This window comes from Pyrus communis, chromosome 11, assembly GCF_041283825.1.
Source record: "Pyrus communis isolate YQ-2024b chromosome 11, ASM4128382v1, whole genome shotgun sequence".
Lineage (NCBI taxonomy): Eukaryota > Viridiplantae > Streptophyta > Magnoliopsida > Rosales > Rosaceae > Pyrus > Pyrus communis.
The window spans coordinates 31,561,373-31,671,499 of NC_142575.1; the positions used below are offsets into that span (position 1 = coordinate 31,561,373).

General features: G+C 37.0%; 12 protein-coding genes, 2 long non-coding RNA genes and 1 pseudogene across 27 annotated transcripts; 8 read left to right on the plus strand and 7 right to left on the minus strand.

Moving 5' to 3' along the window:
• The first annotated feature begins 9,823 nt into the window (after positions 1 to 9,823).
• LOC137742320 (putative indole-3-acetic acid-amido synthetase GH3.6) lies at positions 9,824 to 12,100 on the plus strand. Its single transcript, XM_068482161.2, has 3 exons — positions 9,824 to 10,213; positions 10,310 to 10,417; positions 10,589 to 12,100. Exons 1-3 carry the CDS (start codon positions 9,924 to 9,926, stop codon positions 11,916 to 11,918), a joined length of 1,728 nt encoding a protein of 575 aa, XP_068338262.2. The 5' UTR covers positions 9,824 to 9,923; the 3' UTR covers positions 11,919 to 12,100.
• Positions 12,101 to 12,182: 82 nt separating this feature from the next.
• On the minus strand, positions 12,183 to 15,520 carry LOC137742318 (sugar transporter ERD6-like 7). Its single transcript, XM_068482159.2, has 18 exons — positions 15,341 to 15,520; positions 15,170 to 15,232; positions 14,832 to 14,921; positions 14,675 to 14,734; positions 14,514 to 14,579; positions 14,332 to 14,397; positions 14,172 to 14,247; positions 14,021 to 14,085; positions 13,838 to 13,930; positions 13,650 to 13,730; positions 13,485 to 13,569; positions 13,341 to 13,384; positions 13,195 to 13,257; positions 13,041 to 13,100; positions 12,906 to 12,959; positions 12,739 to 12,798; positions 12,534 to 12,648; positions 12,183 to 12,391 (listed from the first exon to the last, which is right to left on the minus strand). The coding sequence occupies exons 1-18, from the start codon at positions 15,518 to 15,520 to the stop codon at positions 12,276 to 12,278; spliced, it is 1,437 nt and encodes a 478-aa protein (XP_068338260.2). The 3' UTR covers positions 12,183 to 12,275.
• On the plus strand, positions 12,269 to 15,670 carry LOC137742319 (uncharacterized). Of its 4 annotated transcripts, none has more exons than XR_011069381.2 (6): positions 12,269 to 12,408; positions 13,636 to 13,738; positions 13,988 to 14,102; positions 14,343 to 14,393; positions 14,496 to 14,943; positions 15,208 to 15,670. It is a non-coding gene; the product is annotated as an uncharacterized LOC137742319 (long non-coding RNA). The 4 variants fall into 4 exon arrangements; XR_015953298.1 differs by lacking the exon at positions 12,269 to 12,408 and adding an exon at positions 13,334 to 13,459; XR_015953299.1 differs by lacking the exon at positions 12,269 to 12,408 and having other exon boundaries at positions 13,600 to 13,738; positions 13,861 to 14,102.
• A 1,085-nt stretch (positions 15,671 to 16,755) lies between these two features.
• On the minus strand, positions 16,756 to 20,278 carry LOC137741880 (sugar transporter ERD6-like 7). The gene is made up of 18 exons (XM_068481581.2): positions 20,015 to 20,278; positions 19,845 to 19,907; positions 19,575 to 19,664; positions 19,412 to 19,471; positions 19,242 to 19,307; positions 19,082 to 19,147; positions 18,916 to 18,991; positions 18,768 to 18,832; positions 18,594 to 18,686; positions 18,436 to 18,516; positions 18,261 to 18,345; positions 18,031 to 18,074; positions 17,884 to 17,946; positions 17,734 to 17,793; positions 17,590 to 17,643; positions 17,420 to 17,479; positions 17,217 to 17,331; positions 16,756 to 17,098 (listed from the first exon to the last, which is right to left on the minus strand). The coding sequence occupies exons 1-18, from the start codon at positions 20,129 to 20,131 to the stop codon at positions 16,983 to 16,985; spliced, it is 1,374 nt and encodes a 457-aa protein (XP_068337682.2). The 5' UTR covers positions 20,132 to 20,278; the 3' UTR covers positions 16,756 to 16,982.
• Positions 20,279 to 21,640: 1,362 nt separating this feature from the next.
• Positions 21,641 to 25,424, minus strand: LOC137741878 (sugar transporter ERD6-like 7). Of its 5 annotated transcripts, none has more exons than XR_015953683.1 (18): positions 24,890 to 25,424; positions 24,601 to 24,663; positions 24,336 to 24,425; positions 24,189 to 24,248; positions 24,038 to 24,103; positions 23,851 to 23,916; positions 23,650 to 23,725; positions 23,497 to 23,561; positions 23,316 to 23,408; positions 23,160 to 23,240; positions 22,987 to 23,071; positions 22,793 to 22,836; positions 22,647 to 22,709; positions 22,494 to 22,553; positions 22,365 to 22,418; positions 22,195 to 22,267; positions 21,995 to 22,109; positions 21,641 to 21,914 (listed from the first exon to the last, which is right to left on the minus strand). XR_015953683.1 is itself a non-coding variant. In XM_068481580.2 (18 exons), exons 1-18 carry the CDS (start codon positions 25,064 to 25,066, stop codon positions 21,802 to 21,804), a joined length of 1,410 nt encoding a protein of 469 aa, XP_068337681.2. In that variant the 5' UTR covers positions 25,067 to 25,419; the 3' UTR covers positions 21,641 to 21,801. The 5 variants fall into 5 exon arrangements, 3 of the variants coding, with proteins under 3 accessions (XP_068337681.2, XP_068337680.2, XP_088536630.1); XM_068481580.2 differs by having other exon boundaries at positions 21,641 to 21,893; positions 22,195 to 22,254; positions 24,890 to 25,419; XM_068481579.2 differs by having other exon boundaries at positions 22,195 to 22,254; positions 24,890 to 25,407.
• Positions 25,425 to 28,686: 3,262 nt separating this feature from the next.
• LOC137742533 (sugar transporter ERD6-like 7) lies at positions 28,687 to 32,518 on the minus strand. 2 transcript variants are annotated; one of them, XM_088679550.1, is made up of 18 exons: positions 32,055 to 32,338; positions 31,871 to 31,933; positions 31,579 to 31,785; positions 31,315 to 31,404; positions 31,147 to 31,206; positions 30,975 to 31,040; positions 30,818 to 30,883; positions 30,640 to 30,715; positions 30,484 to 30,548; positions 30,220 to 30,393; positions 30,036 to 30,120; positions 29,902 to 29,945; positions 29,755 to 29,817; positions 29,606 to 29,665; positions 29,465 to 29,518; positions 29,298 to 29,357; positions 29,093 to 29,207; positions 28,687 to 28,978 (listed from the first exon to the last, which is right to left on the minus strand). In XM_088679550.1, the coding sequence occupies exons 4-18, from the start codon at positions 31,366 to 31,368 to the stop codon at positions 28,863 to 28,865; spliced, it is 1,158 nt and encodes a 385-aa protein (XP_088535676.1). In that variant the 5' UTR covers positions 31,369 to 31,404; positions 31,579 to 31,785; positions 31,871 to 31,933; positions 32,055 to 32,338; the 3' UTR covers positions 28,687 to 28,862. The 2 variants fall into 2 exon arrangements, with proteins under 2 accessions (XP_088535676.1, XP_068338527.2); XM_068482426.2 differs by lacking the exon at positions 31,579 to 31,785 and having other exon boundaries at positions 32,055 to 32,518.
• A 2,677-nt stretch (positions 32,519 to 35,195) lies between these two features.
• LOC137743338 (putative LRR receptor-like serine/threonine-protein kinase RKF3) lies at positions 35,196 to 38,586 on the minus strand. The gene is made up of 2 exons (XM_088680558.1): positions 36,358 to 38,586; positions 35,196 to 35,522 (listed from the first exon to the last, which is right to left on the minus strand). The coding sequence occupies exon 1, from the start codon at positions 38,363 to 38,365 to the stop codon at positions 36,419 to 36,421; it is 1,947 nt and encodes a 648-aa protein (XP_088536684.1). The 5' UTR covers positions 38,366 to 38,586; the 3' UTR covers positions 35,196 to 35,522; positions 36,358 to 36,418.
• Positions 38,587 to 45,976: 7,390 nt separating this feature from the next.
• Positions 45,977 to 48,990, plus strand: LOC137743913 (receptor-like cytosolic serine/threonine-protein kinase RBK2). Its single transcript, XM_088679073.1, has 8 exons — positions 45,977 to 46,193; positions 46,499 to 46,928; positions 47,051 to 47,302; positions 47,463 to 47,620; positions 47,741 to 47,820; positions 47,910 to 48,045; positions 48,174 to 48,323; positions 48,543 to 48,990. Exons 2-8 carry the CDS (start codon positions 46,568 to 46,570, stop codon positions 48,726 to 48,728), a joined length of 1,323 nt encoding a protein of 440 aa, XP_088535199.1. The 5' UTR covers positions 45,977 to 46,193; positions 46,499 to 46,567; the 3' UTR covers positions 48,729 to 48,990.
• Positions 48,991 to 52,154: 3,164 nt separating this feature from the next.
• On the plus strand, positions 52,155 to 58,397 carry LOC137742220 (autophagy-related protein 18g). 2 transcript variants are annotated; one of them, XM_068482017.2, is made up of 9 exons: positions 52,155 to 52,751; positions 53,419 to 53,883; positions 54,018 to 54,455; positions 55,060 to 55,305; positions 55,392 to 56,231; positions 56,317 to 56,474; positions 56,697 to 56,827; positions 57,350 to 57,916; positions 58,027 to 58,397. In XM_068482017.2, the coding sequence occupies exons 1-9, from the start codon at positions 52,581 to 52,583 to the stop codon at positions 58,029 to 58,031; spliced, it is 3,021 nt and encodes a 1,006-aa protein (XP_068338118.2). In that variant the 5' UTR covers positions 52,155 to 52,580; the 3' UTR covers positions 58,032 to 58,397. The 2 variants fall into 2 exon arrangements, with proteins under 2 accessions (XP_068338118.2, XP_088535269.1); XM_088679143.1 differs by lacking the exon at positions 58,027 to 58,397 and having other exon boundaries at positions 52,172 to 52,751; positions 57,350 to 57,921.
• A 2,765-nt stretch (positions 58,398 to 61,162) lies between these two features.
• LOC137743438 (histidine-containing phosphotransfer protein 1) lies at positions 61,163 to 63,516 on the plus strand. The gene is made up of 6 exons (XM_068483328.2): positions 61,163 to 61,409; positions 61,883 to 62,013; positions 62,225 to 62,293; positions 62,470 to 62,541; positions 62,883 to 62,955; positions 63,206 to 63,516. The coding sequence occupies exons 1-6, from the start codon at positions 61,347 to 61,349 to the stop codon at positions 63,254 to 63,256; spliced, it is 459 nt and encodes a 152-aa protein (XP_068339429.1). The 5' UTR covers positions 61,163 to 61,346; the 3' UTR covers positions 63,257 to 63,516.
• A 3,612-nt stretch (positions 63,517 to 67,128) lies between these two features.
• On the plus strand, positions 67,129 to 68,994 carry LOC137743842 (uncharacterized). Its single transcript, XM_068483776.2, has one exon. The coding sequence runs from the start codon at positions 67,528 to 67,530 to the stop codon at positions 68,743 to 68,745; it is 1,218 nt and encodes a 405-aa protein (XP_068339877.2). The 5' UTR covers positions 67,129 to 67,527; the 3' UTR covers positions 68,746 to 68,994.
• A 2,601-nt stretch (positions 68,995 to 71,595) lies between these two features.
• LOC137741908 (LEC14B protein) lies at positions 71,596 to 76,224 on the minus strand. 4 transcript variants are annotated; one of them, XM_088679653.1, is made up of 11 exons: positions 75,815 to 76,203; positions 74,908 to 75,321; positions 74,552 to 74,671; positions 74,226 to 74,303; positions 73,451 to 73,630; positions 73,168 to 73,245; positions 72,836 to 73,011; positions 72,282 to 72,440; positions 72,155 to 72,186; positions 72,016 to 72,076; positions 71,596 to 71,937 (listed from the first exon to the last, which is right to left on the minus strand). In XM_088679653.1, the coding sequence occupies exons 2-11, from the start codon at positions 75,301 to 75,303 to the stop codon at positions 71,934 to 71,936; spliced, it is 1,284 nt and encodes a 427-aa protein (XP_088535779.1). In that variant the 5' UTR covers positions 75,304 to 75,321; positions 75,815 to 76,203; the 3' UTR covers positions 71,596 to 71,933. The 4 variants fall into 4 exon arrangements, with proteins under 4 accessions (XP_088535779.1, XP_068337705.2, XP_068337708.2 ...); XM_068481604.2 differs by lacking the exon at positions 72,155 to 72,186 and having other exon boundaries at positions 75,815 to 76,224; XM_068481607.2 differs by lacking the exons at positions 72,155 to 72,186; positions 75,815 to 76,203 and adding an exon at positions 75,618 to 75,642.
• Positions 76,225 to 77,926: 1,702 nt separating this feature from the next.
• LOC137743683 (pentatricopeptide repeat-containing protein At2g30780-like) lies at positions 77,927 to 80,155 on the plus strand (annotated as a pseudogene). Its single transcript, XR_015952867.1, has 2 exons — positions 77,927 to 78,410; positions 78,967 to 80,155. The product of XR_015952867.1 is annotated as a pentatricopeptide repeat-containing protein At2g30780-like (transcript).
• A 1,338-nt stretch (positions 80,156 to 81,493) lies between these two features.
• Positions 81,494 to 81,963, plus strand: LOC148693285 (uncharacterized). The gene is made up of 2 exons (XR_015952868.1): positions 81,494 to 81,631; positions 81,824 to 81,963. It is a non-coding gene; the product is annotated as an uncharacterized LOC148693285 (long non-coding RNA).
• Positions 81,964 to 86,939: 4,976 nt separating this feature from the next.
• Positions 86,940 to 89,548, minus strand: LOC137741529 (gibberellin receptor GID1B). The gene is made up of 2 exons (XM_068481230.2): positions 88,817 to 89,548; positions 86,940 to 88,486 (listed from the first exon to the last, which is right to left on the minus strand). Exons 1-2 carry the CDS (start codon positions 88,853 to 88,855, stop codon positions 87,485 to 87,487), a joined length of 1,041 nt encoding a protein of 346 aa, XP_068337331.1. The 5' UTR covers positions 88,856 to 89,548; the 3' UTR covers positions 86,940 to 87,484.
• Positions 89,549 to 110,127: the final 20,579 nt, after the last annotated feature.

Consider the following 110,127-nt stretch of genomic DNA (forward strand, 5'->3'; position numbering starts at 1 on the left):
AATCTGCATCATAGTGCATGAAGATAATTACCTTCAATCGCTGCAGTAAAGTATCTTCTGCTCCTATAGATGAGACTGATGAGTATGCATTTCGTTAATTTGACCATTAATCTGGTCAACCTTCCACATTAAGTGCGGTCTTATCTTATATTTTGGTCAACAAGTGCACTCTTATTCATGAGTGAATCATCTACCCATGTTAGTTTCACTCTTTAATCAACTAAATCCTTTCACTCTTTAATCAACTAAATCCTTCTCATTTCTTAATACATAATTCAAGGGTGTGGCACAAGTAACAACTATTGCAAAGGGAATTTTGTCCTCAATATGTAAGACATATTTTCTTCATCAAACCATCGTATTTTGTGCAATCGATAAGAATAAATTATGCAAAACAAGATCCTATAAGTTATTATATGGCCTAGGAGTTTGAAAGTAAAACCTAAAGAGAAATGTTTATGGGGAACTCTCTTGAAGTGGGACTTTTAGACTGTCTGTCACCTTACAGTTTAACGGCATTTATCGTGTCAATATTATAAGACATTGTGCAAAAAATATGCAGTTGCAGAGAATTCATGGAGAGTCCCACTTTTGAGAAAATCCCCTTAGCATTTCTCAAAACGTAAAACAATATTCCAATTAAAAAAAAAACATAAACCCAGATGAAGTTTGACCATTTGTTAGAGAAAAATGAACAAATGAATCTTGTATAATTCCTAGTAAATTCTTTGGTTTCTTCCTGAAGAAGATGTTTACATGTTTCATGAATAATCGGGACATTAAGGAATATCCAGAAAGACATTTAGGGAATCGATATGATTCTATCTCTGTTCACTCTGTTTGAAGAAAAGAAAGATCCCAAAAAATTAATATTTCTTTTAGTTGTTGAATCTCTTTTTGATTGATCAATATGTGATATTCTAAATACTCATTACTAATAGAATCGAAATGATCTGTGGATTGATCAGAAACTGAAACAAATAGTGTCCAATTAGGCCAAGTCCAAGAGTCCAAGTTCCATATCAACTTGGGTGGCCACATAAAAGAAATCAAGTACATAAAAGAAATCAAGTGATTGGGTTATCACGTATATTAGCATGGCCCAATTGGAGTACATGCAACATGCAAAATATCGTCTGTATCTTTCTCCACACGTGTTAAATCAGGCGAGGTAGAACGTAGAGAAAAGATAAACATAGTCAGTTAGAAGTTTCTTTTCAACACTTAAAAGTATTATATTGAATATGACCTCGGATGTTCCAACGTGACCTTTTTAATTTATCGTGGGGCGTCGAAATTGTTTATGCAGAAAAAAATCACAAGAAAAATTTATGTAGAGCATCCGATATATTTCATATGATAACTCTTATAAAATATAAATACATTTTATTTTAGTCACATTCAACTTAATATTGATTCCTCATGTATTTTAAAGATTGATCTAATCAGACAGTCTATCCAAACTTTCGACCCAATTTATCTCAACGCACAAACATTCAAACAAATTGCAGAGCGAATAAGATGATATTGGTGTTCAAGGCCATGCAAAATTAAATAAAATAATAATAAAGAGGACAAACTGAATATTTATATTTTTTTTTTGGTCGGATGAAATCTCCAAAATACACCTTATTTAATTCAAAGATTAAGAAAAACCATGCTCAAATCACTTATTAATCCGACCTAATCCAATCTAAATTATAATTAACTAAAGTAATCATGCACCATCAACTGGTTCTGATCTTTCTCAAAGCTGTAAATCACAGAAGTTGCTTCTTCTTTTTCTTCAGATGGCTGCTTCACAATCGCCCGGCGTTGGTCCTCCTCCATGAAAATCAAGAGCCGTCCGTCGCTCCTGATTTTGGTCATGGTGAATCTCGGCCGTCCGTTCCCGTTCAGCGTTGACAACAACGGCGGGAAGTCCCTCCTCATTCCGTCGCGAGCTGCTGCCATTGTCACAGCTAGGAGTAGTCGCACACTACTTTTATTATGGGACTAATTTCTCTCTGGTTTCTCATATCACGAAAAGATAAATAGTTCTTCAACCCTTTTGCGCAAATATTTATAATGATTTTGATTCGTCTCACTTTGTTCTAACATAAATTACAAATTTATTGTATCGGTTTGGCTTTTCCTTACTACTTAATTTACTCTCCTAATTAGATTTGGAAGGGTGTTAATGAATTACTTGGCACCACTTTAATTACTAAAATAAATTAATTGTAAATGTATGTGCCAAAACATAAGTGAAGTATGTATGTAGGCTCGATAATTTTTTGCACAGTTATTATGACCCAATTAAACAAAATGCAATTACAAAGGGCTAGCTCTATCAAAACTTAAACAAGAACTTTCATGTCAAGTTACAGAATGTACATTTTTTTTTAAATCTTCTCGCAACGTGTAAAGTTATGTAATTAGAGAGGTAGAGATAAAAAAAATCTGCATACTATTATAAGTTTATCTTCATCACGTAAAAGCTTTGTATTGAATGCGAGTTTATGTGTCCAAAGATAATTCGTTGATGTATTGTTGATGTACAAAGCAGTTTACGATCTATAGCCAAACCTCAATTGAAATATCTGTATAGGCGTGCCCCAAAATTTTCAAAGGCATCTATTGGCTGTACCCAAAGTAATTCGTGGGGAAATTCTCTATATCGTTGTACTTAAAAAATGTTACTAAATATCATGTATTTTGGTCGTACTCAATTTTACGTACGTTTGTTTAAATTAAAGTGAGAATTGCCTAAGAGCATCTTCAAAGGAAATGTCAAAATGCCCAAATCAGCAATAACAGTAATAAAAGACAACATTAATGTTTTCCAATCAAGAAGCCAAATCTGATGTGGCATAACATAAAATGACATCTCTCCCCCTTACTGCTAAATTTGGCAACACTTTCAGATTTTTTTAAAATTAATTATTAAATGTTTTTTATTAATTTTTATTGGTTTAAAGCATTATCCTTTCTTTTCATTCACAATGCAAAGAAAATATTTATGAATTTTTATTTTATGTTTAAAATTTGGCATATCGGTTGGAGAACAAAACTTTAAAAGTTGTCAAAGTGCCACTTAAGCCTTCAAATTTAAATATTAGTTTAAAATTTGACATCTCCTTTGAAGATGGTCTAATCAAGTAACCCCACCAAAGTTTCTGTTTTCTCAAGGAACAAAAATTACCAATTATACAAATTCAAAAAGGCAGGCCGAATATAATTATGTGAAAACATCCATATACAACTTATGAAAATCGAACAATTAATTCGACCATCTAATGTAAATTATATGTAATTAATCAAGTAAAGTAATCGTGCACGGTCAATTGGATGTGATCTCGTTCAAAACGGTAACACAGGTTGCCTCCTCGCCTTGTCGTTTTTTTACAAGCGCCGGCGTTGGTTCTCCGCCGCGAAATCAAGAGCCCTCCGTCGCTCCTGACTTTGGTCATAGTGAATCTCGGCCGTCCGTTTCCGTTCAGCGTGGACAACACTGGCGGGAAATCATTCATCCTCCTCCTCACTCCTCCTAGAGCTGCCATTATCACAACATTAATTGTGTACAAGATTAATATTAACTAGATTTTGTAAACTAAATAACATGAAAACTAATGATTGGATTATTACTTAATTGTTAATAAATGTACTTATTTTTTATTAGTAACAGATCATTTAGTTTTCAAATTTAGTGTACAAATTTAGTTTACCTATCATTACTCTTTTGCCCTTAAGGGATCAATGTTCTCCTCCACATTTTGCTCTCCAAATCGATGTTGTACTTGCCGTGTAATTCTGTTTAAAGTTCCGTTAGAGTGATGATGCGACACTTAGGTTGTCATAGCACCAAAGATTTTTAGAGGGAAAATGCTAGGGAGATCAAATTTGCAAATCAAATGACATGTCATCAATAGGAAATAAGCATGTTAATCAACATTTAAGTAATAATTTAATTATCAACATTCACATCATTTAGTTTACAAAATTTGGTTTAGAAATTAAGTCTCCACATTACCCTTTTTCAAAGTGATGTCAACTCATCATTAGTAAGAAATGTAAACTATTGCAATATATACGCATTTCCATGCAATGGCGTGCATGTTCGTCGCTCATCATTGGTATCATTTAATTTAGAGATTTTTTAATACGTTGAGAACATGACTCTAGACATCAAGTGACATAATACAAGTGGTTAGATACTTGAAAATAATAAAAAAAATCCAATAACACTTGGCGTATCAGACCATGTTTTCGGTACACAGAAAAATTTCTCCATTTAATTTATGTATTAGTCTTATGTATTAATTTTTCTTAAGCTAGGATTGTTAATTAATTGTTTGGTTTCATGAGTTATTCGTGCAACAGATCAACTTCAAAGATACGGGTAGAAAAAAGTTCCTTGGTCGGTAGTCTACCTTTCGAGAAACTTAAGGCAAAGGCTAATTAATTTAGGAGAAGACTTAGAACATCGTTTCTAAACGACTCAATCAAATTTGGCACTCACCAATCACCATCACGTTTTGATTCAACTGTTTGAAATTGCCAACGAATAACAATTTAATTAAAAAGATAATTAGAGATGAAGGAAGACCGATAAATTTGGAGATTGAGACTTGCACAAATGCAATGTCTTAAAAGACAAAATTTTTCCCCTACTTGTGCTAGTAGTTCGGTAGGCATCTGTCTCTCAAAATTCAACAATCATAATCCGAAGTCGAACAGCTGCAATCTTCAGACTCTGACGAACTTTATATATTTCTTTCAAGACATGACTCGAAATTGAACAACAAAGAATGAGAGAAACATAATGGGAAAACCTATTTCTCAAGAGTAAGAATTAACTCTAATTTTCTACCCTAAATGCCAATGGTTTCATGAGTTTATATAGAACACAAGTACTACTTATTAAAAAGATGTAATTTTTTTATTTATAATAATACAATTAGTTAGAAACTTTTTATTTTATTTTAAATCTAGTCAATTGGACTATAACACTTGGTGTACCGACCTATTTTTCCGGCACATTGAAATTTTTTTTTCTATCACTCATATATGCTAATTATAATTAACAAGTGATTAATGCTGAGTTATATGAAATTTAGAAAATTCATTAATAAATATATATACTGTATAAAAGAAAAGACCCACTCACAAATAGTTGCGAGGTCGCAGCCATTTGAACGAGTAAATATGGATCGCCTATGTTAAACATACCTAAGCATAATAAGGGGACTCATTAGTAAAACTCAACTAAAACAATTAAATTTGTGAAAATAGAGTGTGGATTTGGAATCAGGGTGTCGAAATACGCTAAAAGGGGTCCCAGACAAATTTTGTAAAAAAGTTAATGAAAAAGTCAACAGTCAACCCTAAAAAGTCAACCGAGCCGCCTCAGGCGGTCAACTACAATAAAACTTGGGAATTTCACTAAATGAATGTCAAAAAGGGACTCGGAACATCGAAATTAGTTTAAGAGAGTTTCTGAGAAAATTTCGAAAAAGTCAAGAGAAGATATTCCAGAGAATATGTCAATAAATATTCCTGGAATATTCCATTTGGTAAGTCGGCCGTGCCGAATCCCGGGCTCGGATCTAGATCCGGGCTGTGGATCTTCCCTTTTTTTTCTCGGGTTGGATTGACCTGTTGGGCTCGGGGGTTAGCCGGACCCAACGAAGGAGAAAGTTGGAAACTGGAAAATTTGGCCGGGAAACTTCCCCGGCTCTGTTCACCAAACTTCTCAAAACTACTCAAAATGTACACCAAAACACAATCTACTAGGTTTCAAAGGGTTTTCGAACGTTACCTTCACTAGAATTGACGAGATCTTTGTCGGGAAACTAAAATTCCTCGCCGGAGCTCCTTGGCTCGACGACAGAAACTAGGTTCTCAGGATTGATGTCCATATAGGGCAGTGCCGGCCCTGAAAGGGTGCAATAGTTGCCACCACATAGGGCCCCCAAATCGAAAGGGCCCCGATTTTTCAAATTTGCATGCATTTATGTATGTATAGTAATATGTATAGAATATTACAAACTTGAGTCTTAGTGCAACTGGTATTATTGCTTCTTTACAGCGGCCTAGGAAATGGGTTCAAAACTCGTCTCCATCACCTTTTCAGTTTATTTTTATTAAATGCACAAGCTTTCACAAAATAATATAAAAATTTCACACAATAACATGAAAATTCGAACCTTGACCCTCTAAATAGTTGAGAAAAAACAATACGCCACCTTTCCACTTATTGATTTGTTAAATTTGTTTGTGCTATTAGAATTTATAGAAGTTCAATTGAAAACTAAAATTATTTTTTTGAACAAAAAAAAAAAAAAAAAATTCTTAGTGCTTTTTAGGGCCTCCAATTGGCTTTCGAACTGGGTCCCTGAAATCTCAGGGCTGGCCCTGATACAGGGTGCTTGTGGTGTTTGAAAACGAGAAGGGTTGGTGGTTTGGGTGGTTCACTGGAGAAAGAGTGGTGGTGGCCGCCGTTGTTGTTTTTGTCGGGGAAAAAGTTATTGGAAAGATGAAAGAGAAAAAGCTGAGAGTTTGGAGAGAGGGACACATGGCAAGAGGGAAGCAGAGAGTTGTGAGATGTGGGCCCCACGGACCAAAAATAAATTAGTAAAATATTTAAAATACTCAATAAAAAATATTAAAATAATAATTATGAAAAAAATTTAAAATATAAAATAGTAATTTTGACAAAAGTATTTTCGGATTCGTAGTTCTGTAAAATCTTCGTCGTCACTACGAATTCGATTCCGTTGGTGCCTACGCATTCATATTGTCGAGTACTTTGAAAAAACGGTAAAATAATAGCTCGTACACATCATGAAAAGACGATCAACGAAAGTCAGCAATGTTGCCTCAAAAGGCATTTTCGTCAACTCACTTCTTTAAAATTAATAAAATCGTAAAATTAGGGATGAGTTGTTACACCCAATGCCCTACTAAACATGAATAAACGTCGAGGAAAATTGTAATATGTTCTATGAAAAACTTTATGGATTATTATATAAGTGTTTTGTTAGTAAATTCTTGAGGTTTTTAGTTGTAACTTTGTTGTTTGAGGATGCCCCCATTCTTACAAATTTCTGGCTTTGTCCTTGCTACTTGTGGTTGTAGTTCGGTAGACATCTGTCTCCCAGAATTCAACAATCTATAAATCCGAAGTCGAAGGGCTACCATTTTCAGACTCTGACGAACTTTATATATTTCGTATTTTCAAGACACAACTTGCAATTGAACAACAAAAAAATGAGAGAAACATAGTGGGAAAACCTATTTCTCAAGAGTAAGAATTAACTCTAATTTTCTACCCTAAATGCCAATGGTTTTATGAGTTTATAAAGAACCCAGGTACTGCGTATTAAAAAATGTGACTTTTCAATACTAAGTAGACATCATTTGACTAATGGTATACAATGGTCTCTTTCAGTGGAAAAGATACGTGTACTTCTTGAATTAATTGGAAACTCCTAATTAATTGATTACCTAATTAATTGATTAAGACCACATTATTTAACTCTAATGCTTAATTTAAGCAAATTAGAGCGGATGTGTACTCCTATGAAATCAAGTTCAAATTCCCCTTCTTCGAGTTTAAGATTAGATTAAGCTAAAATATCTATACATATAAATAAAAGGGGTGTGATATCCATACACTCCATTTTACTTCTCACACACCCCTTAATAATTTATGTCCATTAATCTTCTTAATTTCATATGATCCGACGGCTGAAAATTAAAAAGGTGTGTGAGAAGTAAAATGAGATGTGTGGATATCACACCCCTATATAAAATCAAAAGAAGACTATAAGCGTAATCAAATTGACTAAATGAAATCGAGTTAAGAGTAACCCTTCTCGTAAATCGAGTTGGACTTCCCCTTCACATACACTAAGTTTGACTTTCGCTTACGGTAGATCAAACTCAAACATCACTAGGGGAGATTTTTATTGTACCGGAAATACATAATACACCAAGTATAATAATACAATTAGTTAGAAATTAAAAAAAAAAAAAATTCTAGTCAATTATATATGACGTTTAGCATACGGACCTGTTTTTCCGGCACTAAAAATTTCTTTATCACTAGTATGGGCTAATTAACAGGTGATTAATGCTGAGTTAAATGAAATTTAGACAATCAAAATTGGGTAAAAAATTATACATTCTTCTAAATTTCTTGATCATCTTCTTCCACCAATATCTGTTCATCATCTTCTTGTTCTTGATCAGAATCAGAATTGTAAGAAATCCCAAGTTTCTTGCTCACGGTGGCTCCGTTATTAACTCCACCGCCTGCGGCATTACTACCGGTGCTCCTCCTCCAATTATCAGCTGGAACAGCCCTGGGGCGGCGGTCCTTGTCCATGTAAATCAAGAGCCGTCCATCGCCCATTCTCACTTTCTCGACAATGAATCTAGGCCGTCCGTACCTGTTGAGCGTCGACAAGAATTGAATTGGCGCCAAATTTGGCGGGAAATCCCTCGCCGTCACCGACCTCTCTGTTTTCAACATCCCCGACGTCGTTTTCAGTACTGATGTTGCTGAAGAAGACGACGATATTAATCTTGTTGACAGTAAGCCGTCGTCGTCCTCCGCCGTGAAATGATCGCCGCTCTCGGAGCCTAGGATTTCCGTACTCATCTTCAAGTCAAAGTCCAACCTCCGACTGCCACAGCGGCCGCCGCCTCTGCAGCTAGCGTAGTAACGATCCTCCTCATCTTCCCGTGAATCTTGACCGTCCGTTCCCGTACCGACAATCCCATAATTTCCAATGCCACCACCCAACAACTGCCTCCGCCTGTCAGAATATTCAAGAAAACCAACACTACGGCGATTATTCCGACGGTCACGATCGTCGCCGTCCTCACCTGACGATCTTCCTCCTTTCTGCGGCGGCGGGTCCATTTGCAGTAGCTTTGGTTTTCTTACTGCTATCTTTCATCAACTTCCAAGACTTCATCCCCCAATTAATTATCTAATTAAGCAGAGCACAATTGTTAATTAAGCATTCTTGCATGCATTTCTGCTGTCAACAAACAAGGCTTATCAGACTAAGTGGTGTCAGCGAATCATTGAACGCCATTATGCTCGATTTTGCGCAAAGTCACTCGGTTTAATTTCCACTATCTTCTCTTTATATATGGATTTAATTTATGGTTTATAATTTTTATTTATTTAACTGTATCAGTTTTAATCACCAACTAACTATATGTACTGGATACTCTGCTGCTTCAACATCCACCAACGCCGTCGTATATTGTCTCTAGCCTTACCTCCGCCGCAAGAACAACCACAAAGCGCCACCGCATACCGCCACGCCCTTGTCTTCCAAAGACGGCTACGCCGAATTGATGGGTTAAAATGGCCTGATAGTCCACATCGTCGTTGCCTCCCTCTGTAGACTCTGTTTAGCCTCTCTGCTTCTTCTATTGTTTTGAGAAAACGGTGCAAAAAGAACGGAGACCCCCCAACGAATGATCATCTGGGAAGTTTAGTATTGAATTGTCATGCTATTACGTATCAAAGTGAATTCTTCATGTTTATCCACAAAAGAATTTTGTTGCGGTTAATGTTGCTCGTTTGAATTTGTCATGCAGTTTGGGTCTAGTTTTTCTTAGCAAACTCCTCTTTTTTGTCTTCTGTTGCTAGTTGTAGATCTACTGAAGTTTCGTCATCTCAAAACATTTTCATGTAATCTTTGTTTTTCTTTCGAGCTTGTCCTCCGTTGTCAATAACAAAAAAAAAAAAAAAAAAAAAAAAAATATTTCAACTGGTAAAGACAAAATTACCATTTTCCCTATATGGGCATAATTGTCTTTTGGGCGTTAATTAGTGTTCTACGTGCGACCTCCGTTGAAACCGAAGCGCGCTGTTTCTCTGTTCTTCTTCTCCCTCGCGATCGCCCCTCCCGAACGACATGACCGACGACGAGCTGCTAACCAAACTCGATGACTCCACCAGAAACGCCACGCGTCACCAGATCGACGCCCTCCGCTCCATCCTCGACCAGAACGGCTCCGTCGCCTATCTCCAGCCTTACCTCCCGCCCCACAATACGCCGCCGGACGCCGCCGCATTCCGTCGCTCCGTGCCGCTGTCTACCTACGACGACTACGCCGAATTCATCAATCAAATGGCGGACACTCCACATATTCATCATCAACAGCCTCTCCTCTCAGTCGATCCACTGCTCTGCTTCTTCTACAGGTACAATACACATATACGTACATATATAATCACTTACTGCTTTGATTCTTCATCAATCGAATGAAAAATCGATTCTTTTTATTTGGGGTTTTGAAGCTCCGGGACAAGCTCACCGAGGCCAAAGTTGATACCTTACTTCGATTCCAAACTCTCCAAAGGTGCCTCCTTTATAGCTCACCAGGGCGGTTCTGCAATTCTCAGAAGGTATAATTTTTGAAAAAAAAAATTATTGAATTTTACCAGTAGTTTGCTCTTCTTTTCTCGAATTTCTTATGACTTAATGATTTTTACCTGTAGATTTGTAGCTTTTATTTATTAATTTTGTTATGATATTTGGATTTTGAGTAATGGGTTTGTCTTAAAAATTTGCACTAGGCTGTTTCCTCCGAGGCCCTCAGTGAATAAGATAATGTGGTTTATATATGCCGACAATGTGACAACTACAAGAGGTGGTTTTAAGGTTATGGCTGCTTCGACATACCCTTTGCAGAGTGGCAATGCAAATTGGTCTCAGCTTAGCTTTATTTCGAGTCCCCGGGAAGTCATTCTCGGGTCGAATGTTGAGCACCAGATGTATTGCCATCTCCTTTGTGGCCTTAGGAACTGTGATTCAATCGATGCAGTTCGAGCCCCTTATGCAATAGGCTTGATCAAAGTGTTTCGCCTCCTCAAGTCCAAGTGGGAGCAGATGTGTAATGACCTTGAACACGGGATACTGAGTTTGGAGATTGCTGATGTTGCTATGAGGGATTCTGTTGTTGATGTCCTTGGAGGGCCTCAACCGGAATTGGCAAAGAGACTTCGGACAGTTTTCGAGGGGAAGAGTTGGAGTGGGATTGTGAGCAAGTTGTGGCCAAATGCTCGTTATGTTAAGTGTGTTGCTACTGGAAGTATGGAGCAGTATTATCCGAAACTTAAGCACTATGCAGGAGAGATACCTCTGTTAGGTGGAGACTACTTCGCTTCGGAATGCTGTGTGGGTATCAACTTGGATATTATGCAACCCCCTGAGAAAACTAAATTTGTTTTGCTTCCAACTGCCGCCTATTTTGAGTTTCTTCCATTCGATATGAACGAGACTAATGATGCCGGTACAGAAACGGTCGATATTTCTGGTGTTGAGGTGGGGAAGATGTATCAAGTGCTTGTTACTACTTACAGAGGATTTTACCGGTACCATTTGGGTGATATAGTGAGAGTTGTTGGTTTTTATAATTTGTCTCCGGAAGTTGAATTTGTGATGAGAGCACCTAAAGGCCCAGGTGAGATTATAACCGAGAAGGACTTGATGTCTGCAATGCAAAGTTTCCAGCTTATGCTTGAAAATGCAATGGCAACGGAGATTACTGAGTTTGCAAGTTTTTTAGATACTGAGTTGAGCCCAAAACAGTTGAAGGTATTTGCAGAAGTTGGAGAGAGATGCATGTTGTTTACACAGGAGAAGATAGAGGACTCGCTTGTAGTTCTTAGGAGGTGTTGTTCCTCTGTCGAGGATGGTTTGGGAGGCATTTACAAGGTGCAGAGAGATAGAGGTGAAGCAGGCCCTTTGCTGTTATATGTTGTAAAGTCCGGTAGCTTTGACAGACTATCACAGGTAGCCATCGGGAATGGAGCACCAGCTAGTCAATATAAACCACCCAAGATCATAAGAAATCGTGAAATTGTTCGGTTGCTTGAAGAATCTGCTCTTGTTACGATTTCCTGAATTATTCATTGGGAAGATAATACAACAATTACTCTTGGCAGGATGAGCTCTGTTGCTGTACGATTGGACACCAAATTACAGACATAGCGTACCATTTCATTGTTGTAAAACAAATCTAGTAATATTTGTTCGATAACCAGGATGTATGCTACTCTGTTTATATTCTGGTTCTTGTTACTTTACTGCTCTTGCGTGGTAAATAAAAGCATTATATATATATATATATATATATATATATATATATATATATTACAACAAACATAGTTCTATCATGAATCAATTTAATTATCTAAATAAAGCAGTCCATTTTCAATGAGAATTTCGGACAACAGTTGCCTTTCATTTCTTTGGTTCCTTTTAATTGTTAATTTCTCCTTGGATTTGTTCCAGGGTTTTTCCCTTTGTTTCAGGTACAACAGCAATCACGAACAACACAGCGAGAACATTGACCACTGCATACAGAATGAAGGTACCTGAAAATCATGCACAAGTAAGTTAACAAATTGCTTTATAACTTTTATTAGTAACTACCATGTACATTTAGATAGCTTTATAAGTTTACTGAATATTACTCCTTACGACGTAATTAGAACGGAAGATGTTAATTCTATTTACCATATGAGTTCCAACTCATAAGAAAGTTGAAAGTGTAGGAACACAGCCATGCACCAACCCAGTTCACTAACGTTGTTAAGCTTCCGGCCTGTCCTTTAATGTTTATAGGGAATATCTGTAGAGGATAGAAATTTTCTATAGATTGGTGACTTGATCAAGACAACGATTGATGGAGAAATGAATAAATCTTGCAAATCTTATATACCTCCGACATTATAACCCACGGAACTGCTCCCATCCCTATCGAAAAAGATCCTATAAAGATCTGAATTCAGAAACTAACTGTTAGCTAAAGAATGTAAGGAGAAGAAAATACATGAAAAAGATAGTTTTCAAACTGATCTGCATGGATGAGATAAAGGAGTTACTTACCAATATGCCTGCTACAGCAAATATGGGAGCTGCATCGCGTGCCAGTTCATGAACCTGGTAAACAAAGAGCTCTCTTGTCATCGTTATGTTGGATAAAGCTAAACACGAAGATTAGGGTCAATGTTCGAGGATTACCTTCAGAAAGAATGAAATGGCAACGAGGACACAGCCAAGTATCAACCCGGATGCAGAAGCCTAGAGTAAATTGGGGACAAGTTAAAACTTCCGCGTATGAATAGGAATCTTTCTCATAAAATTCTCAAAGAACTAAAACTGTGCTCTGACTTACCAAAATTAGAGGTTTTCTTCCCGCTTTATCCATCACGGCTGCACCAAGGCCAGTTACTACAACCTGTAGATCAGAACCAGATCAAGATGCTTATAACTGAGAGAAATTGAAATATTCCAAGAGTTGTCACAGTAAGCATGTAGAACCTGAAGAATGGCATAGGTTATAGTTCCGATGTCTGGAGAAAATCCTGAGGCAGAAAACAATATCTTTCTTAAGTGAGTGATTCAGTTTGCACTCTGGAAAATGAAAAGGATACAGACAGGTATATTGAAGTTGTATATATATACCTGCTTGCTCAAATATATCACTGACATAGAAACAGACCCCGTTGATTCCCCCCAATTGTTGACAGACCATCAACCCGACTGCAATCTGAAACAAATAGAGCAATTTGGCTTGAGGGAAAGAACAATAAAATTGACTGTACACAGGGTGTAGGGAGAAGTTCTTACAATGACCGAGCGCAAGTATCTCCTTTGAAACAAATCGAGCAAATTGGATTGAGGGAGCCGATCAAGAGTTGCGATATACTCCTGCCAAGGTATTACACAGTATTACTTTAAATATATGATCTTCGAAATGCTCAAACATATTGTCATTATGGTCTAGGAGATGGAGAGCAGGTATTAAAAATAAGAACCTGGATTTCTGCTGCTTCATCAGATATGTCAGCGTCTTTGCCGCGAAGTTTCTGCAGCGCTAATTCAAACTCTTTCCGGCGTCCTGTCTTTGCCTGCATCCATGATGAAATTGTAATGTATGTCTTCTTTTTATTGAATGTTGCCATCAGATAAACAGAAAATGCAAAAGAGTACTTTCTTACCAACCATCTTGGAGACTCGGGAATGAAAAAGAGACCGAAAATGATCACAGCACAGGGAACAATTCCTGCAATCATCGCACAGGTGAGCACTCACTTAATTACATATCATAGGGTGTTCTAACTAAAAGCATATTTTGTCTTAGAAATTCACCGATTAGTGCTAAAGCCCGCCAATGCACTACTACCCCGATAATGAAGGAAACGGACACTCCAGAAACAATCATTAACTATAAAATGCGAATAGGGCAATGTTAGTTATGGTCCAAAACACTTGCAGGTATCACGGAATTCATTTCTCATTACATGTTTACCTGATTTACAGCAGTTAATCTTCCTCGAAGATTTTTGGGCGCAATCTCAGCTACGAAAACAGGTACCTTATTACAATCCACCCATTATTCCATCAGACTATGTTGATAACATGTGTTGAATCTTTAAATAGTTATAGTTTGGTGTACAAAATACTCAATTGCAGAAGAGGGTGATGACTCACAATGTACGAAAATGCTCCACTTCCGTACCCAGTTGCCACTCTTCCGATGTCCAGAGACACAGCCCCCTTCAACAGAAAATGATAAAGAACACGAATAAGGTCAAATATTTACTGAGAAGGTAAAATCACAGAGAAATTCCAGCAGTAAAATTGGTACGAACCTTGGAGAAGTAAATAGCAAGCCAGCCTGCAACACAGAAAACACAGGACATTCTCAAGGCCTGCATACAATTTTACAGTATTGATACTGTTAGACGGCGAATATCGGTGAACCGAATTAGGTGATGTCTATATTCGACATAATTTTCGAACTCATACCCCTTTTCGACCAAGAAAATCAGTGATCGGCCCGATTGTGATAGCACCTATCATTGCACCGAATGTCAAAATGGAGCCAAACATTGAATACTGCATACAGATGCACAAGAAGGTAAGATTTTCAGTTTTCAAATCCATAAATTATGATGCAGAATGTTTACATCTTTTCTTGAATCGAAAACTTCTCCCTATGGTTACTGGTAGCGCCTCAGAGATCGAAAGCAATGGCTCAACAGCCATGAATCTGATTGAAACTGCCAGTCTGCCACAATGCATATTTTCATTCATTCACTACATTAACATGCATGCATTTTGTGTAATCCTAATCACATTCATACCTCTGCTAATGACAAACCAAGATCTTTCATGATGCCAGACTGAGTGGGCGACGAGTAACCAACCTGGAAGAAGTCATACAGAGAGTGTCAGAACCAAAATACCAAAACAACTCGCCTGTCCAGAGATCGCTGCTGTGGGAACGAAAACCTGAATAAATCCTAAGCACTTACGCCGCAACCAAATTCATAAGAGCCGCAGACTGCAACAAATGTGCTGAGGTAAACCATACATTGATCGCCTTTGGCGCTCCCATGACCTGATCCATCTCCATCAGCCGCTTTCACTGCCCTCACCAGCGGCTCTCTCATCTCCTCCCGTGCAGCATTCTTTGATAGATCTTCAATGGCCATGCCTGCCCGATTATACGACTCTCCGGTACGTTTATGAATCTTTACAAATGTCAAAAGGAAGGAAGATTCAAACCGAGGTCAGAAGGGATGTAAAAAAATTCTAAATTTTCGACGAAAGTATCATTTTCGAGCTTCTAAGTTTGATCTAAACTGCCTCTTTGATGACATTGTTTCTGTTTCTGTTTCTGTTTAATAAGTTTGAACAAAGGAGCTCAAAAGTAGGCAATTCTGGTGCTCAATTAGTTAAAAACTTGACTTGCTCAAAAGATTGCTACTAATTGTGTATTTGCTGACAAGGCAGTGCATCCCAGCACCAATCCTTTTAATAAAACGACGATAATAATAATAATAATCTTTGCCGTTTTGAATTTGTTTGCAATTTGCATGCAAATAATTAAGGAGACATGTTTCCACTTCCAGATAAGCATGGCAGAGTTGGATAATGTTAAAAACAGTCGGTTTCTACAATGTTTTCGAAGGCGGAACACGGAATACATGCAAGTTTTAAAAAATGCTAGGCGCTAGTCGGTCGGAGGCAGAGGTCTAGGGCCTCGATATCTACACGAGGACTAGGCGGTTTTTTTTTTATGTTTTGATTAAATTTATTATGTAATACTATTTGGATACATAAATTATCAAATAAAATGATATATAGTCTATAAGGTATCAGAACATATTGGAAACATGGGGCTCTTAAAATTTAACGAGTGTTCATCCGAGTATTCAACAAGTCTCTTAAAATTTATTGAAAAACTAAAATGCAAAATAAAAGTTAATCTATTTTCTATCTAAATGAGAATCACTACTTAGGCGGGTTTAGGTGGATTAGGCGGGCGCCTAGCCAGGTGGATGCCTTTTCTTATTCAAATGCCTAAGAATAAATCAAGGAGGTGGCCAGTCGCCTACTTAGCGTCTAGACAGGGCCTAGGTAGCATTAGGCAGAAATTTTAGAACAGTGGACACTTAATATTATTGTTCTATTCAAATTGAACATATCAACATGTCGTTCACTTTTCTTTTAAAAGTTAAAACACTAACAACATGCAAAAAAGACCCCGATCCAAGAGAAAATAACATGGATGTCACACGTTTAAGTTTCTCACATGACTGGATGTGATTGGTTTAAGATATTGTAGGTAAGTTCCGCATAAGCGCAAATAAGCCGTTTCCTTTTTCTCCTTTTTCCCACAGGTGAAAATTAATTTTCTGGTCCATTAATGGTTAAACAAAAGGCAAAACGAAGCAAATAAATAATAAAATATCAAACATTTCTTGCAACAAAAGAAAACCTAATTCTGTCGCGAATTGGTTTTATTATCTGGGAAAATAGCAGCACAATATTCTTCTGGTTTTCAAAGATTTCATCTGCCAAGTTTCTGCATTCATTTGTCTAAATTTTCACGCAGAATTACTGCAGTAAACAAATGCTCCTCATTTCTTTTCGTTTTCTTCCTTTTGTTCTCTACTTGTTAATGGCTCCTTGAATCTGTTCCAGGGTTTTCCCTTTCGTTTCAGGGACCATCGAAACCACGAAAGCCATGGCCAGTGCGTTGATTGCGGCATACAAAACGAAGGTGCCTGAAAATCGCGTGCACGTAAGTTATCAGATCTTATAACTTCTGGGAGATTTATAATCTTAACCTTAAGTATTAGTCTTTAGTTCTTGTTGTGTAACAAGAAAGAAAAATGTAGTCACCGTAGGAGCTCCAACTCATAAGATAGTTGAAAGTGTAGGAACACAACCATGCGCCGAACCAGTTCACCAGTGTTGCTACGCTTCCGGCCTGCCCTTTAATGTTTATCGGGAATATCTGCAGCAGACAGTAAATTTGTTTAGATTAGCAGCATGATTGGTAATTAATGGATAGATTTGTGATAAACTTAGATTTTTATGTCTACCTCAGACATAATGACCCAAGGAACTGCTCCCATTCCTATCCCAAAGGATCCAATATAGACCTGAATCCGGAAACTAGTTGTTAAAGAATGCAATTACAATAAACGAAAACCCGATGTTAAAGGAGACTGATCTGTGTGGATGAAGTATTTCAACGAGGCTTAAGATTTACCAGAATGCCGGTTACAGCAAGTATGGGAGATGCCTTGTGTGCCAAGTCATGAACCTGGTTCACAAAGTGCACTCTTTGTCAGGTTATTTTCGGATAAATCTAGAGCATTCTATGGTAGGGTGAACAATGAAGGCTGAGGATTACCTTGAGAAAGAATGAAATGGCAGTCAGGAGAGATCCGAGTACCAAGCCAGATGCAGAGAGCTAGAGAGAAAAAATAAATTAAAACATATTGGATAGGAAAAGGAATCTGTCTCAGAAAATTCGTGGAACTAAAATCACGCACTAGCTTACCACAATTAGAGGCTTTCTTCCGGCTTTATCCATCACGGATGCACTAATACCAGTAACCACAACCTGTAAAAACAGAACCACTTCAAGACAGTTCTTACGGAGAGAAATTAAAAGATTCCAAATGCTGTCACAGTAGGAATTGAGAACCTGAAGAACAGCAAAGGATATAGTCCCAACGCTGGACGAGAATCCTGACCAATAACATCAAGATTTCAATTGTAGGACAAGATTATTTGCTTAAGTAAATGATTCAATTTGCACTAATGGAGATAAAAACAGACTGAACGTAAGTTGAGTGTTGTAGATTGAAAACATATAAAGTAGTAGTAGTAGTGTCAGAACGCAAAGATGTACTTTCGAAAGTATGGCCTTTTAACCTGCTTGCTCAAAAATATCACTGACATAGAAACCAACCCCGTTAATTCCCCCTAATTGTTGGCAGACCATCAGCCCGATGCCAATCTGATCAAAAAAAGAAACAACCAAATGGAAAGCGAACTCAAACGCAAAGAAAGATAGAACTGACTATAGAAATGGAAGAGAGAAGCTTACAAGGACTGAGCGCAAGTATCTCGTTTGAATCAAATCCAGCAACTTCGCTTTAGGGAGTCGTTCAAGAGTTGCTATGTAATCCTGTCAAGGAATTTCTTAAAATAACCGATCATACGGATGTTCTTAAGATACTGTCATGTAGGTTAGGAGATGGGAACCTGGATTTCTGCTGCTTCGTGAGAGATGTCAGCGTCTTTGCCACGAAGTTTCTGTAGTGCAGCTTTGAAATCTTTATGGCGTCCTGTCTTTGCCTGCATTGATAATATGACTTCATTTCGTTCAATTTTACCTCTGAATGATTAGTAAAAAGTAAAATAAAAGTAGTTTCTTACCAACCATCGTGGAGACTCGGGAATGAAAAAAAGACCGAAAATAGACACAGCACACGGCACAATTCCTGAAATCACAACACAAATGAGCCCTGTGCTAATGTGTTAGATAACATGGAGTTTAAAGAATACAGTTGTCTAAGTAATTCACCGATTAATGCTAATGCCCTCCAACTTACTACTACCCCGATTATGAAGGAAACAGAGCTTCCAACACAGATCATTAACTGAAAAAAATGAATAAGAGAAGTCAGATATGAATAATCGGTGTTGTTTCTCGTTAGCTTGAAGTATTGCATTTCTTGTTACATGTTTACCTGATTTACAGCAGTCAGTCTTCCTCGAAGATTTTTGGGTGCGATTTCAGCTATGAAAACAGGTACCTTAACATGTTTTGAAATATCATCTATAAGGTACTTATAAGTAATTTTTCGGTCTCAGAAAATACTCAAGCTATAGAGGAGAGTAATAGCTCACCAAGTACGAAAAGGCTCCCATTCCGTATCCACTTGCCATTCTCCCAATGTCCAATGACAAAACCCCCTTCAAAAGCAATAAGATGGAAAGCATAAATTAGGGCCAAATCTTCGAGGAAAATATTCGTTTAGTAGGTAGAAGTACAGAAAAGTTTCGGGTGTAATATGAACCTCGGAGAAGTAAATAGCAAGCCAACCTGCAACACAGAAAGCAGAAGACATTCTCAAGGCCTGCATACAATTTTACGGTGAAGATATTGTTAAACAGCGAATACCAGTCGAAACAGAATTCATTTCCTGCTAAAACTTCTGAACCCAAAGCCCCAATTCGTACCCCTTTTCGACCAAGAAAATCCGCAATAGGCCCAATAGTGATAGCTCCTACCATTGCACCAATTGTCAAAATGGAGCCAACCACTGAATACTGCATACATATGTAAAGGAAGAAGAAGAAACTTCAGCTTTTGAAGTTGTCAAGATGAATCAAAAGCATTAGGGAGCTGCTATTTTCGCTCCAGAAAGTCATCCTGCACTCTCCCTATGTAGGTCTGCTTCACGAGCAGCGTCTGGAGACTGAAAGCAATGGCACATCAGCTATACATACCTCTGCTAATGTTAAATTAAGATCTTCCCTAATTGCAGACTGGGTTGGTGACGAATAACCGACCTGGAAGCCATAGATTTACTGTCAGAATTTACCATCCATAACAAGCTAAAGAAGGAAAAAAACTGCAGAATAAGCACTTTTTTTTTCCAAGCAGAATAAGCACTTACACAGCATCCAAATTCGTAAGAGCCACAGACAGCAACAAGTGTGCTGAGATAAACCATCCATTGATCCCCTCTTCTGCTTTCACCAGCCATGAGTGGTTCTCTTATTCCACCATCCATGTCTGCCCTGGATTGTATAAACTCGAAACGTCTCGATGAACTAGTATAAATGGCAAAGAGAAAATGATTCAAACAGATGGTTTGTGTGAGCAAGAAACTGTGAAAGAATGGAAACCATGAAATTTTTATCTTCTTGGACAAAATGGATGTGAATTTATATGCAAAAGCATCTTTTTACTCTTTTATCTTTTTCTGAACTCATGAAATTTTGATGCTCTCCCTCTAACTGATGCTCTTGTTTTTTAGTAATTAACAAAGCTTTAAAAGTAAGCAATTCTTGTACTCAAGTATAAGCTGACAAGGCAGGAATATTATATGGATGGTGCTATCCACACACATCCTTTTATCTTTTACACACTCCTCTCAATTTTTAGCCGTGGATTGAATGAATTACACAAAATTAAAAGACAGAAATTAACAAGTGGTGTGTGAGAGTAACTGATGCTCTCCCTCTAACTGATGCTCTTGTTTTTTAGTAATTAACAAAGCTTTAAAAGTAAGCAATTCTTGTACTCAAGTATAAGCTGACAAGGCAGGAATATTATATGGGTGGTGCTATCCACACACATTCTTTTATCTTTTACACACTCCTCTCAATTTTTAGCCGTGGATCGAATGAATTACACAAGATTAAAAGACAGAAATTAACAAGTGGTGTGTGAGAGGTAAAAATGGTGTGTGGATAGCACCATCTTATATTATAAGGCCAAATTTCTTTTTGGGTCCTTGTAGTTTGCTCCGAGTTCCATTTTAGTCATGTAGTTTCGCTTCTACCAATTGACCGTGTAGTTTACCAGATGTTGCAATTTGAGGACAACTCCTTTTATATTCATTTTCTTGGCAGAGAAATTACACGACCATGTAGAGTGACATATTAGAAAAGAGACGAAAAATGCGTAATTAACTTGAAATACTATTAAAGTGGCACTTTGTTAAGTTGTGCCATCATAAGTTCATATAATTCAATTTGTTATACTTTTCCATTAAATAAAACATGATGTTAGTCTGTCAGAAGGAGGACCTACTTCCAAATGAACAGGGTGAGGCATATATAATAATTGCATATACGCAAGAGAAAGTAAATCTCATACGTTTAGTAAGTGATTAATATTTAGAGTATTTCCAAGAGAAAGTGAATCTCGTGAACTCTTACCACAAAAAACAAAAGAAAAACTTGTCTTCCAAGATTATGATACTCGTCGTTAGGAATGTATGGGCATAATCGGTGTGCAAAACGGAGTTAAAATTAATTAGAGCTCATTTGAGACTTAGTTTTAAATTACTAAAAGCGCTTTTAGAGAAGATATTTTTAGGTTCCAAAAGCACAAGTGCTTCCTGGAAGAAGCACATAACTTGCATTTTAACTAAGGAGCACATAACTGGTGCTTTTTATAGGAAACACTTCAAGTATTTTTCTAGAATTAACTTACATTTTAACTAAGGATTGGTTTCAAGAACGGCCAAGTTTTGAACCCAAGCTAGCTCTGCCGCTAGTCACACAGATAAATATGAGAGGAAGGATTGATATGAAATTTATCTTTAAAAAGAGATACAATATTCTTTTTGTTTCTTTGAAGATTTCATCTACAAAATTGCTGCATTGATTTGTCAAAATTTTCACTGAAATTTACTGCAACGAATGCTCTTCGTTTCCTTCCTTTTGTTCTCTACTAGTTAATGGCTCCTTGGATTTGTTCCAGGGTTTTCCCCTTCGTTTCAGGTACCATCGAAACCACAAACACTACGGCCAGAGCGTTGATTGCTGCATACAGAATGAAGGTACCTGAGAATCGCGCACACGTACGTAAATTATCAGTTCAAATAACTTGCTAGAGTCATAGTGGCAAAGGAAAATGTAGTTACCGTAGGAGCTCCAACTCATAAGATAGTTGAAAGTGTAGGAACACAACCATGCAACGAACCAGTTCACCAACGTCGCTAAGCTCCCAGCCTGCCCCTTGATATTTATAGGGAATATCTGCGGCAATAGAAATTCATTTAGATTAGCGAGATGATCAGTAATGTATGGATAGATTAGGGTAAATCTTGAAAATTTTATATACCTCAGACATAATGACCCAAGGAACTGCTCCCATTCCTATCGCAAAGGATCCTATATAGACCTGAATCAGGAAACTAGTTGTTAAAGAACGTAAGTACAATAAACGAAAGCACGATACTAAAGAAGACTGATCTGTGTGGATGAAGTATTTCAATAAGGCTAAAGATTTACCAGAATGCCGGTTACAGCAAGTATGGGAGATGCCTTGTGTGCCAAGTCATGAACCTGGTTCATGAAGTGCTTTCTTGTCAGACTATCGCTAGATGAAAGGAGGTGTTAGGGTCAGCGGTTGAGGGTTACCTTCAGAAAGAATGAAATGGCAGTCAGGAGACATCCGAGTACCAAGCCTGATGCAGAAATCTAGAAAAATCGAGAAGAGTTAACCTTCCGAATATGAATAGGAATTAGTCTCAGAAAATTCCTAGAATTAAAACTAGCTGTACACTAGTTTACCAGAATTAGAGGCTTTCTTCCGGCTTTATCCATCACAGATGCACCAATGCCAGTAACCACAACCTGTAAAACAAAACCGCTTCAAGATGCTTCCAATGGAGAGAAATTAAAAGATTCAAAGTACTGTAACAGTAGGAGGTTAGAACCTGAAGGATAGCAAAGGATATGGTTCCAACACCAGGCGAAAATCCTGCCATATAACATATAGATCAAGATTATCTGCTTTAAGCCATTCAATTTGCACTCGACAAGACGAAAGATACAGAAGCATACGGTGAAATTATAGATACTGAAAACATAGATTACAGTAGTATCAGAATTCTAAGTAGGGCCTTTGTACCTGCTTGCTTAAAAATATTGCTGGTGTAGAAACAGACCCCGTTAATTCCCCCCAATTGTTGACAGACCATCAGCCCAACCGCAATCTGATCAAACAAAAAAGCAATGTCAAGGAAAGTTACTTAAACTTAAAGGCAAGAAAACATAAATCCGAGTATACAAAAAGAAGCTTACAATGATCGACCGCAAGTATCTCTTTTGAAAAAAATCCAGTAATTTAGCTTTTGGGAGCCGTTCAAGAGTTGCTATATAATCCTGTCAAGGTACTTCTTATCTTAATATATGCGATCTTCCGAATGCTACTTTCATGTAGGTTAGGAGATAAAGAACCTGGATTTCTGCTGCTTCGTGAGAGATGTCAGCATCTTTACCACGAAGTTTCTGCAGTGCAACTTCGAAATCTTTCTGGTGTCCTGTCTTTGCCTGCATTGAATATGAAGTCACATTCCTCGTCTTCATTTGGTTGAATGTTACCACTAAATAATTAGAGAAAAGAAAATCAGTTTCTTACCAACCATCTTGGAGACTCAGGAATGAAAAAGAGGCCGAGAATGGTCACAGCACATGGAACAATTCCTGCAATCACCACACAAATAAGCTAGCTGCTACTGTATTAGATAACGCAGGGTTTTCTGATTAAGCACGGTGTGTCTAAGCAATTCACCGATTAATGCTAAATCCCTCCAACTTACTACTACCCCAAATATGAACGACATGGACCCTCCAACGCAGATCATTAACTGAAAAATATAAACGATAAACAGACAAAGTTAGATGTCATCAAAACCGATTATTCTGTTGTTGAAATAAGATCGGTATTGTCGCTAGTTAGCTTCAGGGATTGCATTTCTTGTTACATTTTTACCTGATTTACAGCAGTTAGTCTTCCTCGAAGATGTTTGGGTGCGATTTCAGCTACGAAAACAGGTACCTTATTATTAACCACACAATATTGCATCAAACTCTGCTAGTACCTTATTATCTATATGGTACTTAAATGTATTTTTTGATCTCAGAAAATACTCAAGATGTAGAAGAGAGTAACAGCTCACCACGTATGAAAAGGCTCCCATTCCATATCCACTTGCCAGTCTCCCAATGTCCAGAGACAAAACTCCCTTCAATCACAATACGATGAAGAACATATATTAAGGTCAAATATCGGAGGACAAATATTTGCGTAGCAGGTAAAATGACACGAACCTTCGAGAAGTAAATAGCGAGCCAACCTACAACACAGAAAGCACAGGAAACTCTCAACGCCTGCATACAATTTTACAGTGAACATATCAGTAGAAACAGAACTAGTTTCTGAACAAGTGTATTCAGGTTAGTTTTGCAAATTCGTACCCCTTTCCGGCCTAGAAAATCAGTTATGGGACCAATTGTGATAGCACCCATCATTGCACCGAATGTCAATATGGATCCAAACACTGAAAACTGCGTATAGATCATGCACAAAAGATCTAGGTACAATTAGAAGTAGAACTATTTGTTGTATTTGTATTTATTTTGTCAACTTTCCGATGTAAGGCTTTTCGATTTCTTCAACAATCTCAACTCATGAACCATTCATTGTATTTGTATTCCTACATGTTATGATCACTTTCCATACCTCTGCTAATGTTAAACTGAGATCTTCCCTGATGGCAGATTGAGTCGGCGATGAATAACCAACCTGGAATCCACAAAAGAGTGTCAGAATTTACCTTCCAAAGATCCCAAATTTTTCTGTGCACCAATGAAGAGCTAAATGCTACTGATTAGGAAAAATGGCTGAAATGATAAAAAATTCTTACAAATCCCAATTGTTGAAATGAGTACTTTTCAGTATTTCATCGATATGTCGTCAATATTTGTAAAACGATCATTTCAGTCGATTTCCCTATTAATTAAGCACTTACACAGGATCCAAATTCAAAAGAGCCACAAACTGCAACAAATGTGCTGAGATAAACCATCCATTGATCCCCTCTGCTGCTTCGATCTTCACCGTCCATTTTATTCTCCACCACCCTCATGAGTGGCTCTCTTGCTTCCTCCTTCTGCACATCCCTCTCTACGTTCTCTTTGATGGCCATGTCTGCCTGAATTTTACAAACTCGAAACGTCGCGATGAACTTGTGCAAATGGAAGAGAGAAACGATTAAAAGAGATGGACTATGTAATCAAGAAACAATCAAATAATGGAAACCAGTAAATCTTTATCCAGTAACATCATCTTTTTTTTTATTTTTCTGAACTCGTAAAAGTTTTGATCTGCACTGACACTGGCTTTGTTGATTTGAAGTGTCTAACAAAGAGATAAAAGTGAGCAAATCTTGAGGACAAGTAGTTATAAACTTGACAAGGTATTGTCGTCTTTTTGCGCGTCACACGGGGATAATTTTTTCAGCAAAATGCCGGAGCGCGTAGGGCTGTTGGGCATGACACGTAGATGTATAAGTTGCTCTGCTCTGATACTATGTTAGAATGTTATTATTTCTTAAAAACGAATATAGACAATGGGTGGAGGGGCTAACGATATTTGAAGTTCTTATGCTAGACTTCCATCCTTCGATGTGATATGGCCTTGGCAAGTTCATGTAATTTTGTTTTTGTTGCTTTTAGGACGCATCACGAAGCTAACAAGGGATACCGATGTAAGCTCTTGAAGAACAAGTTATGGAATCCACCAGATTTTTTGTTGAAAACCGAAAAGTTCGTTTAATTACTGACTGAAAGATGAGATTACCTTGGAAGCCAACTACTTAAATAACTTAATCACAACGCCATGAGGAAGCTCAAGGGCCTTAGGGAAATAAACTACATCAATCAGGACAAGCCTCGCAAATTGTCGATAGAATGCATGACGTGTCATGACTTGCATTCTGCCAACACTTCGCAACGCTTGTCATGTTGTGGTCAACATTGATGTTCCGGCGTGCCACGATGCGAGGGTTGTCGTGTCAAGACAAGTCATGACATGCATTTTCAAACACTTTGACACGCTAACCCTCGCATCTTGGTACGTCAAAACATCATTGTTGGTAGGCGTTACCCATAAAGGAAAAAACAAAATTGCATGGCAGTTCACCTTCCTTAGCTTTACCTTAACGACATCATTTGCTTTCGAAATTCTCCTCCAATAAACTAGCTCTGCCACTCACCGATCACGTACATAAGCCTGTCTTTCTCTCCTCTCCAAATTCTTAGTTTGAAATTCTTAAATTTTCCGAGAAACCAAGCGGAGCATTAAAGTTTATAGAGAGAATGCATGGCGTGTCATGACATGCATTATACCAACAATTCGTGACGCTTGTCATGTCGTGGCCAACAACAATGTCTGATGTGCCACGATGCGAGGGTTACCGTGTCAAGACAAGCCATGCTAAGAGCACAAAACGTCGGCAAAATGCATGCCATGACATGTCATCGCATGCCAACAACGATGTTTTGGCGTGCGGTTCACCTTCCTCAGCTTTACCTTAACGACTTGTTGGCTTTCCAAATTCTCCTCCGATAAACCGGCTCCGCCACTCGCTCTTTCTCTCTTCTCCAAATTCTTAGTTTCAATTACCTAAATTTTCTGAGAAACCAAGTAGAGCATTAGGGTTTATAAAGAGAATGCATGGAGTGTCATGACATGCATTCTGCTGACAAATCGCGAAGTTTGTCACGTCGAGGCCAACAACGATGTTTCGGCATGCCATGATGCGAGGGTTACTGTGTCAAGACAAGCCATGCCAAACGCGCAAAACATCGGCAAAATGCATGCCATGACATGTCATCGTATGCCAACAACGATGTTTTGGCTTGTCATGATGTGAGGGTTAGCATGTCATAACATGCATCTTTTATTTGCATAGATTCTTACCGGTAAGAAGACGTTCAATATCTGAGCTGAATATTTACACAGATGATTACCGGTAAGAATATGTTCATTATCTGAGCTACATATTTATGAAGGTTATTACCGTTAAGAACACTTCATATATTTCCTAGATTTTTTTTGGGTAAAGTACAAAAAACTACCTCAACTATTGATGTCATGACACTTTCATACCTCATCTTTTAAAATTGACAATGTCATACCTCATCTTACGAATTTGTGCCAATGTTATACCTTCCGTTAGCCTGCCGTTAATTTGTCAATTAAATGCTGACGTGGCTTGATCTAGATCCCACTTTCTATTAAAAAAAATTAAAAAAAAAATCATTTAATATTTTTAAATATTAAAATAATAAAGAAAAGTTAAAAAACAAATAAAAAAAAAAATCAAAACCTTTCGTCCCATTAACCCCAACCCCCCCCCCCCCCCCGAAGAAGAAGAAGAAGACTCTCTCTCCCCATCTTCTTCTTCCCTGCGTAATTTTCAACCAAAAATAAATAAAAATATTTGAAAACCCGTTAACCCCCAACCCCCCCCCCCCCCGAAGAAGAAGAAGGAAAGAGGAGAAGAAGAAGGAAGAAAAAATAAAAATAAAAATAAACCCCAACCCAGTTCGCAACCCCCCCCCCCCCCAAAAAAATCCAACCCCTAGCAACCCAAAAAGAAAAAGGAGGAGGAAGAAGAAGAAGAAGAAAAGAAAAAAAACCCAAATCCCGTTCGCCAGGCCGATTCCGTGAGGGGTGGGTGCAGAGGGTGGATGCGAGGGGAAGACGAACTAGGATTTTTTTTTTTTTTTTTTCTGGGTTGCAGGTAGGGGCTCGGGTGGGGGAGAAGAGGGGAGGGGGGGGATGGGGGAGAAGAAATAAGGACGCCGAGGGTTGAGGGGGCGGAGGGTGGGAAGGGATGAAGGTTTTTTTTTCTTTTTTTCCTTCTTTTGTTTTCTGGGTTGCAAGCTTGCAGCAAGTAGATGGGGGAGGGTTTTCTAGGTTGCAGGCTTGCAGCAGGTAGATGGGGGGAGGGAGCAAGGGAAAGGGACGAAATGATTTTTTTTTTTTTTTTACTTTGTTTTATTATTTTAATATTTAAAAAAAATATTAAATTATTTTTTTTTAGTTTTTAATAATATTTTATTAATTTTTTTAATAGAAAGTGGGCACCGAATCAAGCCACGTCAGCATTTAACTGAGAAATTCACGCCAAGCTAACGGAAGGTATAACATTGGCACAAATTCGTAAGATGAGGTATGACATTGTTAATTTTAAAAGATGAGGTATGAAAGTGTTGTGACACCAATAGTTGAGGTAGTTTTTTGTACTTTACTCCTTCTTTTTTTTTCTTAAAAAAAAAATTATTCTGAAATAGTAGGCAAAATGTTAGAAAAATGCATGGTGTGTAATGACTTGTCATGACACACTAACCCCCACATTGTGTCACGACATAACAAGACTCGTGAATTGTTGACATAATGTGTGGCATGTTATGATATGCATTCTACCGACAATTCGCGGTCGCGACAAACAACAATGTTCCGTCGTGCCACGATGCGAAGGTTATCGTGTCAAGACAAGCCATGACATGCATTAACCCTCGCATCGTGACACACCAAAACATCACTGTTGACAGGCGTTACCAGAAAGAAACAAACAAAACTGTCATTGTGATTGATTGGACATGCCTAACTATCGTTTTATATAGGTTGTTTCAATCTTCCTCCGAAATTTTAGCTGCATGTCCCCCTTCTTTGTACTTTTCTCTTTTCCTTTGTAATAAATTTTGGTAGGTTTGGTGCTTGAGGTCCAACCTCCCTCTAGCTCATGCCTATGCCCGATTTAAGTCAACAAATAAAAACTTAATTAATCAGCGTAAAAATAGCAGTACAATAATTTTGTGGTTTTAATTTGAAGCATCTTCAAAGATTTTCCATCTTTCTGAATTGAGCTGCCAAAATAATTTCAATGAGGATTTAACTTCTAAAAAGAATGCTCTTCAGTTCTTGCTTCAGTTCTATTTATTCATGGCTGCCTGGATCTGTTCCAGGGTCTTCCCCTTCGTTTCGGGCACCAGCGCCACCACGAACAAAATCGCCAGAACGTTGATTCCGGCGTAGAGAATGAAGGTACCTGAAAATCGCGCGCGAGTAAATCATCAGCTCTACAAAACTGCAAATCCTTAAGCATGAACTTTTAGCTTCCAAAAGAGTTGGCTTCTGTAACAAGAAAGGAACATGTAGTTACCGTAGGAGCTCCAACTCATAAGATAGTTGAAAGTGTAGGAACACAACCATGCGCAGAGCCAATTCACCAGCGTTGCTAAGCTTCCGGCCTGCCCTTTAATGTTTATCGGGAATATCTGCAGCAGACAGTAAATTTGTTTAGATAGGTGACATGATCAACGCAATCATGGACGGATAAATGAGTAAACTGTATGCATTTCCTATACCTCGGACATCACAACCCAAGGAACTGCTCCCATTCCTATCGAAAAGGCTCCTATGTAGAGCTGAATCCATAAACGAATGGTTAAAGATTCAAGGAGAAGAAACAAAAGCTTGATTTCAAAAGAGAGATGCGAGTGGGAAACATGTCGCCACAAAGGTAATGAAGTACCAGTATGCCGGTTACAGCAAGTATGGGAACTGCGTCGAGTGCCAATTCATGAACCTGGTCCACAAAAAGAGCGATCTCTTGTCAGACTTATGTTGGATAACCTTATACCGAAAGATGTTAGGGTCAACGTTTGAGGATTACCTTCAGAAAGAATGAAATTGCCGTCAAGAGACAGCCAAGCACCAACCCGGTTGCAGAGACCTAGAATATAAAGGAAAAATTAAACCTTCTGATACGAATTGGAATTTGTCTCGGAACATTCTTAGAGCTAAAGCTGTGCACTAGTTTACCAAAATTAGAGGCTTGCGTCCAGCTTTATCCATCACGCCTGCAGCAATGCCGGTAACTATAACCTGTCAAACAGAACCGCGTCAAGATGCACCAAATGGAGAAAAAATAAAACAAATTCAAGAGCTCCCATGGTAGCACTTTCGAACCTGAAGGATAGCATAAGTTATAGTTCCAATGCTGGAGGAAAATCCTGAGAAATAGAACGTTTACATTTCAACTGCAGAACAAGATTATCTGCTTTAAATACCAAAAAAAAGAGATTAAAGCGGGGTCTTCATACCTGCTTGTTCAAAAATATCGCTCACATAGAAACAGACCCCGTTGATTCCTCCCAGTTGCTGACAGAACATCAGCCCAACTCCGATCTGATCGAACAAAATTTATTAGCAAAGAAAAGTTATACTCGGAAGAGAAGGAAAGATAACAAAACTGTCAGTACAAGCGATGTATAGAGAAGCCATTACAATGAGTGAGCTCCAGTATCTCCTTTGAAACAAATCCAGAAATTTGGCTTTAGGAAGCAAGTCAAGAGTTGCAATATAATCCTGGATTTCTTCTGCTTCCTCAGATATGTCAGCATCTTTGCCACGCAGTTTCTGTAGCGCATCTTCAAAATCTTGATGGCGTCCTGTCTTTGCCTGCATTGATGATGAAGCTGTAATCGATGTCTTCACTGCGTCTAATGCTGCCAACTTAAGTAGATGCGGAAACAAAAGCCAAGTTCTTACCAACCATCTTGGAGACTCGGGAATGAAAAAGAGACCAAGAAGTGTCACAGCGCAGGGAATAAGTCCTGCAATCACCACACAAATGATCCCTCTCTGCTACTGTTTTCGATAACACAGGGTAGTCAAATTCAACACAGTTTGTCTAAAAAAACTGACCGATTAATGCTAATGTTCGCCAACTTACTACTACCCCGATTACGAAGGAAACAGACACTCCAGTTACGATCATTAACTATACAATGAGCAAATGAAAAGGTTAGATAGGATCCAAACAAACTCACAAAATATTATTACTAACTGGCTTCAAGGATTGTGTTTCTTGCTACGTATTTACCTGATTCGCAGCAGTTAATCTTCCTCGAAGGTTTTTGGGTGCAATTTCAGCTACGAAAATAGGTACCTTAATTATCATTCATCCAATAACACATCACACTTGGTTAATAACTTGTCAGGAACATAATACTTGAGTTATAGAGGAGGTAATAACTCACCACGTACGAAAAGGCTCCCATTCCGTATCCAGTTAGCAGTCTCCCAACGTCCAACGACCAAGCAGCCTTCGACGGAGAAAAATGATGAGCACGAACAAGCTCAAATTTCATAGTAGAACATTTGCTCGGTATCTAAAAGCACAGAGAAATTCAAGTGCAAAATGATACAAACCTTGGAGAAGTAAATAGCAAGCCAACCTCCAACACAGAAAGCACATGACACTCTTAAGGCCTGCATACAATTTTACAGTGAAGATATCGTTAGATAGCAAATAGAACACCAATTAAAACAGCACAAGTTTAGTGCTAAAAGTTCTGAACACGAATTTTGAATTCATACCCCTTTTCGGCCAAGAAAATCAGCGATAGGTCCAATAGTGATAGCTCCTACCATTGCACCAAATGTCAAAATGGAACCAAACACTGAATACTGCATACGAAGGAAAACCAGCAGGTTAACTGAAAGAAAATTTGCAAAAGCATTGTGCTGAAAGTATAATCGAATTGCTTCGAGAAAATTCTCCCACTGTACTGTCAAATCTCTAAATCATATTAGGTACTAATTTTTACGCTTTGTTTCTTGAATCTGAAACTATTCACGCACGCTATGTAGGTCTTCTTCGCCTGTATTGCCGGCTCGGCAGACAATGCAAAACGCACCTGGGACGCCATGGTGGTTGTATATCCCAAGGCAGTAACACAACTGTTACATGAAAAAGTTGAAGCACATGGAAGTTCACTGGCTCGGGATATCCAACCGCTACCATGGTGTCCCAGATGTAGGAAAGTTTGTCACGTCCTTCATATCTCACTGCAGATATGGATTTTGACTCGTAATTTAACCATTCAAACAAAACAGCTTGGATGAGTTATAGATGTTTTAATCACTTCCATACCTCAGATAATGATAAACTGAGATCTTCCTGGATTGCGGACTGAGTAGGCGAAGAATAACCGGCCTGAAAGCAATACAAGAGTGTTAGATAAACTATCTAAACATCACAATTTTTCAGTGAACCATTGGCCCGTCTCTCTAAAATCTCAATAAAAAGCTAAAAAAAACGCACAACAATCACTTACACAGCATCCAAACTCATAAGAGCCACAAATTGCAACAAATGTGCTGAGATAAACCATCCACAGGTTCCCTCCCCCGCTTCCACTAGCTGATCCCGCTACGTTCGCCATGAGCGGCGCTCGTACTCCCTCCTGCGCATGACTCTCCACATCCTCCTTGGTTGCCATGCCTGCCTGAGTTATATAGATGGAATTTGGCAACAAGGTTAACAACAAGGCTGCTGACAAAACTTTAACTCGAACGGCTTCGAAGAGCTTGTATAAATAGCGAACAAACTAAGATTCAAAGAGATGGGAAGTGTGAGCAGAAAGTATGAAATAATGGAAACCATGGAAGTTCTCTTTCTTATTAGGTAGAGAGAGAGGGATTTCAACGAGCCAGAAGGGATGTCAAGTTAGGCACTGCTTCACATTGACAGTAGTGTTCCAAGTAGTTACAAATTTACTTCCTCAAAAGCTTTGCTACCAATTGCATGCCAGACAATGCAGACAGTAAAATCACCGCGCAAGTAAAAAAATAAAACGGAATATCATGCCGTATCCAAACGAGTCTTTGTCGTCTAAGCAAATAAATAGTTAAGCTAGATAGAGCAGTGTGTTTTTTGTCTGCATTTAAGTTTAGAATCTCCTCTCGTTTAAATTTAGATTCATTTTAAAATTGATCAAGTTAAGGGCGCTCTTAGGCTAACGAAGTTTCTCATTTTACGAGAGTTGGGAAAAGACATCTCTCATACGCAGCCTTACTTTTGTTTTACAAATAAGCTGTTTCTACTACTCAAACCCGTAACTTTTTTGTCATAAATAAATAATATTTCCGTTATACCAAAACTCATCCTCAAAACTAGTCAAGTTAAGATTAGATTGAAATATCATAATCACGTAAGAATAAGAGGAAAAATGATCAGATAAACACCAGAGAGAAGATAAGATGTGCTGATGTAGGTGTGGAACATGTGGTCTGGTGGCTGGTCTGCTCAAGGTGGCCGCCAGTAAATCTTTTAATTTTCTTTCTTTTTATAATCTTTTGATTTTTTTTTTTTTTTTTTTTACTTCGAAATTAATCAATTTTGTGGTCCGATTAATGGCCATTTCGGGAAAAAAAATCCAAGCTTTATGACAATTTCCAATATTCAATTGATTATTTGCTCTTATTAATTTTAGCCGAAAATCTGAAAATTTGTCGGACCAATAAATCTCTGCGGATATTTAATATTTTTTTTAATTTATTTTTTTTGGTAGGAAAAACATATACCAAGAGAAACCTAACGATAATATCACTTTCTTAGTAAGGAAAATTCAGTCATTGAACAACCATTCTTTGGAGAAAAAGTTCACCTTTGATTGTTAGCCTTGATGTCACATCCCGCCCCGGGGAAGATCACTTCCCGGGCCCGTTCCACCACCATAGCACGATATTGTCCGCTTTGAGCTTACCATTCCCTCACGGTTTTGTTTTTAGGAACTCACGAGCAACTTCTCAGTGGGTCACCCATCATGGGATTGCTCTAGCCCCCTTCTCGCTTAACTTCATAGTTCCTACGGAACCCGAAGCCAGTGAGCTTCCAAAAGGCCTCGTGCTAGGTAGAAATGAGAATATACATTTAAGGATCACTCCCCTGGGTGATGTGAGATGTCACAATCCACCCCCCTTAAAGGCCCGACATCCTCGTCGGCACACCACGGCCATGGTTAGGCTCTGATACCAAACTGACACACCCCGATCGAGATCAGGGCATGTTGGTCGTCACGTGAATTGCTCTAGCCCCGTTCTCGCTTAACTTCAGAGTTCCTAAGGAACCCGAAGCCAGTGAACTCTCAAAAGGCCTCGTGCTAGGTAGAGATGAGAATATACATTTAAGGATCACTCTCTTGGGTGATGTGGGATGTCACAATCCACCCCCATTAGGGGCCCGACGTCCTCGTCGGCACACCACGGCCAGGGTTAGGCTCTGATACCAAATTGTCACATCCCGGCCCGGGGAAGATCACTTCCCGGGCTCGCTCCACCACCATAGCACGATATTGTCCGCTTTGGGCTTACCATTCCCTCACGATTTTGTTTTTGGGAACTCACGAGCAACTTCCTAGTGGGTCACCCATCATAGGATTGCTCTAGTTCCCTTCTCGCTTAACTTCGGAGTTCCTACGGAACCCGAAGCCAGTGAGCTCCCAAAAGGCCTCATGCTAGGTAGAGATGAGAATATACATTTAAGGATCACTCCCCTGAGTGATGTGGGATGTCACACTTGAGCTTCCTTTTTGGCTTCCACATGAAAAAACAAAATTAATTGATTAAATTAAGAGAAAATTAATGAAAATGGTATGACAACTTTAAGTTTTAACGAAAATGACAAAATAAAGAGTAAAGTGAATAGTACCATGATTGATTTTTTAGTGTAAAAATGTGGTTTTTCGTTAAAATGAACAGTACTCGAAGCTTTTCGTTAAAGTTCCCTTAAATTAAATTAATTACAAAAATTATACATAAAAATATCAACTATGAGATCCTAATCATGTTAATGGAATCGTTTAGATGTACTTTTAAAATGACTAAAAACTTTTGGTGAAAATATTTCTGAGTTCAAAAGCACGAAAGTACTTCCTGCAAGAAGCACTAATTATGTACTTTTTGTATAAAGTATTTCAAGTGTTTTTCCAAAATTCATTTACGTTTTAACTAAAAATTAATTTAAAAAATATTTTCATAAAAAACACTTTTAGTCATTTTAAAACATTTTCACACGAGTCATTTATCAAATTCACAATTTCACCTTATTCGATCGGAATAGACAAAACATAAGGTTCTATTTCACTTTTCAGGCTTTACAGCCTTGCACCTTGAATTAAATAGGCAAGCTTTTGCCTTGTATCTTGGAGATCCGTGAATCGTATTCGTTAATCATACATTGTACATTCAATTTTTATCAGGTACTGTATGTGTTTAATTTTAAATAAAAATATTTAAAATGATTTTTGACCGCACAATGTACGATGAACAGACACAATTCACGAATTCTTGAAATCCTCGCAAACAAGATCCGGATTCTGAATTTTCTATTTTGTTAGATCTTATCTAACCCCCGTGACAATGCTAATAATCCGCATATTATAATATCAATGACTAATAATCTGCGTGTCATAATATCAATAGACGACAGAGTTGGTACCTCGACAGAGTTGACACGTCGGGTCTATTAGGGTGCAGGGATCAGACTTTGACGTTGCTACAAAACTCCATTTGCATGTAACCCAGAAAATAAAGATAGGAACACAAATTCTAATGAAATGAAAGAGTTGTTGATCTAGACATATCTAAAAATGTATCTGTAATTACAATGATAATCTAGTATTTGCGGTCTTCAGTCCAATTAGTCACGCACTTCAGACTTCAAAAAAATCTCTAAACAGAAATTTTGATTGATGGTGGAAAATCTGCCCGCACATTTTTTCATCACAAGTGAACGGTTCACGCTAGAAAAATAATAATAATTTGGTTAAATCTCAACCGTTCAAACGTGAAGAAAAATGCGCGGGTGAGCAAAGCTCTATAGTGAGAAGGCTGTGGGCCCAAGACATTTGACAAGTGAAGCTGCCTAATCATACTCCTACGTTTGAAAATAATTTGCATATACAGACACAGAGATCTACCTCCCACATGCATCGACAGCTTTGAGACCCCAGTGCCCACTCTGTCAAAACAAAGTATAGGCAAAGATTATGGGAACGGAGAAATTCTTATGTCCATCTGCCCACATATTGCGTCACACTTACAAGAGACGCGACGGGGGTGGGGACGTAAACAGGCAGCTGGACGTAAGAATTGGTCCTTGAAAAGACGATTCATGTCACATGAGACTACCTACCATGTACTGGTTTTTGATTTCATTGCATTGGACTGAAATAACCAATCGAACATATACATCAATACCATTAAACCAACCAGTCTACGATGACTGCTAGTAATTACGCATCTTAGCACGTATGCATCCACTGTAAACAAAAAGAACATCAGATACTCGTAGCAAAAGGATAACATTTAACCATGACCCTACGATGTGAGGACGAAGTTGACATCTTCGGATTATGCTTCAATAACTTAAGTGTGACATTGACAAAGCTTCCATATTTTCTATCTTCTAGGGGCTCAAGCAACAGAGGACAATGACAGTAATATATGTTTAATGTGTTCTATTTGACTTGAGTAAAGAATCGGGTTTGATCATACGTCTATTTCATATTTACAGTGCGAAATTTCAATACAAAACCACACAATCTGCGCTAACAAAACAAATCTGGGTGAACATACCTATTAGTGGAACTGTCAAAGACAGAGTGTCACGACTCCTTTCTTCTTAGAGTTAATTAACTCACAAGTCACAACCCTTCTCTCTGGTACCGGAACTTTCCCCGTCTCTATTAGGGTTAGAATGTAGGTTACTTTCAAATGTAAAAGTCTGAAAACCACCTGTAGTAGAGAGCTGGATTGAGCCACTGCTGCTGTATCTTTCAATATCGTCAATATTTGCCACAAGGGGCATTGCTCTTTCGGGAATTGATGGAACCGATATATCTGTTTCCAACATTTTCACAGCCTGATCCATCGTTGGCCTAGCATGCAGCTGCGGATGAGAACAAAGAACAGCAATCAATACATACTTCTCTAGAACTTCGGGTGAACCTTTCTCCGGCATATCATTTTCAATAACGTCCAGCGGTCTTCCTTTCCTAACCAACTCCCACGCCCAATCAGTCACAAGTGACGGTTGATTATCATTAATCACATGGAGCGCTTTCTTTCCACTCAAAAGTTCAAGGAGCACAACACCAAAACTATACACATCACTTTTATCTGTCAACTGCCCGTACAACGCATACTCTGGAGCAAGATAACCCATCGTTCCAGCCACCCTCGTGCTCAAATGCGTCATTCCCTCAGGTGTAAACTTCGCAAGCCCAAAATCTGCTACCTTGGCCTCAAATGTCTCATCCAAAAGTATGTTATTAGCTTTGATGTCCCTATGGATAATAGTTGGTTGAGCCCCGTAATGCAAATAAGCCAATCCCCTCGCCGTCCCCAGCGCGATCCTCTGACGAATAGGCCAACTAAGCTTGCTCTCAAACGAACCGAACAAATGGTCATGGAGACTCCCATTCTTCATCAAATCACACACAATGATCCTCTGGTGACCCACCAAAGGAGTAGTGGCAATGCAATAACCTCTCAAAGCAACAAGATTGACATGCCTAACACTCGCAATCACCTCAACCTCGTGGGCGAAATTTGCATCGCCAGCAGCCGAGCAGTTCTTGAACCTCTTCAATGCAACTTCAGAACCATCATCCAGAATTCCCTTGTACACATTCCCATATCCTCCTCTCCCAATTATATTGTCCCTAGAGAAATTCTTGGTCGCAGCACTAATCTCCTCGTATTTAAACTTAATTAAATTAGTACTTCCACTAATTGAATCTAAAGCAGAACCTAATCCCTGCTCGATTTTATCACTAGCATCCTTTTTCCTCTTCCTAATCATAAATTTTTCATATTTATGCCACAAAAGCCAAACGCCGCCGACCACAACCAGCAAGCCGACGCCGCAAACAACCAATACAATCAAAATTACAGTCTTTTTCTTCTTACCGGAGCTCCTTGCCGGGCTTCCGAGCGAGAACAAGCACTCGGCGGTGCCCATATCGATCGGTCCGACAAAAGCCGCCACGTAAATGGACGGGTAAGCCGTGCAGGTGGAGACGTTTCCGATGGACTCGCCGGTCAACCGCGAGGCCTGCAAGGACATTCTGGTGGTGCAGAAGGCGCAGGGCGAGCCGTTTTCGAGAGACTGGTTGCAGGCGACGGCGACGTCGCTGAGCGAGGTGTTTCCCACTTGGGACTCGAATTGGGATCTGGTGGAGACGTTCGTGCATCCTTCGGAGATCCAGCTGGTCTGGAAGCCGCACTTGGCGCGAATGTCGAAATTGGGAACGAACTCGTTGACTAGGGCTTGGTAATCGGTCCAGCAGGACTCGGAGGCGTTGAGCGGGGGGAGGAAGTTGCCGGTGCGGCGGAGGTAATCGGAGTCGACGAAGCGGAGGCCCGTGACGAGGTACTGGCACTCGGTGTTGCGGTCGTAGCGTTGGCGGTTGTGGGAGCCCGGGTCGAACTGGCGGAGGATAGTGAAGTTGAGGGGGCACGGAACGGTGGCGTTTAGCTGGGAGAGGGACGGGGTGGGGAGGGAGGAGAGGAGGAGGAAGAGGAAGAGGAAGAGGAAGGTGGAGGACATTACGGTCTCATAAGGGGCTGTTTGGATGGGCATACTGCGGCGGAGTAGAAGTGCTTACTGCGGCGGAGAACAAGTGCTTACTGCGGCTAGATGAATTAGTCCAGCCAGCCAATTTGACGGTTGACGGAACTGGCGGTGACTAAGTTGGAGTAGGTGGCGGGCTGAGAGAAAACGTTATTGCAGCGGTATTTAAAATTGATCACACAATGTTAAGTGACAAAACGTTGTTGTAGCATCTGAAGCCGAACGCATAAGATACCGTAATGAAATATCATTGTAACGATATTTTAAACGAAATATTAACACAAGTAAAACAAAAAATTGGTCAAAAAGAACCACCTTTTAACAACGATTCTCCTTCTAGAAGGTAGACATGTAGTCCTTTAGCATTTTTTGCATGGAAGAAGATTTGAATTCTCTAACCTTTAATGGTAATGGGTGTTGGGGTTGTTTCCATTTTTTTTAAAAGAGATCAGTTGGGGTTTCGTCACGTATTTTTTTTTTTTTTTGGAATTGAGAATATTCACAGAAGTATTTTAGTCTCTTTTTTGTTATCATCGTATGATTCATTAACGTCAGAAATCGAACGCAAGACTTGCTGTGTGGAATACAGGGTTAGAAATCATCCCAATTACTGGACTACTCCGTGATGGTTGAGGTTGTTTCGATTCTTGATTTTCATGAGTTTATCAGCACGTATGAAACAACCCAAGTAATCCAATACTAAAAAATACGTAGTTAGATTGATTACAAAAGTATTTGATCGTAGTATACATGCACATTCTTGTATATGCTCATTCTATATTGTATTGTCAACTTCATAAGTTTTTTGCTTCTTATTTCAAGTAAGTAAACATATCAATCGTCTCGTTTGATGTCTTAATCTCAATCCATGCATAGCATATAGAATAATACATTGTAATAAAGTCCCACATGCTGATATGCATGCACCTAACTGTAACAAAACAAAATATTAGTGTCACGTTTAAAATATAACACTCGTGCACACGATACTTAAATTCAAACATATACAGTTAGCCGATAAGTTATTTCCAACACCATCTTACTTTTGGTTGATAAGTCGTCTGCACTTTCCAAGTTGATCTTATACCTAGCTAGCATCTTGTCACGACTTATAACGATGTTATTCTATATTTTTATATTGATATACGAATAAAAATATTTTTTAGACAACAGAACATAAGCTTGAAAGAAAAAGTACATAAAAAATATCACAAGGATATGAGACTCTAGTTAGATATACGATTACGAATATTAATAAGAACAATATGCGGTTCTTTCATCCAATAAGATTTGGACATGTGTCTAATTTGTGTTTACAATTTCAATTATTTGGACACGTGTCCAAATCTAATTGGATAGAAATAAGAATGGTTGTTGAATTTTCAACCGTCAAGTATTGTTCTTATTAATAATAGACATGCCCAGTTTCCATAACAATTTGGCAAATTATAATGCATTTAATTTTTAATCATATGCCGATTAATTATAATTCAACGAGTGTATGCTGGGCGTATATATTCCCAAAAACCCCGAATGCCAGCCAATGAGCGTTTTTTTTAATGGATGCGTTTGTCTGTTTCGTATTTTCTACAACCTTATCACCGTGACTCAGCTCATGGGAAAAAAATTGTGTCTAATTAGGACCTATTGTCAGGACATATGTATTTTGGGACCAATGTGGTTCCAAGACTCTTCATAATCTGAAAAATATACATGTGAAGGTCTTTCGATGACTCTTTGAATGTTTGTTACGAGTTATTTTTGTGTTTACCAAGTGTTTGATGTAATATTTGTCAAGCAAAAATAGAGTTGTGTCTACAGAACTGGACAAATACTCTCGATATCACTTATCAGGCTGCTTCGACAAATGTCGTATATATTAACATATGCGCAACATGATTTGACTGACGACAACAAACCCACCAAATATTTGACGAAATACCTCTGTGAATAACCTAAGAAAAATTTGCGCCTTCAAAATTTGTTTCTATCTAAAAACTTGTACTCTAACACTGAAACATCCTAAAATTAGAATCCTAAGTTTACCACTGCCTACTACATGTCTTAGGATTTCGTTGTGCATGTGATGAGTGAGACATATAGGATAATCGGTTTAATGAGAAACTTTCTTCATCCGATATGCAACGGTAACTAACCCTAGGCCCAATGGATTTAATAAGTGAAGGTCGACAAGATCTTTCGGCTGGTTTTTGGGCTTCTATAGATTGCACGAAACTAAGCTCGATCCCTCTTTATCTTTTGTTCACCATTATTTCTGGTTGGGTTGGATTCCGATTCATCAAATTCAATTGTAATCGAAGTATAAACGAATATTTTTAATTACTTGAGCTATAAACTTATTTGATTTTTAAATTAAGTTGAATCGAATTCGGATTCGGTGAATACAATTGTATATTGCATACCGATTGTCAAAAAAGAAGTTTGATAGAAAACCTCAACAGATCTCAATCAATTCACGTGGATTTTCAAAATAAAATTAAATATTTTTGACGACTCGAGTCACAAACTAGTTCCGCACCCAATTGTTTGTGAATCAATAAAAGCAATGCACGTGAATCAATTCACGTGGATTCTCTCCCTATCCAAGATTTGAAGCCTTCAGCTTTCTTTTCAACCAAAATAAACAGAAAGAGGAAAATCCACCTCTCACTACTCAAGTTGTAAAATACGAGGAACCAACTTCAACACCAAACTACTTCCAACTTGGCTCAACAATTATCTTGGCATTATACGCAGAGCAAATTTTTGCTGTAGCTAAAATACTGTCATATAATTTATTATTTCACTTAAATAATAACACGTATATATGCTTTTTATATCAACTTTATCGTCTACTAATATCATAACACACTGAGACATATAAATTTCTTTCGTGTAAGGCCTGATTTTAAAATATTTATTAAGTTAATTATTGATCAAAAAACCGTTTTATGTCATCGCAAAAATGGGAAGAAAATTCCTTATCTTGTGATTGCCTCAACATATCCCACATCACATGGACAATTATTTGACATCATCCCCACAAGGTATTGCGTGTGATATTACTAAAAATCCAAAAAAGAATCATCTATGCTAACTTGCACACGAATACTGTGTCTTGCAATTTCTGGTTATCCAATAAACAAATAACAAATATAAGCATTTGCAATGCAGGAGCTTAACGTGTTTTTCTTTCATATTTGTTGAGGAATTTAAATGGCTTTTTAACCAAAATGGTCTTTGAGATTGGCTCACTTTGTCCCTCAGAAGTGGTCCATGAATTTGTTTACAGTAAATCATTTTAGTTATTCCATAAAAATTATTGTTGATATCCTCGTTAAATTGTGACATGAAGTTTCTGAGAATATTCTTGAATATCCCAGATTATTCTTATATAGACATTGCTAATATGTTATTAAGCCATGCATCCTTTGTTCATCCTTCATAACTTAATTAGCTATTTTAATTTTATTTAATTAATTAAAACGTCAACTTTCAAAAGCAGTACTTCGTCAATTATTTTTTATTTTTTTTAACAAGCGAAACGATATATAAAGATTTTATAATGCAGTTAATAACAGTGTCACAATAGACTTAGGTACATAAGCAGGTATAAATCACAACTAAGAGAATAATTTTCACTTAAAATACTGAACCTATCACAAATGTACGTCGCTTTCACTATTCATGTGAATCGAAACTAAAACTTATTTTACAACGATTTTTTTTTCTGTTATTTTAAATTTTAATGGGAGAATAAGAGAGTTCGTTGGTCCGTTAGGATATCTGAAACTGATTTAAATAAGCTTGGATTGAAATTTCCCACCTACCAGAATACATAATTTAGAGCTGTCTCTGAATCATTTCGACATAATTTTTATTTTTCATAAAATTATATTATTACTCATGGATTGGTGGTATGATCTATGAGCTTAAGAAACAAGCGATTCTGTAGGATTATATATAATTAGTTATGCATCAAACTCTATATATATATATATCGCCTAACGGACGGGTTGTGTCATGTCAAGTTTGTTATCTTTAACGGATTCTTAGTAGGTGACGTGACTCGATTAATAAACTGGTCATGTGGTTTCGTGTCAGGTTAAAGGGTTATGCAAGAAATTAATTGTCATGTCTAATATCTAGATCTAGCAAACGATATCTTATCGGGTTCGTAACATGTGACTTTGACCTGATTCGTTAATGGGTCTTTAATGCGTAACCCAATAACGATCCACTCATTAACAGATTGGTCCGAAACTTATTATTTTTGTATCATTTTGTGTCGAGTTATCGAGTTTTACAAAAAATTCAAGTCTATTTAAGACAACCTAAAAATGTATTAATATTGTGTGATGGGTATGATTAGTTGTAACGATTTCTTGATTTGCGATTGAAGACTGTCCATAATCATTCTCAGAATCTAAATTCCTTGCGTGAGGGTTTTGAATATTTCATGCAAAGTGAACTGAAGTGATCATTGCATTTGAAATTATTACAAAGTCACTAAGGAAGTGTTCGTCGGGTCGAAACCAATAATATTTAGGCTTATTAATTCAATTGTCCGTTGAAAGTTGAAATTGTTATTTTCAACTTATTTCATCTCACTTCACCTCATTTTGTTACAAAAACGTTAAATTCAAACCTAATAAATCATTAAATTACTTTATCATTTTTCATGAATGGTAATTTATTTCGCCAAGAAGATCGGTCTACTGAACTGAAGGGAATGATGACGATAAGACAAAAAGGTGTCGGAGAGTCTATGGAGAGTCTCACTTTTAAAAGAGTCTTCTCAACATTTCTCTTAAAATAAAATAAGAGAACTGTTATTAGCACTCCAAAAATCTCATTCTACACTCCTAACAAGTGTATTTTCTTTCTAATTATAGAAATTTTGAAGTGCTAATAATAATTTTTTAAAATAAAATGGACAATTACTAATTTTCAATGGGGTGTGCTATCCACACACCCTTTTTTACTTCTCATACATCCCTTGTTAATTTATGTCCGTTGATCTTCTTCAATTCATCCGATCTAACGGCTGAAAACTAAAAAGGTGTGGGAGAAGTAAAAAAATGTGTGTAGATATCACACCCCATTTTCAACGTACTTACATGGCACGGAACGTCGTAGCAGTAGTGACCTTATGCAACGTAAGTCCTTCTCATGAGTTGAATATGACATCTCTAACTAAATGAAGACCGAATTCTACTAAATTAACTAATCATGTGCGGATAATGAAAATTTTTTCAATGTGCTCGAAATTTAGGACGGTACGTCATATTTCATTATAGAAATGGAGAGAAGTTTTTTTTTTTTTTTTTTTTTAAGTGTCTCTTCACTTGTATAATCATATATGACGTATGTGTCTGTATTACGGACTTTTAGCAGGTATAGCATGTGTGATTACTACCATTTAGCAGGTACTCATGGTATGCTCCACACAAAAGTCCACAAAGTAATGCGATATTCATATACCACCTTATAAAGTCTTAATCATGGACCAGTATTGCTTTTGCATCTGTACATAATGATTATTATTTTACTAAGATTGTGTGTTAATTCTATATTTATATTATTATTAATTATTAATTAGGCACCAAACATCAACCATCAGGGATAAGCTAGGTTACCAATCCTATCAAGTTCAACTGAATTGACTTTGGACAGTCTTATGCAAAGGTCCGCATCACCATTAGATAGGCACACCTATATGTGAAGAAAATTTTTAGTGTGCCGGGTGTCAAAAACACAACCATGTACATCAAATGTAATAATACATTAATTGAAAACTTTTAAAAAAAAACTTTCGACGAATTTTATTATTATTGATGTACGAAACCGTTTACTGACACACTAAAGAATCTCTCATATATATGATGATTTTTTATCGACAGGGCACACTAATCCTAAGAAAACGAAGCTAAAACCACACAAATATTAAATAACCCGTATAACTAAAATCTAGCATAATCGTATGTAAACTTACACAACCAAAGGTCCAAAACCCTAACTTCAAGAGTGAAGACTGCCATCACCAATCGGCACCACTTAATGCATACTAAGAGTTCGTTTACGAGTAACTTTAAAATAACTGAAAACGTTTTTGGTAAAAATGTTTATGAAACCACTGTTTATTAAAAATGCAAATAAATCATGTAAAAGCACTTTAAGTGCTTCCTGCATGAAGCACATTTATAGTGCTTCTTCCAAAAAGCACCTAAAGTGCTTTTGGAACACAAAATCAATTTCACAAAAAGCGATTTCTGTCATTTTAAAAGCACTTCTAAACGAGCCTTAAATTCACGCTAGGGAAACTTGCCTAAAAATAAATTAATCATATTCTCAGTCGGTATTCCCATAACCAATACTGTTCCCTTGGAAACCAAAAAAAAAAAAAAAAAAAAAAAATCCTAAAATCTTTAGGATTAGTTTTTTACTTTAATTTATTTCCGATCTTGAATTACTACATCTTTAAGGATTCCTAGTGTAATAAAGCAATATATTTTCTATCAAAGCCCTTTATAAGTAGTTGTATTCGGTAGGTTTCACATTGTTAACCAAACTTTTGTGTATCTCATCATACAAGAAGACTTCGAACTTGAGAGATATTTTAATATCGGGAAAATAAGCACTGCTATACTAAAAGCTAGTTGGTATTCAACACATACTTTTGCCGCATATGGTAATTACAATTTTTTAGTTAAATTCTAATCTCGATTGTAAAACACTTTATCTATGAATTCACATTTATATCACGAGTTTGATTCTCTCATTAGTTTGCATCATCTGCATCCACAATATAACGAGAAAATGCAACGTATATTTGTTTTTTTTTTCTTCTTCTTTCTACTACACAGATATTTGGCTTTAAGATATCTACCCGCATTTTACCAATCTCCTTTAAGCTACGTAGTCTCTTTTGTTTTACAAATTATAAAATTTCCCCACATAGAATAGAATTATTAAAACGAATATTACAAATTATATCGTGGAGCAAATAGAACTAGGTTAAAGTTTCACTCAAGTGAACGTAAGAGTCATCCACGACCCCTTGGTTTATTCTTTATTCAATTTAAAGAGATTCTGAATTCAAATCTCGTATTCTACTATCTTAACCGTTAAATTAAGAAAAAAAATAGGTCTAGCGTCAAATTCCACGTGCTAGATTATCCAACATGGCATATCCTAATGGAGACCAAATCGACTTTGACCACAAAATCCCATGTATGTCCGGACCAAATCGTATTTAGGGTTATACGCTCCACATAGACACAGGACAGAAACCCCCCTGGCCCCTGCCTACCACACATACATACATATATATACAATTTTTAATTATCAAATATTATTATTTTTAAATGATTTATGAGATTTAAAATTGAAGAAACCGTCAATTTAAAGTGAAATATTGATTTAACAGAAATACTCTCAATTTAATGAATGTTTCTCATAGTATGACCAAAATGATTGACGATGAACCTTCTCAAAAACTATTTTTATCCATTTTAATTTCAAAAACAAAATTGAGAAATTTATATTAATCTCAATGACCACGGATAAAAAAACCAAAATAAAATGATTTGTGAATAGTTTCCCGGGAAACCTTGAAAAGGAAGCCATCGGTTGGAGCGGTTGGAGTAACTCTGAATCCAAGTCCACCTGTTTTCCTTCTTCTTCTTCCACCTCTTCCAAATCTCTGAAAACTCACACACACACACACACACACACACACACACACACTCTCTCTCTCTCTCTCTCTCTCTCTCTCTCTAATGATTCCATTTTTCTATGGGGAATGTAACAGAACCTTCTCTGCTCAGTCGCCATGGTGTGTTCAAAATTCCAAAATTTCTCATACGTTTTTCTGTTAGTTTTGCATCTAAGTTTTTGCACACTTTGTGTTTATAGTTTTGCCTCAGTGAGTAATTGCATGTTAAGACAGAGCTCTGTTAGTTGTTCTGCCTCTTGGGATTCTTCAGTTTTTTGTTTATCTTAATTGGGTCTTAATTATTTTACCCGGACTTTATGGATTCCCACACTTTTGTTCTAAAGTTTTGAACTTTATGCAATTTTTCTCAACCCTTCCAATATTTTCTGAATTTTCAGCTAATTTTTGAGTTTTTTGTAATGTAGAGGAACAGATCAACAGCTCGGTGAATTGAAAAGATTTGGACTTTTGGCGAGTTCTGATCTTTCTAAAAAATGGAGGAGAAGGTTGATGCTTACTCTCCCAAGGGAGTTCTTGAGGACTATTTTCGGAGCTCGGATTCCGAAACGAGCTCCGAGAAAGAGCCCACGCCGGATTCAGAAGCTAACCACAATTCAAAACAGAGTTCTAGGTGGGGTGGACTTGTTAAATTGTTGACATCCAAGTCCATAAAACCTTTAGCCACGACAGTGCGTCCGCTGCGGAAATTCTCAAAGAGAATGAGCAGCAGCATGAGGGACATTATCGGGCCGAAATTTCAGGCGGATGATGCCGAAATGCTGTACCCTTTCAAGTCACCGTGGAAGAACTTCTCCCTGTATGAGCTGCAGGCCGCAACCAAATCTTTTAGCCACGGTTAGTAGACTTGTCACATTTTCCCATCTCAGCATCCCAATTTCGGAAACATTAGTTAGCGATTTCGCTTTATAAACGCATTGGGATAGTTGTTAACTTGTTATCCTTGTGTTTTGATACAGAAAATCTGATTGGAAAGGGGGGTTATGCTGAAGTTTTTAAGGGCTGTCTGCAAAATGGGCAACCTGTGGCAATCAAACGACTAACCCGGGGAACGCAGGAGGAGATCGCCGGCGACTTCATGGCGGAGATCGGAATCATGGCTCATGTGAATCATCCTAATACTGCCAGGCTAATTGGGTATGGGGTTGAAGGTGGCATGCATTTGGTTCTTGAGCTGTCTACAAAAGGAAGCTTGGCTTCTGTTCTTTATGGTTAGTCCAAAGTTTTTGTTGCCATCAAAATTTTCATTTAACAGAAAGTATACCCACAGTTTTTGAATCCCCTTTCCCGATAAATTAGAGTAGTTTAGAATATATTTATATCGTCTTGTATATAAAAGTAATATCTGTTTACTGACATTTATTTTTATAGGTTCCGAGGAAGAGAAACTCGATTGGGGCATCCGGTATAAAATTGCAGTAGGTGCAGCTAAGGGTTTGCAATATCTTCATGAGGGTTGTCAAAGGAGAATTATCCACAGAGATATTAAGGCTGCAAATATTTTGCTCACCGACGATTTTGAGGCCAAGGTATGATCTTTTGAACTTTTATGTTTTGTAGCTTGAATTTCTTTGTTCTGTTGTACTCTTTCTGCTTCGACTATTAAGTTATATGAATACGGCGACTGATTCTGGATGGCTTCCGCACAGATTTGTGACTTTGGTCTTGCAAAATGGCTACCGGAGAAATGGACTCACCACATTGTATCAAATTTTGAGGGCACATTTGGGTATATAATCTTATAGTTGCTTCATCTTCTGTTATCTATCAAAGATTTTAGCTTGTCTTGTTCTTATATATTTTTCTCACAATTCACAGCTATCTTGCGCCCGAGTTCCTACTGCACGGCATAGTAGATGAGAAAACTGATGTGTTTGCGTATGGTGTGGTGCTCTTGGAATTAGTCACTGGACGACGAGCTCTAGATTACTCGCAGCAAAGCCTTGTTATGTGGGCAAGTTTTCTACTTTTCTTTCTCACTTGAATTCCACAAGCATATGCTGTATATCTTCGTTTCGTTAATTTTGCTTAAATAAGTCGAACAATATTCAGAACGCAGAGTTTATTTCTGTACTTTTATAGGCAAGGCCCTTGCTGAAGAAGAATTCAATCAAAGACTTGGCTGATCCTTCTCTAGCTGATGAGTACAACCGTCGCCAGATGAATCTCGTATTGTTGGCTGCTTCTTTATGCATACACAAGTCCTCGACACGCCGGCCAAGTATGAGTCAGGTATGTTCTGTTCTGTTTGTTTCATAAATTATGACCTATTTGGATTTGCTTATGGAAGGGGTAAAGCGTTTCTGATTGCATTTTGAAAAAAAGTTTAAAAGTGCTTCTAGGTAATAGAAATGCTTTCGGGAGAAACACATTCAAACGCTTCTTCAAGAAGCATTTCTAAGTACTTTTTCACGAAGCACATGGGTTTTTTAAATTGCACTGTGGTTACAGGTGGTACAACTTATGAGTGGAGATCTTAGCTGCCTGATGTCCTTGAAGAAAAGCATATCAATGCCAATTTTCCGGAAGGCATTGCGCGAAGAGCTCATCGACACAGAAGACCTTAACGCAACCATTCGGGCGGGTTCTCGAAACGTGGAAGCGGGTAAAGTAACGGGACACAGAAACTTGGAGTAATGGACATGGAAACTATAGGAGTTTTGTGGTTCAGTCCAACCCGTCCAACAAAGGAAATGAATGAATACGATTCTCAACATATATAATGTGTACATATAACCATATAAGAGTTAAAGAAAGAAGGAAAAAAAAGAGAAAAGAGTGACAATGTGTTGTATCCAAACTCAGCGTGTACATGATAGAATCCGATACAAATCATAATCAAAGAAAAGTATGTTTAGTAAGTTAAGTAATGATAAAGCATTATGTTTTCCTACCACAATATTGGTTGTATTTTTGTTTTTGCTAAGATATTGACTTATCAATTATATGTGACGTGTTCATCACTGTCGTAGCTTCGTCATCAGCTAATCCTCGTTTTTAAAACAAAAATTAGAGGGCTATGGTCAATCGATAGAGAAACTTTGGTTGTCTTACACTTCCTATATAATTATGTGATTTCATGTATTGTCATTCAATGTTGGTTCTACAGGGTTGAGAGTTGTTTTAGTGAGGCACACCTTTCAACATTTCTTACTAATTAAGCAACTTTAGAGTCTCATGTGGGATAATCCATGCATCAAAGCACATACGTCAAGAATGAGGATCTTATCCGGATCTTCTTTGTGAGTATTTCGAGAATTCTGAAATCGTGTTCATTCATCATACATTACTGTCAGAAATCATTTTAATTACTTTTATTTAAAATTAAATATGAATAATACCTGACGATACAATGAACGGACACGATTTGAGGATTCTTAGAATTCTCATTCCCAATGGAAAATGATACTTGTCAGATCCTTTTTCTGGAAATCCTGGGAATTCCGTGATCGTGACCGTTCATCATATATCGTGCGGTCAAATTTTTGTTAGGTATTATTTATATTTAATTTTAAATTTAAAATGATTTCTGATAGCAGATATACGATAAACGAGGATTCCCAGAAAAATGATCTGGCAATGATCATTTTCCCATACCAATGGACCATACGCATCAATGATAAGATTTTTTTTTTTTTTCTTTTTAAAAGAGAAACAACTGATGACAAGTCATGATTATCCACTTCTTTTTGGATTGAGAAGACTCACAAATATATTTTAACTTTTTCTAATCACAAACCTGACTTCTACGTCGATAACGAATTAATGATAAGAGAATTTTAACAAAACGTGAACGAATGATGATAATATTTCTTCTAAAAAATATGAAATCCAATAAACGACGGGTGAAAGTTGCTCAGTCAAATCAAGTATTTGCTAAGATAGGGTAGGCTACGCTGTGGTATGAAGTGGTGCGGCGGGGCGCAGGTAGCCATAGGTGGTATCGGCAAGTTTTGTTGTGGACCCTGCTGGCACGTAACCCCAACGCCGGATGGCGTATTTCACCCAACCAAACAACTCCCCCGAATTTCTCATTACTTTGACGCTATCGTCCCTTCCCTCCGTTTCCATGCCACTTCATTATCCACTCTACACGTTTTCTTATTATTTGGTAATTTAAAGGTATATTGGTCATAAAATAATAGCTATTGTTCGGTTTCGGCGTTTCGGCCTAGAAAAAGAAAATAAAACTTGAGGTGGACAAGGTGTTTTTATTTAGAAAATTTTAACGAAAAGTTTTCGATACTGTTTATTTTAATAAAAAATCATATTTTTACATTAAAAAATCAATTATAGTACTATTTACATTACCCTTTATTTTGTCATTATCGTTAAAACTTTAAGTTTTCAAGTCTTTTACATTAGTTTTCCTTTTTATTTATTTATTTATTTTTAAAATTTTCAAAGGCTAGAAAATTATTTTTCAATATGTGTTTACCAAATACAAGAAAAAAACAATTTTTCATTCTCAAACTCAAACGGTGTGGCAGTTTTCAGGATTGTTTTTCCCCTCTGTAGGTAGAGGCTGTTGCTATAAAGGCGAGCTTGGTTTGGGCAAGAGATAGGGGTTTCCAAAACTTTCAATGTGAGAGCGACTCGCTTCAGATTGTTCAAGCGTCTATGAACCCCTCCACTGACTTATCTGACATTGGACAAGTTATGGAGGATATCAAGGAGTTGTTATCAACAATCACTGGAGCTATTTTAACCCACACTTGCCGCAAAGCAAACAACGCAACACATAGACTCGCTCTCTGGGGCCTCTCAATGAGCAACGCTCGTGATTGGGATAACCAACCCCCAACCTTAATCTCAGATTTAATTATTGAAGAGAGTGTGATGCCTTAAATGACCTTGTTGCAAACTATGTAATTACTCTTATCAATGAATCTACTATCGTTTCTTGGAAAAAAAAAACTCACACGCCCACAAACCAAACCCAACATTAGTCTCCATACGGTAATTATACGCATTCTCTAACAAACAGAAGACATTTACCCTAAGATTTTTACAACATATGATAAACTCATCGTCAATGCATCACAATATGTCACGACTTAATATTAACCAAACCTAATATATCTAGTATCCGTACGAATGAAACTTACACATCCTCTAACCAACTACAACTTGAATGATGCTAGATCAACTAGTCACACACAATCATACTTTTTAACCGAAAAATGATAACAATTTCGCCTTAGATTTCTACATAGGTTCTTTTTTCCTTTCTAGTTATTACCTATGTTACCTAAATTAGTGTTTGAATTTCGTCAATATTTCCGTGATAATATCAAAAAAGTCAGAGAAAGATGTATGGAAGGGGGTGAAGTCCCCACATCGAAGAAACTCTTAAATTTTAACCAAAATCGACAAATGTCGTCGATGTATATGTCAGCTACATCGGTTAAATATCGGAGACAGTCTTATAATTTGTATAAACCAGTATTTGGCATCGTCCTAAATTTTCATTTAAATTTCTACCGAAATCAATTGATATTGATATCAATATATTGGGCGACACACGTGCTACAATGCCCAAGACAAAGGGTTGTGATCCCGCAAGAGTGAATTAACTCCAAAAACCCGTCCTCAGTTTGGATTGTAGGCTGCAACTCGCCTACATGAAGTGAGAATCACTAATAATTGCCGGTCAGCCATTAGATACTTTTTATGAATGTCAATTAAGTATCGTAAGTAAATTGCTTCTAATTGTTCAATTATTTGATAACTAAAATCGCTCTTTGATAAATGATCACCATGAGTCAGACTCAACAGAATTTGATCAATCTTTTTATTTTTATGTCGTTAAGATGATGTACTGAACCAAAAATTTTCTTTGTAGATACAAGTTTGTATACGATATTTTAAATACCGCTTAGAATACAAAACTAAAATTTAATACGATGACCAGATCAAAACAAAAAGGTACAATGATTACGCCGGACTATCTAACAAAACGCGTTTAACTCTTAGTTAATAACCAAATCCAAACAGTAAATAACCAAAATTTACACAGTAAAAAAAAATCACTTTTACCGACTGTTATTTGATTTGCACCACAGAAGCGAGACATAACCACAACGCCCAGCGCGCACAGAAGAGAGAGAAACAAGAGAGAGAGAGGGAGAGACGATGAGAGAGAAAAAGAAGTAGAAATAAACTGAAAGCGAAAGAGAAAAAAATAAATAAAGAAAGAAAAATACGGAGTCTCTGATCATTTAGAGAGAGAAAGAGAGGAGAGAGAATATAGCTGAACACGACGAGACCACACACGCCTTGTTGAGGAGCTTTGTTGTTGGTGTAGTTGAAGTCAAAGACCTTCCTAATCGTAATCGTCAACTGTAATCAGCGGATGCTATATACTCCGATCGCCGGCGATCGGAGATGCTCATCGGCGGCGGCGGCGGCGGAGAGGATAGCTCCGGAAGCAGCGGTGGAGGCTGAAGGAAGATACGAAGTGCTAGGTGAAGGCGGTGGCGGTGGAGGATGAAGAAGAGTAAGGGGAAGAACAATGGCTTGTTGCCGAACTCGCTTAGGATTATTTCGTCGTGCCTTAAAACTGTGTCGACGAATGCCAGCACCGTCGCTTCTTCTGTTCGCTCTGCCAGTGCGTCTGTAGCTGCTTCGATTTCTGCTTCCGAGGATCAGAAGGATCAGGTGTGAAAGCGATTTCCTAATTTTGCTTCTGTTTAGTTGAATTTTTGTTTCCTATTTAAGCTTTTGAAGTGCTGATTATTCTTGTTGTAATTATTCTGGAGATTATTGTTGGATTTTAGTTTCCGGATTGTTTGTTGGAGTAGTGATTTTTTATGAAATTTTAGGGCGGGAGAGAGGTTATAGTCAATGGCAGGATTAAGTAGGTCGAATCGCTGGATTCGTGTTTGGATTTTGGCAAAAAACGAGTTGTTTTTGTTGTAGTGGTCTGAATGTTTAGTTCAGTTTATATTGCTTTACGTGAATGAGCAAACTTCTTGTCGAATTGCGTGAGTGCTTTTAAAATGACTAAAAACGCTTTTGGTGAAAATATTTTTGAAATCCTTAGTAAAACTGCAAGTGGATTCTGAAAAAGCACTTGCAGGAAGCACTTCAAGTGATTTTGGAACCTAAAAACATTTTCTCTAAAAGCACTTTTAGTCATTTTAAAAGCACTTCAAAATGAATGTTTTTACTCTAATGGTGAATGCTGTCTTCAGTTTATGTTGCTTTAAGTGAATTAGCAAACTTCTTGTTGGATTTGGTGGTTGCTATCATGTTTTTTCTTAGCGAGGTTTTGATATTACTGCATATATCCTAGACTACTTGTGAACTTCCATTGGTGAAACAGGTAACCTGGGCTGGCTTTGACAGGCTAGAGTTTAGTCAGTCTACCTTCAAGCATGTTCTCTTACTCGGTTATCAAAATGGGTTTCAAGTTTTCGATATGGAGGATGCCTCTAAGTTCAGTGAACTAGTTTCAAAGCGCGATGGCTCGGTTTCATTCTTACAGATGCAGCCCTTTCCTGCGGCTTCTGATGGTAACCAAGGGTTCAGAACCACGCATCCTTTGCTGCTGGTTGTTGCTGGAGATGACACTAATGGTGCGGGAACTGTTCATAATACTAGCTATTTGGGAGTGGCAGGCAGAGATGGTAATTTGGAGTCTCGGCCAGGGAACCCTGTTAGCTCTCCTACAGCTGTTCGGTTTTACTCTATTAGGTCCCAAGGTTATGTACATGTTCTGAGGTTTCGGTCTGCTGTGTGTATGATTAGATGCAGTCCTCGGATTGTAGCTGTGGGTCTTGCAACTCAAGTAAGCACTTGGTTACATGTGACACATAATATAGTTTGAGAAGTTTAGACTATGAGATTGAATAATTTTAAATTACACCTTCTGTATAAAGAGATTGGATGCATATTACTGACCTTCCTGACATTCGGCTGCAGATTTACTGTTTTGACGCGCTCACCCTTGAAAACAGGTTCAGTGTTCTTACCTATCCTGTTCCTCAGCTAGCAGGGCAAGGATCAAATGGGTTTAATGTTGGTTACGGCCCAATGGCTGTGGGTCCAAGGTGGTTAGCCTATGCTTCCAACAGCCCTCTAGCGTCAAACGCAAGTCGCTTAGGCCCCCAAAACCTAACTCCTTCCCCAGGAGTTAGTCCATCTACATCACCTGGCAATGGTAGTTATGTGGCTCGTTATGCAATGGAGTCTAGTAAACAGTTGGCTGCTGGAATAATTAACCTGGGTGACATGGGATGCAAAACCTTGTATAAATACTGTCAAGAGATGCTCCCTGATGGATCTAACTCTCCAATATCGTCAAATTCAGGCTGGAAAGTTAGCAGGCATGCAGGCACAGAAATGGATAATGCAGGGATGGTTAGTTCTTTACTCAGAATGAATATTTAAGCGCTGTATCTTTTCATTAACTTAATGAAATCTCACCAATGGTCTCTTGTCTAGGCTTGGAAGCTACGAAATTGGAGAATCTATTCCTCATATTGAGTCTCTCTTTGTTCTTTATCCTGGAAATGGTGTCTGAGACTCTGTTGTTGTTTGCTTTAGGATGATAATGTGCGCAAGTTTTTCTTATAACAATTCTTAACTTCATTTCATTCTTGAAATAGCCCTTGACAATACTTGATATATCTTTAGTATGATTGCTAGATTAGACTAGTTAGACGATTTCATACCGTATGATGCTATCTTTTCACCATGATACTTATCTATATTACACTCAAGGCTGACATAGAGCACAAAGCAATATCGCATCCTCATAGACTGCCTTCTTTGCCGTTACTATTTTGAATATAAACGTAAATTGAGTTGTTAATATTTTAGCCTATAAGAACTATAACCTTGAGGAAAAAGAAATGAGATATGAAACTATTACGTGTTGATTATCAGATGTTCAGGACAATTTTGTGTTATGCTTTTGAGTCAAAAGCTCTTATTCATTACTTGGTAAAATAATTTCTTGCAGGTTGTTGTCAAAGATTTTGTTACCCGAGCTGTTATATCGCAGTTTAAGGCTCATACTAGTCCAATATCTGCGCTGTGTTTCGATCCTAGTGGGACCCTTCTGGTTACTGCCTCAGTGTATGGAAATAATGTTAACGTTTTCCGGATAATGCCTTCATGCAAACGCACTGGATCAGGTGGTCAAAACTTCGATTGGAGCACTTCTCATGTGCATCTTTACAAACTGCATCGTGGAATAACATCAGCTGTTAGTATATATGAGTTTTTGAGATGTTGTGTAATCTTTGTTGTATTTTCCACCCACATTTTTCTGATTTTTTATCATTCTGACAGATGATCCAGGACATTTGCTTTAGTCATTACAGTCAGTGGGTTGCAATTGTTTCATCCAAGGGGACCTGCCATGTTTTTGTTTTATCCCCTTTTGGTGGCGATGTTGGATTTCGGCTTCTTAATAGTCACAGTGAAGAACCCTCCCTATGTCCAGTTTTATCTCTACCTTGGTGGTCTGCTTCTTCTTGCGTCATTAATCAACAATCTTTTCCACCGCCACCATCTGTTGCTCTTTCTGTGGTGAGCAGGATAAAGTACAGTAGTTTTGGATGGCTTAGCACAGCCAACAATGCCACTGCTTCAGCAACAGGGAAGGTCTTTGTGCCATCTGGTGCTGTTGCTGCAGTTTTCCATAATTCCTTATCTCAAAGTCTTCAGCACAGTAACTCAAGGACCAGTACCTTGGAACATCTATTAGTTTATACTCCATCAGGTCATGTAGTTCAACATGAACTTCAGCCAAGGATAGGGGTAGAACAGAGTCATAGTGGTCTAAGTACCCAGGCAGCCACGTCTATGCATATTCAGGACGAAGAGCTGAGAGTGAAAGTTGAACCCATTCAATGGTGGGATGTATGTAGGCGGTCAGACTGGCAGGAAAGAGAGGATAGTAGTCTTGGTACCACATTCGATAGACAAGAGGTGGCTGGCATACTTCAGAACAAATCAGGTTCTGATGGTACTCACGGAATGGAATCTCTAGATTTAAATGGTGCTGTTGGGGGGAAAAGGAGACCGGAAACTTATTCTGGGAAGGTCCATGATGGGTCCCACTGGTACCTCTCTAATGCAGAGGTGCAGATCAGTTCTTTGAGATTACCAATATGGCAAAAGTCTAAGGTAGTTCTTATTTCAAAATTCAAAGTTACATATCCAGTTAACATTCATCTCTGTTTTGGTGGTAATTTACTTTTCACTGTTCTAGATTTGTTTTTACACGATGGGCGATCCAAGAGCTGATAGTTTCACCGGTGGAGAGTTTGAAATTGAAAAGGTCCCTGTTCATGAAATTGAAATGAGACAGAAAGATTTGTTACCTGTTTTCGAGCAGTTCCATTTCATCAAATCAAGCTGGGATGACAGGTGACGACCGTTTTATCTATAGTTCCACACACATTGTTGTAACCCTATAATCTAAATAATATAAGTGGTTTGATCCTTTGAGATGCTGGCGTCTGAGCTTACCAGGCGCTGGGTAAAGATACTGTTATATTATATGTTTCATGCTTAAGCATGGTCCTGTGTGTGTTTTGTCCTTCCACAATTCTGATACTTGTTAAATTCTCCCTTCATTGTATGATTCAGAGGCCTTGCTGGTGGGAGGTATCCCAATCATACTTCACCGCCTCATCCAGCTGAAAACAAGATCTTGGAAGAGACTGTTATATGTCACTCGAAGCCTGCATCACTTAGCTCCACTGAAAGCTCAGATGGGGGTATGATACAATGATAAAAAAAAAATATGCTTCAATCAGTATTTAATATCTTTCTGTCATCCAGATGGATATAAATGAAAACTCTCTGTCCATTTTATGTTGTGGCTTCTCCATCTGTTTTAGAGAAAATTTTCCAAGTGCCTGGTGTTCAAGTGGGTACTCCACGTGTCATAAAATAAGTGGAGGAACACAGAAAAATATATCATTTCCTTCACTTGTATTATGACGTGGAGTACCGCTTGAATACCCGGTACTTGGAACATCTCCTGTTTTTGAGAGGAATAAGATCGGAGATAGCCTGCAATGGTTTTCTTAGTGCAAAAAGGACTTGATGATTATTATTCCTTGTCAAATGCTCAAATTTAATCTCTACACTTGTTTTGGTAAGGTCTTCGAGTAATATTCCAAATATATAAATCCATATGTTGAGGCTCTTACAAAATTCTTTCTTATAGCTGATGTTCTATCCTGATCATTTTAACTAATTGTGCCCACATAATTACTATTTTGGATCTCTATCAGGTTCGTCAAGAAGAATTGAGCATTTTCTTGACTTCGATCAAATAAACAATGAGAAGCCCCGCACAACAGTTTATCAGACCTTGAATGGCTCGGAAAGAAGACCCAATACAATTGTTGAGCCTTCATTAGAAAACCATATGTCTTTCAGCATTCTGTGTACTCCATCTGAACATTTTAAGAACATCGATTCTCAAATCAACGGCTGTGTCACCAACGGTTTGCCTGTGTTAGAAAGTACTTTGATTCCAGGAGGAAGAGTTTCTGCCGAAGAAGGCCTAGCATTGAAAGCAATTGGGATCAGGGAGGTCTCAGTTTTATACTCTGATCAACGTGCTTCGAGTACCGATATTGTTGCAGAGGGGGCTTCCACTTTGCAGCATCCAATAGATCTTTCACAGTTTTTCCAGGAGGAGCATTGTAACGCACTGGAGAAGAACGGATGCAATGGGTTAACTGAAGTCGTAGCCGAGGATGTTGACAGCGACAGTAGCCACTGCGAAAAGGTGAAACCCGAAAACGAGGAAGATGGTGAAATGCTTGGAGGCATGTTTGCCTTTTCTGATGAAGGTTAAAATCTAAAGCTATTGCTTCACTACATCATCGCACAAGCTAACTTTTGATTTCAATAATCTGTTTAAATGAGTTGATAGCAATGACCTCGTATTTTCTTCCGGCAGGTTGATCTATAAGTTCAAGCTGCGTGTTGCCTATTCCGACGATCAATAAAAAATGCACGACGTTAATATGTCACCAAAGCAAAGGTAACTTCTCTTCTCTCCCTCGGAATTGTACATATTGTAGATGGAAATTCAAAAGGTTTTATGGATTGTGGTAGCTGTGGGTTGACAAGGCTTTGTAGAAAGTGGATTTTGGAATTGGTATTGCTCGCGTTGAACTATTTGCCGATCCTCCTCTTATGTCCTGTACAGATAAATTTGGTATGAAACAAAGTTCTCTCCAAGTTTGTACACCTATACTTTTATTCTTCTGAAATGATGAAATGGAAACCCCAAAAAAAAATGAGAAAAGAAAATGCTATTACTTGTAATTTTTGTAAATTGCAATTTCACAGGCCGCAAAACTGAGCGCAATGACGTTATAGGATTCATACAATTGACCTCACTTAGTGAGATAAAGCTTGGTTGTTGTACTGGTTGGAATTACACAATTGTGTGTAAGGCCAATTTTGCCAAAACGGATTACACGGTTTGATTGTAAGGAAAACTAATGAAAATGGTTTGAAAACTTTGAGTTTTAACGATAAGGACAAAAGAAAGGGTAAAGTGAATAGTACTATGATTGATTTTTTGTGTGTAAAAATGTAGTTTTTCGTTAAAGTGAACAGTACTAGAAGTTTTTCGTTAAAATTTCCTTGATTGCATGGTGTGCATTCTCACAAGTTATGCTACAAGTAACCGTAAAACTCGGTCCCATTTACGGTACGACGTTTGATTGAGACTAGTAGATTTACAAATGATTTTGATTCGAAGATCTAAATATGGTTTTGCCAAACCTCTCGTTCTTAATTGATGGCGGGATGAGGTTTTGAATTCGGAACATCTTTTGACATTGGGAAGAGAAGTGCAACTAAACTATAACCTAGTTGGTTTTTATAACATTAATACGGGCGTGCATGCAACAGGCAAATGCCAAAACTTATAATGTGAACAAAATTGAGACCTAGCAACAATTGTTTTTTTAACTTGAAACTTTTCAACAACAGTAGACTAAACATCATAATATCATTAAAAATCCAACAAATAGACTAAATGACGCTAAATCGAATATTCTAACTCCCAAATACTTCATATTTTTCTTGAAGTCTATTTCCTAGTCTTTCTCTACACTCTTTGCTCGAAGCTTCTGTCTCATAGTGCATCCTTTAACTGAAGTATCTCTAGGTCTTCGATTCACTTTACTCTAATGTCCAGGTTCTTAATCCTACTATTTTTCTTGTGTCCACACATCTAACGAAGTATTCTCATCTCTCCTACTTTTTTTTTTTTTTTTTTTTTTTTTTTTTTTTTTTTTTTTTTTTTTTTGCACATGTTATTTTTTAAACACCTAATATTTGATGTCATAAAGCATCAATGACCTTATTTTATTCCCTATAAAAGTTTCCTTCCACTTTCGTTGCAAACATGCACTTCACAATTTCCTTTAAATAGTCAAATCCATAAATCCTAATATAGATTTGATTGCCTCTTCGGTGGAAGCTTTCCAAAAAGTAGTGAATCTCCAACATTGGATTTGGTCGTGGGCTTGACATTCTATCAGGTTTGGATTCTATCCGATTCATTTTATAGGAATTCTAAGAATTTTTATATTTTAGTCATTCATTATACATTATGAGGTCAGAAATTATTTGATTTTTTTTATTTAAAATTAAACATAAAATAATACCTGACGAAAACTAATCACATGATATACAATGAACGGCTAGGATATAAAAATTTTCGGAACCCTCATAAAATGAATCCGAAAAAAATCCTTTTCCTATGCCAAGTTTTTAAAATCTGTGGGCAACAATATATGACCGCTTACGTGGATTTGGATATGGATCCTCCATGGATCATGCACCGCCCCACCAACATATAGAATTTTATTGATAGGTTCAAATCCTTAATTTTAATTTGTTTGTGTTTTGGTCGAATAATTTAATTTCCTTGTACGCCTAAAAAATTGACACGTGTTCAATCAAAGCATAATGCCAAATTAGTCATGAGGACACCTCATGCGGCTTGTGTGGTGGTGGCGGCGGCCTAAAAATGGACTTGACAAAGCCGGTCGCGGACTTTTTTTAAGCAAGCAACCGGAACGTTAGGATAGGGATGTCCGTTAACGTATTTAAATTTGTTAGAACAATGTGTTTTTTTTTTTTTGCAGTCTATGTTTCTTTCATGGTTTAAATTGATAAATTCGAAAAATAGTTAGAGTGGTGTGTTTCTTTCTTTATGCACGAATTCAAACTTTTTTAATAATTTAAATTAATTTAGTGTATATTATTTTTTTCCCTAAAAAAGTAAAATTTATAGAGATACTTGTCTAAAATGATCATAATTAAATCCCAATTGAAATAGTTTTTATCGAGGCCCAATGATCACAATATCCTTAGTTTGAACGAATTCTATGTTGCTTTAATGAATATCGTACTTGTTTCAAAAAAAAAAAAAAATCCCAATTGCAGAAGTGATTAAACCACTATAGAGTGGTCCAGTAGTTGGCATGTCTTAGGTTAGATTTTTTACGCTGGTGAATCGCACGATGGTGGTCAAGAGAGGCCACTAGTTTGTCCCCTTTTGCATTTCTTTTGAATATGCATGTGTTAGTTGCAAAAGACACCTTGCGTGAACAATAGAAAAATAAATTGGTGTTGAACTTATCATTCATACGATTCGGACGTAAAACTTCACACGACTATTAGTACCATGCAATACTAGGTGGAAAAAAAATATTAAACAATTGATTATAGTTTAACATTATTTTTATACGAAAACTAATGAAATGTCTAAAAAAATTTTAGTTTTAATGTAAAAAGATAATAAAGGTAATGAATAGTATCAGAGAACGGTGAAAATATAATTTTTTTTTTGTTAAAAATAAACAATACCGAAAGTGTTTCGCTAAAATTTTATATTTTTATTTGGTAATAGACTAAGATGGCCTATATTTATAATTATTTGGGGAAATTAAATAAACATAGAGCTTATTCCGGTGACGTTGACAAAAATCTTCCCTCCGTGGCAGTGGCAGGTCATTCTGTCAATCAGTCAGTTACTCTGTATTTTGTCGCCAAAGACGTTTTTATTCGAAACGTTTGCTTTCAATAAAAAAAGAAAGAGCCTTTCCATTTCAATTTCCACACATTTATAACTCCTTTTTTCTCCTGTATACAGATTATATAAGATATGCCCGCTTCCGCATTATCGTTCCCAAGTTGTCTGCCGAGTCAAAAACTCGCCCGCTGTGCAGGTAGGAACTGAGCGAGAAGGCGGCCATGGACGCCGTGACTCAGTGGCAGGAGCAGTGGTTCGACTACACTCAGTATCTGCGCCGAGAGGTTTTTCTGATTTTTTCCCTTTTCTCCATTGATGTTTTAGTTTATCTCTACTGGGTTTTCTCTGCTGAATTCTGTTTGTTTCCATGGAAATTTTTTGGGTTTTCTCTGCTGGCCTCTGTTTGTTTCCATGGAAAATTTTCTGGGGTTTCTCTGCTGGTATCTGTTTGTTTGCGTGGAAAGTTTTCTGGGTTTTCTCTGTTGGCAACTGTTTGTTTTCAGTGGAAAAGTTTTATGGGTTTTGTTAATTTCACCATAAAACTTAAAAAGTTAGGAACTTTCAGATTACTTTGATTAAAAAAGGAACTTTCAGATTATAAGGAAGAAATGTTTGTAGAAATTGCTGGATGCCAGAATTAGTTTCCCAGAAGTACTTCCATTTGTGGTTCAAAACTGGAATTCTTTTTCACTTTGTTTTTGAATTTTGGGCCGTTGAAGTAATTTTGCTTTGTGGGGTTTTTGGTGGTGGTGAAAAGGGATTCTTGGACGATCAATTTGCTCAGCTAAAGAAGCTGCAGGATGAAAACAGCCCAGATTTTGTAGTTGAAGTTGTTTCTCTTTTCTTTCAAGATTCTGAGAAGCTTCTCAACAATATGGCCAGGGCTCTGTGAGTTCTCTTGTCTTAACTCTGAGTGATATTCTTTGATTTGCTTCGCTTTTGGACAAATTTTGTGGTGGTAGATGTGTGAAAACAGAACCGAGCGCAATGGCGTTCTAGGATTCATATAGCCGACCCCACTTAGTGTGAAAAGGCATGTTGTTGTTGTTGGTAGCTGTGTGAAAACAATGTTAATTTGGGTTTCGTTTATTTTTTGTAGGGAACAGAACGTTGTAAATTTCAAACAGGTAGATGTCTATGTTCATCAATTCAAGGGTAGCAGTGCCTGGTAATTCCAACCTCTTTTCTTTACTTATTTGATTGTCAATTCTCTGTGTCACTTGAATGCCTAACTTGCTGTGAACGGCTGTTCGTATCGTTCTTATATATATGGTACGCTAATTTTTTGTACTTAGTTGTTTTTTTTGAGTTTTCTAATTGGAAATTGATTTCGTCGGTTTGCAGGATAGGTGCATTGAGACTTAAAAATGCATGCATCAACTTCAGAAATTTTTGTGAGGCCCGGAACCTTGAAGGGTAAGTGTTTTTGCTTCGTGGTGATGTTTTCAGTGATTGATTTATATTACACCAGCAATCGGAAATTTGTCAATGTATATGCTCTTCCTTCCGTTAACACTATAATATTAATCACAATTCGGACTAGAAATTTGTAAGCCGGTTATTTCATTGACAGAAAATCATAGTTTAACTAAAATAATGTTTAAAAAATTCTGAACATCCCCACTATGATTCAAGAGAAGTTGGTATCTTATGTTCGACTTATATTTCATTTGTGTTTGTACTCAACTCTCGCGATGAAGAAAGGGTTTGTAGCAGGGCAGTTGTACCTAATTGTGACTCAATAATGTTTGGTGTAGGTGTTTGAGATGTTTGCAACAACTGCAGCAAGAAAGCTCTGCACTGAAGAACAAGCTCGAAACTTTATTTAGCGTAAGTACATGAAAATTTTACTAGGCAGCTTGCATTTTCCGGGATTGATTATCTAAAGGAATTACTTGGCATAACCCCTGCTTGTGAGCTCGGGGATATAACTTATGTTCTGTCCTTGACATATTCATTGCTTTGGATCCTCCAAAGCATCCTCGGACTGCTACCACGAACAATCTCAGTTTGGATTTCACATTAGCTTCTTTGCCATTATCTCGTCCATTCATTGACTTTGCCCCTTCGGTTTCTGTAGTTGGAGCAACAGATTGTGGCTGCGGGCGGGTCAATTCCTACGATGGAGTAAATCCTACAATGGAATCCACTGCTATGAAATCTGTCAAGAAATATGGATATCAGAGTTTTTCGAAGTCCTTTAGCGTGAACGATTTTACTTTGATGTAGTGAAAATTTTCGTGTTTTCCGCCTAGCACCTTTGTAACGAGGTAGCGTAATAACTTTCTTGGAGGTATGTAATGTAAGGCTCTCTTTTGAAACCCTTCATCGGACGCAACAATGTATCATCTTTCTTGTTAATTTGGTAGTGAGGAAGCTTTTATCGTTGAACTTGGCAAAGCTCATATGATCCAGTTTGGTTAAAATGCTCCCCCACAGCCCACTATTTCACCAAAACTTGGATCAGAAGATTGATTTTTCTCTATAATTTTTTGGGCCTGTTGGATCATAAGATTAAGAACCAGAAAAGTGCTTTTCTTGAAAGTTGTTTTTGTCCCTCAAAGGTGAAAGTTAAGCCACAATTTTTTCTACAAATAATACCTATGGATTGAGATCCACACCGGATCTTTGTGTCCAGACCCTGCTCTTACTCACTTCACAAAAATTCAAAAAACTTGAAACGTCCAAATCTCTCAATTTGTGGGATTCGGGCATAGAGATCTAGGGTGGATTTGATTCCCCTCAAAGGCTACCGGTTAGAGCATGTTTTTTGTCATCCTTCAAGTATTTGTTAGCTTCTATGACCAGAAACAAATGAACCCATAAATGCTTAAAAATCTTGAGAGTGGACAAAAACCCTATTATCATGTACATTGTAGTATTTGTTTCTCTCCTTGCTCTAGAGACCGCATACGTCGCACTCGACAACTTACCTCACACAAAAAAATCTTTTGTTATCAAGGATAATAATCTTCTGTTTTGAGCACTCATCGACGACTTAAATATCTCATCAATTGTATTAACTTGCTTCAGGCGATAAAATATGTTGCAACCGAGGCATAATTATTTTATGATTACAACACTCATAAACAACAAGAGATATCTCCAATGGTAGGACAGATTAATTCCCTTCTAACGCACATCTCGCCTCCTAGTATCAAGAAAGAGGAAGCTCATTTTGTGTAGAAGGTGGTGTGGCTGGATGAAAATGACCTGTTACTGAAGTTAAATAAATGTGGAGGCAAAAAGATTGCAAGCTCTATCAAGTATGGCAAATGTACCATATCCAAAAACCAAGAGGAGGAATGTGGGGGTGTTTTAGTTGTTGGAGTGGTTATGTCATCTGTGAGAGAAATTTTTCATATGTCGAGAACATGATTTGGTATGTCAAGTGTCATAAAATAATTGGTTGAAATTTTTTTTCCAAGTTTTCAACAATTGTACTATTATGCTTGGTGTATCGGACCTTGTTCTTGGCACATACAGAAAAATCTCTCCATCTGTGGGGCGTCATTGCATATGCCAGATGGGGTTGCTAGCTTTGCTTTCTTGCTCCTGCTCAACATTACCTACCAAATTTATGCTTCCATAATAATACCATCCACATTGGTACATATTTGTACACACCCACGCTATTTGCTCATGTAATTTTGTGAACATCGATTGTTTTCGACTCACTGCAAATTATAGTTTGACAAGTTTGTACTTTGTAATCATTATTTTCATTAGCAAATTATCAAAGATATTATTTTTTAGAAAACTACAACAATGCATTAAAGATGCGTACAAGATAATAATCTCTCATAAGAATAAATGACTTTTTATACACGTAAAGTGTCGAGCGTTGTTATATATTCCATCTTGTAATAATTTAAAGTAATCACCCAATATGATTTTTTATTTCTTGGTAAACGTTTTTACTCCAGCCAGGCAGTTTGTGAAACCAAGTAAGGACCAAAAGGACGGAGGAGTGGACAAGAAGTTAGTAACTTTTGTTTTACCATCTTTCGTTGGATACTCCAATACTCCCAACATCCAACGAAATGGCGAGCAAGTTTCAAGAATGAATGCCATTTTTCTACGCGCTAAAGAGACTCACTCAAAGTGAGACTCTTTTTATGAACGTTCTGTCACCTCACATTTTAACGCCAATTTATATATCAACATTATAAAATATTATGCTAAAAACGTGAGGTGACAGAGAGTCTATGAAAATTTTCATTTTTAAGAGTCTTCCTAGCATTTCTCCTTTTAAATTTGTTATAATTTCTTTGTACAATTGAATTGAGAGGTGAAGGCAATTATGCAACTTCATAAAAGATTTTGGTAGGATATTAATTAATTGAAAAGAGTGGGTGTTGAGAGCAATTCTAACAAATTAGCTAAGAATTTAAAGTTTTGAAGAACATTTGACAGCCTACATAAATAGAAAAGTAACAAAAAAATTAATAGAAAGTGTAAGTTCTGCCCATACCACCGTAATAAACTCTTGTTAGTGGAGAGAGATTTCAATGTGCCGAGAATAAGTTCGATACATCAAGTATCGTAACACAAGTGGTTGAACACAAAAAAAAAAGTTTTTAAGCATCTGTATTATGATACTTAGTGTACTAGGTTGTGTTCCGAAAATTTCTCCTTATTATTGTGGAACTTTGATCTTTTTTGAGCTTTTATGTACACTCCAAAATCCAAAATCAAATCTAAGTATTCATTAGTGAAAGTTTTTTCTTTCCCAAAACACTTCCCCAAGTGGAAAAACCTCAATTATATTTTATGAGCAATTTTTTGGTAGTTTAACTGTAATTTCTAACATCATCTTCAAAGGAGATGCCAAATATGCTAAATAGGATTGAAAGACATTTAGGTGTTCTCCAATGAATATGTCATATATGATGTGGCATGTGAGTCATTTGACTCCTTGTTTTCTATCTACCTTTCTTTTTACAGCAAATAAAGAAGGAATCAAATATATTTAATTGAATTTTTCAATTTGATACATTAGCGATCAAATAAAATTTTGACATATTATATTTGACATCTCTTTTGAATATGCTCTAACGACATATTTACTTATTTCAGAATTGTCGTGAATTAGAAAAAGTAAAAAAATTAAAGACATAATAATGGAGTATAAGTCGATATAACTACCCCAAATCAATCTGCCTACGAATTAAAATATGATTCAACCAAAAAAAAAAAATTAGATTATCGATTATGACACGCCACATACCTATTCATTTCCTAGTAAAAACGCATGAAAGTATTATAAACAAAAAGTAAATTACAATATTCTCCTTTGTGAGTGGGAATCCAAGCCCTACAAACGACAAGTAGTACCCTTTTCTTGTATGTAGAAGGACCAAACCCTGCTGACAATTAGCGGAAAAGGATCCTTGCCTGGGAATTCTAGAAATTTCGTGATTGTGATTATTTATCGTATATCTTACGGTCAGAAATTATTTCAAAATTTAAAATTAAATATAAATAATACCTAATGAAAATTGATCGCATGATATGGGATGAACAGTCACGATGGCGGAATTCTTAAGATCCCTAGAAAAAAGATCCAGCGATCATTTTTCAGCCTCCCAAGTTCCACGTTGGATAAAAAATCTCATGTTAAATGAAGCTGGATCCTCTTTACGAGGATTAGGGAATCCATAAATCGTGTACATTAATCGTACATCGTACGATCAGAAATTATTTTAAATATTTTTATTTAAAATTAAATACAAACAGTACTTGATTAAAACTGATCGCATTATATACGATAAACAGACATAATTTACAAACCTCAAGACTCTCACCAAAAGGGTTCAGTGAGGATCATGTTGGATGTTAAACCGCAATGTCACGTGATCCCCGCCTCCATAGTGCGCCAAACTGGATCCCGAACCTGAGGCCCGCCTTCCACGTAGGCTCGGACAGCCGTTTAACCCCGAATCCAACGCCCAATAAAGAAAGAAAAACAGTAACATTAATAATAATAAAAATAAAAATAAAAACAAAAATAAAAATTGAATAACTCCTTCAGTGGCTCTGTTTACAGTATAGCAGCAGAGTGAGTGAATGCGTCTTCTCTGAGAAGCCAAAACCCCAAAAATAATCAGAAAAAAGCAGAAATCTTTGGATGAAATCTGAGCTCGAGTAGAATTACAATACAAGATTCAATCGATTGCCTTCTTCTCCAAGCCACCATCTTTTTTTTTCTGGATGCTTAATGTTTCCCACCATTAAAGTTATCACCTCTCTGTGATTTCCCCTTTCCCACGAGAAATCTGTAGCCTCCTCTCACGGAAAAGCGCTTTTCTTCCCCACCAGAAGCACTTTCTTCCTCCCCGCTATAAAACCATACCGCCAAATCCATTTCTTTCACTCACAGAGTGTCAGAGCTTGCTTCCAATGGCAGAAAAGCAGAGGAGTAATGGGTTTGTGTGCATTGTGTTCTTCCTCTGTTTGATTCAATGGAATCCCATTCCCATTCCTGTCGCCGTCGCCATTCTCGACCCGGTTGATTTCCTGGCTCTGCAATCGATTCGGAAGTCGCTGGAAGACATGCCGGGATCAAATTACTTCTCCTCCTGGGACTTCACCTCCGACCCCTGCAACTTCGCCGGCGTCTACTGCGACTCCGACAAGGTTATTTCCCTCAATCTCGGAGACCCAAGAGCCGGTGCGCCGGGTCTGACGGGTCGGCTCGACCCGGCAATCGGCAGGCTTTCTGCACTCGCCGAGCTATCAATCGTTCCGGGTCGGATCTTCGGCGCTCTACCCCAGTCAATCTCCCAGCTGAAGAGCCTCCGGTTCCTCGCCGTCAGCCGCAACTTCATCTCCGGTCAGATTCCGGCCAGTCTGGGCCAGCTCAGCAACCTCAGAACGCTCGACCTCAGCTACAACCTCTTCGCCGGAGCAATCCCCACCTCCGTCGCATCCCTCCCGGAGCTCTCCAACCTGATGCTCTGCCACAACCGCCTCTCTGGTTCTCTCCCTCCGTTCACCTCCCAAACCCTGACCCGGCTCGACTTAAAGCACAACGACCTCTCCGGTTCGCTCGCTCCCGACTCCCTCCCTCCATCTCTCCAATACCTCTCTCTCTCCTGGAACCGGCTCTCCGGTCCGGTCGACCGACTCCTGAACCGGCTCGACCAGCTCAACTACCTCGACCTTAGCATGAACCAGTTCACTGGTACGATTCCTGGTCGGATCTTCACGTTCCCAATCACAAACCTCCAACTGCAGAGAAACTTGTTTTCGGGTCGGATCCAACCGGAGAATCAAGTTTCAATCGCTACCGTTGATCTCAGCTACAATCGGCTATCCGGTGAAATCTCGCCGTTGTTCTCGACCGTACAGAGCCTCTACTTGAACAACAACCGGTTCATGGGTCAGGTTCCGGGTAGCTTCGTGGACCGGCTACTGGCGGCGAACATTCAGATACTGTATTTACAGCACAACTTTCTGACGGGGATTCAGATCAATCCGACGGCTGAGATTCCGGTGAGCAGCTCGCTGTGTCTGCAGTATAATTGCATGGTCCCGCCAGTACAGACGCCGTGCCCGCTCAAGGCTGGGAACCAGAAGACTCGGCCGATGGCGCAGTGTAACGAGTGGAGAGGGTAAATTAGGAAATTCGGATGGGGTTTATTTTTTATTTATTTTTCGTAAAAGGAGAATTAATATTTTGTTACATTTTGTGGGCTGGGGGTTATTTTAGGATTCATTTATTTATTTTGGGGTGCAATATGAATAATGAAAAGATTGTGGATAGTCAGAAATAGTGTAACTATGTAGGGGAAATTCATGCTCCACTATTTTGTTATTAAATATAAAGAATTTTTTGGTATGAACATGAATATTTCGTGGTGTGTAGAGACTGTGCATCGATAGACAAATCGTTAAACTGAAGTTTTTTTGGAATAAAGTGAAGGTTGTGTGCTGCTAGACAAATCGTTACGTGCAGTTGCTCGGTTTGAGTTCTGAATGATTAGGCTATCTCCAACCGAAGGATCCAGATGACCAGAGGGTCGAAAAACGCCTGAAAACCGTCTCCAATCGAGGGCTAGGCCAGAAGGCTGTGAAATCTGAGAGGGCCCCACAGAATCGGAGAGGGCTAGAGGGCTGGCCAGAAAATAGAGCAATCCTGTCGGTTATAACCGACAGGATTGCTTAAATTTTTTTTTTAATACAATGGCTAGTCAGCTAGCCATTGTATTCAAATATATATATTTTTTTTTTGGTTTTTTGGGCCAATTTTTTTTTTTAATTCTTAAAAATTCTAATTTTTTTCCCCTATAAATACCTAAACCATTCATTAAATTTAAGTTCTAATTTTTTTTGGTTTTTTTGGGCCAGTTATCGTTGTAGTTTTTAAATTTAAGTTGTTGAATTTGAATTTAAGTTGTTGTAGTTTTTAAATTTAAATAATAAATTATGTTTGGCCCTATGACCTTTTGGCCCTCGGTTGGAGACGGTTTTTTGTGACAAGGCTAAAACGAGTCGTATGATCCTTTGGCCCTCGGTTGGAAACGGAGGCAAATATAGCTCTATACTGTTCATTAAAATATTAATATCTTGGAAGGCCAGAAAGTTAAAACGAACCCTCTTGCTAACCATCGGTTGGAGATGACCTTAATTTTTAGAATTAATAAATTGCTAAATGACAAAGTTGATGAGAACGAAAAATTGGGTTGGGAGATTGACGAAATTGGGTAATATTATGCAAACCTCATGTCCCAACCTTGATCACAAAGCCCTCCCTAAGTTTGTTTTACAAACGTCGAGATGTGACGGTCACATTGAAATTTTTTCGAGTTATGATTGTTTTGATGAGCAGCCTCCTCTTCATTTGCTTTCTTTCTGATAGAAGAAGATAGAGAAGCACAGAAGCACTGCGTGTGGGGTGCTTCTGCTTTTCAGCTTTTGCCATGCACGGGCTTCAGACCAAATTACACTCTTCATGATTGGAGCCAGCTGCATGGTTAGTTGCAAGAAATGTGAAGCAACATTACATTATTCATCATGCACTTGCTTCAACAGCCGCTCATTATTTCACACTTTGGGAACCTGATGCTTTATTCACTCCATCATATAACAATGGTTTATCTTACGCTGCAATCAGATAGTCGACAGCTAGCACTTTAATCTTCACGTCGAATCTGTATGATACTTGTATTGCATATTGCATATATGCAATTCAATATAAAATATAAGACGACTTGTTTTTAACACTTATAATGGTGGGTGGTGATAGAGAAAGACATGGCCCTTTCCGGAGATATATATATATCTCTTCCTATGACATTCATCACGTGATCAGTTCTACAGGATAATATATTATTTTTTCATGTACGGTGTTGATGAGTGGGCTCTATACACGACTTAGCCACATGATTAGTGCTATAAGAACAGGTAGAAAAAAAGAAAAAGAAGAGAAATATCTAGTTTTATGCAAGAATCTCGTGGCAATCGTGGATATAGGCTCACAAGTCGCAAAATGAACACCTTAAAATAGTAGAACAAGGGAATATTTAGTTCAACCTAGAGAGTCTAGTTGTATTTTTCCTCTTGAAAGCTATATAATATTGCCCTTCTTTCTTATGTAAGCCATGGGAGAGGACATATGAAGGTAGCTGGGATTAGGTGGGAGTTGGATCGACAAAAACTACAGAGAGGAGAGAGGGAGAGAGGGAGCACATGAAAGGAGAAGAACAAAGCTAGCAGGCAACACAAGCTACAACAAGGTAATGACACTTCAACTAAAAGAAAAAGAAAACCAATTGACTCATTTGTTGTCTCTTCTTCTTGGTCTCTAGGGTTTTGGTTACCACGTCTTTTGCCACACTGCAGGTCAAACTAACCCAATTTCTTTAGTCCCTAGTCCCTACACGCAAGACGTCACGGTGACAATATAATAGACGAATCACACCTTAACATGTATTTTAAAGTTTTCCTATAAAAATGAAGAGAAACTTCAGTAGGGGCGTCACGTGATCAGATATGCAAGACAAGTTACTAAGAAGTTGTCACGTCAACACGAACGAGACCGGATTAACCATAATGTACAGAGTTTCTGAGTGAGAGTGAAACCAAGAAAGGGGTCCACTTTCCCTATTAAGGTTTTTCCCCTAAACATATTTGACCGACTTAAAATACGGTTTAACATAAATTTTTAGTTGCATGAAAATTCTTAAATTACTTGAATTTTATTTTCTATTGCTATTGTTTCTCGTGTTCGCAGTAGTTTACGTATTTGACTTCCCGAGATTTATTTCTATAACACCGTTGATAGCGGTGTGAGTTCAATAGATTTAGCAACTTGGGCTCCAATTGAACTCAAATTTCCGGCTCATTGAATGAATTTGGTTTCGAGTTACAAGAATCAAACTCAAAATTTCCGGTCCACTGCAACCATGTGATCGAAATTCTGGGAGCACTCGAAAGTAACCAAACGAAAAAACAAGAACGAGTACAAATAGGAATGGTTTGGAAGATCGATATATCATAGTTAGCACGTACATGGCTATTTATTTATGTAAAACTGAATTTGGTGAATGCAATTATTAATGCACGCATCCACTGCACATACATTCACCGGATCGTGTGAAACTCCGTTCAGTTTGTTCAAGAAAAATGTCTCCTCCAGACTCTCTTTCGGGGGAAAGGCGCCGGCGCTTCTTCATTCCCGGGGAATTCCCATTTAACAACTTCCCCGTCCCAAGAAGAGCTTACAAGCATCGGGTAATAGGGGTGCCAGCTACAATCTCTTACAGGTGCTTTATGATGCTTGAGTGTTGCAACTTGGGCTCCAGTCACCTACAGAGATTTACCCGAAATTTACCCTAAACTACGGAATGAAATCCTAGCAGAGAGAATAAAATGTACAGCACATACCAAATCATATATATAAACGTAAGAGTTATGAGACCCCGTGTAGATGTACTTCTGACCGGTGCTGCAAATTTAGGGTAGATGAAATATGTCAACAGTCTCGAACAATTGACAGTACTGCAAATGGGTAAGAAACTTGTACCGAAATTTAATTGAGTCGAAAGCAGTTGAACACTACATTTGAACATAAAAAAAACTTCACTAGGATCTGAAAACAGAGTCTAGACCTCTAGAGAAATATGAACAAAAAAATTATTACTAACGCTTACCTATATGCCGGAGAAAAGTAGCAGCGAATAAGCGTGCGCAAGACTGAATGTCCTCTATACGTAGCTACTGATTGATCAGAGGGGTGTTTCATACCTTTTGCCTGAGATGGGTAGTCCATCCATCTGTAATCCCACTCAGAAATCCTAAGCCCTGGAGTGCTGGAACAAATTGAAGGATTGTTATTCTCTAGCAGTAGCAAAATAACTGGAAATTTCAAGCGACCAAACTTTCATGGCCCAAATAAAATAATTTAGAGTTATACAACGAAGCCCTTCCAAACTATCCTGATCTTGAATGAAAAGATGATATTTTGATGTTTATAACAGGATTAATATCAGCGTTCACTTTTTTTTTGGATAAACGATAGGACAATCTACACTAAACTATGGGGAAGGGGATTCAAACATGGGACCTCAAATGCATGCGCGAATGCTCTTAACCGAGCTACAAGCCACTTGCAATATCATAGTGTTCACCGACCATGATTAAATAGTAGAAACATTAAATTCATAAGATTCCAAGGGAACCATGGGAAGCTAGGATGTTAACATACCGAGTGGGACTAGAAGACATTTTCCTGATATCCCAAAGTTTAATGGTCTGATCTTTACCATTCGAAATGAAATAACGACCATCTCCCTTGCTGTCAATGAATGCAATACCTTCTAGGTGTCCTGTCAAGACTCCTGCTGGCTTCCCTGTGGTTTGAAGGCAACGTCTGTCCCACACCTGCACAAAGCCACACCTTATATGAGTTTCCAGATGCATCTCATGTGAATCAAATAATGACAGAAATTTTACCTAACAGAGAGTATCATCACTCTCAGACGTAGTTATGGACAACGGGAAACTCAAAACTAGAAGTAACATGGACGACAAGTTTACCTTACAGAGAGTATCATCACTCCCAGAATAAATAAGATGGCCACTTTCATCGGCAAAGCATACAGTGTTCACATCATACTGCAAAATAAAGCACCATTTAAATTTCCAACCTCTAAGGTTCCACTCTCATTCAAAGAGCAGTCACCACATTACACTTCAGTATTCTTCAATATGACAAGGAAAACAGTAAAAGAAAACGACAATATTGAAGAATAAGGACAATCAATAGATGAAATAAAAAACAAAAAGATAGAATCATTAAAGCGTTCAGAAATGCTTATACCGAGTGTGCCGGAATCCGAAGGGAGAGCTTATTGGCTTCAAGATCATAAACATATATAGAATCATCACTACTTCCAGCAACAAGTTCATGCCCATCTGTTGAGAATTTTATGGAGAAAATACCAAATGAGTACCCTCCATCATCATCACCAGAGGAAAAATCCAAACCCTCGTGGATTTCCTGCATATAAAATCATTCTCTGAATGTCAGCAAACTTATTGTCAAAGCAAAACTAAATCCCAGTTTCAGAAGAAATTTTGCAAACCCAATATCTACAATTTATCATTTGCTTTCCTGTAAAGAGATGGAATCTCAAGTAATATCATATAAAGCAATGAAGACTGATATTTTTCTCGCTGAGTTCAGAAGATATTCACCATTACTTACTTTATTTCCTTCATTCTCTAGTCTAGGATATGTTGATTCCGCTGAAAACAACACCATTATCCTATTTATTTCATTATATGTTTCCTTTTCTCCTATCCGAAATAAGATGACTATGTAAGTACGACAATCATCCAATCATATGGTTATGTGACCAAGTGATTTCTGTATCAATACAGGTATACTTTTCGCAAGCCCTGGAAGCCTAGGATCCTTGACCTAAAGCTGCAAGAAATTAAAACACTCACCATTTATATATTAGTTATTTTATTCAAAATGACCAGCATCTTCCCTGAGTGTTTCTAACAAGTAGAACTGTAGAAGACAAGAAAATTGTTGAAAATGCAAACTCTAGAAAATTCGAAAAACATAAGAGAGCACATTTGTATACCGTTATATTTGCATGAGACTCCGTTTCAGAAGATCCCACATCTACCATATGAACAATAGGGGACATACTCGCATAAACCTGAAATTGCGGAACACAAATTAAATAAAGATTAGATTTTTGAGAGACATTGCTATGTAGACCTCTGGGTGTTTTGAGAGATTATTAATAGTTTCCTATTTCCATACATTTAGTGCTTGATATGCATATATAGTACTTTGATATCCTTCCTTACACCATTATTTCATTAATCATGATTTCTAGGTTCATATCGAAGGCCAAGGGACTAATTTTTCATGAAATTAAGATAACAATATACAGGGCCTCACAAGATGGCGTTGATCCGGGGAAAGAGATGTATCAGTGACAGTCCACCGCATACTTTTCACATGGATGTTCTTCTGGACTTTCCACCCTCTATCCACATTGTATATTCTAATATGGCTATCCTGCAACGAACATTTGAACAATAACTAAAAGTCAAGCCCATCGTATCATCGACAACCCCTGTATTTGAAATTTACATATTTCCAAGTTCAAAAATCTTTCAGCTTCGTAACTGAAGAAACAATGCCACTATCTTTTGATTTCTTTTCAATTGGTAGATGAACTCAATAAAGAATAGAGGTCATCTTGTTCTCAATTTGCCAACTTTAGTATCGAGTGTGAGCAATAAACATGTTACCTGAAACCCAGCAATGAAAAGAGATCCATTTGCCGAAAACTGAGATACATAAGCTCGGCTAGACATTCGGTCGACAAGCCAAGGACCATTGACCGGCAAATATCTACTTAGAACATGGCAACGATCTGCGGATGAGAACCTTCCCCCTCTTCCCGAATAATTACCCTCCCGACCAGCCAGCATCCTGACCGTCGACATGGGTAAGTCCTGCCTTCTAGGTCCAATTCGGGTAAGCCGCTCATTGGGATTTGATCTCACCTTTGTGAGCTGGGCTACTTCATGCTCTAGATTATGCAATGGTTTGTTGGGATGGAGGGCAGCATTTCCATGATCAAAATGGTCAGATTCTAGTGTCAATCTACTGAGTGAATATCCCATCTCATCAAATTCATCCATCAACTGCGGCCGCGGCGCCTGTAACAACATTATCATACATCTTCAATCATTAAAAACAACAAATGTATGTAACATAAAAACAGCTAATGTCAATCCTGCAAATTTAAGCCACAACAAAAAAAAAAAAAAAAAAAAAAAAAAAAAACATTACAAACAATTACAACGTAGCTGAACCTTAAAAATGCTTCCCAATCATGTCACAATCCCACAAATTTAAGCCATAAAAAAACAGCAAAAGTAACATAAGAACAACCAAGTTACTAGATTTTCCATTCCATCAACAACATATGTCCTAAATATTTTCTATCATGCACCTCAAGCTGCTAACTTTTTTGGGAAATTCTGCAAATACAAGAACAAGCTCCCAACCCAACAACCTTAAATTCAACAACACTGTCATCCTCGGACTACAAATTAAACTAAATGGTTTTCGAGGATTAAGAAGTAAGAACCAATTGCCAGTAAAGAAAATCAAAGGAACAAAAGAGAGGAGAGAGAAACTCTTGCTTACCTCTTTTGGGTGGAAAGAGTGATGAACTGGGTACAAAGATGGGGACTTTATGTTGGGTTTTTGGTCAAGCAAGCAGAGGGTTCATTGAATTTGGAGGTGGATTAATGCATAATCAGGATTAATAGCATCAGTAGTACAGATTATTACCACATAACGTATGGATTAATGGAGTTTGTGAAATAATTGGATTCATGGATGGAGATTGGAGACTTCCTTCGGAGTTGGGTTTGGTCGATTAGGATGACACTGACTGCAGAACTCACCGCCTCCTTCGCCTCCGCAGAGTCGCTGACGGAATGACGGCCCACGTGGCCGCCTCAGATGCTTTCATTCATTCTTTTTCATTTCTTTTTCTCTTTTTGTGAGATCTTTTGTAGCTTTGCGGGCCTTGGTGGCCATGTGCCTATCCCATCTTATGGTTGGAAATGTACAGACTTATTAAAATATGGAAGAATATCAATATCGTTTGTATTTCACGGAAATTATAAAAATTTGTAACAGAGTGTTTATATCAACTTATTCAGATTTAGTTAAAATTAAAATAAAAATTCTCAAAAAAAATTCGGAAGTTTGAAATTTACCATTGATTTCTAAAAAATCTCTTTAATGAATCGATAAATATCGTCTATATTCATTGATTTTTCTATCCCTTGCCGATATAAGACCAAATTTGCATTTCATCCCCTTTTCTTATTGATTATTCGAATATTTCAATGGAAATATCAATATTTTCATGAATATTTAAACATTGATCCTATCATCTTTCAGACTTTTTTAAACTCTAATATCGGCATGTCATGTTATTATAAGTGTGACTATGGAAAGGGAGGGATCCTCTCCGGATCACTTTCCCCAAATTCATCAATGAGGTCCTTGAAATTTGATCCAACGGTTAAATTTATTATAACTTTTAAAGGAGATCTCTGTTTTTAGCCGTTTGATCAAAATTTAATAGTCCGGATTGATGGATTTGATGGAAGAGATCCGAAGAGGATCCCGCCGTGTGACTACATGCCGATGTATCAAAAATCGTGGATACAGTGTTTGGTAAGTTAATATACTTGTTATAAGATTTATTGGAATATCGCATTGATGTGTTAAATGCGTGAAAAAATCTCTAACACTTCATTTACTAAAATTGTGTGAACCAAAAACGATATTAATCTATCACGTTTTGTATGTTAGTCGTATGCAAAACTGAAACGTGATACAAAAATATGCATACATAGACAAAGTCAATTTGTAAGAACAGTATTAAGTTTAACGAATTCAAATCCAAACTTTTCTTAGATTATAATAGGTCAATTGGCGTGCTTATTGAGTAGTGACGTTTTTTGAGGAATAGATTAACTATTAAGGCTGGTTTGGTATTGCTGTGTTTTGAAATAAAAAAATTGTTTTTATTGTGCTGTGAGAATAAGTTCATTTTTGCTGCTTCACATTTTCAGCTTTTTTTTCACCCAAAACTGTGAAAATAAGTTGTTTTTAAGTGTTTATCAAACATCTTTTTGAGCTCAGTTTTTTTTTATATCTGCTTTTTATAAAAGCACATCTATACCAAACCAGTACTAAGTTTAACGAAATTAGTTCTCTTTAATTAATCCATCAATTATTTGTCTACAATCCAATAAATATTTTAATAATATAATTTATTTGAGAAGCACATTATTCTAATTAATTTATTGATCATTTGATAATTATTTTATTTTTATTATTTAAATAAACTAATGTTTGTTACTACTTTTAAGGTAAAAAAACAAATAAAAACTAAAAATTAAAAATTGAGACGCAAATTTTGAAAACTTAAGAGAGTAACTTTCGGATTCATGTACCGAAAATTTTAATTTTTAAAATAATAAAAATTGAAATCAAAATAGTTACAAACGGTGAAGAATCATTTTTCTGGAGATTCGGGAATCTCTTGATTATGTTCGTTCATCATAGATCGTGTGATTAATTTTCGTTAAATACTATTTATATATAATTTTAAATTTTAAATAATTTCCCCTGCACAATATAGATGAAGACATGACAAGATCCTCCGGATCCCGTAATTCCTAAATCTTAGATAAACCCTTGGTAAACCCCAGACGATACAACGGTCACCAGTCACAACACCCAACACCAACCAATGAAGCGAGTTTGGATGCTATCCGACGCCTCCCAATCTGAGCTCCTCTCCCACCACAGATCCTCATCCGCCGCCGCCGCCGTCGCCGCCGCCTCCAAAACCCCACAACACTCCCCCTACACTTTCACCCGCACCAACTACCCAAATTACAGACGCACCCACGACGTCAATGCTCAGACCCACTCCTCCTCCGCCCCGTCTTCTTCTCCTCCGCTCATCTCTTTCTCAAGCATCATCGGCTTGTTCAGCGACAAGCCCTCGACGCAAGATCTCAGGGCCAGGGAGGATCTGGCCCGCACGGTGTCGAGGTTGAGGGATGAACTGGTTCAGAATGTTGGGGATTCTGAGAAGATTGTTAGAATTTTGGAAGAGAAGGTACGTTCTTCCCTCTGTGAATGGAAATGGGGAGAGGGTGTCGTTGAGCTTCTGAATCAGCTGCGTTCGTGACCTCATTTGGCCCTGGAGGTAATTTCTGATATAAAAGTTTGAGACTTCAGCTTTAAAGTTTGAAGCTTTTTCGGTTTTAGTTTGAGTTTTCGATTAATCTACTCGTAAATTAGTGTTCTTTTCTAGTTTGTATGTTTAATTATGCAGCATGAAAGTCCACTAAATTGCCATTGTTCTGCATTTGTTAATTCTGTATCTGTAATTCTATATGGGTCCATTTGTTTTTTTCCGAAAGATTTCGCTCAAATTAGGCATTTTCGGTATGCCATTCACAATATGCACACTTGTGTTGCACTAACTTGGAATCAGATTTTATGAAATGAAAGACTGGCCTATTCCGATTAGGGTTCGTGGTGATTTAATCTGAGTTTTAAGACTACCTAAAAGACAAAAACACAATGGATTGGTTTGGTTTGGTTATGTGAAATGTGCTTGCGTCTTTTGAAAAATATCAAAACCGACAACTACAGACAAGTAATATTGAATGTAAGGGATGGTTAATCTTTACCGTGCTTAGGAAATGTTGGTGTTTGACTATCTATTTTCCTTTTGATCTTTTTTGCTTATGTTACAGGTTTTTGGTTGGAGAAGACGGCAGGTTTCTAGTAGCACTTCAATCAGCGCAGAGGAATATGCAAAGGCCATTATAATAGCAGGTAAAGCTAAGAATGTTGAACTTTCCTTTGAGTTATTTACCGAGGCTATAAACAAGCGGATGAAGACAACTTCTATTTATAATGCACTGATGAGTGCTTATATGTTCAATGGTCATACTGCTAAATGTCAGTCTTTGTTTCGGGACCTCAAGAATGAACCAGATTGCCGTCCTACTATTGTAACGTACAACATTCTTATTTCTGCATTTGGTCGTTTGATGCTGGTTGACCATATGGAGGCAACTGTCGGGGTTTAAAGGATTTAGGCCTCTCGCCTAATTTAAGCACATACAATCATTTGATTGCTGGATATATAACAGCTTGGATGTGGAATAGTATGGAACAAACTTTCCAAAAGATGAAGGAGGGTCCTGTTAGTCCCGATATTAGCACTCACTTGCTAATGCTTTGAGGGTATGCTCATTCAGGTAATTTGGTAAAGATGGAGGAAACATATGAGTTGGTAAAACATCACATAGATAACAAGGAAATCCCATTGATAAGAGCTATGATTTGTGCATATTGCAAGAGTTCTGTGACAGGCAGAGTGGAAAAGATTCACAAACTAATGAAACTTATTCCAGAAAATGAATATAGACCTTGGTTGAATGTTATGCTGATTAGAGTTTATGCTCAAGAGGGTTGCTTTGAGGCAATGGAGAAGTCAATAAATGAGGCATTTGAGCACAAAACCGCTATACATACTGCAGGTGTGATGAGATGTATACTTTCAAGTTATTTCCGATGCAGTGAAGTGGATAGACTTGAAAGTTTTGGGAAGCATGCAGAATTTGCTAGGTGGAGAACTTGCAGATCCCTATATCATTGTAAGATGGCCATGTATGCATCACAAAAGCGCTTAAAGGAAATGGAGAGTGTGCTTATTCAGATGGAGAATTTTAAAATTGCATGTACCAAAAAAAACATTTGTGATATTGTACAAAGCCTACTTAATGTGTGATCAAAGATATAAGGTGGCACAAGTATTAGGATTAATGTGGAAGCATGGATATGAAATTCCTTTGGATTCATTGTGATCATGATTCTCCAGCTCACTTTGGTAGAGATCTTTGAATGGCAGAAATTGCGTAAAGCTTTCAGAGAGTATTGTGAATAGTTCGTCAAATTCATAAGACACAACAGGGGTTCAACATTATTACAGGTACACATCTTCACTCAGAAAGTGGCTTGTTGGAAATGACTCATTTTCCCTTTAGTCAGTAGTTGCCTAGATTTTTTGTTGCATGTGCACGCTTATCTGCTCAGAATGATTGCACACTATTTCCTGTTAATACGACTGTAAGAATCCTACAGTTTTTTATTGCTTTCAGCGTCCTCTTTCTTTCTCCTTCCCTTTTCTAAGATGCTAGGCGGCTGAGCATTCTGATCGCATCGTCTGGATTAGTGCCACAGTGGATTCATTCAAAACATAAATCAGCTCAAGAAGTTTTTCTTTGTAAAAAATTATTCTTTCATCCCCTAGCCATCAGATTGATCTGATCTTGATGGCATCCTATGATCATTGAAGGGAAGAATTTACCGATCACATGCTTCGAGTAGACACTTGGGAAATCAAAGTGCGATCTGATTGAAATAGTTTGTGCTGACGCATCTTGATTGCTAGGAGTAATGAAATAATTTCTTCTATTTATAAACCAGCAATTTGTAGAATCAATTAGATGCGGTTGACTGATTTATGGCCTATCTATCATTGGTTGAACTGGACTATATTAGAAAAGAAACTTAATTTCTCTCTGATTCATTGATAATTATGCGTGGATTTTGAGATTACTTATTGATTTATGATGGCATTGGCTGAATTTGGATTCATTGGAATTCAAGAATATTACTTTTTAGATGTGCATTTCGTTTACAGTATGATGTGCTGACCTTGGTAAGCCATATTCCGTTGATTGTGGAACAATGTTTTCTTAAAAGAGTGAGTGAGTGTGTGCGCATATGTAGTCAGTAGTCTTGCTACGAGATCACTCCTAGATGTGGTGTATATAGTACATCGCAGCTAAACCTGAATTTCTTATTTCTTGAGTCAGTAATAACTAGTGCATGAGATGCCATCAAAGGAACAAAGTGTAGATCCTGTTAGTGAAGTCAATTAGAACAAAGTGTACGCCATTACCTCCAACTAACGCTAGGTAACCTTAACAAGCTTATGGATGTTGCTGCTGTCGCGTCTTGAAATCGTTGGATACTGTAATTACATGATTCCTTGGATGCCGTAATTACATGATTGACCCTCATGTAACCGTCTCCAAATGAGGAAATTAATCCTTCTGCATATTTCTTTAGACACTCACGACTTCTTTATGCGTATTCTATATATCAAGCCAAATGATATGATTGCTTTTGAAACTTTTGTTATTTCAGTTTGTCATCAGTTTATATTTCCTTTTCGTTTCACATATACATACAGCTGATTGACCATGCTGGGTTGCAGAATCTGTACATTATTTCATGGACCAAGGGTTCCAAAGCGCTAAATACCTACGGAAATCAAAATACATATCACCAAGGCCTCAAACGTTTCAAAGAGGGTTGTCGCCTGTCTTCCATCAGAAAGTTCCGGTATTTGTGACTGAATCTACTAATGTCTTTTAGAAACTACATTGACAGTGAAGAGTTAGTCCTTGCCTTGTTTGAAAGGCTGTAGGCTGTAGAATATGTATCAAATTACATCTGAAGCAAGAGCAAAATAATGTTTGGAAGCCAATTTCCAGATGTTGCGCGTTAAATTATTTGTTTCTACTTCCCCTGTAGGAGCAGGACCATCCAGCTGCAGCTAAATTGTATGCGCAACGCCTTTGTAAACGGACCTGTTTCGGTTGCTGGATGTGTTCATGAAAATGTTGAAGGTAACAACTTCTTATTCTTGACAAAGTGTTCTTCTGTGCATCAAATCTTACCCGCATTGTACATTTGGTCTTTAGAAAATGCTCAGTGCTATTTGCACTTCATGTTATCGTTACCAAAGGCAAGCGATTTTCACTCTCTTGTTTTTCATTTATCTTTCGGTATTTTTTACAATTTGTTTGAATAAATTAAAAGAAGATCAATGGACGTAAATTAACATGGATGCGCAAAATGTTAAAATAGTGTGTGTGACAATCATTTCTCTACTGACAAATTATAAGGAAAAATTATGGACTTTTTTGGTCGAAGGAACATCAATAATGTTAGTCATTCCAAATAAGTAAACAGACCGTTAAATAGAGACGTGTCTTACGTTTAACATCATAACAAAATATGTGTTTATTCTCACAATACAGCCAAAACAATATTTTTTTTTTTTTCATGTACATAAAAGTTTAGGGGAAGATTGGTTACTCTTATCACCAGCGCTAGACCACTCCCACAATCTCGAGCCGGTAGAAGTTACGTATGACATCTAACTGCCAGCTGTCACCAGTATGAATTTACATATAAATTTATAAATCACGTACTAACGAAAACTGCGAGCAATAAAACTTGAATTTTGATGAGATTCCACAAGACATGAATCTTATCAACTGAGCCAATCCGACGCAAAAAAAAATTTTCTTTTCAATGAGCTCATTATCTGCTCTCTTCTTTTCCACCCTTCCTCTGTTTTTCATTGGGAAAGCAAATGAAACCTTTATGTGTTGATAAAATGACATCATACAATCATGAAACTCCATACCATTCCCTGGATCAGATTGCAAAGGAAAAGCACATTCCAATTAATTATAATTGTTATTCCGTCATCTGTCGTTTCATACATGAAGGATTGTCGTTTCTCTCATGCTTTAATTTATGGGTTCAATCTCTCTTTTTCCCTTTTGCTTTTCCTAAATTACAAATCTCCCAAAGTTTTATTATTATGATGAAATTGGATTCATTACTAATTCGAATGTATTGATTTCATTCTTACCCTCTCTTTGTTATGATGTTGGTAAACTACACACAATGTTATCTTCGTCGACATCTTAGAACAATTTTTATCATTCAATACAGTTGAAATGATCGCTAACACTTAATAAGCTGGAGCAAGACTATGCGTATACATAAGAATAACACATATAAAATGATCCAGTTTTGCAATTTCACTTTTGAAGAAAATTGAAAGATCTAAATAAATATGTAACCAACCCAAAAAATAGATCTAAATAAAGAAATTTAGTACAGTGATACAACAATATCTTCGTCGACACCTAAAAACAATGCCAAATACATAAAAACAATACGTACAAAGTTAGAAATTAACCAATTTTGCATTTTCCCTTTCAAAGAAAAGTGAAACATCTAAATAAAGAAGTTGTTTGTCATGGTGATACGACATCTTCGCCAACATCAAAAAAATTGGAATGATTATTGACATTCAATACAATTAAAATGATCATTGATATCCAATACAGTTAAAACGATTATTGACAATAAAGTCATAAAAATAACTCAATATTTCATTTTCCTTCCATTTTCCTTCTCGAAGAAAAGTGAAAAATCCAAATAATGAACTTGCTTGGCAATTGGCATGGTGATACAGCAAATATCTTCATCGACATCCCAAGAACATTGAAAAAATCACCGACACTCAATAATGTTATAACGATCATTAATATTTAACAAAATCAAAACGAAATGAAGCTGATACATAACAATAACACGTATAAATTAAGAAAAGACCCACTCTTTCATTTTTCCTCTCAAAGAAAAGTGAAAGATCTAAAACAAGAACTTGCTTGAGATGTGGGTGACAAGTTGTAACAAGACCTAACCAATTAATGCTCTCCTAAATCCAATAAATAGGAAAATCTTTTTCCTTATCATGTCAAATTTTCAACCAACAAAATAAAAAATAAAAAATAAAAAATATAGAAATAATATAAACCTGAAAATTTTTCCACATAAGACATGAAGGAGATGTGAACACGTAGGGCATCGAATGACCCACCAGGGTTTTGTCGTTATCTGCACGTCGCTATTAAGAAAAAGTCCATTTTGTTGACAAGGACTTAGGTGTCGTATTAGGGAATAACTTCAAAACATTAACAGCTAATTAACCAAGGACAAGTCAGAATACGACATCGATAAAAAAATTAAAAAAAAACCCCCATGACAATCCGAGCAAGAAAGCTCTCATTCACACCAACTCGTTTGGTTCAGACAGTGTGTTTCGTCTTCTTGCATTTGAGATTGAGTTTTTCTTGTTTTGGACTACAGTTTACGTATAAGGGTTTTGTTTTTTATAAACAAATTGTAAGACTCGTTTGGATGTGCTTTTAAAATTATTGAAAACATTTTTAGAAAAAAATGTTTTTGGATTCTAATAGTACTTTAAATGTTTTCTGCAAGAAGCACTAATTATGTGCTTCTTTTTATGAAGCATTTTAAATGCTTTTCCAGGATTTACTTGCATATTTACTAAAAATTTGTTTTAAAAATATTTTCATCAATGGAGCTTTCAATCATTTTACAAGCACATTCAAACGCGCTCGTATAATACGTGAGCGAAAGATTTCTTGTTATATTTTAAATCTTTCAATTTTGTAGATACGTATCGAATGGTAATCCTCACGTAATGAATTACGACTTAAAAAGGAAAAGAGTCGAACATTGTTTATAGTAGAAAACACAAATGTTAGTTGGTTGGTCAAAAGTCTCAAGGCAGTGCAACCTGTCTCCTCGCAGTTGAGGCTGAATTTCCTTTTTGCACTCTAAAATGTGCATAATATATATATATATATATTTTGTACTTTTAATAAGTCGTTTCAACAATTCAACTTATACATACTATCTTGTAATTTGTACGTACAAAAGATAAAGACCAATTGGTAAGCGTCGGCGTAACCAAGAACATGCTGAGGTTCATCGATTACATGAGCAAATTCGTGAACTTCAGAAGGGGCGTGAGTCTCTTTTGCAACAAATTGAGCTGCTCCAGCGCTGAGCAGCAAATCTTCCCGAAGGAATAGAAAAACCTAGTCCACTAATTTGGTAGGGAAGTCATAACATTTATTTCTCTTACATTCTACGTTTCCAAAACGAATCCTATCAAATATATATTTTTTTTTAAATGACTCATTAATAGTAAAGAGCGAGCTATACTTCACATCAAAACACCAAAATGAATGAATGAATTTGATGGAAATTGGAACCTAATTAAAGCATAAGAAAGTCATGAGGCAAATAAGGACAGGGTTCCATGTCCTTGTCCAATGCATAGCTGTGTTTTTGTACCACTTAGTGGCCATTAACTTTAAGCACTCAAAAGCAAATCCCCAAAATCTTATTAAATTTGTTTGCTTTTTTTTTATCCAATGGGTTTTCATATGCGATGCCTTTGGAATGCATCCAAAACTCCCAACCACTACCAACCAGATGAGTCTCCCCACCACCTAAAAAAGACACCCAATTCTTTGCATTTGCCATTTCCCCAAATCCCAAAATACAGATAGTAAATAACATAAAACAAATTCACCGTTATCATAGCGTTATGACCAAATAATAATTGTTTATAATAAACATAGGGTTAAATCTGGTAAATTATCTAATCATTATGAATGATTTTAACTAGGTCTTAACCTTTTAAAACATTTCAAATAACTACTTAAAGGTTTTGAAAAATAGACATCTATTAGGTTCACTAGCGTTCATTGATGATGTGAACAATATTAAGCGTACTTTAGCTCTCAAGTCATTTATGGATATTTGAATCACCAAGTTGAAGCCATTTAGCTAAACAATTTTATTGTTTAACTTGGCTAAAAAGGGTTAATTTGGAGAATTAGAACTCCAAAGACGTTGATTAGTAAAAACCAACTTTAGTATTTGTCCATCACATCATTTAATACTAGTAACGTCATCACTTAATGTTGGTACCCAATGACCTACCAGATATCTAATTTTCAAAACGTTAAATAGTTATTTAAAATATTCTAAAATGTTAAATCTAATTCCGAATCACCTTAAAAATTTCGATAACTTTTTGTACTTAACTCATAAAAATATATAGTATTATTGAATCAAAATACGTGATAGTGAACTTGTTCGATATTCTTCTCCTTAATAGAGATGATGCAATCCATGACTACAAACTCTGCCTCCAATCATTTTCTTCTCTCAATTTTCATGTCCATTCTGATGAATAGCAAAAAAACAAAGAAAACTCCCCTATCTTTTTCCCTTTATTTTTGGTACCTTATTTTTCAATGGTTTTAAATCCTTAAATGGAACACAAAAAAGAAATGTTTCATCGACCAAAAGAGTGAAAATAATGGGAAGAGATCCTCTCCAGATCTTTCTCACCAAGTCTTAGGATCCGAACATTTGAAATTTGATGCAACGACTACAATTATTATAATTTTTATAAGGATCTCATCTTTGTAACCGTTTGATCAAATTTCAAAAACCCGAATCTCCTAATCCCTAGGATTTGATGAGAGAGATCTGGAGAGAATCTCTTCCCAAAAATAATCACTTCCTTTTCTCAAGTCATATGCCACTATCTCTATTTTTCAACCACTTTCTAGAATAATTTGTGGGGTGGTGAGGATGGCACGATTCATTACGCTCTACATCCAAATTTCACATTAATTAAAGCAAGATTTTATTGTGTAATCGAAGATACATGTCATCTTGCATTTACATCTCTTATACGCAATGTGTCCTTACGCCTACATCGTCAATCCCGTGATCACATTCAAAGCTCTCAACACGTGATATATCATCTTGTACCTACGACTATTCTCACGTATATGCATGTCTCTTAACGTGAATATATGTGATAAACATCATAAATACTACGAATTATATCTTCGGTTGCATGTAAAAAGCAAAATTGACTCAAAAAAATCAAAAGTAAAATAAACCAGATTACTAGCTAAATAAAGCATTAAGAGAAGATTAGGACTCGAGATTAAGTATAACATTTTATGTTCATAGACAAGAAGCATTCCGTTCCACAGTTTCATGTTTTTCAAATTAGTAGTGCTTACAATAAAATCCATACACCAAACAATATATTAATTAACCACCAAAGCAATTACCCTAAACGCTTCGAGAGGAACTTGCCTACACCGGGAATGCCACTCTGGCGGCATCCCAAGTCATCACGCACTGCCACATGTATTTGGGATACCGACAGAGAAGCATCCCGTGGCAAGTTCTTCTCCGACGCTTACTGTCAATCATGGCCGGGAGTAAGCTCTTACATCCGGTGGCTATGCCGAATCCAATAACCGAGTTCCAATCCTTCCCAGTCGCCGAAACAGGAACCCGAACATATGGTTTCCGAGGCAGCAGAACAGAACCCTCATATTACAACAACAAATGGTAAACAAAGTACGTAAATACCAGACAATCTTACAGGTAACCACGATAGGGCACCCGAGTAAAAATGACAAGCTTTTTTGCTATATATCAATGGCTGCCTTGCGGGTAAAGTTAAGTGGAATCAATGTATTAACAGTCAGGATTCACGAAGCTCTTCATCTCCTCCATGAGGCAGTAGAAATGCTCGTTGTTCGGCAAGAAGTAGAACCCGATCGTCGCCTGCTTTAAGAAGAGAAGCTTCACGTCCTGCCCTGCATTTTTAAGCCCTTGCACATAGGCCAATTGCCAATCTTGCATAAGATCGAAGCCAGCCACAACAACGAGACTCTTGGGAAATTTCAAGCCCTCGAGGCTCTTGTCCCTCGGGCCGAAAACGTGACACGCCGGATGATCTCTATCTTCGCCTTCGGGGAGAAATGCCCGCCAGTACCAGTCGCGGTCTTGTATCGTTACGAAGTACTTCCCGTCCAATCTCTTCTCTGATTCCGTTCTCTTTTGCCCTGCAAACATCGGGTGGAGAAGGATGTTTCCGATCACCTCAACCTCCGCTTCTGCCGCCTTCACCGCGACGTGGTGAGCAATGTTGCCGCCGGAGCTGTCTCCAGCTAAGTAGACATGAACTTTCAAGTCCTTCCCCTTCCCGCTCTGCAGCCATTTTCTCGATTTCACCCACTTGAGAGCCGCCCATCCGTCCTCATAAGCACAAGGATACCGATGTTCTGGCGAACGGCGGTAGTTAACGGAGACTACAACCGCCTTGCAAGTGTTGACAAGGCGGCGGCAGAAAGTATCGTAGATGGCGCTGTTGGCGGAGGAATGAGTGAAGCTTCCGCCGTGGAAAAAGATTATGACCGGGACGACCTCGGTGGTGCTCAAGGGCTGCTCAAGATTCACAATACCCCACTGAGACTCGTTTTGGGGCGCAAACTGGTAAACACGGTTGAGGAGGCCGGTGGCTCTGTCGACGTGATCAAACGAGAAAACCCCGTCAACCGGAACTGTGTTGGCGGGGACTTTTCGGTCGAGGAACTCCGCCAGCTCGCGGTTGAATGTTCCGTCGGCACGGCGGAGGAGGTTGTAAGCCAGCTTGAAATTGGAGATTAGTACCCATGTGTTGAGAGGGACAACTTTCTGCATACAGAAGAGAAGCGTAAGCAACCAAACCAAAAGCCCCCAAACAAACAAAAGGGGAAGAACAAACAACGATGTGACTAATTTGTACTTTCCACAACAAAAAATGGAAGAATTAGAAAGAACTCTGAAAATTCAAGCCCCTTGAAACCAAATCAAAAAGGGGTAAAAATCCAATTAAAATTTTGGATTTTGCCCCAAATGAAACACTCCGAAAACAAAAAAATAACGAAATGGTTAATCGTCGCCTTGGTAGGCAGCCCAATTCAGAAATTGGAAGAAAAAAGGGGTCAAATTTGAGAAAAATAAGGAGAGAGGCGAACCAGCTACCTTGGATTCATTGACGTTGACTTCATTACTACCAGCCATGGCTCTACAATCTCTGTGTATCTCTCAAAACCCAGCAAGATTTTCAGAAACCCAGCAAGAAGGGCTCAAAACCCAGCAACTATCCTCAGCAAAACGCCCCCTTTGACGAACATAATAGAAAGTGAGAAGAAATAAAAAGGGTACGAGCAGAGCTGCTGGGTTTGCGGAAAGGACGTGATGGGTTTGCTCAAAGGACCAGTGGATTTTTTCGGTCTCTGGTGTGGGAAGTGCTGGGTTTATTGTACCCCACTCGGAGGAATTTTGGATTCCTCGTTCTGGGTTTTGCTGAACCAAGAGAGAGGGATGAGAAGACACTTCTGTGAAATAATAAGGTTATAAGAGAGCAGAAGCAGAGACAGATCAAGGATATCACAGTTTAGAGAGAGAGTACAAATTTAAGAGAGAGTGAGAGAGAGGGGGGGAGAGATTGAGAGTCAAACGCCTAGGAACGACGGTGGTGGACGGAGACGAAAGAGACGACAAAGCGGGCGGCCGAATTAAACTGTTCAGCGGGACCTACTTTTTCTATATTTTTTTCCTTTTATTTTTTGCCTTCCGCAGCTCCGCTTCGTTTTTTTGGTTTTCCTGAGTTGTAGTCTTTAGACAGACAGAGGAGTTTGTGTTGTGGCGTGTTCGCTAGCGCGAATGGGTTAAAATGGTGCGAATGGCTAGCGACAGCTCCGTTTTTGCTTCGAGTGTAATTGGAATACGACGTGATACATTATATTACACAATCACATATAAGGTATCATTATGTATTTTACATATATTGAAAAATATTTTTGGATTTGTTGAAATGTCTCACATTAACTGTATCAATAAAAAAAGAAGAGTTTAAATATCAAACCCACTCAAACTAACATTGAGACCTTTTGTGATAAAACCCCACACCTGACGTCAGATTATGCATGTGGTAATTACCAAGTTGGGGACAATATTGATATTGTTGGAAGTGGGTCATATGACTCGTCTCTCTGATAATTCTACATGGTATCAGAACCAGAGAGCGGGGCCGTACGGTACTGCCACGTAATGGGTGGGTCCCTTTGACCCTGCGTGATGATGGTGGGTCCTTTGGCCCCCGCTTGTAGGGTGAGTCTCCTTGACTCCACGTTGGATGGGTCCCCTTGACCTTGAACGATGATAGTGGGTCTCTTAGCCCCGCATGTAGGGTGAGTCCCCTTGGCTCTACGTGGTTGTCGATGTGTGAATCTTCCACGTGTGACCCATTAATTGGCCAGGTCCCACGTGAGGGGGTGTGTTGAAATGTCTCACATTTACCGTATCAATGAGAAAAGAAGAGTTTAAATATCCTAACCCCACTCCAACTAACATCAAGGCCTTTTGTGATAAAATCTCACACCCGACGAATTGTGCAGGTGGTAATTACCAAGTTGGGGACAATATCAATATTATTGGAAGTGGGATGTATGGCCATCTCTCTGATAATTCTACAGGATTCACTTTCTTTTTTTTTGCACTTTATTTTTTATTTAATTATTTTCTAGTTTCTCATAAATAATAAAATTGTCATCATAAATGTTTTGTTATTTTGGTATTTACAAACTTCAAAAATTATATCATTGTTATATTTTGGATGATTTAGTTTATGATCACATTTTGGTTTTGTGTGTGAATGTCACGTCCCTACTTGGGGTCCACCATATCTCGGGTCCACTCCACCACCGTAGTATGATATTGTCCGTTTTGGACCCCAACCACGCTCTCAAGGTTTTGTTTCTGGGAACTCACACGAGAACTTCCTAGTGGATCACCCATCATGGGAGTGCTCTCGTGCGCTACTCACTTTACTTCGGAGTTCCCATGGAACCCGAAGCCAGTGAGTTCTTAAAAGGCTTCGTGCTAGATAGGAATAGGAATATACATATAAGGCTTACAAGATTCACTTCCCTAAACGATGTGGAATGTCATAGTGAAGTCTTGTCTTTCTTAAGTATATATGAGCATTGAACAAATTTCATTACCTTTTACTGGGTTCTCTTCAACTTTGATTAGTATTATCCTAGTTGATTATTTTGGAGGTAAAATTATCCATTAGAGCTTAAACTTCAACTTTTTCTGGTGTATAGTTTAGGATTACTTAATCGAAGATTCGGAATACTATTATATTAGAAAATAGCTTGAATATTTACATTTAAATTATTTATTTTTTCTGTAAAAAGAAATAACTTGTTTGGAAGTGTTTTTTAAATGATTGAAAAAACTTGTGGAGAAAAAGATTTTTAGTTCTAAAAACATTTAAAGTGTTTTCTACAAGAAGTGACAGTTATGTGTTTTTTTGTAAAAAACGCTGCAAATGCTTTTCAGAATTCACTTACATTTCATCATAAACTTTTTCAGATATTTTAAAAGCAATTTCATACTAGCCGGAAAACTTGTGAGTAGTGAATATAAAATGATGTTATTTTGAATTAAAAAAATGAGGGACGGTGGCCAGTGCATTGCATTGTTAAGTGTCAACAACTTTCTACTCTGTTGTATGTTCCACAATATTCCCTGCTAATGACTACATAATTTCCTCATAAAAGCCAAACTATGTTTTTTAATTTCACATTTTCTAAATATTCATTCTTCTTTTTCTATATTATTTTATAAATATTCTTTCAAAGGATACAACATTTAAAATATTTCCAGCAAAATAACTATTGAAATTCCAGTTAATTTTACATGGATGTGCAAAAACCAAAAAAAAAATGTGGTTCATCATATCTCTTCGTGAAAATCCAGCTCTAACAACAGCAACGTACAAATTTGCAAAGATTCAATATCTAGACCTACATATTTATATTTGAGTTCTAAAGACGCGACGGATTTACGTATTTTGATCTTCTTCTTCAATTTGAAAAGGGTTAAGATTTGAGTTTTTTGGCATTGGAGGAGAAAACATTGCTAATGCTTAAGTATTAACATTTGGTTATGTTATTAGAGGTGATTGGACCCTAATTTCAAATCTGATTTTCTTGGTTGAATAACTTTTTTCCCACTTGGCGTAGGTTTCTCATTAGACTCAAATATTATATTGAAATTCAAATTTAGCTGTGGGTCGCCCTAAAAATTAGCTAAAAGAGTTATTACAAATATTTTGAGTCCTATAAACTCCCTTCATATCATCAAATGGCAGAGTTTTAATCAAATGATGAGGATTCTCAAAAATTGGAACCCACAATCCATATTATAGATCCAAATTGACAATGTCATATGTCATTAGCGATGGGCAAAATACCCACGGATATAGGGTAAACGCGGTTACCCGTCTATTTAAAGTTCACAGTTATGATTAGAAGTAATCGCTTAGATAAACAAACAGTTATGAGTATAACCATTCACTCTTGAAATTTAAATAGACGGTTACAGGTATTGCTTGCAGTTATAACGGGTTTCATTTATCTGTTTATTTTAATTTATGTAAATTAAAAAAAAGAATTAAAAACCCTAAATTGTTCGATCTCAGTGATTTGAGAGAGAAAATAAGTGCTTATCACAATAGGTGCTTCTTATGCCCGTATGTTCCATTTTCAAACGTGCTCGAGAGTGCAGAGGCAGCAAGTAGCAGAGCATGGAGGCAAGGAAACAATTCAGCCCGAGCTTTTCAAAATTATGACAAATTTTTTTTTTTAATTTTTCAAGTTATTAAAAAAGTATGTAGACAGTTGAAAAAAGAGGTCAATAGGTTAAAAAAATAAATAAATAAACGGGTTAAAAATTAAGTAAACAGATATATGATTACGGTTAAATGCGTACCAGTTATGAATATGGTTAACCATTTATAAATGGTTATGGGTATAACCGTTTAAGTAATTACCTAATAAGTAAACGATTATACAGGTATGAGTATAAACAGTTATGAATAAATAACTACGGTTATTTGTCCGCCGTAACCATTGTTCATCCCTATCTGTCACCATACTCTTCTTCTTGTAGACATGCACCAGTTAGCCCTCAACTTCGGAAAATTTTTAGGTGTGACGGGAACACGGATGGTACACCACGTGTCTCAATGCAAGTGGTGGAAAATTTTAATTTTTAAGTTATTAATATTTTAACACATATGACCCACCATTTATATTGAGACACGTGGTGTACCATCTCGTGTGACGGGAACACTGAAAAATCTCTCCTCAACTTCGCCGAAAACTTATATTTATGTTTTAAGTTTCTGGACACAAAAAATCTTTGACTCAAATTAAATTTAAATATTAGATTTAAAGTCCAAAATTTCTGATGCACTAAGATACTTTTAGAAAATTCAAAAGAAATAAACAATATAAATATATAAAAAATAAAAACAACCTGCGTGCGGCCGACGCGATAGCACGTGGCGACAAAGGGTTCCGTCCCGATTCTTTTGCCAAACCACCACGACAAAATCTCGATTTTACCCTTATCACATCCTCAAAACCACGAGCCTATCATTGGTGAGGAGGAGGACGACACGTTTTTTGTCCGCTAGTGGAAGGCGCGTGATGACATGTTTTTTATGATGTGCAGGTAATTTCGTCACGACAATCTATTTTTTCAATAATCAAAATATCTATAAAGTCATTTCAGTCTTTTAATATAATCGTGTAATTCACCAGTATTATGTATCGAACTCAAACGTATCATATGAATATGAGCTTAAAATTCATTATTAACCATTAGATCACACCGTGGTGGTTCTCGAGATGACTATTGACGGAGGCGCTTTATCAACAAAATAAAGAAATTATAGCGTGGGCTTTGAGTTTTGTCGTATTATCTGGAGCGTGTTCTATCGTCAATCCTCATCGTGGGCTACGGACACGTGGCGAACGGATATCACTAACGTTTTCCGGGCGGGGCCCACTTTCCGAAAACAAGTTGATACGATGAACTCGGTGGCGGGACCCACCTTTTGAAGCTCCTCCCCGTGATGGCCACCAGACCATGTGAGAGCGCCACGTGGCCCTGATGGTTTGGCTTTTAGTAGATGATTGATTAAGATATTCCTTTGAGACGTTTGATGTGCGACAGTTAGGTCGATCTCCACCGTTGGTGTTGATTGCTTTAACTTTTAATGAATGGGTTCGGTAATGGGGTACATTGTTAAAAGAACATCGATTTTTTTTTTCTTCGACCATGAGTCATTGTGGATGATTTTTTTATTATTACTTTTTTTATTGTTTTTTTATTTTTTTCGTGTTATATGTTATGTTGTCGGAATGTGAGTTTTACGCATAGTTGTAGATTAATTTTTTTGAGCACTTTGGAGTTCGACCACTTTTACAAGAACGAAATACAGTGACGAAACATATTGGAGGGCTAAGTCCGGACACCCAACTTTTAGAGATGATTTTAAATTGATCCTGACCTTCTAAAACATTCTAAATACCAACCTAACGTTTCTAAAAATTGGCATCTATTAGGTCACTAGCGTTAAGTGATGGCAAGTAAAATATGAAAGTGTGTTTTAACTCTCAAGTCATCAGTGGAGTTTTGGATCTCCAAAATAATGCATTTTAGCCAAATAAATTTACAGTTTAACTTTGCTAAAAAGGTAATGGGGTGAGAGATTAGAGCTCCAAAGACAACGATCGTAAAAACAAACTTTAAATCACCTCAAAGGATTGAGTAGTTATCTGTAATTAACTCTAAATTATACTAGGTTGATCAAGTCATGTTTCTTCAGTGAAATTGTTACGAGTTTAGCTTGAGTGCTATATTCTTAGATAGTTCAGCCAATTGTTTTTATGTTTTTATTGTTTCCTGTTGATGGTCGTATGTGTTTCGCTTTCAATATCTACAGCTTATTTATTCGCTAAAAAAACTCTTAATATAACTTTCGCGTCGGAAAAAAAAAAAAAAAAAAAAAAAATCTTGTTTTTAATGAACTTCTTTAACTCTATAAATTACGAATAACCTATGCAACCGACACCAATTTTATAAGTAAGCTGTAAACAATGTGATATGATATTGCAAATGATAAAGACACGAGGACTAGATAAAGAACAAATTCATTTTTCATCACAAAACAACCAAACAAAAAAAAAATTGTTGGCGAGTGAAACAACAATGAAACATATGACCAAATTTATTTAAATTGCCGACTGGCTTTTGGATGTCTACAAAGACTAACCAATACCATATGTGTGGCTCGTTTGGTGGGTTAGATGAAATTGGTCTTAGAATGAGATGAGATTAACAAGGATATGTTAAATAACACATTCTATTAAATGTTCTCCCCTATTACTCTCAGTGATGCTTATTTTATGTTTTGACATAAAAAAACTGAATTCAAGTTCGTTTTAATTGATCATAATTTATTCTAACCAGTTCACCAAACAAGTCGAGAACCTTTCGAGATGGTTATAGTCTGAACGTTCGCACCCAACCAAGAGTCCAAACTCCATTCATTTGAACTTTTATTGAACAAAAATAAAATAAAATAAAATAAAAAGAATATGGTGGGAGTGCTTTGTAATATTTGGACGTATACGTTGTCGTATTGTGAGAGGTGGCTAAGTATGTGCCACACCACACCCCACGCAAACAAACAAACCAGCCAAACATAATGCCGTGTTCCTTACACTTGTCTTTTGACATGTTTATATGCACAAGAAATTATGAAAAATAATATTTTATTATTATTATAACGAAGATTTTTCTTATTATTATTATAACGAGCGGAAAGGGATCCAGAGAGATCCTTTTTTTTTAATCTAAAAAATCAGAGAATTCATATTATTGAAATTTGATCTAATAGCTGAAGTTATTGTAACTTTTAAAGTGGTCCTCTGTTTGTAACCGTTTGATCAAATTTCAATGACACGGATTTCCTGATTTTGTGGATTAGAAGGAAGGAATGCGAAAATGATTCATGTACATAACGAAAGGAGGTTCGAAACTTAGCACCGTGTCTATTAGGATATTAAAATTATTGCAACATTAATTATCCCTACAAATGAGAATTTTTTTTGGAATTGGGTGTAATTCCATGATATTGTATCAAACAACTTAGTTATCAAATTAAAAATCATCTAAGTAAAATTTAATAAATTGTGAAATTATTTGATCACCATATATATATAAAATCGATGATTTTGGAAATAACTAGTAACATTACGAGAATAATTTCTATATTTAATACATATAGTTTAGTCGTCTCTAATTTTATTGATTTTCTATACAAAATGATCTTTAAATGATAACTAAGTAAATTATTTTGTTCGGAAAAAAAGAAAAGAAAAAAACTAAGTAAATAATTGACTTCAAATGTTACACTTCGAAGGGAAAAATAGGTTAATCACAACAAGATTACAATACGGTGTGTTCAAAATAATAGATAAACTTTCATGTAACTAATTTATTGCTCGTTTAGCATTTCAAGTCAATAATCCAAAGTCATATGAAGAAGGAAAATACCTAAAATGTTGTCACTACAATGCACCCATCTCATTAAGGTCTGTCTTATATATGTTGGAACTTGACGAATATGTTTTCACATCAATCATATAACAACATAATATACAATTAATATATGAAAATTTTTACATTTAATACAACCGAGACCTTTGTAGTAAAACCTCTATACCTAATAATTGGTAGTTGAGATGCTAAAGAGATGCTCTCAAAGTGAGATTCTCTATTGATTTTTTGTTACCTCACTGTTTAACGTTAATTCTCATATCAACATTATAAAATATTGTATCAAAATCATTCTCCATGCTACTGTTGTAAAATATTATGTAAAAAATATGAGATTGACACATAATTTATATAAATTTCTACTTTTAAGAAAGTCACCTCACCATTTCTCTAAATGATCAAGTTGAAATAACATGGATAAGGTTGGAAGGAGATCATGCTTGTCCCTTTTAAAACTAGGTATTAAGTAGGGGAATAGGGTGTTTGTATCTTTTGGGAGCTAGATTTTCTAGCAACGTGGGGGCTCCACCATTGTGTTTGGCCTTTTGTGCGTTAGGTCAACAACGAGGAACAGCTTTTGGCTTCTTGTGTCGATCTGGTCAATCCCACTAAGTTAGAGAGAGAGAGAGAGAGAGAGAGAGGTGAATTACAGTAGAGAAATATTTATTTTGATAAAATTCCAAATGGATTTAGATTTAGAAATCGATCGGATGTGTTTTAAAATGATTGAAAATATTTTTAATGAAAATATTTTTAGAATAAATCATTAGTAAAGATACAAGTAAATTCTGAAAAAACAAAAGTGTTTTATAGAAGAAGTACCAGTTATGTGTTTCTTGTAGAAAGCACTTAAAATACTTTTGAAACCTAAAAATATTTTCTCTAAAAGCACTTTCAGTCATTTTAAAAGTACATACAAACGAATCTTTATACATTCAGAAATAGACATATATATAAATAATAAATTCAATTAACGAAATTATGGTGAAAGTCTTAATATAATTCGAATCTTAATGGACGGAGTTCATGATTCTAAGTCATACTCTTCATAATATATATAATTCAACATTAATCCCCCTTCATTGACGGTGGATTATTCTGTCGATTTGTCTAATGAGAATTGTCTTCTTTTGGGTAAAGAATATTTCAAGTTCAACTAACACATGCGAGAAGTTGAGGACGAGGTTTTATACTTTAATATAAGTTATTTTATCGAAAATGAATTTTGAAATTATCATAACTCTTCGCTTTGATCATTGAGATTTAAATTCGATAGACACAAAACAAATCCATCATGTACAATGAATGAGGGCTTGGATGATTAGGTGTGATCAATTAAGATAAATAAACCACATAACATATAAGAATGTACAAGCACCACGAGGTGGTTCTGTGATTGAAGAATTTCAGGCCCGTATTCGATACGAAACATTTCGAGTTTGATTTCTGGCATTGGTGAATCACGCGATAATGGCTAGAGGGAGACTGAAATGTTTCTATAAGTCTTCATGACCCCTGAAAGAATAAACTGTCGTAGCGAAACCACCAGCTGATCCCTTACAAAAAAAAAAAAAAAATGTAAGAATGTACATTGTATGTGAATATGAATGTACATTATGGGGTGATTAAATGCATGTGTCTTAAGTAAAACAAGAACCACGAATCATGCGTGTGTCCAAATGCATCTTCCCCAAAACTTTTGTCTGTCGAGAATAAAAGGCCAAGGACGGACGCTTTATTTGTTGGGTTTTACCAAACTGTTAACAAAGCATTAATCTTTGATACATTGAATATATTTGCCTAAGAAGCGAGAAAATAAATTGATATTAAATTTGCAGTTTATGGAAATAGAATGTAAATTTTTTCACTTACAAGTGAAAAATAATGTCACTATACTATAAAACTAGGTGACAACAACACATTAATCTTATTAGGGTTTTTATTGGATATATAGTACAGGCCTTAGTGGACCAAAGACATTGAGACGAATGATAGGCATGTATTTCACAATATACGTCATAGGTTCAATTCCTAACATGATGAATCACACGATGGTAATCAATGGGAGGTTAATATGCTTATGTGAGTCTTCATGGCTTCTCAGAAATGTGGATTGCCGTGACGAAACCACCAACTGGTCCTGTTCTTAAAAAAAAAAAAAAAAATTTAAACATTATTATGAGATTTGTGTTAGCATTAGTTATGCATAAACGCCACGTGATCAACTGTTGTTGAACCACACATTCATACATGACTAACACTAGTGTATTTTTTGTTTTACACGAACAACACAAGAGTATATGTGAATTGCACTTAAAACTTTAGTAAATTAAGTCACTACCAATTATCGTCCATAACGATTGAGGTTCTATCAATCTTTGATTCTTTTAGCCTATTTAACAACCAAACAATCACCTCATTTGTGGCTTATTTCTTGGTTAATTTTGTAGCTATATGCACACACACACACATTAATGTTGGACATTGCTATAGGGTTATTGTTCACATGTCACACTCATTGAATACACTTTTTTTTTGGGCAAGTGGTTATCGAATATAATATAGGCCCCGGGGGGGGGGGGGGGGGTGAAGGTTGACATAATGTCTGTTTGTCCCAAAACAGTTATTTAGATGACTAGACCAGAGCATGTGTTAGTTAACCCAAATTAGGATAATTTATTAGCCATTTGCTTCAACTTAGAAAGGAGTGAAGTAAGTTTAAAGGAGCTAAGCTTAATTTGTCTGAGTTAAATAGATAATTAGCACAAACAACAATAATAACAAAGCTTTATTCTATTAAGTGGGATCAGGTCTATGAATCTTAAAATGTCACTGTGGTTAAAGTTACGTCAAGTCTTCTGGTAACTCCAAGTACTACATATCTTTCTTATAGTTTCTCTCAAAGTCTTCCCAGATCTTTCTCTAACCCTTTACGCCCGAGTCTCTATCTCATAATTGTATCTTTTAACCGAAGCATGTGCTGAACTCGTTATAAAAGTATCACATCTCATAATAATAAAGTATTGAACTCATTATAAAGTAAGATGGACATAATATCTCCCACTTACAAATGAAGAAGAATATTATTTACAAGTGAATTAATGGATAATTGTAATGTACAAGTTCATAGTATTTTGTTGACAAAACCTTTAGATAACAAATATTTTCTTACATAGATTGATCCTTTTTTCTATACAACTATAAATTATATGGGTGTGCAATGGAAGAAGTCACACCATGAACTCATCATAATAATCTGTTGCTCTTTATGGGAGTCAAGTTTAAAATTTCTAACTTATAAATGAAGATGATTATCACTAGACCATAGACAATTTGGATCGTATTATGAACGTTGTATTTTAAAAAGATATTGACTTTCTTTTTTGAGGATTCTAAGTTGGTTTTAATATTAATTTCTTGTAATGCATGAGATAAGACAATTAGTAACGTGGACAACCCTTGCAAACTCACAAACTCTACCGCCAAGATAATATAAACATATGTGTTTAATGGATTAAACTTTGCTTATCTTGCATAAACTTTAGATTACGGATTGGATTGAGTCAAAGGACACATTGTCAAAATATAACTTAATAAAAATTAGTATTGAATAATTTCCAATTCTATTAAAATAATTTAAAATTATGATAAAATGTGGTGATGGCATTGATGACGAATTGATGAAATGAAAGAAAAAAATAATAAGCAAAGAAAACGACTATGGCAACGATGATGTGGTTCCCTACTTTGAATACAAGTTGTGTGTGGAGTGCATACATAAAACATGACACATAATTTGTATGCAAGTTTTGGGGGTACAGAAAAGCTAACTCACAACATTAAAGGAAACAAAGTGAGTTCGAAAGACCCGAGAAATATCATCTATAAAGCGTTGATCCAGTCCAAATAGGAGGCTTATCAAAGACATGGACGCCAATATCTATATTAAAACTTCAGTTTGCCAACTGATCCGTCACATAATTTTGTAGAAGTCTTAGTTTAGTACTTTTTCCAAACTCCCTATCTATCAAGGTGTACAATCTATATGGGAATGTTGTTTATGTTGTTTCACTTTGCAACTTCATCCTAAATTTCTTCAGAAATCGAGAATGGTTTTGAGAAATTGGTTGAAACAATTAATTTACAAATTTCAATTGCTAAAATAATCAATTTTTATATCTAATTGATATATTGTCAGTTCAATCAGTATGTCGTTAAATATTCTCAATTTAACAACGATAAGGACCACTGAAGCCCAATAACTACAAGAGAAAAGTTTGAAGATAAAGTGCTTATGGTTACAAGGAGGACTTCCAAGTGTTTTTTTAGAAAGACGTTAGGTTTCTTATAAAAATTTCAACATACTTACGATAACAACAACGTTTATGAGTTTAAGTACTTTTCGAAGGATAGGACCAATTTCAAACGGAGACTTTGGATCATGCGAACCTTGCAAGTATCTTGACATAAGAAGCTGCTCACAGAAATGGGCGTGGAATTTTAGTAGTGACAACCCTAAATCCAAACTTTAGACTAAAAAGTGCCCGAAAGATATCATCTTTGTTTTTGCCTCCTTTACGAGATTCATCAGAGGCTTCTTTGGTTTTTACCTTGTTTCTTCTTTGGGATAAATCTAACAAAAATGCATTGAAGGTCTTTGGTAAGGCTGATGTTTCGAAGACAAAAATTTTAGACCATCTTTATTATATAATGTAGCAGTTGATGATTGAACTCATTTTTTTAAATCATTCAAAAAGAGCCCAACTATTAATTGTCACATCGTTTGGTCTACAAAAAATGGTCTAAAAATTTAGTTTCCGTAACATTTTCTCTCTGGTAATATGAAAAACAGCAAATTAGGAAAATAAAGTTGGTGGTTTTGTTGGTAAGTCCGTTTGGGTCTGTCTTTATCAAACGACCAGGCTTTTAGCGTTGGGTTTTATTTTTCCATTTAGAATCTTGGGGCCCTTTTGTTTTTGGACAAGACTTTGCAACAAATATAGGCTATGAACATGTTAAAGAATTCTAGACTAATGATAGTCAGTAGTCGGGCTTTATATTTATTAGATTGTTCGTATTTTTTTTAATTCAATTTTGACAGTACATTTCTTGTATTACTGGTTTTTATGAAGCAATTTCAGATTATTAAGGCACGTTTGGAAATATTTTTAAAAATAACTAAAAACGTATTTAGATTACTAAAATTGCTCACATCAACGTTTAATACAAAGATTTAAAGTGCCTATTAGTGAAAAAAAAATTACTTTAAGTGTTTTCTAAAAGAATCACATGCTATATCCTTATTTCAGAAATTATTTTCATGTATGTAATAAATTTCAATTTGCTTATCATAAAAGGGCTTTGAAAACATAAGTACTTTTTTAAAAATGCATTTTCAGGCATGTCCTAGTACAAGGTAATGTGAAGGAGTGTGTTGTCTTGTTTGAGATGGGCCTAGTACTCAAAATGTTTTGCTGGAGAAAATAAAATGGGGTTGACATAATTCAGGAAGTGGGCTTTTGGTACAATCCAAATCCACTGCTCCAAACTTTTTCATTTTGTAAGTTTGGTTTTATTCGAGCGATATTCTGATTTAGTGTAAACTACGGAGTTGAGGTTCAAAAGTAAATGTAGAGAGGGGAACACAAACTCATGCATAAGGTATTTTCTTGCCCTTTTGTTGGTTTTTACAGATCGCCCAACAACACAGGACTGATGGTAGCGAGACTCATCTTGGTGGGGCGATACACAAGATAGAGACCTCACCAACTAAACCGACTAATCTTGGCCATGCATACGGTCTCTGGTAATATGAAAAAAGAGAAGAAAATTAGCAAAATAGACGTTGGTGGTTTTGTTCCTAAGTCAATTTAGGTCTATTCGTATCAGACGTTAAGACATTTAGAGTCCTCCAATAATCATTTAGTTTCACTTTTAAACAACAACAAATTGTATTGAGTTTTTAGTTTTTGTTCTTGTTTTTCTTTATACATTTTTTTTGCACGAAATGATAACAAAAAATTAAAAACGAAATGGTTAGCAGACGAGGTCTAAGAGTAGGTTTGCTAAATTGATTTGCATGCTTAATAAGGCCCTTTTGTGTTTTGGACAAGAGTTTGCAAATGTTAGTGCTTAGCCTGTTCAAGATGGGCTTCCTCCTCATAAACTATGTTTGATTTGCCAAAGCTTAAGGCCCTTTTATTTTTAAACAAACATTGGATGTAAAAAGGTTTTTCGTAACAAAAGTTTTCTTGACTATTAGACCATTACCAACTCTTGGATTAAAACTGCAAGTGGTCATTTACCACAATAGTGAAAAGGAGTATTGCCTTTGCACCACGGAGTGGATTCGAACCCTGTCGGCTCCCTAATCTAACAAATCTATCGTTTGACAAAAAAAAAAAAAAATGAAAAAAATAAACTCTTGGATTAAAACATTTTAGGTTTTAAACTAACACAATTTTTCTCCAATGGTTGGGTCTAAAATAAGCGGAGGCCACGGCAAGGTGAGGGTTGATGGGAAGTGGGGCCCACCTCTGACAAGAATGTCAACCACCCAAAACGTTATTTTCATCATCTCTTTAGTAACTTTTATGTTGAGGTAATGGTCGATTTCCTATTTGAACTTGTAAAGAGCGGGCAATTTCGCCAACGAACTTTAATTTTAGCTGATTACCTTTTGAACTTTTATAACATTGGTCAATTTCTCTCTTGAATTTTAATTAGCCGTATACCCTCCAGAACTTTTATAATTGGCCATTTTTCTTCCTAAACTTTAATTCCCCCCTCCTAAACTCTAAACCCGAAAGTTTTTTTTATTATTTTTTTTTAAAAAAGGTGTACTAAGTGAATTAGCAGAAGAAGAGAAAAAACAATATGTTGTCCACATTAGGGATAAGATTACGTGTTTTGCAATTATAAAATTAAAGTTTATGTAAAATTCAAGTTAATGGAAAATTAGCAAATTGTAAAAGTTCATGGAGTAATTAACTAAAATTAAAGTTCATGAGAGAAATTGATAACTCCTTACAAATTTAAAGAAAAAATCGACAAAATCGACAAAATCTCTATTATCTTTACACACACTCTTTATTTTTGACAATCGATTTCTCTTAATTTGTTCAATACGAAAACTAGAATATGCCAAATATGCTTTTCAATGTTTTTATATTAAGCCGAAAATCACTACCTCATCAGAAAGAACAAAGTATGAAATGAAAACAACACAAAACCAGCTGCAAGATGACCACTAATTTTCATATAAACTCATAAGAAAGAACAAAATATGAAATCAAACAATACAAAACCAGCTGCAAGATGACCACTAATTTTTATATTTTATATGCTAAAAAAATTAAAAATGATATAACTATTAGCTTGGTTCAATAAAATAAAAAATAATGTATTTTAATTGGACAGAAGCATCCAATCAATGGTTCATTTATATGAAAAGAGATCTCTCATGATCTCTTCCATCAAGATCACCAGATCTAATGATTCGGACCTTTGAAATTTCATCTAACGGTAAAAAATTATTATAACTTTTAAGGGATCAAAACAAGTGGGCCGTTGATGAAATTTTAAAAGTCTGGATCATTTAATTAGGTTGTGTATTATGTAGTTTAACCGAACTTTCCCTTCTTTTAATATAAAAATATTGATATATTAAGAAAAATACATAAACTAATCCATAATTAAACTATATTTCTCATTAGTCAAAGGGCAATGATGGTCAAATACGGTTATAGATGTGAACTTAAATGCTTCGTCGTTTTATTCTTTTTGCAAGGAACAGGTGACATCTAGAAAGCCTTTTGACCTGGTTGTTATAGGCGCATCTTCTTTGGCCTTTTATGCATCTTTCTCATACTCGAATCAAATGAATTAAAAATAATAAAAAATAAAAATAAAATAAAATATTATAAGTAAAAAGAGGGGTGTATATAGCATCATCATTTAACTTTAGAATATATGAAGGTAACTAACTGTAGTTTTACTCGTGTTTTATAAAATAGATACTACTAAATCGTACAATTGTATCTCATCACACGGCATAATATTTATCTCATAGAGATTTTCCTTAAATACAACATATAGAATGACTACCAGATTTTCCAGTGGTTGAGACGAATTCCAAGCCCATATTCCACACAACATGTCTTGTGTTCAATTCATAACGCTAGTGAATTAAATGATGGTGGTCAATTGAGGTTGAAATGCCTATATGAGTCTTCTAAACCATCAAAACGGTGGACTACCAAGTTGAAGACACCAACTAGTCTTTTTTTGAGGGAAAAAATAAACAAAACATATAGAATTTTTATAAGCATAATCAATTTAGTCAAGGTTCGTTACAATAGTGATTCACTTCTTTATAACAACCTTAACTAATGTATTTGAAAATTCTTTTAAAACAACTGAAAATGTTTTTAGTGAAATAATCTGATGCTGGATCAGATCACACTTCACAATTATAATGTATTAATTTGTTTTTAATGGCATATGCCATAAATTAATAAATTAGTATGTATTCATGTTTAGACCCAAAAGTACATTATCGCCCTGTGCAATCAAGGTTATTGAGTAGACATAGCTCCCAACCGTCAGAGGGAAAAGTGAAGATAATCTTATTATTGTTAAAGGATAATATTATGGTTTTATCATAATAATTATTTTTTAATTATCTACATCTTCTTAAACCAGATAAATAGGATGCGAATTATGTCCTAAGCAAGCAGTACAATTCGATTTGATTTGAGATGTCTGACGGCATTTAGAAGCTAAAAATGAATTTAAAATTCATTTGATCAAGATGCATGCATGGATGAGTTTAATTGTGACGGAGGATAATGATTACTTTTTGGCTACGCTATGATGGTGAGGAAAGAAGCCTAGATAGGCTAGGCTATGATGAGATAAGTTCTTTTGGCATAAAGATAAGTTAAAGTTGGAATAAAATAGGGTTAGCATGCGAAGTCCCTATTTGTCATTCAGATTCGCATGTGGTCATCGTTATACTTCTCAGAATATTCCATTACGAAGTCTTTGGGTGTAATTGAAATGCTCTACTTATCGTCCAGGCCGTGCCAAGCAAGAACCGAAACTTATAAATACAAAGGTAGCAATAACACGAAGAGTCTCTCCAATTCAATTCACAAATTGCCCTGCGCAAACCTCTCAAACATCTTGAGATTTCTTTTATTTTCTTTTTTCGCCAATACACCTTCAATTTGGATAAACAGCATTGTGAATGCAACCAATGACATCTTCAGTTTGGATAAACAACACTATTTCCGTAGAATCAGCCATTCTCGAAGCACCTCCATTTTGGATAAACAGCACTGCGTCGAGACTGATTGGTTATCTATCCAAGTCTCGGTCAAGAAGGATTTTGGAATCCTTATTGGCAAAGGTCATCTCATTAGTCGTATCGGCGAAGTAAGGTGTTACAAGTTACTACATTCGGCACATTAAAAGTCGAATGTAATATTGAACTTCGCAGAACTAGCAGTCTTGTTTTCAAGCTCTAGAACCCGAAGACCGAGGTGTGTTCCTTTCTCGGCCACAGTCGCAAGATCAAGAAGTCAGTGTCCACATACAATTGAAGGACGTAGTTAGCTTATTAATTACTCGGCATGCGTGCACGTAGGCTTAGTAGTTTTTGGGATCAACATTTTGGCACGTCTGGTGGGACCCGGTGTTAAAACTACAAAGTTCACATGATAGATCAAGATCTCAATCAGGTTCCATTGGATGAGATTTGGCGCCAAGTAAAGAATTGCTACAAGAAGAAAGCAAAACTCCTTGAGAAGTTGTCCAGAAGATGGAAGCAATTTTCCGTTCCAGCCACAATCAAAATTCGGCCTAGGAAAATTGTCAAGATGGCCGAAGAAAAACGTAGGCCACCCATTTATTCGATCGAGACTGAAAGTTCGGTTAGCCTAGAAAAAAAAAAGTTAAAGTTTCAAAGCCAAAAATCAACTTAAAAAATGGTTTGTCAGAGGAGTGCTCCAATGACGAACAAGGCCAAGACATAGGCCTAGCCGGAAAAACCACGCCAATCGATATGATTATTAACGATAAAGCCGATATAGAGAAATCCTATTCGGCTAAGTTGTTCAAGTTAAAAGCCGAAATTGGCGAAATTATTATGCCCGGGGGGCTTAATAATTGTTCAACACATTCGGTGGTTGAGAATCAAAAATATTTTGCCAAGCCAAAAGTATTTGGAAATGATTCTTTATTCAGCGTAAAGCGAAATCAAATTGATAATTTTGATATAAAAAGATCTCGGTTAGGAATAAAACATCGTTGGCCTCATTCTCATTATGGTTTGCCCCCTTTTATTTCCATTTGCTAAAACCAAAAAAAAAAAAAAAAAAAAAAAAAATCATAATAAGAATAAATTATTTTCTTAAACATACGGTTGCGCAAGCCGATGTAAAGAAAATGGGGGGCAGATAGGCCTATATTTGCTAAGAAAACATGTAATATAACAAGTCTAGGTTAGTGTCGGCCAGGTCTGGGATTTATTGCCCTCGACCATAGGTTCTTGTGTGCTTTCTGCTGCGAAGACGTGATGCGTAGGCCGAGGGTTGAGAAGAATTCGGTTGGATCAAAGAGGAAAATGTGGGTCTCATTTGTCATGCCATGACTCGGCAATCAATTAAGGGTCTGACTTCCAAGTTTTAAAGTGGAATGCCACATCCCCGCATGTGGTTAAAATTCATTTTTTCAGTCTCGCCGAGAGATTATTTGTCAAGGGGCTTATAAGTCATCACGTTGACGCATTTGACCTCTCGATGATGGAATCAATGCAAATGATGTGGCTTAGTATTTTTGTGCGTTGAGGCAGCATTCGGTGGAGTCCTCCAGAAAGTGAAAAGAGGGCTCATAAGTATATGCATGATAGCTGTATATCCATGCAATCACATGGCGAAGGAATCTAGGAAAAAGAAGAAATAGGCATGCATGACAGAAACAACAAATTTGGGTTAGTCGCCAGTGATTTCTAGGTTTCATTGCCCTCGGCCATACGGCTCGGTCGATTCTCACTTCCGACTGAATCATGTGTTTGTTCAATCATTGATTATCGGTGGTCTTTGGTGACTCAGATAAACTGCTTTCAGTCGAAACCCACAACTGCCAACACCGTAATATTTCGACGAACTTTGATCTTTAACTTGAATTTCATATACGGCGAGCCGAGATTGACGATTTGATGGCAACAATTGTCACCTTTTTATGCATCACAAGATCTGCATGAATTGACTATTTGAAGAAATGAATTACGTGTCTTACGTTATTCTTTCAGTGTCCTACATCAAGGAGGAATTGATTATGTTTCATCTCGAAGACCCCACTTGTTATCAGTACAGTGGTGGTGGTGGTGGTGGTGTTTTTTGTGTTTTCACCATGGGTGTCCATTTGTTTTTTAAGACAGCCAAACGAAGAGTATTGGCTTTAAATGTTGTTTCATGGTCGAGATATGTTTGGCATTTTCTCACTGAACTCGGCAAAGAGACAAGTCTTTGCCGAGTCATGTATTGGAAAGGTTTGGTTTCTCGACGACGTTCTTCGGTGGTAAACGGGTCAATTTCATATTGCTAACACTGCAGACTAAGCTAACGAGGTTTTTGTTGTTGGCGAGTTTCTCTTGGTCGTTGTCGTTGGTATACAGATCGCCATGAGCTAATGTGCCAAGGAAAATTTATAATTGCCTTGCTCGCGATATGTTTTCGCCGAGTCATGTTTGTGCTATGTGAGCATATATATCATTTGTTTACTCGGTGGAGTTTAGTGGAACACACTTAGTGGGCAGTTCGGTGATTTGTCCAGAAAGGCCAATTGATAATGTCATTTAATGACATATTTTTTTCTTTGTGAATTATTCGGTGAAAGCTCATCTTTGGTCCAGCATCAAACAAATTCAAGCTCAATCCTATGATTAATTCGGTGGGGTTCGAGGGTCTACAACCAGCATTTTCTTTAAAGACCTAATTTTTACAATTCAAGGTTGATTCGCCGAGCTCAGCAAGACGTTATTCCTTTCCTTCTGACTATGCCAACTTCGGTGGTATCCACCCATTTGATCGACACCATTCAGTTTGACAGTAATTTGTTGGTTGAAGTAAAAGAGTGGGATCTATTGGGAATGACATCATTTTTCATTGTCGAGAAGCTAGTGGTAATCGAATATTTAGAGGAAGCCAACCGTGCACCCCATCTATTTCGCTATGAGCTGAGTTCGGTATCAATTTATTCGGTGGAGTTATTTGGCAGCTGCAAAAGTTCAAATGCAAGCGCAAATTTTCTTAACCATTCGGCTTACAGGCCGAACCTCAAAGAAACTGGGGGGCTGTGTTTGGACCCAAAATTATATCATCGGCCCATGCAATCAAGGTTGTTGAGTAGGCATACCTCCCAATCGTCGGATGGAAAAGTGAAGATAATTTTATTATTGTTAAAGGATAATATTATGGTTTTATCATAATAATTATTTTTTAATTATCTATATCTTCTTAAACTAGATAAATAGTATGCGAATTATATCCCAAGCAACCAGTACGGTTCGATTTGATTTGGAATGTCTAACGGCACTTGGAGGCTAAAAATGAATTTGAAATTCATTTGATTAGGATGCATGGATGAGTTTAATTGTGACGGAGGATAATGATTACTTTTTGGCTAGGCTATGATGGTGAGGAAAGACGCATAGGTAGGCTAGGCTATGATGAGATAAGTTCTGATGGGATAAAGATAAGTCAAAGTTGGAATAAAATAGGGTTAGCATGCAGAGTCTTATTTGTCATCCAGATTCGCATGTGGTCATCATTCTACTTCTCAGAATATTACATTACGAAGTCTTTGGGTGTAATTGAAGTCTCTGCTTATCGTCCAGGCCGTGCCAAGCAAGAACTGAAACTTATAAATACAAAGGTAGCAGCAACACGAAAAGTTTCTCCAATTCAACACACAAATTGCCTTACGCAAACCTTTCAAACATCTTGAGATTTTTTTTTATTTTCTTTTTCCACCAACACATTTTCAGTTTGGATAAACAACACTGTGAAGGCAACCATGACATCTTCAGTTTAGATAAACAACATTGTTGTCGTAGAATCAGCCGTTCCTGAAGCACCTTCAGTTTGGATAAACAGCATTGCGTCGAGGTCGATTGGTTATCTATCAAAGTCCTAGTCGAGAAGGATTTTCGAATCCTTATTGGCAGATGTCATCTCATTCGTCATCTTGACAAAGTGAGGTGTTACAAGTGACTATATTCGGCACATTGAAAACTGAATTTGATATTGAACTTCGCAGAACTAGTAGCCTTGTCTTCAAGCTCTAGAACCCGAAGGCCGATGTGTGTTCCTTCCTCGGCCACAATCGTAACATTAAGAAGTCAGCAGCGCGCTCAACGCAACATCAATACATTTTACTCCTCGGCCGAGCTCAGCCGACGAGTTGGCACTCCTCGCATACAATTGAATGACGTAGTTAGCTTATTAATTACTCGGCCTGTGCACCACGTAGGCTTGGTAGTTTTTAGGGTCAACAATTCCATAAATGAGGATCCTATCTTTATGGTAGAGGATCCTCGTCGGATTCTTTTCCTACGGATCCTAAGAATCCAACAATCGTGTTCGTTCATTGTACATTGTGCGGTTAGTTTTTGTTAGGTACTATTTATATTTGAATTTTAAATTTTAAATTTTAAATGATTTCTGACCGTACGATGTATGATGAACAAACACGATTACAAGATCTTTAAAATTTCTAGGAAAAGAATCATCCTTTTCCTATCTTTATCATCTGCCACTACTTGTTGAATTCTTGACCAAATATGATCTCACTTTATGGATATT

Coding starts and splice junctions, on each gene's coding strand:
- LOC137741529 (XM_068481230.2), bottom strand. CDS start 88,855: ATGGCTGGTAGTAATGAAGTCAACGTCAATGAATCCAAG. Junction 88,487..88,816: donor TCAACGTCAATGAATCCAAG/GTAGCTGGTTCG, acceptor TTCTGTATGCAG/AAAGTTGTCCCTCTCAACAC.
- LOC137743842 (XM_068483776.2), top strand. CDS start 67,528: ATGGCAGAAAAGCAGAGGAGTAATGGGTTTGTGTGCATTGTGTTCTTC.
- LOC137742220 (XM_068482017.2), top strand. CDS start 52,581: ATGAAGAAGAGTAAGGGGAAGAACAATGGCTTGTTGCCGAACTCGCTT. Junction 54,456..55,059: donor AAATGGATAATGCAGGGATG/GTTAGTTCTTTA, acceptor AATTTCTTGCAG/GTTGTTGTCAAAGATTTTGT. Junction 55,306..55,391: donor ATCGTGGAATAACATCAGCT/GTTAGTATATAT, acceptor TCATTCTGACAG/ATGATCCAGGACATTTGCTT.
- LOC137742318 (XM_068482159.2), bottom strand. CDS start 15,520: ATGGCCATTGAAGATCTATCAAAGAATGCTGCACGGGAGGAGATGAGA. Junction 12,799..12,905: donor TTGCTGTAGCAGGCATATTG/GTAAGTAACTCC, acceptor TTCTGAATTCAG/ATCTTTATAGGATCTTTTTC. Junction 12,392..12,533: donor TATGAGTTGGAACTCATATG/GTAAATAGAATT, acceptor CATGATTTTCAG/GTACCTTCATTCTGTATGCA.
- LOC137741880 (XM_068481581.2), bottom strand. CDS start 20,131: ATGGATGGTGGAATAAGAGAACCACTCATGGCTGGTGAAAGCAGAAGA. Junction 19,472..19,574: donor ATTTTCTTGGTCGAAAAGGG/GTACGAATTGGG, acceptor AATTGTATGCAG/GCCTTGAGAATGTCTTCTGC. Junction 19,148..19,241: donor TGGGAGCCTTTTCGTACTTG/GTGAGCTATTAC, acceptor AAACATGTTAAG/GTACCTGTTTTCATAGCTGA.
- LOC137743913 (XM_088679073.1), top strand. CDS start 46,568: ATGGAGGAGAAGGTTGATGCTTACTCTCCCAAGGGAGTTCTTGAGGAC. Junction 46,929..47,050: donor AACCAAATCTTTTAGCCACG/GTTAGTAGACTT, acceptor GTTTTGATACAG/AAAATCTGATTGGAAAGGGG. Junction 48,324..48,542: donor GCCGGCCAAGTATGAGTCAG/GTATGTTCTGTT, acceptor CTGTGGTTACAG/GTGGTACAACTTATGAGTGG.
- LOC137743338 (XM_088680558.1), bottom strand. CDS start 38,365: ATGCCCATCCAAACAGCCCCTTATGAGACCGTAATGTCCTCCACCTTC.
- LOC137742320 (XM_068482161.2), top strand. CDS start 9,924: ATGACCGACGACGAGCTGCTAACCAAACTCGATGACTCCACCAGAAAC. Junction 10,214..10,309: donor CTGCTCTGCTTCTTCTACAG/GTACAATACACA, acceptor GGGGTTTTGAAG/CTCCGGGACAAGCTCACCGA. Junction 10,418..10,588: donor GGTTCTGCAATTCTCAGAAG/GTATAATTTTTG, acceptor AATTTGCACTAG/GCTGTTTCCTCCGAGGCCCT.
- LOC137743438 (XM_068483328.2), top strand. CDS start 61,347: ATGGACGCCGTGACTCAGTGGCAGGAGCAGTGGTTCGACTACACTCAG. Junction 62,014..62,224: donor AACAATATGGCCAGGGCTCT/GTGAGTTCTCTT, acceptor TATTTTTTGTAG/GGAACAGAACGTTGTAAATT. Junction 62,542..62,882: donor GAGGCCCGGAACCTTGAAGG/GTAAGTGTTTTT, acceptor TGTTTGGTGTAG/GTGTTTGAGATGTTTGCAAC.
- LOC137741908 (XM_068481604.2), bottom strand. CDS start 75,303: ATGGATGAATTTGATGAGATGGGATATTCACTCAGTAGATTGACACTA. Junction 73,246..73,450: donor TTCGGATTCCGGCACACTCG/GTATAAGCATTT, acceptor TTTATTTTGCAG/TATGATGTGAACACTGTATG. Junction 71,938..72,015: donor ACGTTTATATATATGATTTG/GTATGTGCTGTA, acceptor AAATCTCTGTAG/GTGACTGGAGCCCAAGTTGC.
- LOC137741878 (XM_068481579.2), bottom strand. CDS start 25,066: ATGGCCATCAAAGAGAACGTAGAGAGGGATGTGCAGAAGGAGGAAGCA. Junction 23,072..23,159: donor GATACTTGCGGTCGATCATT/GTAAGCTTCTTT, acceptor TTGTTTGATCAG/ATTGCGGTTGGGCTGATGGT. Junction 21,915..21,994: donor TATGAGTTGGAGCTCCTACG/GTAACTACATTT, acceptor CGCGATTCTCAG/GTACCTTCATTCTGTATGCA.
- LOC137742533 (XM_068482426.2), bottom strand. CDS start 32,219: ATGGCAACCAAGGAGGATGTGGAGAGTCATGCGCAGGAGGGAGTACGA. Junction 29,666..29,754: donor GACGCAAGCCTCTAATTTTG/GTAAACTAGTGC, acceptor TTTATATTCTAG/GTCTCTGCAACCGGGTTGGT. Junction 29,358..29,464: donor TTGCTGTAACCGGCATACTG/GTACTTCATTAC, acceptor TTATGGATTCAG/CTCTACATAGGAGCCTTTTC.